This window comes from Rhineura floridana, chromosome 7, assembly GCF_030035675.1.
Source record: "Rhineura floridana isolate rRhiFlo1 chromosome 7, rRhiFlo1.hap2, whole genome shotgun sequence".
Taxonomy (NCBI): Eukaryota; Metazoa; Chordata; class Lepidosauria; order Squamata; family Rhineuridae; genus Rhineura; species Rhineura floridana.
In genome coordinates, this window is record NC_084486.1 from 144,130,400 (window position 1) to 144,274,578 (window position 144,179).

General features: G+C 46.3%; 1 protein-coding gene across 7 annotated transcripts; it reads left to right on the top strand.

Annotated features, from left to right (window-relative positions):
- The first annotated feature begins 995 nt into the window (after window positions 1-995).
- EPHB3 (EPH receptor B3) lies at window positions 996-113,673 on the top strand. 7 transcript variants are annotated; one of them, XM_061637428.1, is made up of 16 exons: window positions 996-2,002; window positions 51,172-51,236; window positions 57,136-57,808; window positions 95,726-95,881; window positions 96,732-97,067; window positions 99,026-99,150; window positions 100,461-100,629; window positions 100,729-100,834; window positions 101,876-101,928; window positions 102,576-102,698; window positions 102,863-103,110; window positions 105,068-105,283; window positions 108,656-108,820; window positions 108,919-109,112; window positions 109,428-109,583; window positions 112,444-113,673. In XM_061637428.1, the coding sequence occupies exons 1-16, from the start codon at window positions 1,909-1,911 to the stop codon at window positions 112,550-112,552; spliced, it is 2,988 nt and encodes a 995-aa protein (XP_061493412.1). In that variant the 5' UTR covers window positions 996-1,908; the 3' UTR covers window positions 112,553-113,673. The 7 variants fall into 7 exon arrangements, with proteins under 7 accessions (XP_061493412.1, XP_061493413.1, XP_061493418.1 ...); XM_061637429.1 differs by having other exon boundaries at window positions 108,671-108,820; XM_061637434.1 differs by lacking the exon at window positions 996-2,002 and adding an exon at window positions 5,874-5,893.
- Window positions 113,674-144,179: the final 30,506 nt, after the last annotated feature.

The window sequence follows — 144,179 nt, forward strand, 5'->3', positions numbered from 1 at the left end:
ATCCCGCTTTCAGTACTGTTGGTCCTTCATACTGCTTTGTTTCCAGTTGATGCATATGCTGTAACTTCCTGTGGAAATCCCATAACTTTTCATACCACATAAATGTTCTGGGGTGGAGCAAGGGTGCCCCTCCCGACAGCAATCATAAAGTAACATTGGGGGAGCATCACAGAAGAACGAATAAAGAGGAAGATTGTGTGGATGGTCCAGCGTAAATCCACCACTAATGCGCTATGATTGTGTCAATGACATATTGCAGAACACATCCACACACACAAAAATCCAGTCTGGAGGGGCCCTTACATAGGGAAAGCATTTATGATTCCTCCTCCACCTCCTCTTCCCTCATTTCTATAGAGTGGGGTGGCTTTTTGCCCTTCAAGCTGTGTGCTGAGAAATGCCAAATCTTCAAGCGCATGTTTTGCCTACTTTGAAAATGCTCACATGCGTATTTGGGGAAATCATGCCACTTCTGTGAAATCTGCTACTGGAGTTCTTTACATCTGAATATCTTTTCTTACTCTGACTTACTAACATTGGAGAGGCACCATTCCCCTCCCCCTCCCATTTCATCCTTATGAATGGGTGTGAATGAGCAGCTTAGGGACTGCACCCCCTTCAAGACGACAATTCTACTCTCGGCCACCAGGTGGAGCACTCTCCTCGCTGTGCTTCTCCTTGGCCAATGGGGGTGGATGAGAACCGAAAGGGCGGTGACAGCTCCCATGGATTGGCACAGAGTCCCCGCCCTTTCTAATTCATCTTTCTCTGGAGCCCCGCCTCTTTACCTTCGAGGGCGGCTTCCCGAAGAACACCAGTCGCCCAATCAGAGGAACGCTTGACGTTGCTAGGGGCATGCCCTCAGCCTCTCGCCTGCGCCGAGTGGGTGCTTGGTTGCCGGGGGCGCGCTCTGCAGTGTGACTGGCACCTGGGCTCCGCCCCCTGGGTCTGAGCCGGGGCGGCTGAGCTGGAGCCCCCAGAACGAGAGCGTGATCGGCTGGGAGAGGATTCCAAAGTGACGTTTAGCGCTGGCCCCGTCCGGAGCCCGGCGGTTGCTGGCAGCCTCTGTGCACGGAGCCTCCCGGGTCTCTCAAGCCGGGAAGGACCCACTGCGGGCAGCGGACGCCGGGGAGCCCGCCGCACGCACCCCGATTCAAAGCTCGGGACTCCCGGCCGGTTTCGACACAAGAGAACGCCTACAAGGGACCCTTGAATCCCGCCGGTTGTACTCAGCACCGGACCGACCACAAGGGCCTGGATAAGCCCGCCGCAGTACCGACCCAACCGCTGCCTCCGCAGGATACATCGCGGCTTAGCCATCCAACGGGGAGGTGGGGACCTTTTTGCAACTCCCCGGTACTGACCAGACCCGGCGGCTGGTGTTGGCCCAGGTCCTTTCTGAACCCGACGGACCCGACCCAGAAGACCTAGTTTTTGCTAGCCCGGTGGCTCGGGCTTGTTGGGAGGACCGGCGTGCTTTGAGAGGAGCGAGGACCTCGGAGGACCACCGGCCGTCTGGGGCCGTCTGAAGATCCGCTTTGGGAAGAGGAGAGAGCGCCCGTCAAGCGCTAGCCGCCCGAACCCATCTGCGGGCTGCCGGATCCGGCGTGTCCGACGCCGCGCCAACTAGCAGGGGAGGGCAGGACCGGTCTGGCGCTCGCTTTCCAGGAGTACGCGCCACCTTGGCCGGACAGCCCATCTCGGGACCGGGCGGGACTACCGGATCGCTCTCCCTGAGCCTGGAGGAGTTTCATCCCCGGAGTTTTCACTAAACCCGCCAGACGCAGAGCCCGCCGCCCTCGCCGCCAGGAGCTGCGCCTCCCCGCCGCGAGCAGCAGCAACCCTCGAGATCGACGCTCGCCCGGGGCGCGGGATTGTGTAGCCGCCCCGCCGGGCTCCGGCCCCGCCATGGCCGCAGCCCGCCCGGGGGCGCCCCAGCCGCTGCTCCCGGTGCTGCTGCTGCTGCTGCTTGTCCTGCCGGGCGGCTGCCGCGCGTTGGAAGGTGAGACCCGGCGAGAAGGCAGCCGAGCCCAGAGCCGGCGGGGGCGGGTGTGGAGGACCGGCGGGAAGGGGTCTCTCCGCCGGGAATCTGCGGGCCGGGGGTAACTCATCCCGGCGGAGCCAATAGGCAGAATCACTGATTTGCGCTTACGGTGCATGCGCGCGTACTGGGGAGAAAGTCCCGCTGAATGCTGCAGGCGCACACCTTAAATAATCGTTGCATTTCTTTTGGGGGGTGAGGAAAGTTGTGGGGAAACCCTTTGTGGGAGCTGTTAGGAGCCCCACCCTTTCCCAGAGCCGTGGACCTCTTCAACCGTTCCCGGTATGTCCAACTTTGAACCGGCAAAGGCAGCCTTCGAAGGTATTTGCTGTCCAAGAACCCATCTCCATTGTCTGTGATGGGTGTCTGAAGGGAGCCATTGTCCCTGTCTGTTTGGGATGGGCGGTGGTTGTTCTTCCCCCTCCCGAGGCACCCCCCAATTGAGCCCTTGGCCCCTTCTCCTGCCTTCCAGCCTTTTGGACTTGGCGCAATCCCTGAAATTATCTTGGACCAAGAAGGTATGGTCAGTTGACAGTTCTGTGGCGACCCCCTTAGAAATATTGAAGTCCAGAGCTGGCCTCTTGGCCTGAGAGCCAATCTCTGGTCTTTCTAGGGTCTTCCAGCGTAGATCGCTCTCCCTTTCTCCCCTTCTTTTCCAAGGAGTGATGTTGGGTAGGGCCACCATCCTGGCACATCGAAATTCTGTTCTGTGGTGCTCAGTTTCAAAGCAGGGCAAGGGAAGGAGGGTCGCAGGCAACCCGTCCATCGCCTCCTGGCTCCTAGGGAATGATTTGCCTGCCCATTGCGTGGGCTGCTGAGAGTTAAATCTGTTAGGTTTGGGAGGCGATTGTGTTGTAAGCTGCAAGTAGAAGCCTCAAAGCAGTCAGGAGCTATCTGTAAACTCCTTAGTTAACAATATTTTTAACCATGGGCAAGTTTAGACCTTCGCAGTTTAAAATTTGTGCGGATTTTCCCCAGTTCTTTGACTGTTCCTGGCTTCAGATTTAGACAAGGGAGGCTCAGGGCCACTCTGCCTGCATTAAATAGGTGAAGCAGCACAATGGAGTGAAGTCGTTCATGGCAGCCTTTTAAATAAATAAAATGAACGTACAGTTCAGTGCATGCTTTTTTTTAAAAAAAAGTCTGATGCTCCTGTGAATGAGCAGAGAAAGCTCTTCAGTTAATTGTTGCTCTTCACAGCATAGGAGAATGTGTTTCTCTGTCCCCTATCCCCAGTGAAAAGTTCAGATTTTCAGAAATGATTGGAGCCGCCCGAAGATTGCTTGTGGGTGTGCCTTTGCCACAATCCTCTTCCAGTTTTAAGTTCAACGAATACTTGTTAAAGCATAAAGCTCAACACAGTTTAACTCCAAGTTAGGTTTGCATTCCAAATGGAGTTTTTCTCCCAGTACTTCATATCTTCAGCAGAAAAACCGTATCTTTAATGTTCCTCACTTTGGGGGGCAGACAGGCCCCTTCAGGTCCCCACCCTCTTGTCTATACTGAAGGCCAGAAATGATGCTCTTCAGGTTTGCTGACGTCCAAGGGGTAGATCCTTACAAGAACCAAGAGGCTTTGTAACTGGGTTGAACTGGAGACTAGAAGGGAGAGTGGCTGAGGCAGTGTGTGTGGGGTCTTTCTCGAGATGGTCTTTTTGCAATGCTGGTAGAAGTTTTAGCTTCAGTCATGTGCAGAATGCACGGGGCTGGGTTTTCTACCCCATCAGAAAAAGGTCTTGGGCCTCTGAGCAAGCTCAAGGAAGCTCTTGGTTCCTCTTGTCCTTTGTGTTCTGAACCTTAAAGCCAATGTCAAAACGGGGGTGGGAGATGAAAAACATGTTTTCAACAATTTTCAGCAATTCAGAAGCTGGCAGGTTTTAAGATGTGTTTCGTGAACACCAGAGAGAGATCTGGTAAAGTCAGCCTCTGTTCTCCAGTTGTCTCTCTCTTTCTCAGTGTGGAGGCTGCATCTTTAAAAATCACTTCTGTGAATATTCCTGAATACATTTTAAAATCTACCAGCTTCAGCATCGCTTTTCTTGGATGCATCCAAAAACAAGCTTTTGACTACTACTTCTTCCCTGTTTGATGCTGGCTTTAAATTTTCCTTTCCCAGCTTATTCTTTCGATGGGATGGCAAAGGCACTCTGCGAAGAAATGAGGGCGGGTGGGTGGAAGAACCTTTTTTTCTTCTTCCAACTGAACTGTCTTGCAACTTGGGTTTCCAAGAACAACCCTCCTTCCAAATTACCTTGGCTTCTTTGGGCAGAACAAGGTTGGAGGGTTTCCTCTGCTGGAAACTTTTCTGATCCCCACACGCCACATCAGCTGGAAGTTGGCATGTCAGTGCAGACTCCCCCTTTGCACAATAACTAGCCACTGATCTCCTCAGATATTTGAACGAAGGCCTAGAGAACAGGGGCCTCTTACACGTATACCTGAATTGGAAATGATCAGACATTTCTGTAGAGGGATATATTTTCTCTCCCGTATATGCATCTACAGGCATCCAGATGGGGGCCGGGAGATCCTGGCCCAGTCATTTTGCCAAATTGTCTCAAAAGCACACAAAACCTGCAAAGGTTGATGGGCCCTTTGACTGGGACGCATTGCAAGACTAAAGCTGGCACTTTGCTGTTTGTAAGTTTGTGCGGTTCACATCATTGCCTTGGTATTCAGGATGCCATGTTATATACCGTAGGTGCAGCATACCCCACGTTCCAAACTTTAGCTGTGTCTTCAGTTTGCCTCCAGCTGCCAGTGGGCTGTGATTGATTGTGAGGCGACTATGGGGGTTCTATATCTTGCCCTCTTCTGCTTGACAAAGTGGAATGGCAGCTTGTCAGTGAGGCTGGGGTCCCAGCAACCTAGAGCAGGTTGGAGAATGTGAAAAAGCTGACTTGGAAAGAGCAGCCCTTTTTGACCGTTTCCTGTGTGGGTGTTTTCGGTCTGTGTGCATGCATGTTTTTTTTGTTTTAAAAAAGAGAGTGAACTTGAAGACTCAGTCTGAGGAGTTTGTATCTCAACTGCATACCAGACCTCTCTGAAGGCTCTGGCTGCGAGGTGCTTGTTCGGGGGAAGTTGGCTTTCTAACTTGCACATTTTCGTTCAGCTTTTGTTCCAGCTGGACTCCATGTCAACCGAGTCATAGTGTTTGTTGCATATGCTGTGACTTAACTCTGTGAACCAGGGTCACTTGACCCTAAGATCAGCAGGAATGCGCTCCCGCATCCCTCCCTCTTTTAGGGGTTTCTCACTTTAAAAACACACACACATTGTGTGCAGTTTTAAGAAAGCTGTTGAAAAGCTGTGCCCTGGTGCGGACCGCACTGTTTGGAGCAGTTACTGTAAATCTAGTGTATGCCTTACTTTAGTGCTAATAATAAATCCATAGCAGCAGTAAATCCATACACACACACACACTCCATATAAACCGCAGCTGCTCAGTAACCCAGGATCCTGCCACCTCACTCTGCCCTGTCAGGTTTGGGTGTCAGAAATGTGCAACTCCCAGTTAGTGGTGTTACCTTCTTGCCCCACCCGGTGAGAGTTGGGAGTTTGCTGTCGACTGGTGTGTGTGTGTCTGTGTGTGTGAGTGTACGCGCACACATCGTTCGACTTGTGTCTGGCTTTTTTTAAAATTGCAGCACCACTCTGTTGCATTGTGCTTCTTCTCTCCCCCCCTCCACTTGGCCTGACCTATCAGGGAGCACGGTGGAGAGTCCAGTTTCTTTGCAAGGGGGTTGAGGAGAGGAGACGGCGAGGGCTGGGGAGGGGAGCATGCTTTTCACCAGCGACTCAGTGCGGGCTTTGTACGGCTGGGAAGAAAATGGTCTCTTCCCCAGATTTCTGTGTAAGCGTGCTGGCTCTGTTTGAAGTTACAATGTGTTTTTCTTCTCCGGTTCAGCAGCGCCTCAGCCTGCCGGAGAAGGAATGCTTTGGCCCAGGAGCAACAGCGGCGGCTTTCTCTGGCAAAGGCCCTTGAATGCGAAGAGGAGGCGAGCTTGGCTAGGGAGCAGAGGCCCCTTGGGAATAGGTTTTTCTTGCTTGGCCAGAGAGCACAGGAGGGAAAGGAGGTCTCCGTTTTGTGTGTGTTTTTTTTCAGGCTTTCAGAAATGCAAGCTTTCTCTTTTTGCCCAATTGTTGCTGGCTCCGTTGCTGCCGGCTCAGAACCACCGCCCCCGCTTTCCCCCCCCCCATCCTGGAAAGCCAAGCCTTGGGTCTGTCACAGAGAGGGTGGGAGGAGGGAAAAATGATATGGCATTAATTTAAAGTGCATTAAATCACATTTTCTATAGCTCTTAGTGCTTCTGATGCAATTTCCAGTTGGTGGGGCGAGCCCCCTGCTCCTTCCCCCAGGGCTGAGCGCAAGGGAAGGAATTAATATCGGTTGGGGAACAAAGGCCGCAGCCAGTGGCTTTTGCCAGCTTCTTCTTTTCTTCATGTCCGCTCACCTGTGCACAAAGAGGCATGTGCTCCAAAGGAGTAGCCTGACAAGCACAGCCCCTCTCCCTGCGAAATCTCGAGGGGCTACTTCTCTTTTGTCTGGCCTTGAAGCCCATACGCTGTGCAGAGGGATTTGGGGGGCACGGTTAACCCAGGCATTTTTCCAAAGAGGTTTTTCCGTCCTCCTCCAAAGTGGGTTAATGAATAACTCTGGGCTGGAACATTGGGAGAAGGCAGCTCTTCGGGACGAATTGGAACTGGGGGACGTTTGGGCCTTGTTGCAGAACACCGACATAGTGTCACTTAAATCAGAGAAGTTATCTCATGAGACCCTTCGACTGCTATCCTGGTGGTTTGAGGTGTGGTTAAAAAGGTGGATTTTACCCATGTCTTTGTGGGTGAAGTGGGGGTTCAGATGTATGCAGGTGATTGTAAATCCTGGACCATGTGGTGATGGAAACTCTGCCAGGTTAGCTTAATGTGGAGTGCAAGGGTATTTGCTTGTGTCATTAAGCGGCTCAAGAAGGAGACTTGCTTATCGCTTCCCAAGTTTATCTTGAGTTGAACGAAACTGGGTAGGCGGAGGAAGATGGAGGCTGGCTTGAAAGCCGAATTTTAGCTCTTTCAAGGCTGGCTGAATTCTATAGTGTGTTACACAATTCAATATAGAAGAATCTTGTAGCACATCTTGCACATTATATTTTGATGTAACGTGCACTTGCATATATATGCTGTAGTGTTCTACCACCTCTCAATCTTGTGTGTGTGTGTGTGTGTGTGTGTGTAGGTATATATATATGTGCTGTCAGGTATTTCCTTGATAGAGAGAGGTTTGCTTTCTTTTAATTACAGTTCAATGAACTGTCCTCTCTCAGCGGGGATGTTAGCCCTGCTGTTTTGCTGATGCTTTAGGATAAGGCTGAGAGGAATCTGGTCACAGAACTCTGGAAGCTCTGGCCGAGCTCATTAAATCTCCCTTTCCTTGCAAACTGGCTGCTCCATATGGGGGTAAGGAAGGCTGTTCCTTTGTGCCCAAAGGAGCAGTCGGCTAATTGGCAACGAGGGCAAGTGTGCACACCGTGTTGCGCAGACTTCTGAGGTACCCCCCTTCTGGATAGTCATCTCTATACCTGTTCCTTAGTTTCTTTTTTTGGTGCCTAACTAAGCTTCATCTTGGGTTTTTCATATATGAGCAAACATTGAGCTGCTTAGAATTTGTAAGCTCTTGTACTAAAATGTTGTACGTTTTCTCTTTGTGCACCTTACGATGAGGAACCTCTTGCCCAAGTGGCCGTTGTTGTTGCTGAACTTTTGTCAAAAGGTTGACACAGTGCATAAAATATTTGGGGAGGCCAGTTGATTGCATTTTTTCTTTATTTCCACGGGCTGATCTGGCTGTTGCTGGTGGCTGGGTACTTGGGAGTTTTTAATTAAACGTCCCAAGGAACCTGAATCGCAGGCTCACGTGTGTGTATGTGTTGTGTTCCATTCCCCCTTCTTTCCCACTTCTTTTCAATTGCAGATCTGCCTGTTGTGCTGACTCAAACTGGTTTGTCCAGATGAAGCGTCTCCGCCTTCTCGTGCAAAGCACGAGGGGAAGGGGAGACAGACGTCTGCGCACATGTGCAGGCAGCCATCTTTTCTCCAGTCAGCAGCTTGGAGTAGAAAGTTCCGGAACCAGCTCATGTTAGTACTTGGGTGGCACTTCCCGTTACTCCCTCCAGTTTGGGTTTCTTCCTGCTTTTTCAAAGTCAAGCCACTCATTTTTCCACATAAGGCTTTAAGCCAAACTATGCTGGTAGATGGGATTTCCAGAACTTGCTGGATTCCCTTATGTGGACCCGGATACCCAAACCATCTTCCAGTGGGTTTCTGGGCTTGATCTCATGTGGTTGATCAAGGGTGTGTGTGTGTGTGTGCTACTTGCAAATATGGCAGCCCTCCCTTTTTTTAATGCTTCAATGAAGCCACTATGTGGAGATGGGGCTTTAATGGGGTGACAGGTTGACTGATTTCAACAAAATCTGCTTTTGGGAAACAAAACGTGGAGCTATGGTTGGTCCTCATATTGGAGGCTATTGACAGGTAGAGGAGTCAAAAGTTGGTGGACAAATTGACTGCTGTGTTTAGTATACTGCACAGGGTATTGCTGAAACGCAAGATTTGTTCCCTGTCCTGAAGGTCCGCTCAGCTGCATCCTTTGGGGTGGGGCATGTCTTGTAGCAGAAGGGGCCTGCAGACTGTTTTGGAGTAGGAGACATGGACAGAAACAATGGAGGAAAGAAATAGTTCCCGTTCCGTAGCCTTGTGCCTGGCTGCAGTCTGAGGGAGGCTATAGTTCTGTGACAGGTTCTGAGAACGTTGGTGGTTGCTGCACTTATCATGGAATCATAGAATAGTAGAGTTGGAAGGGGCCTACAAGGCCATCAAGTCCAACCCCCTGCTCAATGCAGGAATCCAAATCAAAGCATTAGGAATCAATGCTCAATGTAGGAATCCAAATCAAAACACTTATATTCCAGAAGGTATCTTGTGGGCAGCACTTGGCATGCTGGCACTTACAAAAGAGCTCAGGCAGCATTCCCCAGCTGGTGCTCTCCAGATGTTTTGGCCTACAGCACCCATCTGCTCTACTGTGCTGGCTGGGGCTGATAAAAGCTGTAATCTAAAACATCTGGGGGTCACCAGGTTGGCGACGGCAGAGCTTGTGCATCAGACCACAGCTCCAATGAACCATCTCATCCAGCATCTGAAATCTGCTAATTCGACTCATAAACCATGGAGCTTGGGCCAATTGGAGCCTTCTCAGAACCCATTGCTAAGTGCTGCTGGGCGTGGGGAGACTTGATAGCATGGCTAGGTCAGGGTATGTGTCCGTCAAAGTGATGCATAAGATGAATGGACCTCTGCTTCATTTTGTATTGGGATACCCCTGACCAATGTTGTCATCTAGCACGGCTTGCACGCTCCTTTGTTAGAAAAGCTACACTTCATGCACGCAATGGGGGCACTAGAAGGGAAGGGGCATGTAAGTGGTGATCCACGATGCATAGTCCTGTATTGGGAGAACTTCAAAGGCTTACCTTTGCAGGGAAAGGAAAGGTGGAAAGATTTGCAAGGCACTGAAACTACAATCCCGTGGTGGAGGAAATGGCATCACTGCATTCTTATCACCATTCGGTCCTTGTTTGCGTTGCCGGAACGCAGCCTGGACCCCATGGTCCCCATCACTGCCATCCCGTGGTCCCTTTCCCCCTGACATGTAGGAGTCCTCTTGTTGCGCGGCTCTGTGTTTGCGTTTTTCTTTCTCCAGCGTCTCTAGGAGCCCACAAGTTTTCCAAACACCTGTTCCCCCCCCAGCCCCCACCTTGGAATGTGAAACATAGGGAACACGTAGGAACTTTTGTTTATAATCAACAGCATGCACGGGGGGGGGGGGAGACTGATTGATGGGAAAGTTACATGGATTTACCCAAGGACTCAAAGGAATCTTTATGCTTCTGAGCGGCACTCTCTCTTCCTCCTCCCTCCCACCCCACTTCAAAGATGGCTTCAGTCATGCTGAGGTCCTGTCCCAAAGTCGCCTCTTTTCCTTGTGGGATGGGAGGGCGGCAGCTGTTTCAGCATTTGCTGCGGCTGCTTCTGCTTGTGAAATCTGTGCTCCTCTCGGAGAGGGAAGAAGCTGCCTCACATCCCAGGTCCTTCTCTTGCCCCGGCGAGATGCAGAGATGCGACCCACTTCAGGGATTCCTTGGCAGTGGCGATGTTAGTGCTAATGGTGCTGGCCTGGAATCTGAGACCCCCTCTTCTTCTCCCCTGTTATTAATGAGAAAAATGTGTCGCCTTTGACCAATTGCCAGGGACAGATTTCTTCTAGTTCTCCCAGAAATTAAACTGAAAACGAAGAGGAAAGAGAGAGAGAGAGCCAGGCTGGCACTCTGTTCCTCACCCTGCCTCTGTGCTTGTTTTAACTTTGGAAGAATCTGAGTTTGGGCTGGGGAGTTGGGGAGGGGTAGAGAATGGGGAAGAGAAGGATATTTAGGTTTAAGCAGTTCCAGATGGGTTTAGCATTCGCACGTTGGGAGGAAGTGAGCTGAGAGCCGCACAGAGATTCGGGTAACTGCCCCAGGCACAAGACGGGAGGGAAGTCTTGGCAAAGGGGCTTTTTCGAACCATGTGCTTGCCAGCTAGTTGTTGACTCCCAGAGTCGCTCTGTCTGTGGGGTGATCCTTTCTGATAAAAGTCTCCTGGCACAGTCTTCTCTCTCTCTCTCTCTCTCTCTCTCTCTCTCTCTCTCTCTCTCTCTCTCTCTCTCTCTCTTCTTTCCACCTCCAGCTGGCTTATTTTTTTCCTCCTTTTCCCTGGACTGTTTCCAGAAGAAGAGCCTGCAGAAAGGAACAAGAAAAGGAGGTCTCTTGTCTCCCTTCTGTCATCCCACTTCAGAAACTGCGGCTAGGTGGGCACAGCAGGATTGCCATCATGTTGCCTAGCGGTTTGTGTGAATGCAGCCTAATTTAGTTTGGGAAACTAAGGCCACTTTTTGTTGTTCACCAAGACCCGCGGTTGCAAGCTGCATAGAGACAGAGTTGCTGGTCTGTGCAGTCAGTTCTTGGTGCGCTTGGGAGTGAAGTGGTGTTGACTAGGGTTTGTGCTGATTTTTAACCATAGCATGGAAACTCCCTTGCCCCATTTGCCACTGAAAATGATGCTTAAAGGTTTGAAGGCGGGGGGGGGGGAAGCTGAACTATTTTTTGTAGGGAGGGGCTTTCCCCTCACTGACTCTCCCCCATTAGTGGGGGGAACCTCCTGTATAATTTTTTAGTCCAGACCATGCCTTTAAAAAACATTTAACACACATGGCCTGTCCCAGAGAATCCTGGGAACTGTAGTTTGCCCCTCACAGAGCTACAATTCCCAGCACCCTTAACAGACCACAGTTCCCAGGATCCTTTGGGGGAAACTATTAAATGTGCTTTTGTAAGGAGTGAATAGATTTTTTTTAAAAAGAAGACGTGACTTTACTCTAAATATATCATACAAAGATTTTTCTATGCAGCATTATAAGTTCAGGTCTAATAAAGAAGAGGAGTATTTTATATATTTTGTTTTTCAAAATGTTTTTGTTTTTCCCTTGGAATATCGCCGTGTGTGTTTGGGGTGGTGGCTTTTTCCCCTTCCCTTCCCTTCAAATTTCCAGACGTTTTCCATCTCTAATTGTGACTTCTATTCCAGAACTGCTTTTTCTGTGAATATTCACTAGAGTAGGGCCATCTCTTTTTTTCTGCCCCCCTTCCCCCAGGGTATCTCTTCGTCCATAGAGAGAATTGCTCTCCTTTTAAGAAAGCGGGAGAAGTTTTGGAATATGCTTGCATGTGCTCCTCCACGTTGCGTGTGAATGATCTGAGATATGTCACTCCCAAAGAGCCCTGCTGGGTCAAGCCAAAGGTCCACTTAGGCTAGCATTCTGTTTCTGGCAGTAATCAGCCAGAAGCAGGGTATGAAGAGAACAGCCCTTTCCTGTACTTGCATCCCAGCACTGAGAAGTACATTGATTTTTGCAGCTGACGATTCCATTTTCGCTATCATGGCTAAATAAACCTTTCATAGACTTATTCATAAATGTGTGTGTCTGATCCTTCTTCAAAGCTACCTGGGCCTGCTGGCTGTCATCACATCTTGTGGCAGCAAATCCCTGGACTGACTTATTTATTAAAATACCTGCATTCAACCTTTCTTAATATAGTTCAGCTCGTCTGAGGCTCATGGGTGTTGTGGTCCAAAAACATCTGGAGGTGCTACAGGTTGATGAAACCTGATGATGCTTATGACCTGTGCCAGCTTGAACTGCTTTCATGCAGAATTTCCTTTTGTCCGTCCTGATTGTGCTGTCAGTCAATGGCATTGGCTCTCTCCCCCTGCCCCCCAGGTCTGTATGATGCATGACCTGGGCTCCTACAGGGAGGAAGGGCAGGATATAAATTTAATAAATAAATAATATGAGGGACAGTTCTTTCTCTTTGCGTTCTCTATATAACTTACAACTTTTTACAAACCTTTGTTGTGACTTCCTCAGAATCTTCTTTCCAGTTTTGGAGGGGAAATACTTATAAAGGAAGTGGTCCAGCTCCTTAGATCATTTTGGCTGCCCCTTTTCTAGCTTCTTCCCATGTAAAGCTCATAGATTGGGTGGAGAATCTACAGCCTGTACTCTCTCTCTCCTTCCCCCCCAATTGAGGGATTTTTATCTGAGTTATTCAATTGGCTGGACAGTGCAAATATAATGGGCCCTTTTTTTTCTCCTTTGTGTTTAGAACAGAAAAGGGTGATTGTTTTTATTTGTGTGTGTGGCTCTCGATTGATTTTTCCCCCTCCTGGAAGCCGGTAGTCTCTGACAGAGAAAAGCTTCTATAAAAATGTGATAAAGGAGTAAGTCAGAGTTATTTTTCTGGCTCAAAAAGGATTAAAACTTGGATATTCCTCTTAAAAGCCCAGTTCTTGAGGTCTCTTTGCACATCACAAAACACAGCAGAGGGCCTCATCCAATACCATCTGCAACTGTAGGGATATCCCACTATGTTCACTAGGGTTTGCACCCTGTTAAATAGGGGTGAGGGAGAAATTCAACCCTGTCCTTATTTAATGCCAAATCTGACAAATTTGCACTTTACAGAACAACCTGAGAACCAAAACAGAGCCATCCTTTGAAATTCACACATATCTGAATTTTGCGATGCAGTTTTCCAATTGACCAAGGTTTTCCAAAGTCCATATATTGGGGGAGGGAGTGCAAAAAATGACTATATTACTGAAAATGACATTCCAAAATGCATTATATTTGAAGGAATGGTTTGCAAAAATGTATATATTAGTCAAAATGGCATATAAAATGTATTTCTTAGGAGAAATATGCACTAAAATGCTGAAGAATTTTCATGAGGATTTTTTTTAAAAAAATTGCAAATCGCTCCAGAAATGTGCAGAACTGACATTAAGATTTGAAAAATGTGAAACCAAGAGAACTAAACTTGACAAATCTTTGCATCCCTACTAGTCAGTTATGTTTAGGATTGCAGCTTGATTCTCTCATGATGCATGCACTTCTAAACCCTGATCTTCACCTACAAGGTATGCACCTTAAAAAAAACCCACGTAGGTGCACACCAAAAAGAAATTAAATGAACAGGCCCAAACACCATCTTCCTAAACAGAGTTCTCTCCTGTATGATTCCCCCCCCCCTCACACACACACACCAAATGGGCTCCCAAGGTAACTTATAGCAGGTAATCTTTTTTAGAAAAGCTTTTATATAAATCAGGAACAAAGATAATAGAAATAAATTTAGATGTAACAATGAAAATCATTAATGAAAATCATTAATAAGAACCAGTCAGTACAAAAACAGTCCTACTGGGAAAGATGATAAAAAAGCTAAAAATAGCTATAAATATTGCAACCCGCTAACTTAAATGCCTTCTAATATTATTTTCTGACGCTTTGAAAAACTGAAGCCATGCAAAGAAGAGAGAGAAAAAGAAATCCTGGATAAATGCCCTGTATGGTGCCACTAGATGAGAATGGCAGCCGCCAACTCCCTGTTCCCTTGCATTAAGGCACACTGTTGGTACCTCTATTTCTTGTTGAGCCCATTTCATTGGATCGTTTGGCATAGGGAAGAAAAGTGCTTGTTGCATGTGAATAGGGGTGGTGGTTTCTCATTCCCTCTAGACTAGCCTTCTCCAGTCCAGTGCCCTTCTGGAGTCCAAAGAGTTTGGACTACAACTCCCATCAGCCCCAACCAGCATCAGGATGGTGGGAGTTGTCGTCCACAACTTCTGGAGGGCACCATGTTGGCAACTTCTGCTCTAGAGAAACCTATGCTGTGTACGCACCATACATTTAAAGTGCCTGCCCCCTCAAGAATCCTGGGAACTGTAGTTTGTTAAGGGTGCTGGGAACTGTAGCTCTGTGGCAGGGGAGCTACAGTCCCCAGGATTCTTGGTGTGTATGCAGCCATAGGCTATTGAACCTCCTCCTACAATGAAGCTTCTGTGCCCCTTCGCCCCCCAAAAGATCCTGTAATGTCACAGCAAGTTGGCTGCTCCAGGAGAAGCTACGAATGGTAGAATGTTGGCTAATGGTGACGTTTTTGCAATTGAAACGGAACGTTTGGTTTGGCTGTGGGGGGGACTGACATGTAGCCCAACGGCCGAGGGAGCTGTGTGTTGTTGGCAAGAAGCAAGTGGGGACTGATATAGGCGCTTAGGTACGGTGGGTCAGGAATCCAAGGGGCAGGCAGGAAGGCCAAGAAGGTGAGGGCGGCCCGGAATTCCCCACGCTGCTTTGAATTAAGGAGACAGACCCATGGCTTGAGGTTCCCGACTGTTGTTTCCATTTGTTTTGTAGGAAAGCAGAAGCAAAGTGTGGCTTTTGTTTTGGTGAACTTTTGCAACCGTCCTCGCCCCGGCTCGCGTTGCGTGAGCTGTTTGAGGGGACGGGACAGCAGAGGAGGTGAGGGGTGGTGGATAGATGGATGTTTTGAACCTGAGGACAGCTGGAAACCGCCCCCTTCCCTCGGCTTGCTTACCGGAGCCTGGAAGGCCCGCTGCTGCTTAGGGAAGAGGGGAACTGTCCTGAAGGAAGGAATGGAGGAGAATATGTAGCTCTCCTCCCTCCTCCTTCCCCACAGAGCAGGGGGAAGTCTGTGATTGATGAGTCGGAGGTGGTGGGGAGGTCAAGCCGGGAGAGCCACGGGTCAGTACAAAGGGAACAGCGGGGGAAAGAGTATCCACTGGAACCTGACTCTCTTAAAGCGTGCAGGCCAAGGCAAGCAGACGGAAATTGGGCTCAGGGTTTCTCTCAGTGCTGAGGTGAAACTTGTGGAGAAGCGAGCTGGCTGCTGTTTCCCTACAGGGTTTTTTTTTCGGGGGGGGGGGACACTTTCCTTGAGACGTTTTCATTGCAAAATTCCAGTGTTTGCACATGGCTAGGCCACACGGATGTTATTTGTATTTATAGAAACTGCTGTGGCGCTCTTGGAGGAGCCCAAAATGGCGGCCACAGCAGCGCTTCTACAGGGACGTGGATAATGGCAGCCAGGAGAGTACAGTGCCATGTATGGCCTGGCATGCCTCGGCACTTTGGGGATCGAGTTGGAAGGCTCACGGTAACAGATGCTGGGGTCTTGGACACTGAAAGCCAAGTGTCTGGCATCTTGATAATCTGTGGTTTCCAAGGTACCAGTTTGGGCCCTTCAGACAGACATTGCTGTTCCAGGACCCTACTGTCTTCTTGAATCTTTCTGGCATTATTTATTTATTTATTTATTAAATTTCTATACCGCCGAAGCTCTCTGGGCAGTTTACAACATAAAAATCAATATACAATATATAATATACGATTCATATTTGGTACAATTAAAAGGAAAAATACACCACATTGTAAATAACCATAAGTAAACATGTTTATGTCATTAAGACTTTTAACAAAAAGTTGTGACGCAAGAGAGTGAATTTGGCCCCTTTCTGTGTCCTGGTTCATGCTGAGCGAAGAAAGTGCAGCCGGGGGCTCACCTCTGCTTTGGAAGAGGCTTTCTGTGGCCTATCTGGTTTTCATCCATCTTAGTTGGTGGCAGAGTTTGCCAGCCTTGGTGTGCATCTGAGGGAAATGGAAATGGACTGCCTTCAAGTCGATCCCGACTTATGGCGACACTATGAATAGGGTTTTCATGGTAAGCGGTATTCAGAGGTGGTTTACCATTGCCCTCCTCTGAGGCTGAGAGGCAGTGACTGGCCCAAGGTCACCCAGTGAGCTTCATGGCTGTGTGGGGATTTGAACCCTGGCCTCCCAGGTTGTAGTCCAGCACCTTAACCACTACACCACACTGGCTCTCACGCATCTGAGGGAGGTCTCAGAATATATTGGACTTTTAAAGCCTGCAAGGCCTTCTGGTTTCGGTCTGGCTTTCTGGGGCTGAAGGTGTGCCCATGTTGGACTTGCTTTAGGGTCTGCATGGTTGGCATTTTTGAACGGAGAATTTTCTTGAGAGAGTTGGCATGAAAGGCCTGTTCCCAGAGAGCTGTCTGGCTAATTCAAATGAAGGTTGCTTCCTCTAATTACCCCCAAGATACAGTCTTTGTGCCTATGTGGAACTTTCTCATTGGCATTTCCTTCACTCCCCCACCCCATTCAGACATCAGCCTCCACCTACTGTTCGCTGCAATGCCTGCTTTTATCCCTTTGCGTACATTGTATCCCCCATCCCTTAGCTGCCCTGTCTCCGGCATTTCATTGTCCTAGATCCCTTGTCACATGGGTTGCTTTCTACTCAGCCTGATCCCTCCCTGCCACCTTTTAGCTAACAGCATGTATGCGCGTCTGCACACAGACACTGTTGTTATGCCCTAAGCTTCTTCCTCTCAATCTGCTATTTTGTAGTATTTGTAAGTGGCCCTTCCTCCTCCAAAGTTAGAATGTTATGAATGTTCTAAATGGCAACATGCAGTCATGCTGATGGGGAGGGATGTGTGTGGGAGCCAGTTTTTAGCTAGTATAAAACATATGATCTGTGCCCCTCTCAAGCTTTCAAGATGATGGACACTAGATACCCAATTTAGCCTGAATAGGTAGTGGACCTGTTTATTGACCCCTCTTTTCTTTTTTTAAATGTAGCCTTTTGGGCTGTGTACACATTGTCCTTATGCTGCAGAAATTACTTCTTGATCATAGCAACTGTGTTTACCTTGGTGATGAGGATGGTGACGTTTATGGTATAATGTTCTCCTATAGCCCTCTCCCTTGTATTTTTCTTGTGCCTCTGTCTCCTGTGGAAAGCATTCCATCTCTAAAGGAATAAAAATAAAATAAAGCATGGTCACAAAATTCATTAGTAACACCAATAATGGATGCAATGCCAATCAAGTGGGGCCACTGCAAATTGTGCTTAAGTTTGCACAAGGTGGGTCATCCGATTTTTGCTTATAACTAGTGCTTTATTTATTTATTTTTTTGATCGTACTCTTCGGAACCAAATACTAACACTTCATTTTCTGCTGCCTATGGCAACCATTTTGTGCTGGCACCGACAACACTCTTATCATGTGTGAGAACCTGATTTTTATACCACCACTCCCCAAAGATCCTCCGTGGCTCAGAGTGGTAAGCGGCGGTAACGCAGCCGAAGCTCTGCTCACGGCCGGAGTTCGATTCCAACGGAAGGAGGAAGTTGAATCTCCGGTAAAAGGGGTTGAGGTCTACTCAGCCTTCAATCCATCCATCCGTGGTCGGTAAAATGAGTACCCGGCATACGTTGGGGGATAAAGAATGGCCGGGGAAGGAACTGGCAATCCCACCCCATATATACGGTCTGCCTAGTAAACGTCGCAAGACGTCACCCTAAGAGTCGGAAACGACTTGCACTATAAGTGCGGGGACACCTTTACCTTTTACCCCCCAAAAGCACTGTCTATGCCATATCCTAAACTATTTCAAAATCCCTCTCCCAAAATCCTCAGGAGCTGATTTTCAGGGGGCATGGGGAGGTTGCAGTGGGTAGAGTGCGCTGATGAACACCGAATACTCAACAGTGTGCAAGCTACAGTGTGTTCTGCTAGTACAAAGTCACAAGTGGCTATATCTCATAATTAACATTTTCAGATGAGTATCCGTGGGTACTGTACGTGTATAATGCTGTGCATATAATGCTGTTACAATGCATATAAAGCAATATAACGCTAATTGCATCCCAGTCTATTTAGATCATCTGAATAATTTCTGGTTCAAAATTTCCCAGAAATTGCATATCCCTAGAACACGCTGAGCACAGACTACATTATACCTTTAGTGTTCAGGTGGTGCTTTTCCTAAGCTGACGGAACGATTTTCCTCCCTCTCTCATAGTACTAGAACGCAGGGGTCGTCCAGTAAAGCTGAATGCTGAAAGATTCAGGGCAGGCATGTGAAGGACTTCATCACACAGGGCATAGTTAAACACTGGAATTCCTTGCCACAAGATGTGAGGAAGGCCACCAACTTAGGTGAATTTAAAGAGGGTTTAGACAGATTTGTGGAGGACAAGGCTATCGATGGCAATACGCTGCTTTCAACATGAAAGGCAACGCGCCTCTGAAAAACAGTTGCTGCGGTGCAGTGGGAGATTGCTGTTGCACTTGGGTCCTGCTTGCAAGCTTTTCACAGGCATCAGGTCATTCACTGTAGGAAACACATTCTGGACTAGATGGGCCTTTTGTCTGATCCAGCAGGGCTCCTGTTACGTATGTATGTTCTTTTATCTCATCAATCAGTGCAGCAGCCCTGAAACACAAGTCCTTCCTATCCCTGTATTACTGATAGGCAAGCACCTCTCTCTCATGCTAGTGAGTTCATGTCTAAAATGGGTTTTGGACAGGAGGCATCCTGGCTCATGGCTCATTCTCTTAGCAGCAATGCCGTGCCCTACCTCTAGAGTTAAGGCCAAATTATATGTCACGTTGGAGTTCTGTGATCGGAACTCCTGATGTAATTTTCTTCTTCAAAAAGCAGCTGTGGTGAGTGTGCATGGTTTGGATCAGGGCTTCAGTGCAGGGGAGGGGGGTCTGATTCTTTTGCCTCCATGCTGCATCCTGATCCAAATCTCTCCCCCCCCTCCTGAAGCTGCTAGAAAATTTTTGCCCATATGTTTCCCCCCCTGTTGCTCATAGCAGCTTTATAGCAAGGTGAGGTTAAGTTGGGGAATCAGCACATAGGCCGGACATGGAGAGCCTTTGGCCCTCCAGATGTTGCTGAACCACAATTCCCATCATCTCTGGCCATTGGCCATGTTTGCTGGGGCTGATGGGAGTTGTAGTTCAGCAACATCTGGAGGGCCAAAGGCTCCCCACATCTGATGTAGGCAAGGGGTTAACCTCCCTCCACCTGTGCTGCAGCCTGGATCCAAATTGGGTTCTTCCAGTGGCTGCTTTTGGAAGAAATAAAGAGTTATAATGGAGGTGCAGATCACGTCATCCTGACAGTAACGTGTAGATTTTGCCCCCAGATTTATTTATGTATTTATTTAACAGGATCTGTATTACTGCTTAATCATAAAAAGCCTCTACGCGGTTTGCATAAAATAAAATATGCATTAAAATTATCAATAAAAGTCTGAGTTAAAAACAAGTCAACCTAAACAAATTACAAAATGTAAATAAAATCAGCAGTTAAAAATATACATTCGAAAATAAAATTGTATATTAAAATGCCTCTGCCAACTTCATTCGTCTGGATAGGCCTGCCTCAATAATAATTAAAAAAGTAACAGTAGGGCCCCGCTTTCCAGCGCTTTGCTAATGCGGCGGTTTTGAATTGTATCCATGTTCCATATGTTCGGCGCTTGTTCCCTTTTTTGTGGTGGAAAATTGCCAGAATACAGAGAGACGCTGAGTGCACAAATTGATGGCGCCTGCCGCCCTCCTCAGACTCAGCTGCTGAGCGCGTCATCAGAGCTTGGAAACATTCCTTTTTTAAACTACAGTTGGGCTGATGGGAGTTGTAGTTCAAAAAAGGAACATTTCCAAGCTCTGATGACATGCTCAGCAGCTGAGTCCGAAGAGGGCATCAGGCGCCATTTTATTGTCGGTGATTCAGTTTGCCACTGTAAGGAGGGCGAGCGAGGGGGCCGGTGAGCGGGTGGGCAGCTCCCTGCCTGCAATCTGCCGAGGGAGCCTGCCACCGTAAGGAGGTCCAGCGAGCGAGCAGGCAGGGGAGGTCCAGCGAGTGAGCAGGCGGGGGAGGGTGAGCGAGGGAGCTGGAGGAGGGTGAGTGACTGGCAGCAGGCAGGCCGGCGAGCGGACAGACAGCTCCCTGCCTGCGATCTGTGGCAGGGAGCCTGCCACTGTAAGGAGGGCCAGCGAGTGAGCAGGTGGAGGGAGAGCGAGCGGCCACAGGTGGGCCAGCAAGCGGGGGGGGGCAGCTCCCTGCCTGCAATCCGCAGCAGGGAGCCTGCCAGCGTAACAAGGGTGAGTGAGTGAGCAAGTGGGGGGGAGCGGTGGGAGAGGGCAATACTATGTCCCATTTTTCTGCTGTTTTCGCTTTTCGGAGGGGGTCTGGTCCCTAACCTGAAGTATGAGTGGGGTCCTACTGTAGGTTGTTAAAGCTGAACTTAAGCCTAAGTTTGTGATCTTACTTGTCAGCTCACTCACAGGCATGACGTTAAATCAGCCTTTGCTACCCTGGTACCTTCGTGATGTTTTGGACTACAGATGTTGTCAGGGGACGATGGGAGTCCTAGTCTAAAACATCCAGGGGAGCCAGTTTAGGAAAATCTGAATTAGATAAAGGGAAGTGTGAGTGTCTGGTTGAAAAAAACAGGGGTGACTTTCCCGCCATCATCAGGATCTTGACACTAAGGAGAAGAAGGAATAAATAGCATGTCTCACCTGTTTCACCTTTTTATCATTTTTATTAAGTCTGCTCTTGCACAAGTTCTACGTCTTCCCTTTTGCTCCTGGCATGACCTTGGACAAGTAATTTTGTTCCCTTTTTTGCCCATCTAACAAAGCAGCTACCTTCCCTTCCTTCCCTCCCTCTACCCATTGTCCTGTAATTAAAAGAGTTAGATGTAACGACCAGCACTCATTGTCTGCCCAAAATGGGACTCTGCTTGAGCCAGAGCTTTTAGGCACTGCTGTAGTACAAGAAGGAATGATGAGAGCCTGCTTCTAAAGCGCTCGCCTTATTTGTAGCTCTGAATGAAGCACAATCTCTCCATGCTACAGGTGGGGCATTTGAATTGGAAGTGGTTCAGCAAAAGTCTGAAAATGGGGTAAGGAGGAACTTGGCTAGGGCACAGGCTTGCTTTGCTTAGGTCAGGGGTGGCTGATCTGTGGCCCTTCAGATGTTGCTGGACTCCCAGTTCCCATCATCCCAGACTATTGGCCACACTGGCTAGGTCTGATGGGACTTGTAGGTCGGCAGAGTCTGGAGGGCTGCAGGTTCCCTATCCCTGGCTTGGGTCCAGCTCGCTCATGAGCACGACATCAGCCCTGCACCGATGCTGCGTTCTGTGCATGTTCATGCCATCTGTCTGTGCACACAAGTTGTCATAAGAGTGTGCACACCTGTGTTTGTATCTGGAACAGGCACACATAGGAGAAGCCAAATAAATCAGGGGCTGTGGTTGCACGTTCACTTGCATGCTTGTGTATGTAACATTCTGAGGACAGTTACGACTGCATATCCATGTACAAAGTTGTCCGGATGAGAGACGATACAGAGTCGTGCAACTTGTTGACTCAGCTAGTGTTGATCATTTGCATTTTGGAGCATGCCCTGCATGCCTTTTCACTACCTCATCCCCACTGTGATGCTGATTGGGACGCTATCCAGGAGCATGCTTACACATGCATATGTGATTGCGCAGGCATGCAAGTAAACTGAGTTATGTGCATACAAGTAAACAAAATGTGTGCACCGTTTGACTAGAAGTCTACAGTAATGCCAGAAGGTCTCAAAATAGCAAGTGAGGGAAGGGGAATAACTTTTTCTTAAACTGCCTCCTCCTCCTCCCTCTCTCCATCGCTTTGTCTAGCAACTAGTCTGTTTTAAAATGAAGGTTGGAAGGGTGGGAAGAGATATATAGATTTGCACTCATAGAATCATAGAACAGTAGAGTTGGAAGGGGCCTATAAGGCCATCAAGTCCAACCCCCCCCCCGCTCAATGCAAGAATCCAAATCAAAGCATTCCTGACAGATAATAATAATAATAATAATAATAATAATAATAATAATAATAATAAAATTTTATTTGTTAGTCGCCTATCTGTCCGACTTAACGGACACTCTAGGCGACTTACAGCTGTCCACCCATGGGCTTCCATTGTAGTGTGTTTCTGCTGTCGTTGCTCAGGGTTGGCTAGTTGCATTATGGAATTAATAATATGTTAGGACAATGGATGGGTAAGAAATTCAATTCAGTTTGGATTTCAAGCCAAATTAATTGAATTCGCACTTTCTAAAATGATATGAGAACCAAAACACAGCCATCCTTCAAAATTTGCACTTATATGAATCTTGCAGTGCAGTTCGCCAACCAACCAATGTTTACAAAAATCCGTATGTTAGGGGCAAATGTGCATAGAAATGAACATATGAGTGAAAATAACATACAAAATACATTATATTATGAGAAATTGCTTGCAAAAATGTGTACATTAGTCAAAACCAAAATGTGTTTATTAGGAGGAATTTGCGCTATGATGCTGGAGAATTTTCGTGAGGATTTTTTTAAAAAAATTGCTGCAGAAATGTGGAGAATGGAATTTAAGATTTGAAAAATGAGAAACAGAGAGAAGCAAAACGGTCAGATCTTTCCATCCCTAGTTAGGGCCCAGCGGGGTTCAGAGGAAGGCTGTTGGAACAAAGGAAGCTGCCTTAGCATGAGTTGGCCCGTTGGTCTGTCTAGCTCAGAATTGTCAACTCCAGCTGGGAACAGTGTGCCAGGCTCCAGGGATTCAGTCAGGAGTTTTCTTCAGCCCTCCCTGGAGATGTCAAGGATAAAACCAGGGACCTTCTGCATGCAGAACTGAACTGCAACCCTTTCCCCAAATTGGGGCTGCATTAATTTGGCAGCCTCCCTGCCCCAGAAATGCAAGAGAATGACCTTCTCCAGGATCTTGCAGCAAGCTGTGGCCCAGAGTGTCTGCCCAGGTTTGCAACAAGCAAACGTGTTGAGAAATGTGCTCTTCCTCCTCGTTCTCCTTTCCTCCCTCGTCAAGGAGTGGCTCAGGACTCCCAAGCTGCATGGTTTCCCACCTCCCGTTGATTCTGCAAAAGTTGCTCTGCAGTATAACAAGTTCCTGTCTGATGGTATGTATTTTTGGGAAGGGAGGTGGGCGTCACACCCTCCATTGCCGAGTGATGCTGCTCTGTCTGGATAAACACCACCTACCCCTGCAATGTGGCTGAGAGTGGGAGACGGGGCAGGTTAGGGCCTATTTTGAGTGTTCTTGGCTTGGGATGGGTGCCAAGCTGGTGGGGAGGATGCAACCTGGGACTCTCTTGCTTTGCCCCAGATATTCCCCTATGCCGAGGAAGGATACCCAAAGTGTGTGGGGGGGGGGGAATGAGCCCTGCCTGACCCAGCAGAAAACTTGTAATAGTGATTTTGGGAGCTGGGCTCTCTTAGGGTTTGGCAAGGGCTGTTTCTGAAGAGAAAAATAGGGAGAGGGGTGATATTTGGGGAGGGGAGGTTATTCTAGCTGTCAAGAATGTTTGGGAGCGGGCCGTAGCTCGATGGTGGAGCACCTGCTTTGCACGCAAAAGGTCCCAGGTCCAATCTGTGGCATCTCCAGGTAGAGCTGAGAATGTCCCCTGTCTGAAACCTTGGAGAACTGCTGCCTTGAAGTATTGACTATACTCGGCTAAATGGACCGATGGTGTCAGTCTGCATAAGGCGGATTCGTTCATTCCTAAGGATGAAGCCTGTTCCCAGAGCTGAGAAGATGGTGTTGTATGTGTGATCTCTCCATCCATTCCATACATCCTTCCCTCTATGTAGAGTCAGCGGTTGTATGAAAAACTGTAGTACTAGCTCTTAAAACCATACAGAAAGCGGGATTGGACCAAGATGAAGGAGGTGTGAAAACTGGGGGGAGAAATATCAATAATTTAAGATATGTAGACGATACCATACTACTAGCAGAAACCAGTAATGATTTGAAATGAATGCTGTTGAAAGTTAAAGAGGAAAGCACAAAAGCAGGACCATAGCTGAATGTCAAGAAGACTAAAGTAATGACAACAGAAGATTTATGTAACTTTAAAGTTGAAATGAGGACATTGAACTTGTTAAGGATTATCAGTACCTTGGAACAGTCATTAACCAAAATGGAGACAATAGTCAAGAAATCAGGAGAAGGCTAGGACTGGGGAGGGCAGCTATGAGAGAACTAGAAAAGGTCCTCAAATGCAAAGACGTATCACTGAACACTAAAGTCAGGATCATTCAGACCGTGGTATTCCTTATATCTGTGTATGGATGTGAAAGTTGAACAGTTAAAAAAGTGGATAAGAGAAAGATCATCTCATTTGAAATGTGGTGTTGGAGGAGAGTTTTGCATATACCATGGACCACGAACAAGACAAATAAGTGGGTGTTAGAACAAATTAAACCAGAACTATCACTAGAAGCTAAAATGATGAAACTGAGGTGATCATATTTTGGATTTAGAAAAGACCATAATGCTGGGAAAAACAGAAGGGAGTAGAGAAAGAGGAAGGCCGAACAAGAGATGGATTGATTCCATAAAGGAAGCCACAGACCTGAACTTACAAGATCTGAACAGGGTGGTTTATGCTATTAGATGTTGCTGGTTCATAGGGTCACCATAAGTCGTAATCGACTTGAAAGCATATAACAACAAAGCTCTTAAAACAGCCTTGCAAATAAGGCCACTCAAGGTACTGGCCTGCCAAGAGGCCAATAGCCTGAATTTCCATGCTGTCTAAAGGGAAGCCCCCTCATCTTCTTCCAGCATGGAGACACAGACTACCGGCTTCTTAACAGGCAACTAAAATAAATGGCTTTTTACCAGACTGGCTGATTAGGGGGCAGATTGCTCCACCTCCCCTTGGCAAGCCTGCTACATTTCTATGCTGGCCATGGAGGCAGGGAACTCCCTCCTCAGCAGAGATCAAGTGGGCTGATGGAGGAAGGGCAAACCTACCTGGCCTGTCTGTCTGCCTGTCAGCCTGCTTATTCGCCTGCATTGAATTTCTTGTCACCTGTGGTGACCAGGCAAGCTGTTAAATCCAAAACCCTATTTTTGATTCTGACACCTAGAAATTCTTTAACATCTTTGGCAGCTTTGGCTTCAAATTCTTCCCACTTTGGCTTCTGGGCAGAAGCTGTGTCATATCTCCTAGTAGTCTGTTAGGGATAAACAGCAGGATGATGGATTTGAGGTCAGTGTGGATGGGTTTCATTCTCAGAGAAAAGAGCTTGGAAAGAGTTTTCCATTGGTACTTCGTGTGTTTTGGCAACTAGGGTGCATATTAATTGGTTAATCTAACTATGAAAAGATCCTCCGTGGCGCAGAGTGGTAAGCGGCGGTAATGCAGCCAAAGCTCTGCTCACGGCCGGAGTTCGATTCCAACGAAAGGAGGAAGTCGAATCTCTGGTAAAAGGGGTTGAGGTCCACTCAGCCTGCCATCCATCTGTGGTCGGTAAAATGAGTACCCGGCATATGCTGGGGGGTAAAAAAAGGCCGGGGACGGAACTGGCAGTCCCACCCCATATATACGGTCTGCCTAGTAAACGTCACAAGACGTCACCCTAAGAGTCGGAAACGACTCGCACTACAAGTGCGGGGACACCTTTACCTTTTAACTATGAGAACATATTGTTTTAACTTAATAAAGCATTTTACTCTAGGAGAGTATGCTTTGTATAATTTTATGTATATGATCTTGATATTTTTCCTACTTTTAGAAAACATCCAAAAGTATATTGCTTGTTTGTTGGATAACTGCTTATTCTATGTGTCAAGTTGCAGTGCCTTAGGAGTGTTAATTGGAAGTGAATCACATACATGGAGGCACATCATACTTTATTTGTCAAACGAAACTTTCACAGCATTCTTTCCAGAGTTGTTGTGTGCTGGTTCCTTTCTGTTCTTTCTCTCATATTAATTGTAATTGGACTGCCTTCAAGTCGATTCTGACTTATGGCGACCCTATTACATAACTTTAATGGCATTTCCCAGCCTAGACACGCAAATTAGCTAAGAATCCAAAGGGTTTGCCTTTTCTAGTCCATTTTATTTTGCCCGTGTTATATTGCCACTCAAAAGTCCTAGAACTTTTCAGAAGGGCTGTCAGGTATACGGGGCACCACAATTAATTTTCATTGAGTGAAAAAGGGATGCCCTTGTTGTTGTTTTAATAAAGTGGCCTTCTCTAACCTGGTGTCTTCCAGATGTTTGGGATGACAATTCCCATTGGCTGGGGCTGATGGGAGTTCTCCAAAACATCTGGAGGGCACTGGGTTGGAGAAGGCTGTTAAGCTTTATAACACTGCAATCTTATACATGTCTACTTGGAAAAGTGAGAGAAGACTTATTCCCAACTTAAATGCATATAAATCAAGAAGTGAGGAAGCTGCAGAGCTCAAGTAGAAAGTATAAAAAAACCAGGAGTGTTCAAGATCCACCTTGGTGGCACAGTGGGCAATCTCTCCTCCGTCCTATCCTGAAAGAGATGCCTCTTGAAGGCAGCAGCTGGCTGCCAGTGCCTGTGATGACTTGCCTGTCCTAGGCTCAAAGGATCCTGCCCATCATAATAATACAGTTGGGCTGGTTATTGTGTCACAATGGCTTATGTGTCATAGCGTATAAAGTATTGTTGTTGTTGTGTCATAGTTTTATGTATTTTTTGTTGTTGACTGCTTTGATATTTTTGATCATTAAGAAGTATATACATCTGTACAAATCCAATAGTTGCACTCAAAAAGAGATTCCCTGGCTCCCCGCTGAAAAATTGGTTCTTTATTTACATAAGAGGCCAGCCCTGAATTCAAATGTTTTTGATAGAGGGTCATTAATTCAGTATTAAGAGATTATGTAGGCTTAACTTGCCTGCATTCAGATTTAATGTTAACCAGACCTTTTAAAAAAGAGAAAGAGAGAGAGAGAAACGATAATTAAAGAATTGCAAGGGGGAGATCAAAATTTTATCCACTGCTTTAACTAGGAGTGGCCAGCTTTTTTTCCAGCCTCACCCCTGTGCTTTTGAGCCGCCTTTCTGTTTATCTTCCGTACCAGCAAAATGCTCGCCTCCTTGAATTTCTACATGAAGCTGTTAATAAAGGCACAGGAGTGGAGAAAAAGCTGGCTGCCTTAAGTTTAGCCTGAAGAAAGCCCTCTTTAAAGCACAGATAAATAACTCTGACTTACGAGGCGTGTGTGTATGTGAGCACCACACTGCAATATGCAGTGATGCATATTAGCAATAAAGGTTTTTGTACTGACGAACGCATCGCTTTGACAAGGTACCTGTTTCCGTACGACACCTCACTTATGACCTTCAACACTGTTTGTTTTGCAGAAGTATATTTTATATGACTAAGAGGCCAATAATTTTTTTTTTAAGTTGTGTAACGGGAAGGTGTAAAAACATAGCAGTGATTTGTAGAAAATTACTGTGAGTGGGTTGTGAAATTGGAGGCCACAGGAGTGCTGGTGGTGAGTGACTGTAGGAAGGCAGGGTGGGGAGAGAATGGGTCATGGTAGCACAGGTTCCTGATCAGCAGCTTGCCTGCAGCGGCCTGTTGTCTCCTGCAGGGGGAGCTGGCACACAGCTTCTATCTGTGCATCAAAGGTGGCGAGGATTTCCAGGCCCCTCTTTGCAATGCTTGTTCGGGGGTCACGGCCTTTTGTGGGCCTGGAATAGCTTTGCCCTGACAGCTTAGATTCTCCAGGGAGTGCCGGGCAGGAACATATAAAGTGCACATATGCTGCACTCTTAGTGCTCTTTCTTTTCTCCCCCACTCCTGACATACAGGGTTTCATTCGTGTGTTGCCACAGTCCTGTGATCGGGTGGTCAGACTCATTCCTTGTCCTTCCCTCTTCCCGCCCCCCCCAAAAACAACCCTCCTTCCCTCTCCTCTTGACCCTGTCCCGGCCGCTTCCTCCGTGCGGAGCCCTGCTGAATCTTTCATGAGGCGTGCTTTGTCAGAGGCAAGGGTGTTTTATCCAGCACGGGGCTATTAAGTGGAGGGGAACAGGGCTCATCACTCATGTTAGCATTTGGGGTGGGGCATGTGCTTGGGGGGACGGGAGGAGAAAAAAGTGCTTTGGTGAAGGAGCAAGGTGTTTTGTTTTAACTCGGAGACAGTGTCTGATTTTTTGCCTGCACATACTCAGAGATATATATATATATATATATATACAAAGTATTTAATCACAGCTGTTCCAACCTCCCCCCGGCACCAAATTATTTACTTTGTTTAAACAAAGGTAAAAAAATGGAAATTCTGTATATATCAAAGACAGCAAGAGGATGCAAAATTGTATGGGTGGGGAAGAGTTGCCTGGGCCTATATCATCATTGCCTTTTCATTATTCTAGAAGTTAAAGAGTGCCCATCTTTCTATACATTTCTCTTGTTGGTTATTAGATGTTTTTCTCATGATACGTCAAGTTTGGCCATCTTGGAGATCTCCCATATCTTTTATAACCATTCTTTTAAGGTTGGAACTCTTTTTTTTTTCCCCAAAGCTGAGCAGTGCTTTCTGGGACCAGCATGTCTGGGCTTTGATGTGCAGAAAGGTGAAGTTAACCCTTCCCAGCTCTTTCTGAAGTTAGGTTTGGCAGAACTGAAATGATTATAATGAAGCAAAGATACTCCAAAGCTTTTGACCGTCTGTCTATCTGTCTGTCTCTCTCTAAATTAGGGATACTTGTGAGGTTTCTTTGACAGTCTTGTAGATTTAAGGCACAATGTCCTAATAAGTTTGACTGCAATTGGCTGGCTTGGAGACACACATTTGAGCTGTGTTCCTGCCAAAATTATTTGCACCTCCAGCACAATCTCTAATTTTGTCTTCTTTTTTAAAAAACAGAAAAAGGGAGGGAGAATTGGAGATTTCAAAGGCAACAGAGCAGTGTCTAGCCCAACCTTTGCCAATTTATAGCCCTCCAGCTGTTCTGGACTACAGCTCAAGCTGGCTGGAGCTGATGGGAATTGTAGTCCAAAATAGCGGAGGTCACCAGTCTGGCAAAGGCTGGGCTCATCCATGTGTAACTTCAGGGCAGGGTAATTGTCTCTTGCTTCCTCTTTAAAATAAAGTGGTGGTATACAGCCTTCAAAAAAATTTTTTTAAAGCAAAATGTTCATAAAATAGTGCCATGTTTCTTGCAGTGAACTGTAACTTTGTTAGTTTCTGTTTAGCCTTTTGAAAAGGGGTGGGTGCATGGGAGAACTCTGCTGAAAGAGATCCAGCGACCCACCTAATCCAGCATCCTGTTTCCCACAGTGGCTCAACGAGAACCCCACAAGCAGGGCTTGAGAGCAATAGCACTCTGCCCGTTTGTGACTCCCAGCAACTGGTCTTCAGAGGCACGCTGTCTCAATAATGGAGGTGTGATCATGACTAGTAACCACCGATAGCCTTATCCAGGGTTGATAAAAATCAATGATTTTTTTTAATTAAAACAATCAGATTTTTTAAATTTTAAATTGGATCTTTAAAATTTAAATCAGATTTCAAGGTTTTCTTAAAACAATTAGTAAAAAAAGAGCCTACGTCAAAGATATCATCATGAATACTAATTATACAATTTGTAATTATATTCTATGGAATTATTAACAACAGTTTCTGGAGATGGGAGATAACCTGATCAGTCCTATTCTGCAGGTGGTGTACTTGAAGTGCACGGGCTCTGTCTCTCTCTTTAAGCCTTTCCTCTTTCTGAGTCCAAAGATAGAGAAGGTCAGTGAATCGAGAATTTGGGGAGATGGAGTAGATCTGGAGGAGACTACTAAAGTGGTAATTTAGCAGTTAACAGCAGTAGCCTCTTCTGCAGCTGTAGAGAGAATTTTTTCTTCCTTTGGACTAATTCATTCTAAATTGAGAAATAAATTGGGAACTGAAAAAACAGGAAAGCTTTTATTTCTTTTTCAAACAATAAACAAGGAAAACAAAGGTGAAGAAGAAGAGTTAACTCCACCACCCAATATTTTAAGTTTCTCATGTAGACCTGGTTGAAATTGCCTAAATTTAATTTTTTAAAGAACTTTACATGTATCTAAAAACTGAAATAGTCAAAAATCCATGTGCATGTTTTGTTAATGTTGTTGTTTGTTGAAGAAGAAAACTAACCAGAAGAATAAACAATCTTATTAGTACAAATGGTGGTGGTGGTGGTGGTTCTGGCATGTCATGACAAAAATGTCACGATTAATTGAACAATTGGAGCTGGTTCATCTGAATGACATCACAAGTTAATTCTGCTTCAGTACTAAAATGACCAAACTATCATCCCATTTTTTGATTAAAATTAATCTGGAAACAATTCAGAATAATTGCTTAGTGTGTACCTACCTTCTAATGAAACCTACATCTCCGAATATGTACCAAGGTTATATTAAACAATTATGTACTTCTACTAAAAAAGGATGATTAAATAAAATCTTCCTCACTAGTGATTTAAACTGCGATTTAAATCATTAAAATCGAGTCCTTCAGAGAAGGAATTTAAATCATGGTTTAAATCAGTTTGATTTAAATCAAATCAACCCTGGCCTTATCCTCCATGAATTTGTTTAATCCTCTTTTAAAGTAGACTTAAGTTGGTGGCCATCACTCCAGCTTGTGGTAGCAAATTCCAGACATTTGTGCTGTGTGAAGACTTACAAACAATCCTCAAACTCCCAACGTTCAGTTTCATGGATGACCCTGGCTTTTAATTTTAAGAACATAAGAACATAGGTTCGCTCTCTTTGCTTTCTCCACATCATGCTTAATTTTATGCACCTCTATCGTGTTCCCCCTTACTCACTTTTTTCCATAATAATAATAATAGATGTCACAACCTGTCCTCAAAGGGGAGTTGCTCCAAGCCCTTGATTGTTTGGTTGCTCTTTTCTGCACCTTTCCCAGCCCTGCAATATTGTTTTTGAGGTGCTCTGACCAGAACTATACACAGTATTCCATACATATATCTTTGTACATACACCATAGGTTTGTATAAAGGCATTATGAGATTGGCATTCATAATTTCAGTTCTTTTCCTAATGATTCCACGGGCCCTTTCCTGGTTAGTTGCTGCCTGCTCAGGCCCCATCAGTATATATTCAAAGCTGGCAATGTGGTTTTTTTTGCCCAAATGTACATTTTTTTAAAGATTTGCTTAGATTGAACCTCTCTTGCCATTTTAAAGCCCATTCTCCTAGTCTGGAGAGGTCTGTTTAGAGATGTTTGCTATCCCTTTTTGCAAACTTGACAGCCTCACTCCTTACTCCTAACTTCAAATCATTTATGAACAAGTTAAAAACTGGTCCCAACTGGGGATGGGGAGAATTTTGATTTAGTTTGTACTTAGGGCTGAATCTATCAAATTCGTACTTTCCAAAAAAATATAAGAACCAAAATACAGCAATCCTTTGAATTTTGCATTTATCTGAATTTTGCAATGCAGTTCTCCAACCCAATAATGTGTATTAAAAACTACATATATTGGCAGAAAGTGTGCATAAACTTGAATATATTTGTGAAAATGCATTATATTAGGAGTAATGTTTGTAAAAATGTATACATTAGTCAAAACTGTATACAAAATATGTTTGTTGGGAGAAATTCACACTAAAATACTGAAGAATGTTCATGAGGATTTTTTTTTTAAAAAAATCGGAAATTGAGGGAGAGGTGAGGAGAACCAAATTTAAGATTAGGAAAATGAGAAACAGAGAGAACTGAAATTGACACATCTTTCCATCCCTAGTCTCAGTAGAAGTCCCTGGGAGACCATACCTCTTTTCATTGGGGGAACTGTCCATTTATTCCTTCTTTCTGCTTCCTGTTCTTTAATGTTACTGACACATGCAAAGACCTGTTCTCTTGTACCATAGCTGCTGAGCTTGGTGAGGAGTCTATGGTGAAGGCCATTGTCAAAAGCTTTTTGAAAGGCCAAGTGAATGAAGACTAGTGTTTTTTAAAAGGAAAGTCTCCTATACTGGAGTGATACTCTGGGGGAGTGGTTAGCCTCTAAAGGTAGAGGCTTTTTTTAAGTGGTGAGGGCTGGAGAGAGGAGACTTAACACTGATGCTGTCATGGGCACTGCCCAGTTGGCACCTATGATGCTTGCCCAGCAAGATTTTCTGCATAGCGCTTTAAGTATCAATGAGAGAGGAAACTTATTTTCATGAACAACAATTTTGCAGTTTTGAGCGCAGAGAGAAATGATCCCCCTGCTGCTCTGCAACATGAGTTATTTTGAGAAGTCGCCTAGATGTCCCTCCCAAAGCATAACAGCACATCTTTTCGTCTATCAATCACCCTGACAATGTGGGGATATGTCCTTAGTCAACAAATGTTTATAGTTTCTTGTCAGTAAAGCAATCTTCCTTATCCTGGAGTGTGCAATTTTTGGAGGATGGGAAATGAAGGGTCCTTCCAAAAGGCAAGGATATAGGTAGGCATTTTGGCTTTCAGGGGGAAAGCACATAGAAAAAGTCTCCCCTCAGGAGGGCTGACCCTGCTGTGCTGCTGCTCTGTGTGGCTGTTGCTTTTGTGTTTGCAAAAATGCATGTCAGCGGGAAAAGTGCAACCTCAGGTTCTCTGCCCAGGGCGGCTTTTTGTCCAGGACAAAGGCCCTTGCTCCCTAGGCCTTTGTTCTGCTGTTGCTGGGATTAATTGCACCAATAGGTGCCTGAATGCAGAGAGCACAAGGCTGCTTGCTGCAGCCATAATTATCTCCTGAGCTGGGCAGGGAGTCAAAATGTGGACAAGGGAGACGTTGCCTCTCTGGGGGCAGCTCCACTGGTTTGATTGTTGGCCATGGGACTACCTCGGCTTCCGTTGTGGTGGCAGTGATGAAACATCTCCAGGCTTTCTCTTTTTCTTAAGTGAGTGAAACCCAATACAGTTTCAGGAGTCAAAACTCTCGTTTTGGTTGGCTTTATCGTGGGAGGCAGTGCTCCCGTTCTCTAGGGTGGTAATTCACAGCCATATCCCTTCTTGATGCTGTTCAAAAGAGGATGGGCATTTGCTTTGTGCAGCAACTCGGCACACTGGTGTTCCTCAGGGCCAGCAGTACATGTGAAGGAAAGGTGGGGAAACGTGGGGATGGCAGAGCAACTGCTTTGTATGCAGAAGGTCCCTGGTTCAATCCCTGGCATTGCCAGGATCTCCAGGTAAGGTTGGGAGAGATCCCAGACAGAAACCCTGGAGAGCTGCTGCTAGTTGGTGCAGACAATATTGAGCTAGATGTTCTTGCTCAGTATAAGGCAGTTTCCTATGTTCAGAGGGCTGCAGGTGGCAGTGGATGGCTGGCCTGTGTTTGGTGAGGTACATCTTGTGTATGTTTGCGAACATACAAAACTGCCTTACATTCAACCAGTCCTTTGGTCTGTCTCTCCCAGTACTATCTGCCCTGCCTGGAAGTTGATCTCCAAGATCTCAGGCATAAAATCCTTTTACTTGGAGATGCTGGGGACTGAACTTTGGGAGCCCATTCATGCAAAGCACATGTTCTACTGCTGACTTTCCTTCAGTCTTCTGTTCACACATTATTTTATTTTATTTATTTATTATTTTATTTATACCCCGCCCTTCCTTCCAGAAGGAGCCCAGGGCGGTGAACAAAAACACTAAAAACACTTTAAAACATCATAAAAAGACCTTAAAATACATTAAAACAAAACAACGTTAAAAACATTTAAAAAAACAACGTTAAAAACATCTTTTAAAAAAAGGTTAAAGATATTAAAAGACATATTAAAAGCAATTCTACCACAGACGCAGACTGGACGTTATGTGTTTGCCCTAGTCATTGCCAACAACAGACTAGTCTATGCAGGCTGCAGCATAAAGTGTAAAGCCTTTGACTGGTCTTGATTTATTTTTTTTTGTGAGCCCAAACTAATGATTGTGCAAGGGCTCCTTGCTTCTAGTGTGGCTCTGGATGACCTCAGGGGCTATATACAATTTTCTAGGCTGTATTTTCATCAGCACACCCACATGACTCCAAGAGAAGCAGCAGCAAACTCTTCTTCCTTGTCCTGGTACTTGATGCTGTCGTTCAGCTTTTGTGTACATTTTCGGTCTACGTATGGAAAGAACAGTGCAATAATTGCTGTTGGATAAGCATGCCAGCTAGGTATGTTCCTAGTAGGTGCTTGAAATCTATCCTTGCAATCGGGGTTTCTTGGAGGTAAGAGTGCCAATCTGCTGCTTAGGACGCCAGGTTGGAGCTTCTCCCCTTGAGTGCATTTAGCTGTGGGGCAGTGCCCCAGCCTGCCATTTCAACTGCCAAGAACATTGCAGAGGTCTGTGATGTCAATCCAAACAGTTAGCACCTCTTAACGAGGTTCTGACTTGTCCACAGTCAAACTTTGAATCGGAGTTTTAGTCAGGAACAACACTTGAAACTAGTTGCATATTTGTATTCCCCAGTATGTCTTGAGACGCATCCCAGGAAAATTGGTTGGCACAGCCATGCCCTTTGCTCTGTTATATGATCTGCCCCACCCTTTCCTGCTACTTTTTGACTTTGCTGGGGTTAATCTTTCTTTCTTCATTACTCCTTTCCTGTTTGAGTAAGGATATTCAACAGGTCACATGGGATGCTTCCAGTTGTCCTTAATCTGGAGGGTTGGGCATGCCGTTTCAGGGCTTTCCAAGCTTTGCAGTTCAGAGGCAGAAGACGTCTTTAGCCTATGCTGTTCCATGTAAAAGACATAGACTTGTATAAGGAGCGCTGCCCACCTGTCTGGGGTTCACTTATAGGGTTGCTCATGATTGGCGGTGAGGGAAGGAGAGGGTGACCTTTCTTGAGCACATGGACTCCTACTTGAAGTAAGAATGCAGGAAATTCCACTGGCCCAAGCTCTTTTTCGACAAGATCCACCCATCCTGTGTTCTGTCGTCTCCTTTTTATGTCATGCATTTTGTTGCGTCCCTGTTGGCCAATGCCGAATTGCTAATGAGGGCCATGTTGTGAATTGAGCAAAGGCCAGAGGGCCACAAATGGCAGGACAAGCACATCCTTTGCATGCAGAAGGTCCCAGATTCAATCCCCAGTGTGTCCAGGAAAGGTAGCGAAGACTCTGCTCTGAAACCTAGAAAAGCCGCTGCCTGTCAATGTTGACAATGCTGATCCAGATGGACCAATAGTAAGAACATAAGAGCTCTGCTGGATCAGGCCAAAGGCCCATCTACTCCAACATCTGACCTGTTTTCACAGTAGCCTACCAGACAGGAAGCCCGCAAGCAGGACCTGGGTGCAACTGCATTCTCCCCACATGAGGTTCCCAGCAACTGGCATTCAGGGGCATACTGCTTCTGGCAGTAGAAGTAGAGCATAACCATTGTGACTAGTAGCCACAGATAGCCATATCCTCCATAAACTGAATAATCCCCTTTTCAAGCCATCCCAGTTGGTGGCCATCATAATTGTCCAGATTCATTGGATGTTCCTAAGAAAGAGAGAAAGAAACTTTATTCGATGTGTATACAAAAATGCTGGAATATATTTAGACGGTGGTTCATATAGCCTAAGGTGGAATAACATATGCAGTTTATATCTTCCATGGCTAAACTTCCATAGACATGCAGGTTGCATTTGTGGATTGTAGTCCGCGGGTTCCCCATCTCTGATGTAGGGAGGAAATGAGACGCCGTCATTTCTGGTCGTGGTTGCATGGTGATGGCCACAATTGGTTTGGCCTTTGGGGTGCATAAGGAGAATATTTTGGCTGAGCTCCGACTCCAGTGAGGCGAGAGAAAGATAAAGCAAGGATGTCGCTCAGCCTTTCCCAACCGGTGTGCCTCCAGATGTTGTTGGACCACAATTCCCATCTCTCCTGACCTTTGGCAATGCTGGCTGAGGCTGATGGGAGTTGTGGTCCAACAACATCTGGAGGCACACTGGTTGGGAAAGGCTGATGTAGCTTGTGTGATCCTCCAGATGTTGTTGAATTCCCAACTTCTGTCAGCCCCGGCCAGCATGGCCAGTGGTCGGGGATCATGAGAGTTGTAGTCTAGCAACATTTGGAGGGCCGCAGGCTCCCTGTCCCTGGGTTAAAGAGTCCTCTGCTTGTGTCGTAGCTCAGATGAGAACTGCTGAGATGTGCCATAGTGAAAGCTGTGCTGAGATTGGAGAACCATCTGGTGCTGGATTAGACTCTCCACGTCTCCAGTTGCCCATTCTGAACTACAATCTGTGTATTGTCTTGCATATGCAGAGTTTCTGCCTTGGTCTTTCAAGGCATCCAAATTGCCAAAATCTTGCACTGTCTTTAAAGCAGCCTTTGCCCACGATCATCTTGGCTTCTCATCCAGTCCTTTCTCATTAACTGCAGTGTCCTCTGGAGCTCTCCCACTTCTGTAGCTGCTTGTCTGACCACATCTGTCTTCCTGATTGCCCACAGTTGTAAGCCACTTCAGCGTAAGTGGGTGCGCTCAGAACAAAAATAATGTTTGTTCTAGTTTCTCCCTCTTCTGTGCCAGCTCTCTTCTTCCTGGGGCTGGTGGCGCAGACATTGTTGGAATGGCAAACAGGTGATCCAGCAGGAAAAGGAAGAAGAAGGTAGCCAAACAAAGTAAGCAAGATCATCTTAATAGTACCAAGGTATAAGCCTACACAAGAAAACTGTGTGTGAATTGGTATGTGTGTGATTTACCATGGGATTAACCTACTAAATCACATTGGTCAATTCATGTGCAACAGTAGACAATGGTTTGGCACTAAGGCAATTAATGGTGGGTGGATTTGATGTGTCTTGCCCTAGTGTGCTACATTTAATTAGTTAGTTCCTGGCTTGCCACAGAGTTTGTCTTTGCCTTATAAACTAGGCTTTGATCCTGGTTTGCAGGGCAAGTGCAAACTAGATTTGCTGGTTCAGATGTAATGGCGAACTAGGAAGTAATCAATTAAGCCAGGGGAGGAGGAAACATCAGTGCATTTCTACAGCACCAAACGGCCTGGCATTTCATGTGAGTCTCACAGTGTGTTAGATTTAGTGACTTTCAAACTGCATTTCAGGGAATCCTGTGGCTCCTTGGAAGCTGATGAAGGGGTTCGCCATGAGAAGATTGGTTTGCTGGCACACTACCAATCTTCCCCTCACAATTTGCAGCTGTGGGGGTTCCTAGGATTGGGATTTACTTTGATAGAAGCCTCTTGACTACAGAAGTGCCCTCTCCAAGGGCCAGATTGCACAAGCCACCCAGTATAATGAAGCCAGCCTCACTCACATTTGAAATTCAGTTTTGCTTTGTTAAATGGGCCATATGACAGCTAAGACATCCATGTAGTTCTCCATGTTGCTCTCTGCCTTGATGGTGGCCATCTTGTTTCTTCTTTGGTGGCTTGTGAGGAGGGGCTTGCCTACCTTTTCTTTCCTCTTTTATTATTATTACCAATGTATTAGTTGCTTGGTACCGGAAGGTCTCCTTAAAAGCCAAAATAATATAGCATACATAAAGCAAAACAAAAATAAAACAAATCAATAACCACCCCCCATAAAACCACAAGAAGCTTTAGGAGCACACAAATACAACATCATCATCTCAGGCTATCAAACGCCTGGGAAAAAAGATAAGCCTTTACCTGGTGCCAAAAAGATGTCAATGAAGGCGCCAGGCAGACCTTACAATATCCTGCGCTATCCATCATGGTACCCCCCCTCCCCCCCCTCCAAGCACTGGTGGCTTCATGTGCCAGTATCATGTCATTGGACAGGCTATAGATAGCAGAATTTGTTTTATGGATGAAAATGCACCTTTGGGACTTTCTAGCTTAGAGAAAAGGCAAGTAAGAGAAATCATGATAGAGATGTATACAATTACAGCATGGAGAAAGTGGACAGAGAAAAGGTTTTCTCCCTCTCTCATAACCCTAGAACTTGTGGACATCCCATGAAGTTGAACATTGGAAGATTCAGGACAGACAAAAGAAAGGACTTCTTCACACAGTGCACAGTTGAACTATGGAACTCATTTCCACGGGAGGCAGTGACAAATTCTTGGAGGATAGTGCTATCAATGGCTACTAGCCATGATGGCTATGTTCCGCCTCTATAGTCAGAAGAGCAGTTGCTGGGAATTGCAAGTGGGGAGTGCTGTTGCTCTCAGGTCCTGCTTGTGGGCTTCCCACGGGCATCTGGTTGGCCGCTGTGAGAACAGGATGCTAGACTAGATGGGCCATTGGCCTGACCCAGCTGGGCTCTTCTTATTTCCATAACAAGGCTCTGGTTGGAAGGCAGAAGAACCTTCCATTTGGCCTGTGCAATGGCTTTACTGGGTATAGAGTGAGGGGGGTGTCTTCAGACATCACCAGTTTTTTGGGGGAAGGGGTTAGATGTGTGATTTGCCACTTAGGTCTCAGACCCAACCTCTTCCTTGCCCTCAGTTTCTTGGAAAAGTTACTTGTCCTTTGTGACTAGTCAGGACTCCCACAGCAGGCATTTTGTGACTACTCACATTTGGCATGGCAGACATTTTGTGGTGTGCCCCTGACAGTTCGCCAAATTTTGAAAAGTACCCACAGGCCCAAAAGATTGGGAACCCTTGCATCCAATTTTTGCCAATATATAAGCCAATAGGTATGTACACGCACAAACGCATCCATGGCTCAGGGCTCTGCTTGTTTTATATGTGTGTGTTTCTTACCCTGTGTGGTGGATGCATTTTACTACTACTTTATCAAATTTAACTGTGCTTCAAAAGTTGTAATTTATTATCTGATGACCTAAAATCTCAACAAATTCATTGACCTAAAGCTTCTCCAAAGGCTAATTTGGATTCCATACTGGGAAAAGAAGTGCAAATTATGTATGCTTTCTTGCTGGTGTGTGTTAAGTAAAATATCTGCATGTAATAATTAGTTAAGGCACAACAGACACTTACAGCATCCTTCACATAAAACGACCATATGCTTCTTTGCAAAACAGTTAAATCACCGTTGGAAGCAGCAACTTGTACATTGTCCCAAGGGCTTAGCAATATATTATTTTTAGTAAGGCTGAGCTGAAATCAGTTGTGTTGCTGGAGGATTTTTGTAAATACATTTGCCTTCTATATTAAAGAACCCTGCCTTTATGTTGAGCAGTGCTGGGTGGGGGAGGGGGGCTGAAAATGGGTCAGAAGTGTTTGCCTTTGCAAGGTGAAGGCAAAGAGTATTGTTACTCTTAATGGGCTTTATAACCAATTTTGACTAAGTGCATTGTGTCGCTACCTTGAGCCCATGAACCCTGAATGGCTGGAAACACCATGCCCAACAAGATGGAAATGCTAGTTTGTTTGGTATTTGTTTATACTTTTTAGGTGGGGGGGATATGTTTGGTTGGGGATAAAGGGGGGATTTGTTTTATGCCAAAAATGTTAAAAGAATAGCTTGAGATTTTAATAGCTTGCCACAACAGCATGATGCCAAAGTAGCTGTAACAAGGGGCAGTGAACAAGTGCAAACCAGGTGCACAGTTTTTGGGATGGGGGCTTCTTAGCAAAACAACCCCCATCCCAAATCTTACAGTTATGTTTGCTTGCCTGGCTTTAAGGCCCTCAAGTCACCTCTCCTTAAGGAGCAGGATGCACCTGATAATTATTTGGCGGAGTTCTTTTAAAACCAATGTAACACAAATCACATAGATCCATTGATCCCCAGTGATTCACAAGCTTCATTAAGGGGGTCCACAGCACGGCCACATTAAATACTCATATTGATTTTTAATTGTTTTTATTACTTATTTTATATTGTATTACAATTTGAATTATATGGAATGGGAATTGTAATATGATAAAATACACTATAAAGTAAAGGAAGTGATACAAATACAATTAAAAATCATACTGCTTCTAGTACAGCATGTTACAATGGTTACAACAGGCAATAATAATGATAATTAAGTAGTCCAACAAAAACCATCAGCAATTTTCAAGTGGTCCAAGGGAGGGAAAAGTTTGGGAACCGCTGACAAATGAGATCTATTGGATGGAGAGAATATTTGATTAGTTAGGATTTTAAATGGAGAGGGCCCTTGACACTTTGTTGATGGTGGTCTTCAGCTGGTGTGGTAGCGGTGAGACCCTTCAAGAGCCTGGGGAGCAGCACTGGAAGTCCCATGTCCACCCATCTAAAGAATCCTGCGCTTACGGAGTGAGAGCGCTGCTGCAGGTTCAAACCCCTCTTGTCTTAATTCTGGCTCCCAACAGTTGCCTCCCAGTGAAATCTGGATTGCGGAGAACATGAGACAAGCAGAGCTTTATATGCCTAAGACTGATGAAGAATCCATTGGAGTGCTTTTTAGAACTTACTGCTGCGAGGACTTCCGGGAAGGGTGACTTAGCCTGTGCCTGCTTTTGAGACGGGCTCCTGCCTCAAAAGAAGCTTATTCAGATATATCAGTCAGTTTTTTCTTTTTTTTTTGACTGATTAAACTTCTCCCGGGTAGGGAGAAACGAAGAGATTAACCTCAAAGCCTATTTTTGTTGGGACGACCAGATCTCATTAATTTATGGGACGAGGTCCAGCCGACGAAGGTGGGACGGATTTTCAACAGCAAGCTCTATCTGATAAAGCGAACGTTCACCTTATCTTCTAAGAGAGAACGCACTAACAGGCAAGCACCCTTCTTTCTATATTTTTCTTTTACTTGACTTAAATTGTTGCTGTTTAAAAGAGATTTGCCAGATTGATCGGTTTTTGACATCTCACTGGGGAGCCGTAACTTCTCTCTGCTACGCACTAATTAATAGCTTATCTCTGTTTTTGTTGCAAAAAGCTGTCCTGGATTTGCATTCTAAAGATATACACAGAAGAGGGATTTCTATTCCAGATTTTTATTTTGAAAAATATTATACTGTTTTGAGACTACTCTCTTTTTGGTCTATTTTATTTTGACGAATCTGTTTCTTGACGATTGCCATTAATTGTTTCGATCCTGGGAACTGCATTTTGTTTACTTAACTATTGGAGAGATAAGGCTGTCTGCTCTGTTTATACTGTGATGTCACCAAGTTTGGAGTATTAACCCAATTGTTGCTGAAATAAGAAGTGGTTTTCCTATATTTTTCTTTTAAAATGGCAATTAAGAAAGTGGCTGAGAATCTGGAAATAACTATGTTTCAGAAAATAATGGATGAGATTGAGATAATGAAAATTGAATTGAGTAAAATGAAGCAGGAGATTAAAGATATAAGGGTCCCTGTGAGAGAGGTGACCCTGGAAGGGGTCCCTGTGAGAGAGGAGACCCCGGAGATTGGAACAGGGGTCCCTGTGAGAGAGGAGACCCTGGAGACTGGAATAGGGGTCCCTGTGAGAGAGGAGATCCCGGAGATTGGAACAAACGTGGAACAGGAACAAGATTTGGAGTCTATGGACTTTAGAAATAAAATCTATTGTTTGGAACTCAATGTTATCTCTGAAGAAATTAATGAAGATTCTAGAGATAAAGTTATCAATGGCATGGATTATCTTTTGGACTGGAATGATGTGATGGAGCCCAATATAGAGAAAATCTATGGAATTAACTGCAGCCATGTGACAATGGAAAAACTTTTAAGAGATGACCCAGTGTATTTTGAAAAAAAGAACAGAGATATGATTTTACAGCAGTATTTCAGCAACCTATTCAGAATGGATGGCAAGAAAATATTTGGGATAGAGGTAATTCCCATCAGACTCTTACTATATGACTATGGCTTTGACAGCAAGATTATTATGGAATACTGATAATGGAAGATTGGATATTGAAATTACTGGACTTAACAAGACTACTGAAGATGGAAGATGGAAAATGGAACTAATAGAGATAATAGAACAATGGCTACTGAAATTACTGAACCTAACAGATTCTGATGTGATGGATTAATTGAAATGTTTATTTTGACTATGGTTATGACAATAAGATTATCATAATTAGTAATGAGATGGATTAATCGATATGCTTATCTGGAAAAAAAAAATTGATAGATATATTTCTTAAAGAATTGAAACCTCTCTTTGACTTTTTGTGGAAAGAATAAAGTAATGTTTATGAGATTTGATGATTAAGTAAGATAACTACTGGAGGAAAGTGATTTTATAATATGACTTAAGAGACAGGATTGTTATATATTATAGACTTATAACTGATTTGATCTTTGACAAATGGGAAGTCAATATTTTACTCTTTATTTTTTATTTTTGTTTTTTTTTTCTTTTTTTCTTTTTGTTTAACTATTTTTGATTTTGTTTTTTGTCTTTGAATGTTTTATGATTTTGTTTTGTATGTTTTATGAAAATCTGAATAAAAATTATTGAAAAAAAAAAAAATAGAACTTACTGCTGCGAGACTGAGAAGGACCCAACTACTTGCCACAAACGTACCAGGGAGGGTTGAGGGTTTTTGTAAAGGGGGGGGGATAGCTACGAATTGTGCATTATAATGGTCAGACGCATCGTTTGAACAGGAGATTGCTTCTTGATGTTGGAACTGGTTGTAAGAGAGACAACAAGCAACGCTGCGCTTACATGCAGAGCTCTCCCCATGCTTGTTTGGGCTGATGGGACTTGTAGTCCAGTGCAGAGCTTGGAAAAGTTACTTTTTTTTTGAACTACAACTCCCATCAGCCCCAGCCAGCATGGCCACTGGATTGGGCTGATGGGAGTTGTAGTTCAAAAAAGTAATTTTCCAAGCTCTGGTCCAGTTGTGCTCCAACAATATCTGCATAGGCCAGCCCACTTGTGAGCTGCTTGCCCAGCAAGCACTGTCATCTTTCCTGTGCAACTCATCCTCCGTGGAGTTCAGTCCTGCCTGCTGTGTTCCCTTAGGGCAGGAGTAGCCAATGTGGTGCCCTTCAGATGTGTACTATAACTCCTATCAGTCCTGACCAGCATGGCCAACAGCCAGGGACGATGGCAGTTGTAGTCCAAAAATCTAAAGGGCAGCATCCCTGCCTTAACACAGGTAAATGTAGCAGTAGAAGTCACCACACATACTAAAGAGCTGTGCCCTGACGAGGGCTATCGCAGAAGAGGCTTAGCAAGTTTGGTCTGTGAACTGCATGTCAGCGAATAAAGTTTTCAAGTAGAAACTACCTTTTAAGAACCACACCTTGAGATGCAGGATAACTGCCAAGTCTGAGAGAAACTTAAATCAGGCACCTTTGTGGTGGCTCCTGTGTCTTTGAATGCTACATCACAGAATTCAGTAGATCTGACTCCTCCCCCCCCATCCAAATGACACATTATGATGTTTGTGTTTTTAAAGCTGGTCACTTTTATTTTGAAGGCAAAGGAGCTGCATGGGGCCATTACTTGAATCCTTGTGCTGGTTTCATGCTGAAAACCCCACCTTGCTGTTGTTTGCTGCAAAAGGTGCTGTTTACTGCAAAGTGACACCTTCAGTGTGTGTGCATGCGGGTGCACCAAGTGTTCTGGATTGGGAGCCTATGCAGCTGCTTACCCTTGAAATAAAAGTGACCAGCTTTAAGCAAGCTTTATTAAAAGACTAAGTAACAGTGTGTGTAGTTTGGCCCTGGTAATTTCATGTTAGGAAAGGACTGCACCTGTTGAATTTTTGCCTGCACTGTTATAGCCAGAGGAACTCTGCCAGGAAGTAAAGAGCAAAGTAGCAGCCAGGCTCCCCCCCCCCCCAAGCTTGGGGTCCATATCCTGAGATTTCTAATTACTACAAGCATAGTTATTTTTATTTTTAGCCTGTTCCATAGGCTTTGTGCTTTCTTGCTTAGTGTCTGTCTTTTGAATGAGCTTGTGGATCCTGACAAAATCAGGATGCAAATGGTACTTCTGTCAGAATGCAGCATCTGTCATGGACCAACACGCACAGTCTCTGGCTGAACATACCTCTGAGAAGGGCACTTCCTGAGGGGGCTGCAGCCTGTGTGTGTGTGTGTTAGCTATGCCCATTGAACATGCGCTGAACAGGAAGGCAAGGTTGACAGGAGACCTAGAAGGTTCCACTGTTGTCTTCTGGCTTGTTATATTGGCTTTCTCAGCTTGCTCTGATCTTTCCAGAGTGAATGAAGCAAAACAAATTGGCAGGCAGGATTTTAGCTAGCCACTTTCTACCTCCAGTGGGATGAAGATAGGCAGACACAGGTCTCAAAATACTAAGAACTTGCATTGTTTCAAGGTGGTGCTCACATTACTTCATCTTTGCAAGTAAGTCAACCCATGTTATTAACGCAGGAAAACTTTCACTTGCCTCCCTGGCTCTGTGGTAGTGATTTCTGGCACAGTAGGGAAGCGAGAGAGGGGATCTTTTCCATTTTACAAAAGCTTCCCTTTCTGGTTGCCTAGAGACAGTTCTGATTTGCCATAGGAGACCAGATGATTAGCTGTTTACAAGCCTCTGTTACAAATGTCCACTTTTTTGTTTGCCTTGGCTAAATTGGTTCCCCAGGGATTCTCCATATTGTTTTGTTCCCCAAGGTTTGCTCTTGCTGAGCTTTTTCAAAGGGGAAGGAGAAGGGCTTGAAGGAGTACATGCAGCATAGGTCTCAGTAAAATGGAAAAGATCCCCCCCCCTTTTGTAGGTGCTGGCTTCCTGAATACAGGAGTTGATAATGCTTCTAACATGCCGGTAATTCACATCTTTCAGTTTGAAAAGAGGTGATTTTATACATGGCAAAATATATGCACAAACCCATCCCTAGTGAAGGGTATGCATATATTTATGTTTCTGGGTTTCTTTACGTAAACATAGAATGGGGAGCCTGTTGCTTTTGTGATGCCCTTCTGTGTTTTAATGCAGGGAAGCCAGTAATTTCAGTGTACACTGTTTACCGTGTGTACCCATTTGGTTTGTCACTTCTGCTCGGGTACTTCATGTGTCTGAATTCAACGTGTAACTGTATGAATTGGGTCTGAATCATGGACTATACAAGCAGCTGTTTACACTGTAAGACTGTTCTTGGACTGTACCACTTCTTACTGCAAGTGGGGATTGTGTGTTTGAATGCTTCTCCACAAACATAATGCATGTAGAAAACTAGACCAAGTTAACAAGATGCTTTCTTCCTGACTTTTGGTTTCCTTCGGGGATTTTTCTATATGGGAGAATGTTTGGTCCTGCGGTTCCCCCACTTGCAGTCTGAACTGATAAAGGTCCAGAAACAGTTTTACCCCAGGATCTGGTTTCTGTGCAGACCAGGTCTGAGTGGCGTGCTGGCATGAGATGCAAAACATCCATCCTGCAGTGTAACCCTGGAGCTTTGATTGGGCTCCAGCATGTTCTTTTCCTTCTGGAGCAGCCATTCATCGCAGTCCCCTCTCTATTCCAGGGGATAACGTTTGGATTCCTAAAATCCTGGGATGCAAAGTAAACGAGTTGCAAGGCAAATCTGGAAAATCAATTGCTATGTCAATGAGAGGGTTTTTGAAAGGAAATAGGGTGGAAGTGGGAAACTTTGCAAAGGCAATCCATCGTGCTGTCACTTCCACTGGCGGCACATGAATGGCTTTGCCCTTCTTTTTTTGTTGCTCTAAAATTCCACTTGCACTTTGCACTATCTTGGTGTCCACAGTTAGGTTTGATAGTTGCATATTGCCGCTGGCCTGTACAAAAGCAGTTTGGGATAATCCAGTATGATCAGTTGGTTTATGGATCACGATCGGTGTACATGGGACTTTTAAGTTTAGAGAATGCCCACAATCCTACCATAACAATAAGCTGAAAGCCTTGGCTTAATGAACCATATTGTGCATGAGCTGTGTGCTAGTGCCTGAAACCTGATTGTTCCTCTTTAATACAAGCAAGTAAACAAACCTCCGTGGCGCAGAGTGGTAAGCGGCAGTAACGCAGCCGAAGCTCTGCTTACGGCCAGAGTTCGATTCCAACGGAAGGAGGAAGTCGAATCTCTGGTAAAAGGGGTAGAGGTCCACTCAGCCTTCCATCCATCCGTGGTCGGTAAAATGAGTACCCGGCATATGCTGGGGGGTAAAGAAAGGCCGGGGAAGGAACTGGCAATCCCACCCCATATATACGGTCTGCCTAGTAAACGTCGCAAGACGTCACCCTAAGAGTCGAAAACGACTCACACTACAAGTGCGGGGACACCTTTACCTTTCTAAACAAACCTGGAAGGGGATAGAATTCCATTCAAACCCTGGATTTGTGTGTGTGTTTCTCCCCAACAAGCCAAGATATGTCAGCCAACTGTGAACTAGCGATCCTGGCTTGTTAGGAAGAAGCAACCTGCGATCCTGGGTTCAGATAGAAATGCTAGTTTATTTATTTATTTACCTAAGCTGTCAGGCTGTTTTCACCAACAGGCAGCTAGTGTAACCCAGTATGGTTTCTTAAGCCAAGGCTAAGAATGAGAGCCAATGTAGTGTCAGGGTTAGAGTGTTGTGCTAGGACCAGAGAGACCACGGTTCAAAACCCCACTTGGACACAAAGCTCTCTGGGTGACCTTGGGTTGGTTCACTGTCCCTCAGCCTAACCCACCTCACAGGGTTGTTGTGAGGATAAAATGGAGAGGGCAAAGCCATGCACACCATTTGAGCTCTTTAGAGGAAAGGCGACACATAAATGTAAGCAATAACTAAATAGTCGCTGCTTATAGTTACCTGGAAGCTTGGCCAATATCACCAGTGAAAAATAAGAAAGGGAAAGCCTGGCCCTAGGAGCTTGCAGTCAAACCTTCTACCCAAGAGGAGGCAAGGGAGGAGAGGAAGGGTGACATGGGGCAAATGTGAACAAGGGCACTTGAACTTATCCCAAGTGTGTTGTAGTTGGGGGTGAGGGGTTGGGAGGCTAAAACCAAGGCCATGGGAGAGGTGGGCATTGAGGAGTGCTTTGGAGTGGGGAGGAGAAGGTGGCATCACGTAGGTCAGGGGTGAGGAACTTCCGCTTTTCTAAATGTTCTGGACTACAACTCCCATCATCTATGACCACGTTTGCTAGTGCTGATTGGAGCTGGAAGTCCAAGAATATCTGGAGGGCCACAGGTCTCCCACCCCTAATTTAGGTGATCTGGGTGGGTCAGGGGAGTTTCAGGGGAGGGAGGAAGGGAGGGAGGAAGGGAGCCTAAATTCATTTCCAGTGCTGTGGGAGTGTTTTGAATGCTCATTTGCAGCATTCCATGCTGCTTGTTTTCAGGGCAGAGCATGAGTGGTATTCAAACCACTTCCACCACGCTGAGAATGTGCATCCAAACAGCCAGGTTTCCTTTCAGTAAACACAGAAGCCATTAAATCACTTCTTTTGATGGGTGATGAATAACTCTGTTGACAGGCAGTGATAAATCTCTCACTTTGAGAGTAGTGTGATGCTTTTGCTGGCATGGTGCATGTCTGGCCCCTGCAAGAGAGAAGAGAGAAAGACCACAGTTCAGTGGCAGAGCAGAAGCGTTGCATGCAGAGGGTCCCAGGTTCAATCCCTGGCCTCTCCAGTTTAGAAAAACAAAGCTTCAGTAACGGAGAGAGACCTTTCCCTGCTTGAGAGCAGAGCTTGGAAAAGTTACTTTTTTGAACTACAACTCTCATCAGCCCCAGCCAGCATTGTAGTTCAAAAAAGTAACTTTTCCAAGCTCTGCTTGAGAGCCACTGTTAATCAACGTAAGAACATAAGAACAGCTTCCTGGATCAGGCCAGTGGCCTACCTGGCCAGCATCCTGTTCTCACAGGCCGATCAGGTGCCCCTGTGGGCAACAGCACTCTCCCCTCCTGCCGTTTCCAGTAACTGGTATTCAGAAGCATTCTGTCTCTGACAGTGGAGATTGAATATAGCCATCAGAGGAGACAATTGTGAGCTAGATTCTATAGGACAGCTTCCTATGGGATTTTACTCTAGCACATTCTTAATGGCGCAGAGAACAGCTCTTTCTTTTTATAGGGGGCAGGGGTGTTTTCTCCTGGCTCTTCAGGATTGTTTTGAGACTTTTGGGCCTTGTAGGATGTTCAGTAACATAGGAAATGTCCAGAGGCTTGCTTGTCCCTTCTCAAGGACAGCCACCCTGATCCTGCGTTCACTTGGCTTGGCAACAGCTACCTAGATGCTTCTGAAATGCTAAGTGGCACTGTCTGCAAACTTGAGTTGCGGAAAGGCACTTTTGGGGCAATTAGTTTCACCTGTGGTTTGGGACGGCGTGTACATCAATTTGTACAACCTGTTCTGTTCCATTCAGTAAGGGCCAGGGGAAAAAAACACCGCCACCTCATCCTTTGTTTATTCTTTTTTTTTTTTTGGTAAGGCAGAAGTGACTTCAGTTCAATCACAAGTGAAACACTTCTGCATGCCTTTGCTTTGGAACAGGGGTGGGAAACCTGTAGCCTTCCAGACACTGTTGGACTTTAACTCCCATCAGCCCCAGCCAGCAGGCCAATGGTCAGGGCTGATGGGAGATGTACTGTGTAATTCAGAATAACCTGGAAATGTGTAGATCTGAATATACTTGACAGCTATTTGGCTGACTGGCAGAATAATGAGTAGTTGTCCGGAAAATAGCCACCAGTTAGAATGTTCTTTCTGTATACAGACACTCAAATTGGGAAATGTAGCAAGGTAACATTAATTGTAACACTCATTGTGCATGCGTGCATGGGCCTCGGAGACTGGAGTAGGATGTGAGCTGTAGTACTCATACTTTGTAGCTTTGCCCTTCGACTAGTCACTAACCTTCCTCACAAGGTTGTTGTGAGGATACAGTGGGGAGGAGAGAACCATGTACACCTCCTTGAGCTCCTTGGAGGAAAGATGGGATGTAAATGTCATAAATAAATGGAACTGTGAGCAGGAAGTCCCAGGCATGTTGGGTGACACGGTTGGGAAGGTTTGGTACCACTGAATGGTGGAGAGTGTGTAGAGAAGGACAAATCTGTTCATTCTGGTTTCTGTTCTCATTTTTTCCTTTAAGTTTAAGTTGCCACATTTCTGCATCAGTTTCTGAATTTTTTTTAAAAACACCTCATGAAAATCCACCAGCGTTTTAGCACACATTTCTCCCAAGTTGCACTCTCTGAATGCAATTTTGCCTAGAATACACATTTTTCCAAGCCTATTGTATTTTTGTATGTTACTTTAACTGCCATGCATTTTTTATGTACACTTTCTCCTAATAGGCGTACACATTCTGTATATATCTTTGAGTTGGAGAACTGCATTGCAAATTCAAGAGAAGTGTGAATTTTTAAGGATGGCTGTGTTTCAATTTGCAAACTAGGTAAATTTGCATAAAAATAAGAACCAAACCAAATTCTGCCTGTTTCCCCTTACCTCCCCCATCTCCCATGATCTCTCTGTGGGGGCAGCTACTTGAAGCCTTTTTATGGGTCTAGTTTTGTGAAGTGCTTTGACCACGCTGCTGAAAGTAGGCTGTATTGTAAACAGGGATAAAAAGATCTGTCAGTTTCGGTTCTCTGTTTTTCATTTTTCCAATCTTAAATTGAGTTCTCCACATTTCTGCAGCAATTTGCATTTTTTTAAAAAAAAATCATCATGAAAATTCGCCAGCGTTTTAGTGCGAATTTCTCCTAATAAACACATTTTTATGGGTAGTTTTGACTAATGTACGCATGACAAGCAATTTCTCATCATAGAATGCATTTTCGCATGTTAATTTTGCTCATATGTTCATTTTTATGCACACTTTCCCCTAATAAATGCATTTTGTAAATGTTTGTTTGGTTGTCCAATTGCATTGCAAAATTTGGATGTGGATGTCAAAGGATGGCTGTACTTTGGTTCTCATATTGTTTTTGAAAATGCAAATGGGATAGTTTCGGCTGGAAACACAAACTGAATTGAAATTCTCACCCATCCCTAAACTCTCCTGGCTGCACAATTGTTTTTGCTGCTAGTCCAAATTTGTCCCGGATCCTCTTGGCCCTTTGTCTTTGTGGCAGATTCCGGCAGGCTGTAGAACGGCCTGGTGCTTTCTTAGGGTCAGCTGTCTCTGGTTACAGTCCCAACAGAATCCCAAACAAGCTGTTCTCTCTCTCTCTCTCTCTCTCTCTCTCTCTCTCTCTCTTCACCCCCAAGGCTGAGGCTGGGACTTGGGAGGCTCTCTGGGGAATGCTGACAGGGAGGTTTGGCTGCTAATCCGCTGCTGGAATGTTGGCCAGACGGTCAGAGGCTTCTCCCCTCTTTTTAAAAACATGCACACACATAGGTGAACAATGCAGGGGAAGGCAGAGAGAAGCAGCCTCTCTCGTTCTTCCTTTGCTGGATAAACCTGCTTTTGGGCTGCACCGCCCTAGTCATGGGAAAAGGGCTGTTTCAACCAAAGCCGCAGTAAATACATGCCGGCAATGCCAAAGCATGCGAAGGAGGGTGGGCGGGACAGGTCAATAAACGGGGGGGGGGGAGAGATAATCATTGGAGTAGACCGAGTGTGTATGTACCTCCTGGGAATTACCGTAATGTGGGTGCTTATCTTGTAACCTTTCACCTCCCTTATTTATTTATTACATTTATACCCTGCCTCTCCTTTCATGCTAGAAACAGAAGGCAGCTTACATATGGTCCCCAGGTGGTCTCCCATCCAGGCACTGACCAGACCTGACCCTGCTTAGCTTCAGCAGGGAGCTGGCCTCATGTGCCTTCAGACCATAGCCTGGGACCTTCTGTCCTTTGGTTATGTTTCTCGTACCTTTTCTTAGAAATGGTCTTTAGGGACTTCTGCTATGCCCAGGTTTGAACTCTGGTGTTCTGGGCTTTTTGTCTCTCCTTCTTCAAGTGCTAGGGCTTAGCTCTGGAACCTGTCAAAGCAGTGTTTCAGAGCATGTGCAAAGTGCCATCCGCTGGGTCACCACAGGCCGCCGTCCCATATCTGGCTTTAGGAGAAAATTCACCCTCCCTGATTTCCTCATAGAGGCCCAGTTTGCTCAATTCTTCGTCCCCCCTCCCTCTTTCTCCATTCTAGGCTGGTCCAGGGTGAGCTTGAGCCTCTCTTTGTTGTTTTCCAGAAATGAAATGGTCTCTTTTAATGTAGCTTTGTGCAACAGTGACCTTGAAGCTATTTTCTCTCTCTTTCTCGCCCTCTAGAAACACTGATGGATACCAAGTGGGTGACATCTGAGTTGGCCTGGACAGCTCATCCAGAGACTGGGGTAAGATGTTCCGTTTTCCAGAGAGGGCGGTTGGAGCCAGAAATGGGCAGAAAAATGAGCCTCCCTGCTTTTGGCTGCCTCTCGTGAATCTCTTCAGCTTCATGGATTCATCTGCTACTCCCGAATATCTCTCTATCCGCCTGTGCTAAATCCTAGCAGTTACAGTGAGGCTCACTAGCCCAAGGAGGCTCAGACCCAGAGCTTGGAAAAAATACTTTTTTTGAACTACAACTCCCATCAGCCCACTCCAGTGGCCATGCTGGCTGGGGCTGATGGGAGTTGTAGTTCAAAAAAAGTAACTTTTCCAAGCTCTGCTCAGACCTATGAAAGCCATGTGAATCAGACACTTGCAGATTTTGCCTTCTGGAGGCAACAAATGTCGGAAGAACTGCTTCAGTCTTATTAAAAATCCAGGGGCATTTTTTTATTATTTTTAAAAAGTCAAGTGTGGAAATTTGGGGGGGGCAGAGATTTGTGTAGCAGCAACTAACGAAGGAGGAAGTGGGAGATAAGCAGGGCTGTGGAGTCGGTACGTCAAACCTTCGACTCCGACTCCTCTATTTTTCTACTGTCCGACCCCGACTCCTTCATAAATGGCAAATGTATATTCTTTATTTATTTTATTTTATTAATTATTTGATTTATATCCCGCTCTTCCTCCCAACAGGAGTCCAGGGCGGCAAACAGAAATGCTAAAAACACTTTAAGACATCATAAAAAGACCTTAAAATACATTAAAACAAAAAAAATAAATTATTAATTTTATTTTGAAGCCGGAGTCGGTACATTTCTACCGACTCGGACTCCACCCAAAATTGTTTCCGATTCCAGGACTCCGACTCCACAGCCCTGGAGAGAAGTAAGGATTTGTGTGTTGCGTGTATGGATACACTGTGTCTGGGGGCCGTGAAAAGAAAAGAGAGAGGTTGCCATTACTTTTACCCTTTGGGAAGCTGTAGCCTTGTGCAGCAAAACCATCAGTGGCTGCTAGCTGTGTGCCTTTGAATACCAGATGCTGAGAATCTCAAGTGGGGAGGGTGCTGTTTCACTCAGGTCCTGCTTGCAGGCCGGCCATTGGGGCATCTGGTTGGCCACTGTGAGAACAGGATGCTGGACTAGATGAGAGTTTGGCCTGATCCAGCAAGGTTCTTCTGATGTTCTTATGGCCATAGATTATTTTTTATATATATAAATTGCTGTGTCTGCTTGTCACATTAAACCACAGTTATTGTTTATTACTCAAAAGTCCCCGCTTTGCACTTCCCCTTCTTCTGGCTGTGTTGCACCAGGAGCAGCAAATCATTTCACTTGTTGTGTCATCTGAACCCGAGCGCGTAGTTTGTTTTCCCCAAACAAACCATGAGCAGTAAGCCAAGAACAAGCCTTGGTTACAGCTCATCATATGCTTGGAAAGAAGCAAACCATGAGCCCAACAACACGATGAGACACGTCTTGTGGCTTATTGCTTCTGGTGTGACCTGGAGCGCGGTAGGAGTGAACCAGAGACTTTTGTGCAGCAAACTGCTCAGTTGTATTAAACCATAGTTAAATATCTGCATGGTTTGCACATCATGAACTATGGTTTAACGTGACACGGGAACCATGCAGATACCTCTGTAAGCGTTGAGAGTAAAAATGTGCCCTTTTAGAGCTTAGTTTTTAAAAAGAGATGACTTTGTGCCATTAGCCATGTCCTGTTTCTGCAGAGAATATTGGGCGTGTAGAATTGTAAGAAGCCTTTGGGGAGTTCCAGACATTGATATATGTCAGCTCCCATCATTCTGTCAAACTCTAGCGTGACCGAGGAGCAGAATCCAGGCTAGGAATGTTTATAGGAGCAGGTTTAATGGCTGGGGTCACCAGGGCCAGAGAAAGAGAGAGAGAGTTTCGCCACCTCCCTTTGATGTACTTCAGACTCCGTGCACCATTTTATTTTCTCTTATATAGTTGGAGGGTCTCCATTCAGTCCTATGGGGGAAAATAAACTTCACCCTCTCCCTTGCATAAGCTGGCCTATCTTCACTTTCAGGGTTTCCACTGTGCGTGCGTTCATGCATGCAATGCGTCTTTGTGCAGAGTATGCAGTGATGCATTGCACCACCTCAGGGTATACTTCTGTAGCTTATGCAGCTTTGTGCACACACAACGCTTGCCATAACCAGAATTTTACTAGTAAAAAATGTGGTGAAGAAAAAGATGGCAGTCTTGGTTGCTCCTTCCTCGTAACATCTAAATGCGTCCTGAGGGCACTGACTTCCTGTTTATTCACCAACCAATATATATTCAGTTGTGTTATTCATGAATAATTTTATTGACTGCATGACCATAATAAAAGATTGTTGCAAGTTGTTGCAGGGAGACATAATTTATATATCCCGCCCTTCCTCCCAGCAGGACCATTACTTGATTTCTTCCCATGGCTCTCCCTTTTATTTCTGCATTATGGTAGGCTTAATAAACAATATAAAAACTGACAAATCACCGGGCCTGGATGGCATCCACCCGTGAGTTCTCAAAGAACTCAAATGTGAAATTGCTGATCTGCTAACTAAAATATGTAACTTGTCCCTCAGGTCCTCCTCCGTGCCTGAGGACTGGAAAGTGGCAAATATAACACCAATCTTCAAAAAGGGATCCAGGGGGGATCCGGGAAATTACAGGCCAGTTAGCTTAACTTCTGTCCCTGGAAAACTGGTAGAAAGTATTATTAAAGCTAGGTTAACTAAGCACATAGAAGAACAAGCCTTGCTGAAGCAGAGCCAGCATGGCTTCTGCAAGGGAAAGTCCTGTCTCAGTAACCTATTAGAATTCTTTGAGAGTGTCAACAAGCGTATAGATAGAGGTGATCCAGTGGACATAGTGCACTTAGACTTTCAAAAAGCGTTTGACAAGGTACCTCACCAAAGACGTCTGAGGAAGCTTAGCAGTCATGGAATAAGAGGAGAGGTCCTCTTGTGGATAAGGAATTGGTTAAGAAGCAGAAAGCAGAGAGTAGGAATAAATGGACAGTTCTCCCAATGGAGGGCTGTAGAAAGTGGAGTCCCTCAAGGATCGGTATTGGGACCTGTACTTTTCAACTTGTTCATTAATGACCGAGAGTTAGGAGTGAGCAGTGAAGTGGCCAAGTTTGCTGACGATACTAAATTGTTCAAGGTTGTTAAAACAAAGGGATTGCGAAGAGCTCCAAAAAGACCTCTCCAAACTGAGTGAATGGGCGGAAAAATGGCAAATGCAATTCAGTATAAACAAGTGTAAAATTATGCATATTGGAGCAAAAAATCTGAATTTCACATATACGCTCATGGGGTCTGAACTGGCGGTGACCGACCAGGAGAGAGACCTCGGGGTTGTAGTGGACAGCACGATGAAAATGTCGACCCAGTGTGTGGCAGCTGTGAAAAAGGCAAATTCCATGCTAGCAATAATTAGGAAAGGTATTGAAAATAAAACAGCCGATATCGTCATGCCGTTGTATAAATCTATGGTGCGGCCGCATTTGGAATACTGTGTACAGTTCTGGTCGCCTCATCTCAAAAAGGATATTATAGAGTTGGAAAAGGTTCAGAAGAGGGCAACCAGAATGATCAAGGGGATGGAGCGACTCCCTTACGAGGAAAGGTTGCAGCATTTGGGGCTTTTTAGTTTAGAGAAAAGGCGGGTCAGAGGAGACATGATAGAAGTGTATAAAATTATGCATGGCATTGAGAAAGTGGATAGAGAAAAGTTCTTCTCCCTCTCTCATAATACTAGAACTCGTGGACATTCAAAGAAGCTGAATGTTGGAAGATTCAGGACAGACAAAAGGAAGTACTTCTTTACTCAGCGCATAGTTAAACTATGGAATTTGCTCCCAGAAGATGCAGTAATGGTCACCAGCTTGGATGGCTTTAAAAGAAGATTAGACAAATTCATGGAGGACAGGGCTATCAATGGCTACTAGCCATGATGGCTGTGCTGTGCCACCCTAGTCAGAGGCAGCATGCTTCTGAAAACCAGTTGCCGGAAGCCTCAGGAGGGTAGAGTGTTCTTGCACTCGGGTCCTGCTTGCGGGCTTCCCCCAGGCACCTGGTTGGCCACTGTGAGAACAGGATGCTGGACTAGATGGGCCACTGGCCTGATCCAGCAGGCTCTTTTTATGTTCTTATGTTCCAGCCGCCACAACACATGAGCTCTAGAAACTTGATCCCTTTTTTCTATAATCCTACCCCACTCCCCCAAGCAATGAAAGCTCTGCATGTGGGGCCATATTTTGCTCTCCAAGGTGTAATCACAACCAAGCAAATGTTTAGATATTTCTTGCCTTCCATCTCCCCCCAAATTGCAGTACAGTTATGGGACCGGGGCTTTCTGTTTGTGAACCAGGGAGAACTTTCAGTCCAATTTTCTCATGAGAACGGGTATGACCAGAGGCAAAACTGGATGAATCCATAGATGGGACTCTATAGAAATCTACATGCCAGCCAGGCAAATTCAGAGGTTTACATGCACCCACTTCCCAGTTTCTCCATCCTGGCAATTCAGAGATATTTATTTTTGTTTAGACAATTTATCATCACAATCCGAGGGCACATTCTACCCAGGCAAAAGCACTTGAGGCGGCACTGAGCATGGCCGGTGAGACGTGTGTCATGGGGAGGGTGTGCAACCTGGGCAGAGTCCCAAGGGCCATATTGAGAGGCCGGGGAGGCACATGCGTCCCCTGGGCCTGAGATTCCCTACCCCTGCTCTTGACCCAGAATGTGAAACCTGACAATAACTTCCTAGGGTTACCTGCACTCATATAACTTCCAGTTTGGGCTTTGTTTTTGCTGGCTTGAGACGGAGCCAAGATTTCTAATTGATGCCCATGCAGATTTGGTTTTTAATTTCACCCTTCCTTCTCTTCTAGGCTTGTGTGTTCCTGTCTCTGCAGCTAATCCTACGTGTAATGGGTATTAGGGCTGATTTCATAGGAGAGGGGCCTTAGCTCTGCGGTGGAGAACAGGCTTTTGCAAGTATAATATCCCAGGTTCAGTCCTGGCATCCCCACTCAGAAGGATATGGGGTAGGAGGGCTGGAAGAGGCTTCCACTGGAGACCTTGGACAGAGGTCTGTGCCAGAGGAGATAACAGAGGGCTGAAACCAGCTGCTGCAGGGCAAGCGGCAGGAGAGGGCTGGTTGTCCCTGTGCCCTGCCTTACCTGGAGATGCTGGGAATTGAACCTGGGACCTTCTGCATGCAAAGCAGATGCTCTAAACACTGAGCTGTGGCCCTTCCTCAAGACTAGATAAGCTCCAGCATCCAGGCTGTTCTTGTGTTCTTAGGGCTAGATGGATCATTGGTTTGAGTGTGTACAAGCATGGCTTGCTGTGGGTGAAGAATCTGGCTTTCTAAGCTTCCCAGATTATTTTAATGGCAAGAGAAACAAGTTTCCAATCCTTCTGGCTGAGAAGCTGTGAAAATGTGAGGGCCGTGCGCCTCTTCTGAAACCTCAGAAGCCAGAGAAGTGGAGCTTTCAGCGCTCCTCTCTTTTCCCACTTCTCCACCTCCCCACAACCATGACTAGCAAAATTGTGTAAAATAGTCAAAACTACAGAATATGCAAAGAAAGAAGAGTTGTGCAGAGTTGTTCAATTTGCATAATTTGTGCATTTTTGTGACTGGCTGATTGCAGGTTTCTTTAAAGAAAATTAGCACGGAATAAACACAGTTCTGTGTGTAGGGCGGCAATCTTTATATCCTTGGCATTCAAAATTTCTAGTAGAAAATAGCTTATTCTCCCAATGTTTGGAAGAATCCCAGTGACATACTGGCGTGTCCGTGTTCATCTTGCCCCTCCCCAGCAGCTAAGCTCCTCTTTGCTTCCACCTTCTCTCTCTCTCTCTTTTTTAATTAATAAACATAATTTAATTTTGTGCAGTGGGAAGAAGTCAGCGGCTATGACGAAGCTATGAACCCCATCCGGACATACCAGGTGTGCAATGTACGGGAAACCAACCAGAACAACTGGCTGCGCACCAAGTTCATCCAGCGCCGTGATGTCCAGCGTGTTTATGTGGAGTTGAAGTTCACAGTGCGCGACTGCAACAGCATCCCCAACATTCCGGGCTCTTGCAAAGAGACCTTCAACCTCTTCTACTATGAGTCGGATACAGACTCCGCCTCTGCCTCCAGCCCCTTCTGGATGGAAAACCCTTATATCAAAGTGGATACAATTGCCCCCGACGAGAGTTTCTCGAAGCTGGAATCCGGCCGGATGAACACCAAGGTGCGCAGCTTCGGCCCACTTTCCAGGAATGGCTTTTACCTGGCCTTCCAGGATCTGGGGGCTTGCATGTCCCTCATATCCGTCCGTGCCTTCTACAAGAAGTGTTCCAGCACCATCGCTGGCTTTGCCATTTTCCCTGAGACCTTGACCGGGGCAGAGCCCACCTCTTTGGTGATTGCTCCAGGGACCTGCATCCCCAATGCGGTGGAAGTATCAGTGCCCTTAAAACTCTACTGTAATGGTGATGGGGAATGGATGGTACCTGTGGGAGCTTGCACCTGTGCTTCTGGGTATGAACCAGCCATGAAGGAGACTCAGTGCCAAGGTAGGTGGTGGCTTCTGTTTTGCTGGCCCTCAGGTGCACTGTTGAGACGGCTAGTTCGTTCCCTGGCCAGTTACCCACTGGCTGTGTGTGCTGCTGCTATAGATATTTTGACACTTGAGGAAGAAAATCTAAATCTCTCTTCCCTAGTCTTACCCTACCTCCATCCCTGGAGGTTAAAAAATTAAATAAATTAGCGTCTACCAGCTAAGCCAGGTGTCTCACTTAACCTGACAGTAGGGCCGGCCTATTGTTAATGATGTATACTGTCACCTCAGTCCTAGCCACCATGTTTCTGTTTGGCGCTGTGCATGAGCCTTTAGAGGTGCAGGGGCAACTGTAGTGGAGAGGAGAGGAGAAGGAATAGAAATGTGGAGGGCCTGTTGCAGAGAGCCCAGAATGGTCTGTTCGCTGCTGGGTGAGAAGGGGATCAGTTCACTGTTTAATCTTACAACCTAGCGCATGCAGATCTTTGAGAGCAGCTCTAAGTGCATGAAGATCTATTGTGAAGACCCTGCTTAGAACCTCCTCGTTGTGAGGATGTTTTTGTTTGTTGGTTTGTTTGTTTTTGCAGTGGGTGGGTGAGATGGAGCAGGATCTGTTTTGTTTTGGCCCCAATGCTGTAGAATTCCCTATGGGGAGTCTCAGCTTAACATTTAACACTGCAGGTTTTAAAGGAACCACCAAAGCATTGTTTATAAACAGACTTTACAAAGGAGAGTGTTTAATTTTTATACCTGTGTGTGGTTATGGGGTGGATTTGGGAATTGGTTGTTGTTGTTGTTGGATTTCTTACCCGCCCTTCACCACAAGGTCCCAGGGCAGGTTACAACAACATAGTCATACAATTTAAAATCAGATAACAGAATTTAAATAAGAAACTAATAACAATTTAAATAAGAAAATAGAGGTTGGTTGGTGTAAAAACACAGCTCAGCTGTCGAAGGCCAGGATAAAGATGTGCGTATCTGGAGCAAGGGTGAGGAACCTTTGGCCCTCCAGATGCTACTGAACTACAACTCCCATCAGCCCCAGCAAGCATGGCCAATGGCTAGAGATGATGGGAGCTGTAGTTCAGGTACATCTGGAGATCCAAAGGTTCCCCACACCTAATCTGGAAGAAGCTGTACAATGAAGGTGCTAGATATGCTTCTTTGGGGAGAGAATTCCACAGTTTAGAGTCTACTTACAAATAATGATCCCTCCTAGGTCCACCAGCTCACCACCACCATCACCACCGGACATCTGCCAAGAAGTCACCCTCTACTGATCTTACTTCCCTAGAGGTGGTCTTTTCAGATATTTGTTGTAATAGAACAGATCCCTATGTGTATTTTAAGTTGGTGCCGATCTGTCTTGCTCTGTAGCATGCCTGATTTGATGAGCTGGTGTCTGCCCTGAACGGGTAGAAATTTAGAATGCAGTCCTGTTGATTAAAACTGGTGATTGCCTAACCCAAGAGCTGCCAAGGCTCAAGTCTGTAAGAAGCTGTGCTGTAGAAACAAATCCACCTAACCGTGGGTGAAATGGAAGCTAGCTGGGACTACTTAGCAGAGAATGAGGCAGCATTCTGTGCATGCTCCGAGGCACTATCTTCCAGTCGTTCAGTCTTAAAGATCATGGTGGAAGGGAGCAGAGGCAGCAGCCTTTTAAGATATCTAAAGCCCATGCTGTTGCTCAGGGCTTTATATGATCAAAACCAGCACCTTGTGCAATATTCTGGAAAGATGCCACCGGTCAAGGTTGTATCTTTCTCTCTCTCTTTGTATGACAGCTCACAAATGCCAGCCCCCCCTTTGAGCCTGACCCCCTGACATCTTAGCTTTAAAATTAAAAGGTCTGTGTTTCTGGATCAGTGCCTGAGAGCATTAAAGCCTCCAAGGTTTATACAGGCCTTGTCTAGCTAATATCTCGTGTGGGAACAAGAGTCTGGTAGGTGTCTGAAAGTCCAGCAGGTAGCCAGAGATGCCGCTGGAAACGGTTTCTCTCATCTTTCTTCCTTACCCTACTTTCTCCCCACCCACCTCAGAAAACTTTTCTTCCCTCTGGGTCATGGAATGCTTGTTTCCGCACCTGGAGGTTATCTCCTGAAGTGTAAATCCAATTGATTCAGAATCAAAAGAAGCCTGTGGTATTGTCACTGTCATGCGGCGGGTGGGGGGGGCTCACTGAAAAGCAGCCAGCCGTGGAACAGGAAATGCCTTGGAGGGGTAGCAAGGGAGCCTGTGAACCTGTTCGGCTTTTATATATCGATAATACAAAACGGGCCACCTGCACTGGGACGTGGTCCCTAACCTGCCTCTCATGCTCTGTTTTGGAAAAATACATTTGTAGGGAATACAAGGTATAACTTCAAATTATAGCTCAGCGGTAGAGAGTATTTGCCATATCCCAGTCTGTGTCTGTGCTGGAATTGTTTTTAAAGTTTTTTGTTTTTTTTAAAAAGATGTTTTTAAGGTTTTTTTTAAATATGTTTTAAAGTCTTTTGGGGATTTTGGGGGTACTTTTGGTGTTTTTGTTTGCTGCCTTAGGCTCCTTCTGGGAGGAGGGTCGGGATATAAATAAATAAATAAATAAATAAATAAATAAATAAATAAATAAATAAATAAATCTGATTGCATGCAGACGGTCCCAGGTTCAATCCCCCGGCATCTCCAGATGGGCTGGGAGAGACTCCCTGTCTGAAACCCTGAAGAGCCCCTGCCCATCAGTGTAGACAGGACTGAGCTAGGTGGTCCAGTCGGTCTCACTTGGTATAAGGCACCTTCCTATGCGAGTTCACACTTATGAGCACTCTTCAGACTTCCCAAAGATTTGGTGCGTGGAAGGTGCAGAAAAGGAAAGGGAGAGAAAATCTATTAAAACGGACACTTTCCCTCTTAATTGTAAGTGAAATGTTGGCTCTGCTTACTAAATGTAAATGTACTGCCTTCAAGTCGTTTCCGACTTATGGCGACCCTGTGAATAGGGTTTTCATGAGGCTGAGAGGCAGTGTCTGGCCCAAGGTCACCCAGTGAGCTTCATGGCTATGTGGGGATTCAAACCCTGGTCTCCCAGGTCGTAGTCCAACACCTTAACCACTACACCACACTGGCATAATTTGTGGTTGCCACTGACCCTCTTGCCAGTGTCCCCTCCACATGCTACAGGGCATGGGAGACAAGTGGTGAGATCTCTCCCATTGGTCTTTGGCTCAGGCAAAAGGAGTGTGTGACTTCTGCCTGCTCTCAAGCCCAGCAGAGCATGCACAATTCCTTTCTTTACAGTCAGAGAGAGGTGTGTGTGTGTGTGTGTGTGTGTGTGTGTGTGTGTGAGAGAGAGAGAGAGAGAGAGAGAGAGAGAGAGAGAGAGAATGCAGCTTTGGAGCAGGAACAATTCTTGCAAGCTGCATCTACTCACTCCAGAGCTTAGGACAATATGAGTGTCCCAAGAGGAGGAATATAGGAAGCTGCTGTTGTCAAACCACTGGGCCATCGAGCTCACAATCGTCAACACTAACTGGTTGTGGCTCTGCAGGATTTCAGACACAAGTCTCGCCCAGCCCTACCCAGACATAGGATTGAACTTGGGATCTCTTGCGTGCAAAGCAAATCTACCACTGAGCTATGGCTCTTCCTAAAAGGAGGGAAAAGGCTGTCATAACCAGTCCTTAACTATGAGCCAGGAGCGATTGCCCCTAGCAAGACGGTGAGTGGATTTGTCAAGCATATTTTTGCCTTTTGACAACATCAGCTTTTTAAAGCTGTAGCCAGTCTCAGATTGAAATCGCCTCTTGATTTTTGGTGGCCAGGAAGGAGAACTAATTCATCTGTGCATTTTGTTTTGTTTCAGTCCATTATCTTATTAATTTTTTTCCTCATCACCTTTAGGAGAATTCTGTACCACAGATTCTTCCTGTTTAGCTGTCACAAACAAATGAGAAACCGGCTGGTTCTGTGTAATGCCCGAGACAGCCAAGTGAACCCATTGCTAATGTGATAATTCAACCTAAACTACTCGCACCAAAAGTTCTAGTGGTGATAGCCTGATTGTTCCTGAAGGCCCCTAAAAGAGTAATCGGATTTAGACTGCAACCCTGTGTCCATTTACCTGGGAGTAAGCCCCATGGAAGTCAGTGGGGCTTTCTTCTGAGTAGGCATGCATAGGATTGCACTCGTACTCCTCCTTCAACCAACTAGTTATATTTTATATCTATTCTTAACTTCTTGTGACTCTTCTCCAAGCCTTCAGGAGCAAGCAAGCTGGGACTCCTAAATCAATCAATCTTGAGGACCTGCGTTGGCAAGAGGAGAGGAATTAGGACGCCTGCAGGATAGACAGCAGCAACAAGAACTAGCGAATTTTTGGCACTGGCAGCTGCCAAGATTTACCTCTGGAGTCCGCAGGGTTTTCTACGTTTTAGGAAGAGAATGTCTAATAAGCCTGAGCTTAACAGGGTGTGATCCCACCAGGCCATGCCACGTGTAAAGAATGTGGGATCAAGTGGGATCATTTTGATCTTAGAGCAGGACATTACTCAGGTGAGATAAGAACATTCATTCAGTCACATACACTCATTTTTTTGGCACGTATATGCTGCCGAATTAAACGCACATCCTCTGGGTGGTTCCCATTTTTTTAAAAAAGCAAATCAAGCAGAACCAACCTATATAAAAATATATCAGGGGTTTGGAACCTTGGGGTTCAGGGCCAGGAGCTTCTCTGGCCCTTGGGATTCTTCACAGGCCACGCCCCTGCCATAGGTGCACCCCCCTCACCAGCCTTACTTCACATCCTCCTTGAGTGTGTTTGGCTGGCCGGAATGTGTCTGATAGGGCAGGGAGGCCACAGCAGTGAGCTTGGATGGGAGGGGAACCGCAGGGGCCGCAGCCACAAACCCTGTGAGAAAGCTGAAGCCGCAGCTGCAAGCTCTGGGTGAGGAGGAAAAGAAGCTCCGGGTGAGGGGGGGGGAAATGCAGGGGCTGCAGCCACAAGCCCCACTGAAAGCTAGAGCCAGTGACGAGCTTCAGGCAGGGAGCAGGAGCCACAGCCACGAGCCCCTCCCGAGAGAGGCCACAGCCACGAGCCCAGAGAGAAGAACCAGGAGCCGCAGCTGTGAGCTCTGCAGGGGGTCAGCCAACCTCACATGAAACACACATGGCAAGGAAGGCAGAAGAGGAATAACGCATGAACAGAAAGACAATTAGGCAACACTAGGGCTGGGATATTTATTTATTTATTTGTTTGTTTCTTTGTTTTTTGTTTCTTTATTTATATATCGCCCCATAGCCAAAGCTCTCTGGGCGGTTTACAAAAATTAAAAACACTGAACATTAAAAACAAATATACAATTCTAAAAACCTTACAAAGTTTAACACCACAAAGAACAGATACACCAGGTAAAAGACCTGGGGTCAGAGCTCAGCACATGCTGTTAGAATGCCTGGGAGAAAAGGAAAGTCTTAATCTGGCGCTGGAAAGATAACAATGTTGGCGCCAGGCAAGCTTCATCGGGGAGATCATTCCATAATTTGGGGGCCACCACTGAAAAGTCCCTTTCCCTTGTTCCCACCCTCTGAGCTTCCGTTGGAGGAGGCGCCCGGAGGAGGGCCTTTGATGTTGAGCATAGTGTACGGGAGGGTTTGTGTTGGGAGAGGCATTTCATCAGGTATTGTGGTCTCAAGCCATATAAGGCTTTATAGGTTAAAACCAGCACCTTGAATCGGGCTCGGATAGACACAACCTCCATGGCTGTAGCTTACTTGGCTTCACAGTGACTACATCTGGTGTGGTGCCTCGCGCAGTGGCAACGATGTCTGTGAGGTGAAGTTTCCCGTGTCACGGAGGATGCTTGTGAGGGGGCGAGGCCCACAATGCTTCTGGCTGCAGTGGCTGTGAAAGGGCTTGCAGTGGAGCCCCCAGAGCCTCCAGTCACTGAAAGGATGGGTGAGTGTGGAGGAGGAGGTGGTGGAAGTGGCACCAGCGGGCTCCCACAGCAATGATGGTGGGCGGCGGGAGGAGAGGACCGTGCCGAGCGCTGTTGGTGGTGAGGGGCCTCTGGGAGTTCCTAGGTCTTTGGCCAGTGCTCGACCTGGGTGAGCGCTAGTGCCAGGCCTGGCTTGAAAGATGTACGTGGGAGCAGGGCCGGTTCTAAAGGGCGGCCAGGTGGGGCACTGGCCCGACGGCCCCTGGAGCTACAGGGGGGCCCTCAGCTGCCCTTCCACTCCCTTTCCATGATCTGCGCCCCCCCATGCCCCCACCTACCTGTCTGCTGTCTTTTACCATTGCCCTTAACAAAGATGGCGGCCGCAGTTTCCCTAAGGTACTGAAGCCCCTGCCGCCATCTTAGTTGATGGCAGAGATGCGCACCCGTAGCACGCACGTGTGCCATCAACAAAGATGGCGGCAGAGGCGTCATCCCCTTAGGGAAACCACGGCTGCCATCTTTGTTAAGGGCCATGGTAAAAGACAGCAGACAGGTGGGGGGGCTGCGTGCATGCGCACGTGTGTGTGTGTGCATGCGCACGTGGTAGGGCCCAGAGCAAGCTGATGCCCAAGGGCCCCCGCATTCCTGGAGCCGGCCCTGCCTGGGAGGGTGACATTGTGAGGAGAGCTCACAGATATCAGCTGTGCCAGTGAGTGGGGGGGGCGAGGCAGGCATGGCTGGAGGGGAGTTGCTTGTATACCACTTAGAGACTATTTTAATTAAATGGCATATACATTGTCAAGATAAATAAAAACACAAGCCATGCAACTGAAAAATGTTCTCCACTTCTGCTGTATAAATCAGCACAGAAACTCAGGAAAAGGCCATCAAAGAGCAGCACAAACTCAATGAAAGCAATGCAAAACTGCACTAAATCTCAGCAAGGAGAGGTGGGAAATAGTTCAAAGAAATAAAATGCACTAAATGTCAGTTGTTAAGACGTCTGAGAGAACAAACAGGTCTTCTCATGGAACCCAGAAAATGGAAATGGCGTGCCTTCAAGTCGATTCCGACTTATGGCGACCCTATGAACAGAGTTTTCATGGTAAGCGGTATTCAGAGGGAGTTTTCCATTGCTTTCCTCTGTAGCTGAGAGGCAGTGACTGGCCCAAGGTCACCCAGTGAGCCTCATGGCTGTGTGGGAATTTGAACCCTGGTCTCCCAGGTCGTATTCATTATAAGTGCTGGGTGAGCTTCTACAGCTGGGGAGCTACCACCAGGAGGACTCACAATGTCAGGCTGGAGAATCTACAGAAGGGCCTCCAATGAAGATGTTAAGGTCTAGGCAGGTGTATATATTCTCCAGCAAGATCAAAGCCAGAAGTCCATCTATTCTTTCTCAAAGAATGACCAGGTAGATGCCTGTGGAAGTTCACAAGAGGGACCCAAAGGTGATGGCCTTCCTTGCTGTTTACCCTCCAGAATTTGGTGTACGCAGGTACGCTGCATCTGCGTATGCACTGTCAATTTAACTGTAGTGGCTTTTTTAAGCATTCCACTACTGGCTTTTACCACCTATTTTGATAACAGATTCTGTAAATTGATGATGGGTTCATCTTCCTAAGTGATTTTTTTCTATTAGATTTTATTCCGTTGGTGTAAAACACAGGTGGGCAACTTGTGGCCCTGAGCCTGATTTCGTACAGGTGCCAAGAAAAGGGAAGAATGGGGTGGGAGGGAAGGAGATGGCAGACAGAGAGAAGGAGTGTCCCCACCCACTTTTGAAGCCATCCTTGCTCGCTGTTGGCGTGTGGCCCCTAACAGATCATGCCCAAGGCAATGCAGGCCTTGACAGAAAAAAGGTCACCAGGCCCTGTTTTAAAATATGTGGACATTTGAATCTATAAAACAAGTTAGTGAGCATGGAATAGATGGGTAGGCACCATAATACAGATTAATATAGTGTTATTTTTACTGGTGAGATTGACAGAAACTTGGCCAGTTGGGCAATACCAACTCTGTGCTGGTCTTCATGGTTTTTGAATGATCATGTTATTTCAGACTATCCTCTGGGTGGTTTGTGCGTCTTACCTCCGTTTTTTAGCTCACTACAGCACGGGTGTCATGTGGTCCTGTTCCCTTGCAAATATCAACCATTCAGACTTTGTGGCTTTGGTTCCATGCATTCTGCCATCTTGGTTTTCTACGTTCAGCCATTTTGTTGGACAAAGCAGGAAATGATTCTGTGGTATGCTCTTAGTCCGTTTGGACGCCTGCTAAAACTTTGACAGGTGTGGACTTTGCTAAGTGATCTAGTTCATCATTTAGGCAGATTCTTGGCGCAGATCCAGTACAAATCTTCATTTGCTACCTCATGCGTTGGATAATTTAACAAAAACACACACACAAAAAGATAAATGTGTATGTGTGTCTTCTTGTGCCATTAAAGCTGGAGATCTTCCATATGAAGGTTTCATGTCCGTAAATGGAAACAGATTTTAAGGATTTGCAGGGCCTTGAAGTTTGCCAGATTTCCTGTAAGTTGTGATGGGACTTTGAAATTGTTCATATACTCCTTGGGTAAATTTTAAACGTAGCCGACTCTCCACTCATCCTTCCACTCTGCTTTCTTAAGAGAGAAATGGTTGTATCTTCTGCTTATGCAGTCTTGAAAAATTCTCCCATAAAAGGCTTGTGTGTAAAGTTGCAGTGCGCAAACCTAATGTAAGTTCTTCACTCATAAGTAGCAGGGTACTGTGGTCTTTTTAGCCACACATTGTAAAATATCTCTGGTTTTAATACAGCATCATGAACAACAAATCCACAGCCCTGCAAAAAATTTGCTACCCCAGATAGTTTGTTCTAAATTGCTATTAAAGAGATTCCTCCAACATGAGTAAGGCAGTGTGCATGGTTCTTCCACCCTCTTTATTCTCACAACAGCCCTGCAAGGTAGGCTAGGCTGAGAGAAAGTGACTATCACAAGATCACTCAATAAGGTTTGTGCTGAGCAAATGTTTGCGCTTGAGTCTCCCTACTCTTGAGTCCAATGCGCTACGACGGGATGGACTCCCTTGTGGTCTTCCAGATGTTGGTGGATTCACAACTAGGGATGGAAAGATTTGTCCATTTCAGTTCTCTGGGTTTCTCATTTTTCCAGTCTTAAATTCAATTCTCCACATTTCTGCAGCAATTTTTAATAATTATTTTTATAGAACAATCTTCATGAAAATTCTTCAACATTTTAGTGTGAATAAACATATCTTGTGTGCAGTTTTGCTCACACCGTTGTGGACAATTTCCCCTAATAAATGCATTTTTGTAAACATTGGTTGGTTGGAGAACTGTATGATGAAATTCAGATAAATGTGAATGTTGAAGGATGGTTGTGTTTTGGTTCTCATATTGTTTCAGAAAGTGTGATTTTGATAATTGAATTTCTCCCCCATCGCAACTCACAACTCCCATCAACACTGGCTGAGGCTGATGTGAATTGGGTCCAATATCTAGAGGGCCACAGCTCATCCTCTAACCACTGCAGCGCACAGGGAGAGCAAATTCTGCCTGTGCATAAAATCTTTCTTGCTTGGCAATCTAGAGGTAGTTCTTACAACCAGGCAACTGGCCATTCACAAGCCTGCTTTTATAGCACTGGATAGAAGTAGAGGCTAAAGGATTCTGTGTTTTAAGAATAAAATACCCCAGGCTATGATACTGTAGAGTCGCATGTTGCAGGTTTCAGTTGCTACATCTGAGCACACTGTGTGCTGAGCATGCTTCCTGAAGTCAGCAGCTTTAGATTTTCTGCCCACAGAAAAGCTATCAGCAATAGAATGTTACTAAACACTGCTCTGTTTCTGTTAGGCAAGTAAAAAAGCCAGTTTGGCTGTGAAAGCCTTCAGGACTGGATCTTGGGAAAGAAGGGTAGCACACTGTTAGGAGAACGTGGGATAGGTAGGGAACCAAAGCCCCTGGGATCCTAGAAGCAGAGGAGCTGAAGAAAGAATGTCAGGCTGTGTCTTAGAACCAGGTTCTAAGGTGAAGCTGGGTGGAGGAGGCAGAAGCCTGGGGGATGGGAGAAGGCTAAAAGGGAGGGTGGATTAGAGTGTCCTGTCCATTCCTTCCTATGCTGTGCTTCCTGTGCTTTAAACCAGTTACTGATTCTTAGAAGGCCTGTCCTCTTATCCCATGACTGCTGAACTTGCTCAGGGACCTTTTGTGAATAATGTGTGCTTACACTTGGAACTGAGGAGCCTTGGGTTCAAACCCTTTGGGTGGCTGTAAAAATTAGATTCGTGGAGATTAAGGCATATCCGTGTACTTTCTCTCAAAATACTCATTTCTAAGCATGTTTTGATACTTTTTTAGTTAAAAACTACATTGGAACGTTGAGGAGCTGCAAAGCTGGTGGTGGAGGAGGATAAGGCTATCAATAGCTGTTAATCACAATGGCTATGGTCTATCCCCACTGTTGGAGGCAATATGCCTCCGAATACCAGCTGCTTGGAATCACAAATGGGGAGAGAGCTGTTGTGCTCAACTTGCAGACTTCCTGTGGACATCTGGTTGGCCACTGAGAACAGGATGCTAGACTAGATGGGCCTTTGGCCTGATCCTGCAGGGCGTTTCTTATTCAGCCATGGAACGCTCTCTGGCCAAGTTCAGATGGTTACCTTTGTAGCAGAGGAGATGCCTCTGATGGCCCGTGTCCCACGGTGTTCTGCGTGTGAGGCATGAAACTGTGGCTACTTTCCCTAGAGAGTTTGATATCTTATACCTCATTTATCTTTACAGTCCACCCTGTGACAGTTAAGCTAACTGTGCAGGTTTGATTGGCTGTGGCTTCCAGGGTATATACCCACCTGGCAAAATACATACATACCTGCGTCAGGTGTGGGGGAACTTTTGGTTCTCCAGATGTTGCTGAACTGCAATTCCCATCAATCCCAGCTAGCATGGCCAATGGTCCAGGATGATGGGAGTTGTAGTTCAGCAAAATCTGGAGGGCCAAGGCTCCCCACACCTGGGCTATGTGCTGGTTTCAAGCTTGTATTTGTATGTTGAAATGATTCCTGTGTTAGGATAAGCAATCAGTGTTTGAACTGGCCCTATGGGCTAATTCACACATTCTGCAGACACTGACAAACCCAGGTTTGCCATCAAGTGTATACTTCACTGTGTACACAACCAATCGACTTGTGTCAGGAACTCTTATGCTTGGACCAGTAACTAACTACAGACTGAGGCCGTGGCCTAGCCCAGTTTGCACTGTTGTGAACAGCTGCTGTGAACTACGTTGGGGCCCTTCAGGCATGGAAGAAGATTGGAGTGTGCAGTATTGGCCCCTGTAATTTGCAGGCAGTCTGGAGCTATGGATTGGCCGGGCTTGGTCCTTGGCTCTTCTCCAACCCTTGACAGGGGATGTTTTTGGTCAAACCTTCATCCTCAAGGCCAGTTTTGCCATTGTGACGACTCTCTCGTTTCTCTCTCTTCCCACCCCCACTGCAGTATTGAGGAGTTGCTGCCTCAACAGTAAATAACAATAAAACTAAATTGCAGCTCAGCTGAATTTACGGCAAGGTCCTCTCTGCTCCTTTCTAAACTTCCTGATCTTTTGAAGATCTCCCGCTTCTCTTTCATCTCTCCGAAGGCGAGATTGGAGCTGGCGTTCAGAGCAGTTAACAATATGTAGCTGGAAACCTTCTCCCAGGAGGCCAGAGGACTGACTCGACAGAGCCACTTGGGCGTGCAGAGCTGGTGCGGGGTTTTAGCATCCCACCCTGTCGTTAGCATTGACTGAATTTGCACTCAGCTTTCCTCCTGGGGCTTGGTTTAGTTCTTGGGGTGGGGGATCCACAGAGGTGGGCCCCTCCGATGGGAGATGGGAGGCAGCTAGGAGTGCCTGCAAAGTACTGTTGAGCATGTATAGCAGGAGCAAGGAAACTTCTAGGCTACTTTCTGAGGGCCACAGTGGAGAGCATGGAACCAGTGTCAAAGTAGATGGACCAATGAATGTACATTTAACCTTTGTACAGAGGGATAGTTTCTACACACATTCACACGACACATCCCTCCGCATCCCTCCATCCAGGCGAGCAAGAGCCATTAGCAGAGTTCAAGGGCATTGGGATATGAAGCAGGGGCCAGTGAGGGGTGTGGCCTAGGGAGACTTCCGAGGACCAGACAGAGAGGCCTCGGTGGCCACATTCAGCACCCGGACCTGAGGTTCCCCACCCCTGATGTATAACTTCTGTGTGCTCTCCATATGGGGAAGCACTTAAAAAGGGAGGGAGAGCATTTTCAGGAGACTGAACTCTATATTCAGTGTGGCGTTTTGTATTTTGGGGACATTTTGGTGGATTTGTGGCATGACTTGAACCCTGGAAGTGTGTCAGAAAGAGAGGAAACATCAATTTTTGTCACCTTTCATGGGTAGAAGGGGGGAAATATATTGTACTTACTGGAACGGAGTACTGTCACTCTTTTTTTGTGTGTGCTGGCACCCATGGCACTTTGATCAAGATATGAGTACCAGCCCCTCAGATTCTCCCCCCACCCACCAAAAGCACTGTCTCTGCATATATATTTGATCACTGCCAATGATCCAGGAATCCCATTTGCACAAAGCTCTGAAGTGAGGCCATCTCCACTGGAATGGTCACTTCTGCTCATGTTCCCTTTAAAACAGTGTTCCGTGGGTGAGGCTGGTTTATTATCTCAATTAAAATCAGGGCCATCCTTCGTTCCATACACCTCAAGTGATTTTTGCTTTTAGAAGTAAGGGTGGCCCTGCTGTCTTTCTGTATGAGTTGCTGATCTGAGCATGCCTCCTATCCACCAGTGGGAGAATAGCTGCTTCCTTTCTGGAAAGCAGACAAGGAGGGAACTGGAGTGCCATGTCTTCAGAGAATATGACTGCTGTTGCTGGGGCAATGCTGGCTGGCCAACCTCTCCAGTGAACCTGCCCCAAGTCAAGTAGTCCAAAGCACAAGCTAACGGACACTACAGTACAGAATGAGTCCCTTGCCTTGTCGTGTGGGTGTTCTTTGCTTCTATCCTACTTTTCTCGGGTTGAAGCAATAGCCCAGTGCTAGAGAGACAACTGCAAATGCAGTCTCAACTCCATGGTGTAGCCAAGACTTCTCCATCCTTCTGCTATGGTTTATTATTGTATATGCTCCTGTTTGTTGATATTTGTTGCTTTAATCCAGGCCATAGGAGGGCACATTTCCAGCCCAAGGGCCAGAGGCAAAAGAGGTCAGGACAACAAACATGAATTTCACCTTTGTACAGTAGACTAGTTTCTACTCTCTCTCTCTCCATCTGGGCAGGCAAGAAGCATTATCAGAGTTCAAGGACACATTCCACCCAGGCAAAAAACACAGGGTGTGAAACAGGAGCAGTGAGGGGTGTGGCCTGGGGAGAGTCCTGAGCAGGGCTGGTTCTAAAGGTTGGCCAGGTGGGGCACTGGCCGAAGACCCCTGGGGCTACAGGGGCCCCTGCGCTCCCCTTCCGCAATCCACGGCAGGATTGCTGCCGTGGATAGCAGGGCTGGAGCTTCAGAGCCACCCGCCATTCCCCCGCTTCACCTACCTGTCTCCTGCTGTTTTTTGCGGCTGCACGCACAGGTTTGCATCAAGATGGCGGCCAATATTTCCCTAAGGAGCTGAAGTCTCTGCCGCCATCTTGGTTGATGTCAAACTGTAAATAAAAACCTGTTGCCCTCCCAGACGTGTTAGACTATACAACCCCCATCACCCCAGCCAACACGGCCAATGTTTGGGATGCTGGATGGTCCAACATCAGGGGGGTACTAGGCAGGGGAAAGCTAATGTAGCCAAACACACCAAACACACCAGAGGTAGAGATGGGCCAGAATTGCCTACCTCCTGATGGGCAATTTAGAAGGTCCCAAAGGTGGAGAATTGACTCATGCAGAGACACATTAGGCTCCTACTTTTGAGGGTGTGTGCTCATTGGAGCCTTTCATTTTTTTTTTAAAAAAAATATCATGGTCTGCTAGCAGTTCCATCTTGTGGCCCGTTAGTGTGTCCTGGCACACAGCTTGGAAATTACTAAGCTAAACACTCTCAAAGTTTTATTTAGCTGATGGGTAATGCTTGCAATGTATAAAATATGACTAATTCATGCAAATACGACTTTTGAGTGCAAAAATAAAATAACACTTAATGAGGCATGTACCTGATATTAGGTGCAGTGGAGAGATGAAGTTAAAATAATGCAACCTTGCAAGTGAAAATGCAGAACGCACTTCTGCCCAAAATTTAGTTTTGCTAGCATGCTTTCCCACAACACACACCAGTGTTAGCAATTTATAGCAAATGGTCCTAAGACTGCTGTTTGTCAGAGCAGACAAAGATTGGTTACATGGGCCAATATACTTGGGTCCAGGTATCTGCCTCAGAAAATTGATCCACCCAGCCCAGTAATGTCTGCTCTGATTGACCTCAGTCTCAGGCAGGGGTCTTCAATTTCCTAAGATATCCTTTTAACTGGAGATGCTCGGGACTGAATCTGGGACCTTCAGCCTGAAAAGGATGTGTTCAACCACTAAGCTATGGCTGTTCCCATTTTTATATTCAGATCCCTTAAGGTCCCGGATTCAGTCCTTAGCATCTCCAATTAAAAGGATCTCTTAGGAAACTGAATACCGTTGCCTGAGGCTGAGGCCAATCAGAGAAGACAGTAATGAGCTGGGTAGATCAATTGTCTGTGGCAGATACATATATTCCTGTATGCTCCTGTGATTACCTAAAGCAGCAGGAGGGCCATCTCTCTCCTAGTTTAAAAGAACTTTGCTGCCTGGTCGCTTGGAGATGATTTTGGCTTACCACAGGTGATCAGAACACATGACAGGTTACAGCCCTCTACTGGTAGTGCCCCCCCCCAAAAAATGTAGGTGTGCTACAATAGATAGAAGGCAGTAGCCTTTCCCACTTTGCAGGCTTGCAGTCTAAAATTTAAACTTAAGAAATATAAACTAATGGAACTCAGAGTAGAAGAATTAAAGTTTTGGTGGGTTTAAAAAAGAAGAAAAGAACTGGAAGAGAGACAAGAGCCAGAAGGGATTAGGATAGAAGGAAAATACTAATCATTGTTCAAAGCTGCACACAGAAATTAACTGGTGAGAACAGGACTGAGCACATACAGTATATTTTAAGATCCCTTTAAAAATAAAACGGGGAGAAGTACAAGCAAAGAATGGATTTCAGATGGCAGCATAGCAAAAGAATCTCTAATCGCAAGTAGCCATTTGAGACTTAGGCTCTCATGCAGAGAGATTGGTCTGGAATGGGTGGGATGATGCAAGACGCCAAGAGAAGGGTGGTGGAAGATCAAGAAAGGAGAGGAGTCCAGAGTCAGGGGGAGCCCTACTCTCACCATTTGCCACGGCTTTGCATTGAAGCCATTGCTGCATCCCAAGAAAAAGTGGGTGGAAGAAGACAGAAAGTATTAAGTTTTCCAGGTACGGAAAAGATCTCAGGGCAAGCAGAGTCTTTTCCCACTACCATCATCGGTGCCAGGCAAAAACTTGGCATGGCAGCTGTCTCTACCTTAGAGGAGGAGTTGTGGTGAGAATCTGCTTGGGCTGTAATCCACAAGATTCTCATATGCGACCCTTTAATAAATGCATAAATACATGGAAGCTCACTGGCTGACCTTGAGCCAGGCTCTATATCATGCCCCTGACCTACTTCTCAGAGGGTTCTTGTAAGACTAGAGTGGGAGAGCTCCCCCACATACAGCACTCTGAGCAACTTGGTGGTGTAGAAATGGTGTTTGCCCCAGACTTTGGTGCTCTTGGAAGCAGGTGGGAGAAAGAAAGGCACTGTTTTAGTGGGCATACAAGGAGCGCGGGAAGTGGCAGAGGGAGAGGGGATGTGGGCAGGGCAAAGTACACACAATGGGGCATCCGCTTTGCGTGCAGAAGATCTCAGGTTCAGTCCCTGCATCGTCACATAGGAGATGCCCACCGGTAGGGCTGGGAGGGGCTCCTGTCTGAAATCAGTGTTGACAATACTGAGCCAGATGGACCAAGGATCTGACTCAGTATAAGGTAGCTTCCTATGCTCCTACAATAGTTTCTTTTTCTTTCTTTTTTTGCAATTTGGTATACTGCTTTTCAAAAAGATTATTTGCAAAGCAATTTTTGCAAGCCACATATCAAGCGTGCAATCAAATACAATTTAAAATTATAAAACACCACAAAAATCTCAGAATGGTTACTATAAAAGCCCAGACAACCATCAGAAATCCATCATAATATGAAGTTATAAAAATTGCCGGTGTTCTGCAACTCAGATCAAATAAGTTGCTAAAGGCAGTGCTAAAGAGGTAGCGCTTTAAGGCCAATTTAAAACCCACAAGCTTGTCCGATGAATCGCCTTCCATAATTGTGCTCTTGCTCTGAGCATAGAGAACTGATGTTGCATAGTGGGAAATGTTGCACTTTGAACATGGAAATCCTGGTTCTAATTCCCTCCAAGTCACAATTCTCAGTAGGTGGCCATAGCCTAGTCACTTTCTTTCCACCTAATCTACCTCGCAGGTTTGTTATGAGGATAAAAGGTGGGGGAGACATAGGCAGACTGCCCTGAGATCCTTGGAGTAAAAATGTGTTGTTTTTTAAAGACCAAAGGCCATTTTGACTTGTCGTAGGTCAAGGCAGAAAGACTCTGTAACCAATTGTACTCCTTTGCATGCATGTGCAAGAGAAAGATTGATGATCTTTGGGAATGCCTTATCTGCACTCATCCATCTGAATCCTGCTTTGTTGACTTTTTAGGAAACTGTGCAAAACCTTTTAAGCCGACCTCTGCTGGGATGAAGGAGTTTGATCTCCTGTGACTCAGCTACCCCCTCCCCGCTTCACATTATTCATCCTTTTGTGTGCTAATTATTTATTATAGGTGGCTTTACCGTGTTATTACACACCCATAGGCCTTTGGCTTTGGTGGTTGCGTACTTAAGAGACCTATGGATCTTGTAGCCCCAGCTCTGCCCTGAAAAACAGCTTCTGTGGCCTCGTGAGAGATTTCACAAGGTTTCGAAATTATATGCTCAGTGGATGGTTCATTTTACCTCGGCCTTGGCTGAGCCTCCTGGCATCAAACCTAGGCTTTGGGGCTGGGCCCAGTGAAGGCCCGTTTGTAATTAAAACCTTCCCAATACATTTGGGCAAGAGATGGGTTTCTGAGGCAGCAAGAGACAAATAACCATCAGCAATAGAAATGCTGTGTGAGGTAAAAATGAGGCAATTCGGGCCTGGCTCTAAGTGACTTTTGAGAGGATTTCCTTTTGGATTTGATTTTCGTCAAGTAATGTGAGAAAGAATGTGTCAATTTGACCGCTTTCTCAACCTGAATTCTGTTCTCTAGTTCTACCACCTTCCTCTCTCTCTCTCGTTGAGATCCCCCTCAATAAAATAAAATAAAACAAACCCACTATGGAACTGAACTGAGTCGCTGCAACCTAAGGGATAATGCCTCCACAAATCAAAAGCACCTTTGGGGGAAAAAAAATATAGCAGCTTAGTGAGAGAGGTGCTGCCTCAGCCACACAACTCCACTCCATCTGCAAGTACTTAAGGGGGAAAGATGGAAGCGAGCAGCGAAGGTTCATAGAGCGCCGCTTTCTGCCAGCCAAACTTGATTGCTGCCTTTAAAGAAATTGCAGGGTTGCCGGACAAAGGGATGTGATGGCTTTAATTTATCTCCAGGACTTGCTGCCTCTCTCCCTTCCTTCTGTGCTGGGAGAAAAGGCACAGAGAATTTGAAAAAAGCACTGCTTAGGTTTATAAAACAACAGCACGTTCAATGGAAACATGGCAGGGCCCTTACATGCGACGGAATCCCAGTTATTATTCTTGTCTAATTGGTAATTGTAATCACATTTTAAAATGCGGGGTTTTTTGTAGTTACTGACTGGGACAAGGAGTCTCAGCTTTGCTAATGATGTGGCTGATGAAATATAGCCTGAACTCTGGGGATGCTCCTCCCTTGTTGGAAGGAGGGTACCCCAACATTTTAGCCAAGCTTGCATTTCAGGGATTGTTCTGGGTTTTGCGTAACTGCTTCATTTCCTTGCCAAGTGTTCTGTGCGGTAACAACAAGCCAATGTGTGAGTCACTTTTGTGTGCAATTTTCTAGGTTGTTATGTTTTTTTTTACAAAATAAAAAGCTCCCACCCTTGGCCTTTATTCACATGGGCGAGGTCTTAATTTTGTAAGAGAGGCTTCCTCAAACCAGACCACCGTGCACTGTGGGTCTAGACTGGTTGTCTTAGCCTTAGCGAGTTGGGTTGGGTCAGCACTTGGCATGGAGAAGGAGCTCAAGGAAAGCTCAGCTTACCGCAAGATGTGGCATTTGTTTTTTTGAGTGCTCCCTTCCTTTTTGAGATGATAGTCAACAACAATTTCTGCTTGCTTTCATGCAGTAGGTGCTGTGATTCAGAGAAGGTGTTAAAACTGCTGTCTCGTGGCCTGGCCTGACCGCATTAAATACACTGAAATGATCTCAACTCTGGATTCATTTGGGAAGAAGGGTGGAACAGAGATTTAATAAACAGAATAAAATAAACCTGTGTTGCTTTGTGATAGGTGGGCAAGTTGACTTCTAGAATGTATGTAAGAGTAAAAACTAACCATTGCTTTCTGCATGAGTCAGTGTTCTGGGCAAGTAACTCCCCTATATTTCTGCACTGGGAGTAACAATGTTTCAAACACACCTGATGCAAAGACAAAACAACTATCAGATACATCTGCACCCCCCCACACACATACCAAAAATAATCGGAAAGAGGCATCCCCAGAACAGTGGATCATATAAAGATGCTGTGGACAGCTGCTTCTGCAGAAGGCTTCTCTAGACTCAATCGGAGCCTTTAATTCATAATTTAATTATTATTTCCTTTGTTATTGTTATGTGCCTCCAAGTCGACTACGACTTATTGCAACCCTATGAATCAGCGACCTCCAATAGCATCTGTCATGAACCACCCTGTTCAGATCTTAGTTCAGGTCTGTGGCTTCCTTTCTGGAATCAATCCATCTCTTGTTTGGCCTTCCTCTTTTTCTACTCCCTTCTGTTTTTCCCAGCATGATTGTCTTTTCTAGTGAATCATGTCTTCTCATTATGTGTCCAAACTATGATAACCTCAGTTGCATCATTTTAGCTTTTAATGATAGTTCTGTTTTAATTTGTTCTAACACCTCATGGTATGCGAAAAGCTCCTCCAACACCACATTTCAAATGGGTTGATTTTTCTCTTATCCGCTTTCACATCCATAGATAGAGATCAGGAATACCATGGCCTGAATGATCCTGACTTTGGTGTTCAGTGATACATCTATGCATTTGAGGACCTTTTCTAGTTCTCTCACAGCTGCCCTCCCCAGTCCTAGCCTTCTTCTGATTTCTTGACTATTGTCTCTATTTTGGTTAATGATTGTGCCAAGGTATTGATAATCCTTGACAAGTTCAATGTCCTCATTGTCAACGGTAAAGTTGCATAAATCTTCTGTTGTCATTACTTTAGTCTTTTTGACGTTCAGCTGTAGTCCTGCTTTTGTGCTTTCCTCTTTAACTTTCATCAGCATTCGTTTCAAATCATTACTGGTATCTGTTAGTAGTATGGTACGTCTGCATATCTTAAATTATTGATATTTCTCCCTCCAATTTTCACACCTTCATCTTGGTCCAATCCCGTTTCCGTATGATATGTTCTGCGTATAGATTAAACAAATAGGGTGATAAAATACACCCTTGTCTCACACCCTTACCAATGGGGAACCAATCAGTTTCTCCATATTCTGTCCTTACAGTAGCCTCTTGTGCAGAGTACAGGTTGCGCATCAGGACAATCAGATGCTTTGGCACCCCCATTTCTTTGAAAGCATTCCATAGTTTTTCATGATCTACAGTCAAAAGGCTTGCTGTAATCTATAAAGCACAGGGTGATTTTCTTCTGAAATTCCTTGGTCCGTTCCATTATCCAGCGTATGTTTGCGATATGATCTCTGGTGACTCTTCCCTTTCTAAATCCAGCTTGGACGTCTGGCATTTCTTGCTCCATATATGGTAAGAGCCTTTGTTGTAGAATTTTGAGCATTACTTTACTTGCATGGGATATTAAAGCAATATGATTTCTTTACAGTACACATTTTGGGAACAAATGGCCCTAAATAAATTATGAAGTTGGAGGTTAATGTTCCTAAATAAATTGTATGTTTTGGGGTTTCTCTCCTGAAATCCTGACTAAATATCATATTGAGCTACCCTCCACCACCTTTTAAACTCTTGAATAGGAATTCTCCTTAAGAATGTTGTGCTACCTAGATGTACAGTGGTTGTTTAGAAAGGCTGCCTGTAACAGAAGTCTTGTGGAATGGTATATGGTTTCTCCATTCCAGGTTGTTACAGAATCCTTGTGCAAGGCAAGAGAAAGATAAGAAGAGAATAAATACTTCTAGACTTGCCTTAATCGAGGATTCTGTTAATTGCAAATGGAGATGGCAAAATGCTTTGTTGTATAGGTATTTCCTTCACTGTCCTTGAAATGTCAGCATATTGGATCCCAGTACAGTGAACATGGCTAGAGAAGTGAAGGCCTGGAAAAAAACTGGAAAATTTTGAGGGGGGAAAAGTGATTTTTTTCTTGTTTGTTCTGAATTTTTGTTTTTTCCCTCCTAAAATATAGGGAACCCCTATTTTTTTCTGAATTTTCCAGTTCCCCCACACACATTTGCCTCTCTAAACATGGCAGAGGATGGTTGTACATTGTTGTAAGGGTAATGAGCAATCAACCCTTGCAATCATGTCTTCATGGAAACCCAGGTAGCCATCAGCCTACAGGCATGACAATAACTTGATGTATTTTTACTTTAACACCTCCACCTTGGGGTAGGGCTTTCTGCCAAATTTTTTGGGCCTCTCGGTCAATCTCACATAGCTCAAGTCCACTGAAGCCAACAAACCTGTCTGCTGTATGGGTGATGGGAACAATGTTGCATCACCATGCGGCCCAGTCATCCTGATGGAACTGGGCGCTGCTCAGCATAAGTGGAGCAGCCCTGCTCACCCACGCCTTGTGTCACAATACGTGGAGGCAGCAGAGTTAGCGGAATTTCAGGCAAGCTGGCTGGCACCGTGCTAAATGATGTTGGCAAGGAGGACCCTTTTTTATTCTTATAACCTGGAGCAGTTATAACATCTTGAGAAAATGGGCAAGTTGGCAGCAGGCCCTTGACTGTATAAGGCTTCCAGATCTTGCTGAACTGCAACTCCTGTTATCACTGGCCGTTGGGCATGCTTGCTGGGGCTGATGGGAGTTGTAGCGCAGCAACTTCTGGGGAGCCGATGGTTCCCCACACCTGGTAAAAGGAGTTTACTTAAATCAGGATTGGGAGGACCTGTAGCCCTCCAAATGTTGCTGGAGTATAACCCGCCCATCATCCCTGACCATTGGCTATGCTGCTTGGGTGTGATGGGAGTAAGATTCCACTTTGTGTTGACAAGCCTGTTCAGTGGTGTAAGCTTTTCAGACAAGCTAGTCATTTTAATAATCATTCTATATATGATTATTATAGAGGTAGTATACCATTTTATTTATAATGGTATTTATAGACTCTCCTCATACAAAATCCCACAGTGGAGTTCAACAGGATTGTCAAAAGAGGTAGTATACCATAATATATATGGTATGCTACCTCTTTTGACAATCCTGTTGAACTCCACTGTGGGATTTTGTATGAGGAGAGTCTATAAATACCATTATAAATAAAATCAGCATCGGCAGGGCCATAGGTTTTGCATCCCTGCATTAAACTAAGACTATCAGTCCATCTAACCCCTGGCCCTCCCGTGCTTTTACCCTGGGTGGCAACATCTCTTCCTTTTCTCAGGTTGGTCTTTCCTACCTCTGTTAGCTGAGATCCTCTTTTTAATGGTCAATCTCTGGGATTGATCCTGGAACATTAAATCTACAAATAGCATCTTCTGCTACTGAGCTACAAGGCTCCCACAAGCTCAAGAGCAAGTTTCATGCCAATCTAGTGGTGCCTGCCGATTCTGTTGTGGTGTAGCATTCTGTGCTGGGATGTGGGAAGAAATGCAAGATTAAACCTGTCTCCCTTAGTAAGCTTAATGGGGTCCCCTTGTGCAAGTCATTCTTTCTCAGATTAACTATGCAGTGCTGATGTGAGGGTAAAATGGTCCTCAGCTACATGTGCACTGCCCTGAATGACTCAATTGCATGAGCAGGTTATAAATACAACAGTAACAGTCTTCCCCAGAACTTCGGTTCTCAGATGTTGTTGGATCATGACCGCCATCATCCTTAGCTGGTATGGCCAGTTGGCAGGGAAGATGGGAGTTGTAGTCCAGCAACATCTGGGGACCCAAGGCTAGGGAAGGATAATTCAAAATGTTTGCAGTTTGCACATTTTGTTCCATTTGTGTGTTTGAGAGAGAGCTACATTCCACCTCCAAAGAAGCTGCAAAAGTGTTGGATGAAGAGGAGGAAACATTGTTGGTAGTGCACATGCACAGGCCTTGTCCTTTGTTGTTGTTGTTTAAAACACAGCTTTATCTGGAACACTCAGTGGTCTTTCCTTGTCTTTAGGGGGACCCCTCTAGTTCTCCCCCTGATTTGCTGTCTGTTGTAATCTGCATACGAAGCACCCACACCATGAATGGGGGCAATGATGGTTCTGTATTACTGTTTTACATTTAAGATCCTATAAATAATATGTCTGTGCTTTGTCTATATTAAGAACAGACTCCAGGCTGGTGCAAGCCTTATCATTTTGTGCACAAACTCCCCCTGATAGTCTTAACCATGGCAAACATTACCCAGGTTTCCTTTTAACCATGGTTTTCAATCCAGATTCGATCTCTGGTCTCAAATCTTGGCTATGAAGGGTATTTAGCTTAAGGGCAGTGGAGATGCCATCCAGAGCCATGGTTAATATTGCTGAGGAATTTACTCTTGAGAGAGGAGAGGCTGGGCAAGAGAGTGCATGAACCAGTGAGCAACATCCGGTCTCTGAACTATGGTTAGAATCAAGAGCATTATGCCTGCAGAGGGCCTGTGTTATTCATTTGAGAAAAATAACTCAGGGCAGAGATATGGCCATCTCCAGCCTGCAGGTCACATAGTGCCATTCAGTTTGTGTGTGAAAATTGTGTTTTAAACTGCCTAGTCCTCTAGCCTGAAAACCAAGCTGTGCAACTTGGAACATTTATGATGAAAGGGTGTCCGCCGCTTGGACAGGGCTCAACCCATACATATGTATAAGGCTGTTTGTGGGTTTGAGAGGAAGCCCCAAAGGTCAGGCTATTTCGGTTCAAAGCTAAGCAGGTCAGGTGTCATAGCCCAATGGGGGGAGTCTTGGCTGCCAAAAAAAGACTTGGAGCCCCTTCTAGCCACCAGATGGACAGGCCATTCTCTCCAGCCTGACTCTCTAGATAGAGAGCACCAGCACAACTGTTTTGGAAAAGGCGTGCAGAGGTTGGAGACATTCCTTTTCCACAGCAGATCTTTGTTTAGCACCATTTGGGAAGCCTAAATCTCATTCAGCTGCATGAGGCTTCTTGTTTTCCTGGCCTCTGCTTCAGGGGTAGGGAGGCAGCCCAAGAAAACAAGACTGTTCCACATCGGCGTCCAGATCCACAGAAGATGTCAGTCTTCTCTCCCTGGGTTCAGGCTTTGGGTTTTCCCCCCTGCAAAACAGAAATAGCCCAAAACACTTTCGCACTTAAGTCAAATGGTACTTTCCTAAATATTAATATGGTGCATAATTTAGCTGTAAATTCTTCTGTGTCCACCGCATTGACAAAATAACAGACACTGTGCAAGAGAGTTCATTTCAGTGAGGCTTGCACAGCAGAGCCTCCTGTCGGAGGATGCTCTTTAGACCAGATCTCTCTACCTCACTCAGCTACTCCTTATTGGTACCCAAAATCCCCTGCTTAAGGTGGCCACCTCTCCTAGGAGACCCATCCCTGCTGCAAGATACATAGGAACTAAAGTAGTCTACAAGCAAATCCATACAAAAAGTTGCCTGCCTATATATCTGTTGTGGGATCAAAGGAAAGCATCCAACTTTTGTGAAAGCATCCCTGTCTCATTGCCTGGAGACCATATTTACCTACTGCAGATGGTTAGGTGGGTGGCTGTTTACAACCTTGCACCTAAAGGTGCATGCAGAACTTGATTTTCTCCAAAGACCAGTCGTGTCCTAGTTTAGCTCAGCTTGGGGAAAACAACCTATGGCGCACAGTGACACCTTCCCATGTCCCACAGGCAACAGTTGGACAGCTAGGAAGCATACTTAATTGAATGCTCCTATGTACACACAAATTCCTTGCTCATAGAAAACCAGCAGGTCAGAGAGATGGCAAAGCTAGAAGCCTTGTCTTTGGCACCTATCCATCTAAGGTATCGAGAGTATTTGTAGATCTGCTGCCAGAAATGATACAAATGAGACACAGGTTTACCACTTCTTGTCAGAACTAGGCCAGGTAGAAACCTTCCTTCCCAAAAGGCACCTGCCACTAGGATTAGAAGCCCAGGAATGCAAGTACTGTATCTGGGTCTCTGGTAAACCAACAGATCGATAAACAAAAACACTCAGCATGAACATCCTCAGATGAGTCAGCTGAGAACGCTCCATTAGCTGTTACTACCTTCATGCTGACTGCTGTAATAACGTCACAGCTCAGGTGATGCATTGCAGCTCTCAAATAGGACTGGGGGAGCCTGTGGCCCTCCAGAGGTTGTTGGATTCCATCAGCCCTAGCCAGCATAGCCAATGCTGGGGATGACAGGAGTTGTAGCTCAGCAGCATCTGGAGAGCCAGAGGTTCCCCACTGTTGTTCTAAAGCAAGTAGCTTTAAAGCCCTAGCAAGCATGGTCAATGGCCAGATGGGGGTTGTAGTTTAGCAACATCTGGAGGGCCAAAGGTTCCCCACACCTGCTCTAAGGTGATGGTTGCTTCTTACCACTTGGCAAGTGCCTTCAAGAGCAGGGAGCACATGGCATACAACCCATCTCCCCAGCACGCTCATTTTCTATGTGCAGGGATTTTTTGTTTGTGGCATAGAGGAGCATTCCATCCTGTTAGCTTCTCTGGGCAGCTGTAGATCCCAAAGGAGAACTAGGCCTCAGTCTATGAAGTGAACCTCCAAGGGCCCTGCCTAAGGATCGGGCCCTCTCACCCCATTATACTTTGATCAAAGAAACTGAAGACTGAAGCAATTTAAGGAGTGGTTTTCTCAGGATAACTGGTTGTGCAAGGATGCCTTAAGAGAGCTGCCTCTGTGCTGAGACAGCCTTAAGAGGATTGCAGCAATGAGTAAAATAACCTGAGTTGTGGGTTTCATTTCCAAGTGCCTGGCTTTCGGGCTGCTGGCTAGATCTCTTTCCTCTGAAAAGGCCAGGTCCCCTTTCTTTGTGGCTGAATACAGATTGCAGTGAGTTCCAGATTTCTTACTCAGCCAGGGACTTGGGAGATGGGAGGAAAGATGTTGATACCAGTTAGGAACATTTGCTAATAAAATGTTTAGGTCATCTAGTGGGATTTTTCCAGAGAATTGCAACATTAGCAAAGCATCCTAGTAGATTGGCTGCATCTCTCCTGGCACGTTCACCTCTCTGCTGATTGTTATCTCTGTCTGATGTTCCTGCTACATCAGGGATGGGGAACAGGCAGCCCTCCAGGGCAGTTGCTGGACTACAGCTTCCACAAGCTCTGGCCATTGACCATGGTCACTAAGTGGATGTTTAAGGCACTGTGACATGCTTAATTTCACCGCTTGGCTTCCATTTTACTGTGCTCTCTACGGATGGTGCAGATGCAACATTAGCTGTGTTTGTTGCATGGGATAATGAGAGCAGCCTGATGGAGATGCATATGGCAAGCCAACCTTCGCTCTTAAACAGGGATGGGGGAATCTCAGTCCTGGGGGCCAAATGCCTGGCCCCTGGGATTCTCCCCAGGCCACATTTATTTTTATATTATTTTATTCAACAGAAGTTAAATACCACTTAATTGTAAATAAAATCCCATATATGGAGATTACAGAGGAGCGTGTGAGGGTGTGTGTAAAAACTAGCCTATTATACAAAGCTAGAATTTGCTTCTTGCCCTGCCCACCCACTGGCATGTGCCCCCAGAATATTGTCCTGGAGTGAAATGTGGCCCTTAGTCTCCTTGCTCTTAACCACAATTTGGAAATGATCCCAGGGACACCCTGATTAGCGTTAACTGTCATTAACAGCAGCGCTGCTGTAAGGCCGAGAAGGAAGGCTCTTGTACTCCCTGCTCCGATCCTGATCACTTGTGATTAGGAATATGAGATAAAGCAATATTACCCTACGCTGGCCCTCAAAAACAATTCCATCTCAGTTTGCAAGTGATGTCAAGGATCCTCTTAAAATAAAAAAAGTGATGGAATCAGTCCTATCCCCCCCCCATGCTCTGAATCTTTTTTGGGGAGGGATATTCTTTCCCCCTCCCCATCCTTACAGCCATATTTGCAACAAAGGCATTGATTGTGATGTGAATAGATGTCTGTTCCAAGGGTTTGAAACCAGCTACACACAGCTGTGGCCTCCTGGCATTTATTAAACCCCTAGGGTGAGGGTCACCCAAGCTGTCTTGTTTAGCAACCGGAGCAGGCAGCGGCTGTGAAGGGTTGGAACAGCATGCTGCTCACGCGGCGGGGGAAGGCTGGTGCCAGGCATGATCCACTGGCCTGGTAGGCCACAGTGAGAAGGCAAGTGGTGTCGTCTTCTGGTGAGCAGCTGTAGAGCAGTCCTAGCCCACTGCCGACTCTCCGGGAATGGGCAGCAACATCAAGGGCCAGTTGGTGAGGTCAGGTCATCTCTTACATGTGGCCCCCATAGCTGCTTGTGGCTTTTAGTCACTTTGTGTGCCCTGCCCCATGGGCTCCTCCCTGTTGCAGGCTTCCCGTAGGCTCCTGGTTGGCCACTGTGAGAACACGATGCTGGGCCAGATGGACCTGATCCAGCAAGGTTCTCCGCGTGGTCTTACGTTTCCTCATTCTTTGACTTCTGTCAAGCCAATCCTTACTGTCTGTATATTGGATTGTTTGCTGAGATTGTTCCTGCCCTACAACAAAGGCTCAAGGCAGTTTGCAACCTTCTCTCTCTCTCTCTCAAGTTAAAGCTGACAAACTGTGTGCTGTGAATCAGAAAATGGTCAATTTATTATTTATTTATTACATTTATACCCCACCTTTCTTTTTTTCATGAAACCCAAGGCGGTTTACATATGGTTCCCAAGAGGTCTCCCATCCAGGCACTGACCAGACCTGACTCAGCAGGGAGCTGGCCTTATGTGCCTTCAGACCATAGCCTGGGACCAATTCAGGTTTCACCTCGAGCATCTGCTGAAGCAAGAGAGCCATTAGTCTCTCATTAAAGTGGAAATGGACTGCCTTCAAGTCGATCCTGACTTATGGCGACCCTATGAACAGGGTTTTCATGATAAGCGGTATTCAGAGGTGGTTTACCATTGCCTTTCTCTGAGGCTGAGAGGTAGTGACTGGCCCAAGGTCACCAAGTGAGCTTCATGGCTGTGTGGGGATTCGAACCCTGGTCTCCCAGGTAGTAGTCCAACATTCTATTACATCCATTACAATTGGCAACCTGTTGTTTACTTATTTATCAGCTGCTTTGTGCCATTGAAAAAAGTCTCAAAGTGACTTGACGAAATAAAATAAATTTCAATGCATAAAAACAATTTGAAGCCAGGAAAAACAATAAAACAATGACAATACAAAATCCATAAAATGCTTGTCCAGCAATATGTTAGTAAGGGCCAGGTCCTCCCCATCCCCACTCAAAGATGGGCACCAAAGGAGGCAACATCAACAAAAGGTCTGGGTGAACAGAAAGGCCTTAGCCTTTGCAGGAGTGATATACTGATATTTGAAACTGTATGTGAAATTAGAGTTACCATCATTTTGTCATTTCAAAAAGAGTACATTTGGCTTCAGTAAGTGAAAAGTAAGAGTATGCTGTTGCACCATCTCAAAAAGTGTACATGTACTCTTAAAAGAGTATGGTTGGTAACGCTATAAATGAAATGCCCAAGTCGTGTTAGTGCACGGGAGAAGTCGCAGCTCAGCAACAGCAGAGGATGTGCTTGTATGTTCGAGGTTCCACATTCAGTTCTCAGCTTCTCCAGTTGCAGGATTTGGGGGACAAAGACCCCAGCTGGAGAGAGTCATTTCCATTTGGAGGAGACTGCACTCAGCTGGATTGGCCTGGCTCGATGTTAAGGCAACTCTGCATTTGAAGAGAACGCAGAGGCAGTTTCAGCCAAAACAGCAAGCAATTGGATAAAATTGGGCTTCTACTGGAGGAAAGGACGGGATGCAAATCTAATTAATTAATCTAATTAATTAAGAAAGAAAGAAAGAAAGAAAAAGAATTTTGCTTAGAGAATTTACTGAGAACCACCACCACCCTAAAAAGAGGTTTGTAGCAAAAAAACCAATAGCTCAAAAAAAAATAAAAAATCAGATGTGGCCGGTGATTTTGGAGCTAGTTTCTGTCAGTGTTGTAGAGTCAATTCTTCTTAGATTGCTTCTGTTGCATATCATCTTTTTTTGCATTACCTTTAACCTCAGTGCTCCTTATCAAAATATTCTGCAGAACCCTCCTCCTTTCAAACTTATACAATATGCAAATTATTCAAAATTTAAAGAATGCTTTGGGATAATTTGGGGACAGAGAGGGCAAAATATAATTAGCCATGGACTTTCTGGGTCTCAAGGATGAATCCGTTTAACTTGCGGGTGAAAGTTTGGCTGAAACTGAGCCAAAGCCATTAAACAGATGAACTAGAAATGAGAAAAGGGTGTGGTTTATTAATTTATGTACTGTCATCAATTTTCCCAGCCCTAGCTGCAGCTGCCAGAGAATGAACCTGGGATCTTCTGCATGCAAGACAGATGCTGTACCAGTGAGCTGTGGCCAATTCAGTTAGCCTTTTAGTGCTGAATCACACTAGCAGCTATGCATAAAAACATAAGCATTAACGTCTTGGATCAGATCAAAAGCCCACCTAACAGTGCACAGTCTCCAATAGTGGCCAACTGACATGATGAAGAGAACAGTCCCCATCCTCTGGCTGCTGGTTTGGTAATCAAAGGGCTTTGAACATAGATGTTCCATTCCTAGCTGTTGTTGTGACTATAAGGGCCCTCCATGAATTTGCCTAAACCTTGGGGGGGGGGAAGCCTTCTTAGCCAAAGGGCCACGATTGCATCCAGTGGCAATGAATTCCAGAAGTTAATTATTGTTGATATTCTGGGCCATGAATGCCAGCAAGGTTGGAAGAAAGAATCATGAAATCCTAGGAACGGGGCCTGAGGGAAATTGGGCAGAGAGACAGAGGAGACAAGGTCAACACTGGTTGTTTCCCATCTCTGATCTAGAAGGTTGAGGGAAACCAATGGGCTTCTAACCAAGGGTATATGGGCATTGAGGTCCACTGGATTCCAGGAGGGCATCATGTATCCACAGTGCAGTGAAGCCCAGACCTGGAAGGAAGGGCCCTTGAGAGTGATGCAAGTGCATTGAAGAACTCCACCTGTTTCCTCCAGGTTAAGGTTGCCCCACATTGACTGGACCATTATTTATTTATTTTATTTTATTTTATTTGTATCCCACCCTTCCTCCCAGCAGGAGCCCAGGGCGGCAAACAAAGCACTAAAACATTTTAAAACATCATAAAAACAGATCTTAAAATACATTAAAACAAAACAGCATTAAAAACATTTTTTTAAAAAACCCTGCTTTAGGACGTTGTGGCTGCAATGTGGTAGTCATGCAGCGAGGAACCACAATTTGCACATCCAGGATGAGGCAATACCATGAATGCTTTTCTTCAGATTCATGTGCCCAGGGAAGAAGAAATAATAATAATAATAATAATAATAATAATAATAATAATAATAATAATAAATACAAGTTGACACATTAAAACGTTTCGTGTTTTGGGCCCAACCCATGGTAAATAAGGTGCGACTCCTGAAGTGATACCTCTCCAATGCAGACTAGCTAAGTTAATCATAGTAGGACAGGCCACTGTGGGATGGTCAGATACCACAGGCAATCAGTTCGCTCATAATTGTGGCTGCTTTGCAGGACCCACCTGACAAATAGCCTATCAGATTTTCCAGTGATGGGGATGATTTTCCCCGTTGGGGTCGGGCCATCGCTCAGTGGTAGAGCATCTGCTTTGGATGCAAAAGGTCCCAGATTCAATTCCTGGCATCTCCCAGTAGGTCTTAGAGAGAACTCTGCAGACAGAATACTGAGCTAGATGGACTAATGGCCATATACCAGGTCAGATTATTTGTCCATCTAGACCAGTACTATCTACTCTGACTGACAGCAGCTCTCCTGGGTCTCAGGCAAAGAAAGATTTTCCCCAGCACCTGCTACGTCATCCTGTTTAAAGCGGAGATGCCAGGGCTTGAACCTGGGACCTTCAGCATGCAAACTATCCTATATACTAACAGTGAACTTGTTCTCCAAGTGTGGATCGCTATGTAGCGCAAATGGCATCATCTACCCACAAGAGGGAGGTATTGGAGGGTGGGGGTGGGGGACTCACAAGCAGGCCAGTAAGAACTGAGCATGTTGAGTGGCCAAGGACACGTTGGTTGTCTTTCCAGGGAGAGGAGAGCAGGGGGGAGGGGACATGGAATGGAGTATTCTGGAGAAAGACATGGGTCGGTAGATAGATAGAACCCTAAACAGGAGCACTTCGTGTTGTGCAACATATTGTTGCCGTTCCCACTTGTGTTTTGTGCCACTTAGCTACAGTCCCTTTTTGTGGCTTCCTCGTTGAGAAAATGGGTTCTGACGGAGACAATTTGTCCAGCACTGGCATCCATCTCTTGCAGTGCACAACTCTCGCTGAGCATTGGGTGTCAGAGTTCTTGTGGGACAATGGAGAGGTATGAAAGATCAAGCCACTGTCTCATGTGAGATGAGTGTGCGCTCCCTAAGCTGCCACCACCACAGTCATCTGGAATGTGCTAGGGTTAGCAGACCAGGCTCTTCCGAAAACGGAAAGCTTGAAGACCCTGATTGAAACCAGTTTACCCTTACCTACTGCTTCAGATCTGCCCTCCCCTCCCCCTCCTCATCTTATGGGGAGGAGATGTGTTGAGATAAGCCCAGGTAGGGAAGCTATAATGACAAGCCCTTTGAAACATGCAATTAATGAGTTATTATTAATTACATTTATTGGTTGCTGGGGGGTAAAGAAAGGCCAGGGAAGGAACTGGCAATCCCACCCCATATATACGGTTTGCCTAGTAAATGTCGCAAGACGTCACCCTAAGAGTCGGAAATGACTCGCACTATAAGTGCGGGGACATCTTTACCTTTTATTGGTTGCATTTTTGTACGCAGGTGCCTCAGAGCAGCTTACACAATACAGTAGAAAAACAAAGACATTGAAATCAAATAAAATAGCAATACACAAAAGCAATACACAAAAACTGAAATGTTCATCTAGCAATATATTTATAAAGAACAAGCCAGGCCTCTTAAAGGCTGAGCACAGCAAAGCTCACTGACATCTATCTAATTACCCTCCCAATTCAAAACCGTACACCTAGCTAAAAAAGAATGTTTTTGTCTGGTACCTAAAAACAGACAGGCCCTCAGATTATGAATGCAGAGTCCAGGTTGGCTCATGTGGGGAGAAGCGATCTTTGAGGTATTTGGGGCCCTGAACTCCATAAGGCTTTATAGGTCAAAGCCAGCACTTTGAATTGAGCCCAGAAACCAACTGGTAGTCAGTGCAGTCAAGCCAGAATAGGTGTTCTGTTTGGGATTTCAGTTATATACTTAGATTTTATAGAGTTGACTGAAAAGGGAGCAAGATATTTTTTGGAAGGGGTAGGATATAAATTGCTGAAAGTGGGGGAATATGGAGCCTGGGGTTTAACAGTGAGGTACATAGAATGGGATTCGTGCACCTTGAGGCTAGGCTAGGGCTGAGGTCTTGGGAAGCCTAGGAGGAGATGATAGATTGTGTTTCTAATCACTTTGCTTCCTTCACCATCAAACTGGAAAGGGAATGTGGAAAAGTCAAAAAGGTCTGTTAAATATTTGCCAGAAAGTGTAGGGGGGGGGGATATGGAAATTATGTGTCTGATTTGAGCTTGGCAAGAGGGCAAGGATGGCGTTTGCTGCCTCTGGATTCTACCCACTCTGGTTTCGGTGCAATCCTGGCAATTTCCTGTCACACTCCAAATTCCTGAGGCACTTCTCTGTGGTTAGCCATGATGGAAGAGGGCTTTGCCTTGCCAGTGATTGCCAGGGTCAGCAGACTTGGGCTGGGCCCTTGAGCTGACCACGCGTGGAGAGGATTCCTTAACCCCTCCTGTTTACTGCTGTGTAGCCTCATTCTGCCCCAGGTTGACTGGATTTGTGCTTTTGCCAGAAGATGGGAGTCTGGAAAACCTGCATATCTGCAGAGTTTGAAATTGGAACTTGCCATGCAGGATCTGCTGCATCTTTCCAGAAGCATAAACATTTATGAACATTGGGGGGGGGGGGGAGTATCTAGTCCTCAGGGCTTCAAGAGAGAAAAACCTACAAATGGACTGCAGGGGAGGAATTAACTCTCCTGAAAAGAAATCCCAGGGAGATGGGAATCTTAATCTCCCTGTTTGTCTCCTTATGGCCCTGGATCACTTCTGATCTTCCCATCCTGCGCATCCATGACTAACCAAGCCTTTCCATCTACACCTTCTATCCTGTCCCCAGTGTTAACAAGTACCCAGGCACTGCAAAATTAACTGTCTCATCAGGAGGTAAAACAAGGCAATGAATTCCATACATACGTGGACATTTCCAAAATTCTAATCGCAACCATTTTTGTCTCAGACCTAACCTGATGTGTTAATTCACTACATCAGAGGAGCTGTTTTGTATGCAGGGTGGGGAGAAAAGCATTAAATAAAGATGTGGAGTCCCGGATTCTAATGCCTCATTTGGTGTGAGGCATAGATCAGCTCTATTCATTTTAAATCTGGGGCAGAGAGAGAGAGAGAGAGAGAGAGAGAGTTTTAATTATGGGGAGCCAGTGCCTACATGACCATTTGCCTGTCCTGTCGATTCATTGGGATCAAATTTTTAACCTGCACTTAAAGCCTTTTTTCTGGATCAGTCCGCAAATTCGAATAAATCAAAACCGACAGTAGTGAAGTTGTTGAAGCAAATTTTATTTATTTTATTTATTTATTTTATTACATTTTTAAACCGCCCTATAGCAACAAGCTCTCAGGGCGGTGTACAAAAGATAAAAACAGGTTAAAACACAAATAAACATGAAAGCAAAATTGTGCTTCAGAGTTTTCCGCCTGTCCCTCCCCCCCCTTTTACCCCCCATTCCAATATTGTGTATCTCCTGAATTTATTCGGAAAACGATAAAAAAAATAATATGACATCGGGGTAGGGGAAAAAAGAAAAAGAGTAGCAGAAGTGTCTTTGCCAGCCCTCCAGGAAAACTCAGCCATGAACGTGGTTTGTTGCTCCAGGCCCCAGGGGATTGGAGGGTGAAAAGGAAAAAAGTATTCTGCACTCTCTCAACCCAGCTGCTCAGCAACTGTCAGTCTGGTCCACAGAGGCAGCGCCGAGGTCAGCAGGAATCCCAGAGCAAGCTGCCTCTCTCTTCTGCTGGGATTCCTGTGGTAGTTTTAAAAAGCACGGCAAAAAGCCCAGCAGGCAAGAGCCTCCTGGCACCACCGCCCCTGGGGCTCTGGAAATAAAAATGTTCCCACATGGCACTGGGAAAGGTTTGAAGCCCTCAAAGCGCCCTTATGCTGCTGATTCCTGTGCAAAACTGCCACCAAGTAGAAGATAGCCAAGAGAAATTTGGGGGATATAGTGGACAATGGGGCATAACATTGCAATTTTATAATTTTATGATGTTTTAATGATTTTATTGTACACTTATTTTTTTTATAGAGTTGGCAGTTTATAAACACTTTTATAAATAAATACAGTAGGTTATATGTGATATAGCACTAAGTAACTTGTTCCATCAGCGCAAGGATTTATACATGCAGAAAGGAACTTTCTCTCCTCTCCCCGCATGCACCCCGGGCCCTCCCCAAATCTGCTCCAGACGTTTTGGGGGAAACCCAGAACAGATCTGAGGGAGGAGAGAAGTTCTGTTGCTCAAGCATAAACCCTTGAGCTGATGGAACGAGTTAGTTGGATAGCTCCAAATCCTGTTTAAATCAGCTTGACTGAGAAAGAACGTCAGGAGGACGGAAAGAGCTTTGTAATCTTTTCTGTTTTGCTTTCACCCAAGTCTGAGCCAGCTGGTATCTTAACTCCCACTTAATTTTGAACCTGAGAGAGAGGGAAGGAGAGAGCAAGCAAGCCTTGCTGAGGGCTACATCCATGTCAGAGGTGGCACGTTCTTGCCCAGCCTTCCTTTATGCATCTATGTACATCAGAAGTGAGAGGAAAGGGGCCAGGTGAGAAATTTGAGGGAGAGGAATGGAGCTACCTTGAATGGCAGGCAGGAGGATCCTAAATCGGCAATGGGGAACTTGACCCACCAGATGTTGGACCACAACTGTCAATATCCCTGACTGCTGGGACTGAGGACAGGAATCATCCCCCTCCCTCTGATTTGGCTTTATGATGATGTCATGTAGCTGATGAGATTTGGCTCTGCGGGGAGGACCAAAGCCAAATCAGGGTGAGGGCAACGTTTCCTGCTCTCTCTCCTCTCTCGGGGGGAAATAAATGGTGCCTGGCAACAGAGAGTGCAGTTGTTGCCCCCATTAGGACTGTGAATCAGGTAGTGGCTGAAAAGGTCAGTGAAAGGGAAGGGGCTTGTATGAAATCTTCCCACACACTACCACCAAGACCCCTTTCCAACCTGAGAAGGCAGCCAGCGAATTTTCAGCTCAGCATTAGAACTGACTCCATTGAAATAGCTTTGGTGGGTGACATAGACATAAGAACATAAGAACATAAGAAGAGCCTGCTGGATCAGGCCAGTGGCCCATCTAGTCCAGCATCCTGTTCTCACAGTGGCCAACCAGGTGCCTGGGGGAAACCTGCAAGCAGGACCCGAGTGCAAGAACACTCTCCCCTCCTGAGGCTTCCGGCAACTGGTTTTCAGAAGCATGCTGCCTCTGACTAGGGTGGCAGAGCACAGCCATCATGGCTAGTAGCCATTGATAGCCCTGTCCTCCATGAATTTGTCTAATCTTCTTTTAAAGCCGTCCAAGCTGGTGGCCATTACTGCATCTTGTGGGAGCAAATTCCATAGTTTAACTATGCGCTGAGTAAAGAAGTACTTCCTTTTGTCTGTCCTGAATCTTCCAACATTCAGCTTCTTTGAACGTCCACGAGTTCTAGTATTATGAGAGAGGGAGAAGAACTTTTCTCTATCCACTTTCTCAATGCCATGCATAATTTTATACACTTCTATCATGTCTCCTCTGACCCGCCTTTTCTCTAAACTAAAAAGCCCCAAATGCTGCAACCTTTCCTCGTAAGGGAGTCGCTCCATCCCCTTGATCATTCTGGTTGCCCTCTTCTGAACCTTTTCCAACTCTATAATATCCTTTTTGAGATGAGGCGACCAGAACTGTACACAGTATTCCAAATGCGGCCGCACCATAGATTTATACAACAGCATTATGATATCGGCTGTTTTATTTTCAATACCTTTCCTAATTATCGCTAGCATGGAATTTGCCTTTTTCACAGCTGCCGCACACTGGGTCGACATTTTCATCGTGCTGTCCACTACAACCCCGAGGTCTCTCTCCTGGTCGGTCACCGCCAGTTCAGACCCCATGAGCGTATATGTGAAATTAAGATTTTTTGCTCCAATATGCATAATTTTACACTTGTTTATATTGAATTGCATTTGCCATTTTTCTGCCCATTCACTCAGTTTATAGAGGTCTTTTTGGAGCTCTTCGCAATCCCTTTTTGTTTTAACAACCCTGAACAATTTAGTGTCATCAGCAAACTTGGCCACTTCTCTACTCACTCCTAATTTTGGTCATTAATGAACAAGTTGAAAAGTACAGGTCCCAATACCAATCCTTGAGGGACTCCACTTTCTACAGCCCTCCATTGGGAGAACTGTCCGTTTATTCCTACTCTCTGCTTTCTGCTTCTTAACCAATTCCTTATCCACAAGAGGACCTCTCCTCTTATTCCATGACTGCTAAGCTTCCTCAGAAGCCTTTGGTGAGGTACCTTGTCAAACGCTTTTTGAAAGTCTAAGTACAGTATGTCCACTGGATCACCTCTATCTATATGATTGTTGACACTCTCAAAGAATTCTAATAGGTTACTGAGACAGGACTTTCCCTTGCAGAAGCCATGCTGGCTCTGCTTCAGCAAGGCTTGTTCTTCTATGTGCTTAGTTAATCTAGCTTTAATAATACTTTCTACCAGTTTTCCAGGGACAGCAGTTAAGCTAACTGGCCTGTAATTTCCGGGATCCCCTCTGGATCCCCTTTTGAAGATTGGCATTACATTTGCCACTTTCCAGTCCTCAGGCACGGAGGAGGACCCAAGGGACAAGTTACATATTTTAGTTAGCAGATCAGCAATTTCACATTTGAGTTCTTTGAGAAGTCTCAGGTGGATGCCATCCGGGCCCGGTGATTTGTCAGTTTTTATATTGTCCATTAAGCTTAGAACTTCCTCTCTCGTTACCACTATTTGTCTCAGTTCCTCAGAATCCCTTCCTGCAAATGTTAGTTCAGGTTCAGGGATCTGCCCTATATCTTCCACTGTGAAGACAGATGCAAAGAATTCATTTAGCTTCTCTGCAATCTCCTTATCGTTCTTTAGTACACCTTAGTACAGACTTCTTATGCGGTGGTGCTGGAGGAGAGCTTTGTGCATACCATAGAATGTGAAAAAGACAAATAATGGGGCGTTAGAACAAATTAAACCAGAACCATCACTAGAAGCTAAAATTATGAAACTGAGGTTATCACACTTTGGACACATAATGAGAAGACATGATTCACTAGAAAAGACCATAATGCTGGGAAAAACAGAAGGGAGTTGAAAAAGAGGAAGGCCAAAGAAGAGATGGATTGATTCCATAACGGAAGCCACAGACCTGACCTTACAAGATCTGAACAGGGTGGTTCATGACAGATGCTACTGGAGGTCGCTGATTCATAGGGTCACCATAAGTCGTAATCGACTTGAAGGCACATCACAACAACAAATAGAATTCCTATCCACAGTGTGATGGTTCATTCATAAATGATTTAGGCCCCAAATATCTGAAAGACCGTCTCCTTCCTTACAGACCTTCTCAGATGAAAAGATCAGCAAAGGGGGTCCCCTTGGTAGTTCCACAGCCCTCAGACATTTGGGGGATGGCAGGCCAGGAGGGGGGAGGCATTCTCTGTGGCAGCCCCCAAGCTGTGGAATTCCTTTCCTGCAGAGGTGTGTCTGGCACCTTCATTGTATAGCTTTCATCATAAGCTGAAGATGCACGCCTCTTTACCCTGACATTTGACATCTGATATATATATCCCCGTCATATCCTTCTGCAAATTGCTCTAAGTGATTTTAATCTCGTGTTTTTATATTGTTGAAACCTGCCCTGCAACGATGATGATGGTAGTAATGTCTTCCCTTGCTGCTGTGGCCAACATGAGGCGGGCGTGATGGTCTGTTAGTTTTAGGATTTGATGGTTAGTTGGCTTGTGGAGGGCATTATTTTGGGCGAGGTGTTGTTGTTGTTATTATCCCGCCCTTCCTCCCAGCAGGAGCCCAGGTGTTCCATTGCAGTGTTGCAATGGAAATGTTGCTTAAAATATTGATTGATTGATTGACATGCATGTGAACCAGCTCCATGTTTCTGCATCATGGGCTAAACTGAATCTCTTGTTGTGTGTTGTGTGTCTCCTTTTTCCTCTTCTTCTAGCCTGTGGTCTAGGCACCTTCAAGTCAAAGCAGGGGGAAAGCCTGTGCTCCCCATGTCCCCCCAACAGCCGGACGACCTCCAGGGCAGCCACCCTCTGCATGTGCCGGAGCAACTATTTCCGGGCAGACACCGATCCCCCCGACAGTGCTTGCACCAGTAAGTCTGTCCTTAGGGTGTTTGTTTGCTTGCTTGCTTTAAAATACATTTCTTTTTGGCTTATTGTTCCACTCTAAATTGAGGATATCAAAGTGAGTTAGAAAGTTTTCTAAAATAGCAGATGAATACATTTATGCGTCCTCCCATAACTTTATTAAAGGAACTCACTAACAATTTTCAAAATAGTTGTGAAGCTACTTCAGGGATTTGGAAGATGAGGCAGAGGAGTGTTAGTGATGTCACATGGAAGCACGTGGCTAGGTGGGGCAGAGGCACTATGCTGGCTTCCCGGCTGGTAAGTCAATGTTAACGTGAGGGAGAGGGGCAAGGCAGCAGGGAGGCTGGCATGGTGCAAACGGACCAGCAGCACCAATCCAGTACTCCTGCTGGTGAGTTGGCACCACACGGATCTCCCCCCTGGTAAGCAGCACAACCTGCCAGGAAGCTCCGCCCCACCCAGTGAGCTGCTTCTGATGTCACAAGCAGTAGCCAATTGGTGTCCTCTGCAGCCAGCTTTACCCTTGCTCCAGTTAAACCATGCCACAAATTTCAGAACCAGTTCTCCTTATTCAGAGCTGTGTTCAGGAAGGAAAAGGGTACATCTGCACTGAAACCACTCAAAATGCCACACGGAAAGTGTTACCTCTGCTTTCTCCCATACAAGGTGGCTGTAAAGATGGCTTGAAGTGCATGCATGCAAAATTCTTTGAACACTTCAAAAAGCTCTCTATGAATGCTAAGTATTGTCATTAAAAGGAGAGACAGCTTTAGTGAAAGCCCAGCCTTAAGCAACCCGGGGTAAGGCTTGGGGTTCTTTGGCTGTTATAACATATATTTGATTCCATTGCAGGCGTCCCAACAGCCCCACGCAGTGTCATTTCCAACGTGAACGAGACGTCACTGGTGCTAGAGTGGAGCGAGCCACGGGACTCAGGCGGCCGGGATGACCTGCTCTACAACATCATTTGCAAGAAGTGCAGCGTGGAACGCCGGCTGTGCATGCGCTGCGATGACAATGTGGAGTTTGTCCCCCGCCAGCTTGGCCTGACAGAGAGACACATCTACATCAGCAGCCTCATGGCCCATACACAGTACACCTTTGAGATCCAGGCTGTTAATGGTGTCTCTAGCAAGAGCCCCCACAACCCCCAGTTTGCTTCTGTCAACATCACAACCAACCAGGCAGGTGAGTGCCCCATGGGAAGGGATGCCGCTCGGGTCTATTCACAGTAAAAGATCCCTGGACTCTTCCTTACAATCTCCACTGAGCCAGCAATGAACCAAGAACCTTTGGGGCTGTGGCCCTGGCATGCCAAAATAGGGCCTAGGACTTGGAATCGTATAACTGCTACTGAATCGGGGGGGACAAGGACCTCTGGTTTTTTTTCATATAACAAAGGATTTAAAGTTGTTGCTGCATATAATGTAAATGCATTGGTGGTTCTCGTTTAAAGCATTCAGAAGCAAGGGAGGCTTACCATAGCATTCCTTATTTCTAAAATCTCGGCCTAGCAACTGTACTTGGAGATTGATTTTTTTTTTTTTATGAGTTTGGATATGTTTCCCTGGATGCAATGAAATGAGCTAGTGAGGTAGTCTTTAACCTCTTCAGACCCAGCACCCACCTTCAACCCAAACATGAATTTGGCAACCCATTTCTAAATTACTTACCATATACTTGTAGAGTGGTAAGTGCTGCTGATGCTGTGACTCACTTTAGATCAAGCTGCAACCCAGTAGTGGGTCCCAGTCCATCAGCTGAAAACCAGTGAGCAAGCGGATGCAGCTGATATATAAAGCCCTTGCTGTCATATAAGGTCCTATTCAACTTTGAGTTTGGATATTTGGATACCTGATCCCATAGTGCCACCTGTAGCTGAGGCCTAGTGTGCAGAAGCCTGAGGGAGGACCTTTTCTGTGGTGGGACCTGCTGTATGGAACTCCCTCCCCTCTGAAACGAGGCATTCCCTGACTGATGAGCTTTCAACACCTACTTAAGGCCTACCTGTTTACCCAGGCCTCTGCTGGCCAACATTTCTGAGCCTGGAATAATTATTGCTGGCGGAATTTTATAATGGTTTTTAATGCTTTAATATGTATTTTATCCTACTGCATTCTGTTCATATTTTGTGAATCGCTCTGGTGTTACTCAGATGAAGAGCAGAATGTGAATATTTTAAAATAAGCATATAAATACAGCTAGTTGAAATGGGGAAGGAGATAGGAAAATACAGAGATCATAACATCTGCATTCCCCATCTTCAGAGAGTATGGGTTGCCGAGGTTTCAGCCATGGGTGCAATGATGCCCTTGAGGTTTTCCCCAGGCATCGAGAAAACCTCTGAAACCTCTCCCAACTCACTGAAAAGTGCATAGAGTTGAAGGAGGAAGTTGGAAGAGTGACGCTCTTTCCCACTTCCTCTTTCCGCTGTATGCCCTTTTCAAGGCTCAGACCAATTCTACTGGATCCAACTTTTACCCAGAGTGCTAGGGAAGGTGAAAAGTGTTTTACTTCCAGATGATGAATTGGATCTTTCAGCTGAAGAGCTGCATTCTGTTGACTTGGTAGACATGTTGGCACTGATCACACCCATTCTCAAACAAACAACTCCACAAAATGCAGACAAAACACACCAGACAAGCAAAAACACACCAGGAGACACATACCCTCAGAAGAAAAGCATCCAAGCACACACCTACTCCCCTGTTCCCATGTCTTACCAGGCAGCAGCAACACATTCCCCCTTTCTTCTGATCCGAATATTTTGGACAGAGGCTGGAAGCAGATAGCAGCCCCAAGCTGTCCCAACTTGTTTCCTTTCCTATGAAGAATGCCTCGGGGCCTTTGCGGGGTCTGGAGGCATCCTGGGAAAAGGCTCAGGCAGCTGCAAGCCTGCACATCTCTTTCCTGTCAGCCCAGCTGCTGCTGAAGTTTTAAAAAAAGAAGAAAACATTTTAAAATCAGGAGCGATAGGGAGCCCTAGTGGACCCCAAGGAAAGTTTGTGGGATTGTTGTGGTGCTGCGTTCAGGACCTCAGCGGTGTGCTGTTCATGCCACAGGCCATCTATAAAGGTGTTACATCCATGGCTGTTATTTCGGCTAATGTGGAGGGAGGCTGATACTTCTTTTTTCCCCTCTGGCAGCTCCTTCGGCAGTTCCCACAATGCACTTGCACGGCAGCACAGGAAGCAGCATGACTCTTTCCTGGGAGCCGCCAAAACAGCCCAATGGGATCATCCTGGACTACGAAATAAAGTACTTTGAGAAGGTAAAGCTAATCTGTTAACAAACATTCTGCATGCCTCTCTTCCCGCCGAGAGGGGAGTTATTTACTGTGGGGAATTCTAGCGTAGCTAAGAGGACGAGATGGGAACCAGAAAGACCTCAATTCAGATCTTGGAGTTTGTGACCCCTGTTTGCAAGGTGGGAAACAGTGATACGTATAGAGGCATACCTTATGGGAGTTGTTGTAAGGACTGTTGCAGGGATGAGGAATCGTATGCCCCCTCCGGATGTTGGACTCCAACTCCCATCAGCCCCAGCCAGCGTGACTAGAAATGAGGGGTGATGGGAGTTCGAGTCCAGCAACATCTGGAGGGCCACAGGCTCCCTATTCCTGGATTTATTGGTATAACATATATAAAACACTTCTCTTGTTGCTGTTGTTGATATTATTATCTCATTCTTACTCCCAAAGGAGCCCAGGGCGACAAACATATCAACAAAACATTTTAACATGAAAAAGAAAAGTATTCTAAAAACAGTTAAAAACATTCTAAAACACAGTTACAGTTAAAGAAAGCCATCTTAGCTTGTAGCCATTGATCTAGTCCAGCAGCCTGCTTTCCCACTGGCCAACCAAATGCCCCTGTGATTCCCAGCCACTGGTGTTCAGATGCATACTGCCTCCCATAGTGAAGATAGGCCATAGCCATCCTGGCTGGCAGCCACTGATCACCTGACCCTCCAAGAATTTGTCTAATCCTCTTTTAAAGCCATCCAAGCTGGTGGCTTTCACTATTGAAGGTGTGGTATAAAATAACAGCTGTTAATTACAATGATTAATGATAATAACAATAACAATGACAAGAAGGCAGAGGGGGGCAGGTTCTTCTTTAGAGAGGGATGTGTGTCACCATTGCGTGGCCTTCCCCGGATGCCTTTCTGTACTCTAGAGAAAACAACTAGGAAGCTGTGCAGAGGAGAACTTGGGATAATCCTGAACGCTTTTGCGGCACAGGACCCTTCTTGTAGCAAGCCTTTGATCCTTTCTGCAGTGTCTAAAGCCACAGCTTAGCAAAAGGCCTTGTAGTTCAGTGTGCAGTCAGAAGGTACTAGATTCAGTCCCTGGCATCTCCAAGTAAAGATTCTCAGGTAGCAGGTGATGGACAAGGTGTTTTGCCTGAGATGTTAGAAAGCTGCTGCCACTCAGAGTAGGCAGCAGATAGGCTAGATGGGCAAATAGCCTGGTCTGGCAAACCCTGTGGGTTTTCCCCCTGTTAAGGTTTACACGCATGGCCTGACAATAGGGAAGGGCTGGCTTTGACTCTGAGGTGCCCCTTCCCTCTTTTCCCACAGCAGGAGCAGAGTGATGGCATCGCCAACACCGTCACCAGCCAGAAGAATATGGTGCGCTTGGAAGGGTTGAAGCCCAACTCTGCCTACATGGTGCAGGTTCGGGCACGCACGGTGGCCGGCTATGGCCTGTACAGCCTCCCGATGGAGTTCCGGACACCGGTGGAGGATGGTACGAGTTTTCCACCTCTTCCTTCTTTCCCAACCTCTCCCTTTACTGTCTTCATTCACTTTCCAACACTCTTTCTGTCTCTTCTCCCTCTCTTAACAGGCTCCAGTAGCAAGAGCTTCCAGGAGCTGCCTCTTATAGTGGGGTCAGCTACCGCAGGTCTCGTCTTTGTGATTGCTGTGGTAGTGATTGCCATCGTCTGCTTCAGGTACTGGTTCTTGAAGGGCTTGGAAGTTGGGGAGAGCCTGAGCTCCAGTGAGGGAAAGGATCAAGCTGTGGACCTCTGTTCCCGCAAGAGTTCAGGGCTGGTAATCAACATGGTGCCGTCCAGATATTTTGGACTCCGACTCCCAACCCTCCAGATCAGGTGTGGCGAACCTCTGGCTTTCCAGCTGCTGCTGAACTACAACTCTCATCAGCCTCAGCAACCATGGCCATTGATGATGGGAGTTGTCGTTCAGCAGCATCTGAAGAGCCAAAGGTTTCATACACCTGATCCAGATGTTGTTAGACTCCAAGTCCCATCAAAATGGCCAATGGACACAGGTTAAAAGAGGTGTAGTCCATAACATATGCAGGGCACCATCTCAGTCTGTATGAACAGCAAAGAGTCTTGTGTTGTCATCAAGACTAACAAATTAGGAATGGGGGACCTGTGACCCTCCCTATGTTAATGGAGTGCGGCTCCCATCACCCCCGACCATGGACCATGCTGGCTGGGACTGATGGAAGTTGGAGTCATCAACCCAGGGAGGACCACGGGTTCCCCATCCTTGGCACAAGCTTTCATAGGCTTTATATATATATATATAAAACACACAAACACGTGGGGGGGAATTGTAAGCAGTGAGGTCAGAGAGAAATATAATGCAAAAAGTGCAGACTGTGACAATTCAATTAGAGAGGGAATGCATGCAAAATAAGCACAGTCACCCTTTACAACACTCTGTCTACATGATATTCCCAGGGCTAATTGAGTACTCTCCAGACGTTATTGGTGCATGGCTAATAATTATGCATGGATAACAGACCGAGCTGAAATAGTTTGAGTGGAGAGGGAAGAATTCTCAAGCGTGCACATGGAAGTCTAGATGTCGAGATTTGATTTGTGACATTAGAATAAATGCTAAGTATTTGAGGAATGGCAGAGTAGATTTCAGTTGTGTGTGTGTATGTGTATTCCGTGCTCACATGACCAAGAGGCAGATAACATTACAGGGTGTTTGATTCTTTCTTTCTCTTTGGATAGGAAGCAACAAAACAGCACTGACTCAGAGTATACAGAGAAGCTGCAGCAGTACAGTGAGTATCAACCCAGGAGTGACATGCACATCTGAGCCACACGTGCATGGGAAAGTTGCTTTATGGGCTCTGCTTTCTCATACTTGCACTCACTGCAGCAGTGCAGAGACTTTGCCCTCAAATTTTCCCATGTATGCCTGCATGCTTGCCTGTGCTCTGGAAGAACAAAGGAAGCATCAGCCTTGCTAAAGCTGGTCGAGAAGGCTGCGTGGAAACCTCTTTGTGATCTTTTCTTTGTTGAAAAGCGATATTAATTACAGTAATTATCCTCACAACTCTGCTTCCTTATGGCAGTTGCTGGTGGCTTTCTCCCAACCCCAAGAATCTGCATTCAATTTTAGCAAAAGTGATACAAGTTTCTAGCCCTCATTGCAGTAAGGAAAATCTCTCCACAGTATTCAGAACAGTGTTTTTTCCCCTCAAGGAATGTCATTGAATTAAAGCCTTTTAAAGTCTGCCTATTCAATTTTTTAAAAAATTAAATTAGAAAAGGCATCATTTGTTTCCGGACCTTTAATCTCAGGGATAATGAAGAAGAACGTAGGGGAGTCTTGAATGAGCCCTAAATATGCCTGTATGCCCCTCCTGCACTGCTAAAAGGCTGTGTCCTCCCATACACAAACCTAATCTCCTCTTTGCCCTTGCAGTCACTCCAGGGATGAAGGTTTATATCGATCCTTTCACTTACGAAGACCCCAATGAAGCTGTCCGGGAGTTTGCCAAGGAAATTGACATTTCTTGCGTGAAAATTGAGGAGGTGATTGGAGCAGGCAAGTCACCTGATTGGAGCCCAGCTCATCTTCACAGAGGGAAGAAGGAGCAGGGAGGGATCAGGTTTTGGCCAGATTTTTCATGGGTGTGACCATTCTTTTGGGGTGTGTGACCATCTTGCCATTCTTCTCTCTATGTTTCTCTCCTGCCCCCCCTTCCTCAGGTGAATTTGGGGAAGTCTGCCGGGGCCGCCTCAAGCTGCCAGGCAGGCGGGAGATCTTTGTGGCCATCAAAACGCTGAAAGTGGGCTACACGGATCGGCAGAGGCGGGACTTCCTGAGCGAGGCCAGCATCATGGGGCAGTTTGACCACCCCAACATCATACACCTAGAGGGGGTGGTCACCAAGAGCCGGCCAGTCATGATTGTCACAGAGTTCATGGAGAATTGTGCCCTTGACTCCTTTCTGCGGGTGAGCAAAAATCTGCAGTCTGGCTAAGAGCTGACCAGGTCCTTTAAATTTATTTATTTATTAAATTTATTAGTCGCCCATCTGGCTGGCTGTCCAGCCACTCTGGGCGACGTACAAAATAAAAACATACAAATACATTAAAACACTAAAAATCTCAACAACAATAATAAAACCTAACCCACCCCAAAAGCCTGCCTGAAGAGCCAGGTCTTCAAGGCCTGGCGGAACCTCATCATAGAGGGGGCATGGTGGAGATCATTCGGGAGGGAATTCCACAAAGTGGGGGCCACAATTGAAAAAGCCCTCTCCCTAGTTCTCACCAGTCTAGATGTTTTAACTGGTGGGATAGAGAGAAGGCCTTTTGAGGCTGATCTTGTTGAGCGCCATCCCACCAGGTGCTGTGGTCTTTTTCACTTTATTTACAGCTAGTATAGCACAGCGGGGAGGAGAGCCTGACTGGGAGTCCAGAGTCTGTGAGTTCAAATCCCCACTCATGTCTCCAGGTGTCAAGGGCCAGCCAAAGATCACCCCACAGTGAGTGGCTCAGGGGTTACGTGGCCTGCCACTTGTGCAGCCATGGGCAAGCTGCATAGTCCCAAGGAGCCCAGTTGCCCCCCCAGCTGGCAGTTGCGGACAAGGAAGGAGCTGGCTTGTGCAGCTGTGGCAAGCTGAGCAGGCCCTAGCCAGCTGGGGAGGACTGGCCTCAGGAGGCAATGGTAAACCCCCTCTGAATACTGCTTACCATGAAATCCCTATTCATAGGGTCGCCGTAAATCGGGATTGACTCGAAGACAGTCCATGTCATTTTTCTCATGTATATATATACACACACACACATGTACATGCATAGATTTGCTTACTTTGCATAATTGATTCCATCCCTGCTAGACATGCGGAGAGACAAAGGACATGCTTCCTCTGAAAGTCCTCTTCAGATATTAGCAGGCATTGCTCTTTCACGTCTTAGCATATAGTCTTTACCCCTAAGGCAGGTGTGGAGTACCTTTGGCCCACCTCTTCATCCAGCCTCTTGAACTCCCCTTAAGCCACAGACCCTTTCCCTTGCTTTCATCCGCAGCACGCCCCATGATGGGAATGGAAATTATGTCCTCCCAGCTCCTCAGTTCATTGACACATGGCGGGGGGAGTGAGGAGGGATTGTGTGTGTGCTACGTGTGTCTTGTGTGAGAGAGAGTGTGTATTATTGTGTGAATGTGACATGTGTGGCTATATACTTAGCATGTACATGACTGTGTGGATGGAGGAGGAGGCCTGCCCACCTTTCGACCTGGTCATACCACTACCAGAATACAGCTTCCAGCCACCTTCCCCTCAGGGAATGGGGTCCATCTTGGGGAAATTCCCAAGTTGCCCTAGTGCCTTTCCAATGTGGTGATGACACCTACAAATGTTTTTAACTGTAACAGTTTTTAGAATGTTTTTAAACTGCTTTTAGAATGCTTCTTGTTGTTGTCATCAAATTGCTTTGTTGATGTGTTTGCTGCCCTGGGGTCCTTTGGGAAGAAGGGTGGGATATACATTCAATAAATAAGTAATAAATAAACACTGGAGGCCTTCAAGAGGCAGCTGGACAGCCATCTGTCGGGAATGCTTTGATTTGGATTCCTGCATTGAGCAGGGGGTTGGACTTGATGGCCTTATAGGCCCCTTCCAACTCTACTATTCTATGATTCTAATACTAATATGAAGCATACACACTTGGAGGCCTGTGCTCAAATGTTTGACGTTGGTGCCTTGCCATTTTAAATACTGTTCAAGATCTGTCTGCCCGTTTGGTTTGGGGTGTGCAAAGTGGAGGGTGTTCATGATGCAGTTACTAAGGGCGACCGAGCAAGAGCCAATGGGGAGACAATCTTTTTAAAGCTGTTTTGCGATTCGAAGGGAAAGGTTCTTTCTGCCATGGCTCCTCTGACCCCAGTGCTTGTTGTACCAACAGCTGAACGACGGGCAGTTTACGGTGATCCAGCTGGTTGGCATGCTGCGCGGCATCGCTGCTGGCATGAAGTACCTCTCGGAAATGAACTATGTGCACCGGGACTTGGCGGCCCGCAACATCCTGGTCAACAGCAACCTGGTGTGCAAAGTGTCAGACTTTGGCCTCTCTCGCTTCTTAGAGGACGACCCCGCAGATCCCACCTACACCAGTTCACTGGTATGTGAAAGTCTTGCTGGTGCGTCCCATGAGTCAATAGTGTGATGTGGCTGCAAAAAAGGCAAATGCTATATAAGGCTGCATTAACAGAAGTATAGTTTCCAAATCGTGTGAAGTATTAGTTCCCCTCTATTCAGCACTGGTTAGGCCTCATCTTGAGTACTGTGTCCAGTTCTGGTCTCCGCACTTCAAGAAGGATGCAGACAAACTGGAACAGGTTCAGAGGAGGGCAACAAGGATGATCAGGGGACTGGAAACCAAGCCCTGTGAGGAGAGACTGAAAGAACTGGGCATGTTTAGCCTGGAGAAGAGAAGACTGAGGGGAGATATGATAGCATTGTTCAAGTACATGAAAGGTTGTCACATAGAGGAGGGCCGGGATCTCTTCTCAATCGTCCCAGAGTGCAGGACACAAAATAATGGGTTCAAGTTGCAGGAAGCCAGATTTCGACTGGACATCAGGAAAAACATCCTAACTGTTAGAGCCATACAACAATGGAACCAATTACCTAGAGAGGTAGTGGGCTCTCCGACACTGGAGGCCTTCAAGAGGCAGCTGGACAGCCATCTGTTGGGAATGCTTTGATTTAGATTCCTGCATTGCGCAGGGGGTTGGACTTGATGGCCTTATAGGCCCTTTCCAACTCTACTATTCTATGATTCTATGATCCCTTCCTTCTGCCCAAGATGGACTCCATTCCCTGAGGTGAAGGTGGGTGGGAGCTATGTTGTGGTAGGTGTGTGGCCAGCCCCAAAGGTGGGTGGGGACACCCCCACCCCATCCACACACAATCACATACACGCTAAGCATGCAGACACACATTATGCATCACAGTCACACACCCTTAGTACACCATTTCTCTCACACGCAGGGGCACACAGGACACACACACACACAATCCCTTCCCTCTCTTCCTAGCATGGAAGGCTGCAGAACCCCCGTCCAAAGGCTGTTCTCAGCTCATAGGTGTCTAGGCATCTCTCTCACACACACACACAAAAGGGAAAACATTAGTTATCCTGAGAAGTCCAGAACTAGGAGTAAGAACATCATAGACCAGAATTAAGAAGAAGAGCATAACAATTAGTCTGATGGCAGGACTAGGAGAAGGTCCTGGGCTTCTCCTAGTAGAAAGGGAGGGATATAATCTAATAAATGAGGTCCATAGTTTTGGGGAAAGGCCATTGTTCAGTGGTAGAACACACATGCTTTGCACCCAGAAGGTCCCAGATTCATTCTCCAGGTAGGCCTGGGGAAGACTCTTGTCTGAAACCCAAGGGAGCTGCTGCCAGCCTTCCCCAACCTGGTGCCCTTCAGATCTTTTTTTGACCTACAACTCCCATCTGCCTCAGCCGCATGACCAAAAGTCAGGGGTTATTTATGTATTTATTTATTACATTTATATACCGCCTCATAGCCGAAGCTGTCTGGGTGGTTTACAGCAATTAAAAACAAATATACATATTTTAAAACACAAAAAAGAATTTTAAAACACAATTTTAAAATTAAAAATTAAAAACACATGCTAAAATGCCTGGGAGAAGAGGAAGGTCTTGACCTAGCGCCGGAAAGATAACGTGTTGGCGCCAGACGCACCTCATCAACCATGTCATTCCATAATTTGAGGGCCACCACTGAGAAGGCCCTCTCCTTGGGATGATGGGTGTTGTGGTCCAACAACATCTGGAAGTCACCAGGTTGGGGAAAGCTGGTGTAGACAGTACTGAGCTACATGGACCAACGGTTTGACTCAGTATAAGGCAGCATCTTAGGTTCCCATACAGATGTAATTGGGGGGTTCATCCAGTGAAACTGCTGGGCAGTAGATTTGGGATAGACTAAAGAAACGTTGTTAACTTGCTAACTGCCAGAAAATGTGGTAATGGCCTCTGTCTTAGGTGGCTGTAAAATGTGAGTAGACAAATCCATGTAGGTCCATCAATGGCTGTTCGCCATTCTAGCTAAATGGAACCTCCTTGCATAGGGGCAGTCTAGCTCTTAATATCAGTTGCTGGGGGAGGAGGGTTGTTGCTTGTGGCCTCCTTTGAGCATCCACTGTTGAGAATGGATGCTGGACCTAGGTGGATCTTTCAACCTGAGCCAGCAGGACTTCTGCTGTTTTTATATACAGCAGCCTCCAACTCTAGCAGGTAGGCAGCCAATCAAGTTGGGCAGAGGCAGGCAAAGCCCTGTGGAATATCACTGTGATACAACAGTGATATAACATACCTTGCATTGCCAAGGAAAGAGGAGGAAGAGACCCACAAAATTGGTGCCTTAATGCCTCGTTCTCACTTGGGTGGGCATATCCATGCCAGTTGTGCCCTGCAAGCCCAGCCCTTCAGCTATTGGAAGTTGCAGTCCCAGTTAGCACAAGCTGCCACTCCCATTAGCTGTGCCGGCTGGGACTGATGGCAGTTGTAGGCCAAAATAGGAGGAGGGCACCACTGCTTTAAAACTTATCTCGGCAGAAGTTTCATACAGTACAAGAACCTGGAATAGGAAGCTGAGGGGAAGCAGGCACTAACCCATACAGGAGAGATGAACGCTGATGTTGACCATGAGGCTGGGTGCATTGTATTCATGTCTGTCCCTCCATTGCCTGCCCATGGTGCAAACAAGGCAGGAGATGTTCACAGAGTGACGGGTCCTGCACATGTGCACAGCAGAGGTCAGGTGCACATCTAACCCTCACAGAACCTTCTGGTCACATGCTGTTCCACAGCAAAGCCACATAACCAACACCAGCCCATTCAATGTAATCTGCTGCTGGACCTTAGCTTAAAGTGGGAGGGGAAAGGTTAGAGGAACTTTCAACACACACCCCTTGTGTTTTGTTTTGATTTAGATTCCCAGCACGTAGAGATGGTTCTAGCCTTTTCCTAGACATGCTAGGTCTGAAGGCCCTTTGGACCTTAAGGGTGCATTCAAACAATCCGATTCCCCCGCTGAAGCATCAAAATAGCCCAGCAAATGGATGCATCTCGTGAGGCTGCTGATCGCGTGCTCATCTTGCGATCAAGTGTGCGGCCCCAACCTGCATGGCCTCTTCCCCCAGAGACTTTTAAATAGCTTTTGGGGCATCTAGAGTAATTGGGAGTGTCAACCAGCATTTCTAACTTTTCTGGGAACATGGTAATGATGGCCACTCCTCTGCATCAACTGATCCCCAAGCCCTTCTGCGGCAGCCCCCACTTTCAGAGGTTGCTCTAGGGAACACAATTGTCAAAGAGTGGAGGCCCCACACAGCTTCTTTCCAAGGAGCTCAGGCAGTTTAACGTCAGCCCTGTCTCCCTTCTGGTCGTCAGTACTAGCAGGAGCTGGGGGGGGAGGGGGGAGCCTGGAGGTTGGCGCTAATTAATTGTGTCAAGTGTATCTTCCCACAGGGCGGTAAGATCCCGATCCGGTGGACAGCTCCGGAAGCCATTGCCTACCGCAAGTTCACGTCTGCCAGTGATGTGTGGAGCTATGGGATTGTCATGTGGGAGGTGATGTCCTATGGCGAGAGGCCTTACTGGGATATGTCTAATCAGGATGTAAGTATGCCCACCAAAGCCGGTGGGGGGACAGAAGAAGAAGAAAGCCAGGAGCAAAGCCCAAGTGACCCAAAGCCTGCTTTTCATTGTTCTTATAGGTGATCAACGCCGTGGAGCAAGATTACCGCCTTCCACCCCCCATGGACTGCCCCACCGCACTGCACCAGCTCATGTTGGACTGCTGGGTGCGAGACCGCAACCTTCGGCCTAAGTTTGCACAGATAGTGAACACGCTAGACAAGCTTATCCGTAACGCAGCCAGCCTGAAGGTCATCGCCAGCGTGCAGTCTGGGTCAGTGTCGTTTGCCCCCTCACCCTCTCCAAGCACAGGCAACCTGCTGTGTCTGGACTAGTAATGTCAAGTTCTAGCTCTCATGGTTTATGGCGGAAAAAAATAAAATAAACCTGGATATAACCTTGGGGGCTGGAGGCAGACAGCAACTGGGGCCTGAGTGAAGAGCAAAGAGGGTGGACAGGGAAGCGGATGGCCCCTATAGCCTTTTCGTACGCCGCAGATCTGCCAGGCCTGTCCCCGTGGCTCGGCCGCCCGCAGCTCTGCCTTCCCCCCGGGCCTTGCCTCACCTCTGGGCTCTCTCGTCCTTCGCAGCGTGTCTCAGCCGCTCCTGGATCGCACTGTGCCGGATTATACAACCTTCACTACTGTGGGTGACTGGCTTGACGCTATCAAAATGGGACGGTACAAGGAGAACTTTGTCAACGCCGGCTTTGCCTCCTTCGACCTGGTGGCCCAAATGACAGCTGAGTAAGTAGGGAGGGACATCGCAGCAGGGCATCGCCACGCAGTTGTGAGGAGCAGCGCCCTGCCGTGCTCATGATATAGACGTGGCCAAATCTGTCCCAGCTTGCTTGGGAAAGCACCAGCCGACAGTTGTGGGGGGCTCCCTGGACTGTCCCAGGGATGATGTCGGGGGCACTGTTAGCTGGTCCATTCAGGCAATTGGGGCATGGCCCTACCAACCTCAGCCAGTCCCCTCCTACCCTTGTCTCCTTCCTTACAACCAGTTCAAGGGGTGGTGCTGGCTGTCAGTGTCCTCCTCCCCAGGCTCAGTGCTGCTCTTGCAGAACTCAGCATGGAGGAGAATTAGTTGACTCCGCCTTTCATTGGCTCTGGCTCCACCTACTGTCGCCCTCCCTGCCAGTCCCAATGGACACCAGCCCCCCCCTCCTGGGAGCAAGATTTGGGCTTGCATCCTCACTCACCGCTTCATCTCCCCCTCCTCACGATATACAGAAGTTAACAACTGAAATGAGCGGCCTCATGTGCAAAAGAAACATAGGCTCTTTCTAGTTCAGCTATTATCATGGTAGGGGAAGACCAAGGTCATGGGCCAAGTGAAGACTGAAAAGTTTTCATGATGCGTGCAGGCCACAGGTGGGCAGAGGGTAGATGGTGGTCCCCTGGCCCATTTCTGGTAGACCGCCTAACATCTGCTTTCTGCTGGCATGCACGGTAAGTGTGCTGGACGAGATGTACCATCACAGATCAGACCAAGGTCCTTCTGATGTTGTTAAGTGAAGAGTGCATACTTAACACAGATTACTTAATTGGTAAACATCTCTGAATACGAACCTTTGGTTTGTAAGATTAGGTTAGTTTGAAAGGTGGTGGATCTTAAGGAGCCTAGCAAAATAATAGTTAATAATTTTTAAAAAGTAGACTGCACAAGACTGAAGTCTGCCAGCTCCTGCAGCAGGCTGAATGTACTGTCCACTTTAAAAATCTAAAGCTCTGCACCATGGACAGCTAAAATCTGGGGGGTGGCAAGGAAATAGATTTTGATGAAACATTAGAAGAAACTTCCTAATGGTAAAAGCTCCTGAAGTGTGGAACAGACTGCCTTGGGAGTTAGTAGACTCTCGCTGGATGAATTTATCCGAGGCTAGATGGGCCACCTGCCAGAGATGCTGTAGTTGTATCCTGCATTGCAGGTACTGTGTTGAGCAGGGAGTTGAACCAGATGACCTCTGAGGTCCTTTCCAACTCTACAGTCTCTTGAAATAATGCCAGTTTTCATACATTTATTATGCATTACTCGTCTTCCTGCGGTTGGGCAAAGACTGTGTGGAGCACTGAAGCCTTCTCCCATATGCTTTGGAAATCCTGCTTCCTCACCCCTTCAGTTTTTGACATTTGACTCCCAGCATTGCCAGGCCATTTGAAAGCCTGTTTGCAGGCTTAAGGGCTAGTTAAGCCCTTAAGCTGGCCACTGTTGGAGGCAGGTTGCTAGACTAGGTGGAGCCTTGGTCTGAATTAACAGGGCTCTTCTTTTATTTCCCTCAGCTTTGGTGGTTTTTTTTTATTTATTTATTGACACCTGATCTCTCTGGCATGCCAAAATCTGTGTCCCAAATGCATTTCTGTTCTTCTGCATTTGAACCTCACAGCCTTACTGAAAAACTTGCCTTTTATGGATATTTCAGTGTTCAGGGTCACAATTCATCATATCCTGGGTCACCCAGATCTCCTCTCACCCCAATATGTGTCAAGTCATGGATATTTGCTGAAGCCTTCGTAAGACATGCATTTCATCAAAACAATCCCCTTGTACTGACTTCAGCACTGGGGGGGGGGGAAGGTTGTGAATTGGCCCTTTGTTAGGCAAAGTACTAAGCTAAGAGTCTCCCTCGTGTCCTCGCTCGAGAACAGTAGTGTTCTGGATTTAAATGTTGTGGGGGTGGGGAGTGGGCTGGCCATTTGTAGACGGCAATATTTATTATGTCACTTCCTTCAGAATGGGCAAGCTACCCCATGTGCATTGGGGGCCCATTCTGCTAAGTGGGGCCCTGGACATCTGCCCCAAAGTCCTGGGCTGACGGCACAACAGCTCAAGAAGACTCCCATTGAAGGCAGAGAAACATCTACGTGTGGAGCATTCACAGAACCTTCCCCTCCCCAGCAAAAAACATCCCAGCCGGTTAAAAAAGGACTCTGTGTTTTTCAGGATGAGGGACACTAATGAAATGTCCTGCCAAAGAGTTGAGCGGAGACGGGGAAGGTCATGGAGGAGCCATGCCTAGAAAAATCAATTCATGAAATTAAGTTGGTTCATGCCACTAAAAAAATACTTAGCGTTTAACTTGTTCCATCAATGCAAGGATTTCAGCTTGTGCAATTGAACTCCCCCCTCCACAGATCTGCTCTGGAGGGTTCGGGAAAACCCTAGAACAGATGTAGAGGGTGCATGGGGAGAGGAGGGGGGGAGAACAAGTTAGCTGGATACCACCCTTAGAATTTGTGTGACACTTTTTGAGTGTTCAGAGTGTCTTTGCATGCACCAACTTAGTGACCCTTACCACAATGTTGTAATATAGGTCAGTGTTATTACCCCTATATTGCAGATTGGGGTGGGTGGGCCGGTGAGAGAAATGTGGCTGGCTTAAGGCCTCCTAATGAGTTCATAGCTGAGGAGAGATGGGAACACAGCTCACGCCTCTGAGTAAAGCACTGTTCACCGCCAGTTCTCTCATTGATACATCTGGTGGCAGAGAGTCCCTGAGGTCAGCTGCTCTTATTTCCTTCCCTGTGCTTACAGCCCCCCCTCCCAGCAAGTTGGGTTCCCTTCTGTGTGTTGCTAATTTCTTCGCTCCCTGTGTCTTCCTAGGGACCTGCTCAGGATAGGGGTGACGCTAGCAGGACACCAGAAGAAGATCCTGAGCAGCATACAGGACATGAGGTTACAAATGAACCAGACGCTGCCAGTTCAGGTTTGACCGCTGAGGACTCTGGTTTGGAATGGACCCGCCGGGGGAATCTCCCGGGATTCTAGTTTGTGGTGCTGCCCAGCTTCCTGAATTTGGGAGGGGGTGCCGTTCTCCCTCCTCCTACCGCCCCCTTATCTTTGCCTGGAGCCTCTTGGCTTGTCAACAGACCTCTGCTGGGATGGACTAGGATTCTCCTAGCTAGATTAAAGGCTCATGGGGAGGGGAGGCAAGAAGGAACCCTGCCTTTTTCTTTTCGTTTCTTTTTTTCCCTTTTTGCTGTTGCGTGCTTGGAATTGTGCGCCAGCAACGCGGAGTCTTCATATTGAAGACAGATTATGGGGGGAGGCACCATCTCCCCCTTTGTCCCTCCCACTGATCTTCTCCACCTCCCTCCAATGGGGGCCATCAATGTTCAGTTCCTCTGCTTCTTTGGCCTCCTCTGCTGACACGCAGTCTCACCTGGCAAAGAGGAATCCCTAGCCAATGAATGAACGAAAGCACCTGCCAGAGCTGCTCTTCACCAGGAAGGAGGATCCAGCTGAGTGGTTTCCCCGCGTGCCCGGAGACAATTGTGCCTCACCTAGCTCCGCTCCTAGGGAGCAGCACAAGAAACGTTTGCAGGGGGAGATGGCGGCTTGCCCACTTTGGGCCCAGCACGTTGGAACTACAGAGCCGGTGGCAGCAGTTTCTACGCAGAGAGTTGAGCGAGCCGGTTCTGCATCTTGGAATGTTCCCAGAGACCCGTCAGCGTGAGTTTGCACAGAGCCTGCTTGCCCAGCGGGATTCAGGAGAAGGGAGGCTGTGCTGAGCAGAGGAGCCTTGCATTCTCTCCCCCCCTCCCCGCTTCCTCCCCACCTCATGTTTTATGCAGGAAGGAGCAGGATCTGTCAGCCATGCACCCATCTCTGTGGATCCTTTTCTTGACACACGCTGTGATTGCTGCCAAAAAGACTGGAACACATTCCACTTCCCCCCCCCTTTGCTTTCTTCTGAAAGCCTCTGCAGCCCTGAGCCGAGGGGGCAAGAGGCTCCCTCGCGGAGCTGGAGAGCTTGCATGTGTAAGAGTGCGTGTACTGGCCGTCTGGACCTTGCAAGAGGGCATGGGCAGAATAAAGGCAATAACAATTTTACTTGCGTTTCCTTCTGTCGATCCCTCTCTTTGTCTCTCCTCCGCTGCACAGTAACCGGCAACACACAAAATGTCAGGCTCCTTCCCCCCTTGTTGTGAACAGTTTTTCTTACTCTGAAACCCTTTCCTGCTGGCCTTTGGCTACAAGCAAGGAGGCACTGGGAGAATTTGGGGGAGGGGCGGGGAATGGAGGCAACTGCAGAGTGTATCCCCTCCTTCTTGGAGTGCCACCTTCTTCTGCCGTGTTGGTCTTGTGTGGGTGCATTTAAATCCAGCCCTCCCGTGTTCCAGGCCCACTGGTCTCTCTTCCTCCTACATACCTCTGCCTAGCACGGTGATGCCTAATTTGGACCTGGGAATAGCAAGGGTAAGCAGGATGGGAGGGCTAAGGGCTACAAGAAGCATAAGTAGAGGAAGGAGCTGGGTGGGAATGGGAATGGATTTGGCCACAAGACAAAGCCCAAATCCCTCGGACACTGATTTTTGATTCCACTAAAAGGAGAACAAGGACAGAAACTATGGAAGCTAACAAGAAGATTTGAATGCAGATTGCTCCATCATCTCTCTGGAAGCCAAAACTGAGTTGGGTGCCCCATTCCTTCGACACCAGAGACAAGGAATCCTGTAGCTCTCCAGATATTTTTGGTCAGGGACGATGGGAGTAGTGTAGCCCAGTGGCATTGGGGCAGGTACACAGGGTTCCCCCTCCCTTCTCTAAAACCTTCTTTGTGGCTTCATTTGCTGGCTCTTTGCCACAAACCTTATTAAGGTGTACAGAGGGCCTTGGGCCTGGCTGTCGGCCCCCCAGCTTAGCAGTGTTTGCTTTCAGCCCACCAACCCATATCCCACTCTGTTTAAGGGGTCCATTTCTTTGCAGGCCTCCTGTGCAGCAGCAGCAGCAGCAGCCTCATGGCTTTGAAAAAACGGGCGGGGAGAGTCTCTTTGCAACATCCCCCTTTGCTGCCTATGGAGAAAAGTCCCAATAGTTGAGGAGTAGCATTGGGGAAGGCCTGGCCCTTTGCAGCTTCCCTCCTCTCCCCCACACAGCATCAGTTCCCCAGACCTCTGGGTGAGAGTAGGCCATCCCACAGAGCTGGCTTCTTGCATGTTGCCTTTGAAAAATTGCTTTGGTGCCATGCAATGTGCATGCACAAACACACTTCACTCTGCAGTTTCTGCCTTGGCTGAACTGGCCATTCTTCCAGCAAATTGTAGCTTTGAGGGAAACCCGTGGCAGGTGTCTTGTGAAAGGGGTTTTCTTTCTTCCTTCTCTCCCTGTCAGCCATGGAAACAGAGCCACTCCTTGCTACCCCTTCCAGTTTGGTTTCCTAATCCTGTAGGAAGCAGAGGTTCACCAGATCTAACCCAAAGGGTTCCTTCCATGGATTGCCATTTGCAAAGATGACCAGTCTGACTCTTTTTCTCTCTCTCCTTGGGATACTTCTACAAAGTCATAACTATTTCTCTTTGACAGGGCAGCTTCAGTCCCTTCTCCTTGGGAAACAAGCACAACCTCAAATTTATAGCAGGGAAATTTGCTTTGCCTCCCCACGTCAACTCAGAACAAGGATGCGACATCACATTTGCCTCAGAGTAACTCAGGACAGATGATAACCTTTTTGTCAGGCCCACTGGGAGATGGAGCGGGCTCTTAAATTGCACAGAATGGTTCTCCAAGTAGTTATATCCTCTTACCTGGAAAAGGCGGGAGCCCGTGCAACTAGGAGGCTCACTACATTCCCAACTCAGGGCTACAGCACATGCATAAGATCCCATGTTGAACCCCCAGCATCTCCAGTAGGGATGGGCAAATCTGCTGATTTCAGTTACTCTGTTTTCCAGTCGTAAGGTCAGTTCTCCACATTCCCACATCAGTTTGCAATTTGAAAAAAAAAAACCTCATGAAAATTCATCAGCATTTTCATGCAAATTTCTTCTCATGTACACATTTTTCTATCCAGTTCTGGCTAATCTACACATTTTTTGCAAAGTGGTTTACCTTAATATAATGCATTTTTGTATGTTATTTTCACCTTTACCCTACTATATGCATTTAGTACACATTAGTTGGCTGGACAATTGCACTGAAGAATTCAGAGAAGTGCAAAATTATGAAGGATGGCTGTGTTTCGGTTCACATATTGCTTCAAAAAGTATGAATTAGGTTCACCTTTAAATGCAAACTGAATCAAATTTCTCCTCCATCCCTAATCTCCATTTTAAATGGATTTTGAATAGTAACATTAGAGAAGACCTCTGCCTGAGGCCAGAAAGAGCTGCTGCCATTCAGAGTAGATAACACTCACTGGATGCACCAATAATCTGACTCAGCATATAGGACAGGATCATAGGTAGTGTCAGATCCATACAGTGATTCTTTGGGGGACTTCAGTGACTATAACTCTTGTTCAGTTTCATTCCCCTGTAAGGTCACCCCGTTAAGCCTTAGTCGTTCTGTAGGAAAAGGTTCTAATCTTACAGCGTACTTTCTAACTTAACTTGATTTCTTCCTTATTTTGGCACAGCGTTGGACTCAAACTCTTGACCAAAAGGGTCTCAATTGCAAAATGCTTCCCTCTCACTCATACAAACACTAACTTGGGCATGTGCCAAGTCAGAAACCTGGGCATGTGGAGGATCCAAGTCACTTCTGCCCTGATTAATGCTATGCACTCTCTTTATAACATACTGAGCAGAACTCTTCATATAGGACCTCTGGTTTTGCTCTTTCCAATCTGCTGGGCTGCAACTACCATTCTTTTAAATGTTCAATGGTGCTATGGCTGGATGCCCCAGAGGTACCTGTAGCATAGTCCAACCTCCATCTCTAATACAAAGGCTCCTATAGGGTCATCTTGTCACTATTAAACCCATTTTGCAGATGACAGAGAGCTGAGGCTTGGGAATTTTGATCAACTTGCCTGAGGCTTCCCATCAAGTTCATGAGTGGACAGGAACTGGAACCGTCTTTGTTGGACCAATGGCAAAAAAGGGGGTAGATGATCATGTAGAGGTTTTTGGCCCTTCCATTCACACACCCCCAACTTTTTATATGGGGAAGGAAGGCAACCTCCGCTTCAGAGTTGGCATGACCCCATCAAAATCAGAATGTTGAGGTTGCAAAGTTGCATTTTTTATCAACAACAACAAAAAAGCTTATGTCAGTGTTCCTTGCTATGCTCTGAAATAATGGTATCAAGGCCATCATGGGCATGACACAGGATAACAGGAACACTGAGGCAATAAGGAAGAAGATTCGTACAAGGGGGAGAGAAATGCCATCAAAGTCCCATCTCTTGGTGATTGAAAGCTCTGTTCAAGACATCCTGCTGGTTTCTGAGCCATTAGCAGACATTGCCCATTTGTAAACATCTTTCTGGTGTCATGAGGACTAGTGACCCTTTTGAAAATGAAAGCTGAGGTGCCTCTGGCACCATGACCGCACATATTTGCAAACCTAAAAATGCTTCAGTGGCGCTTGAGTATGCTCTGTGTGGTTCCCAGATGCAGCCCTGTTTTTAATTTTCCACTAATTAGCCAATTAAGCCTCCTCATAATCTTGTCTCCTTCTTGGAGTCGCTGGGATTCCTTCCATTGCCACACAGTTTTCCAGGCCGCAGCCCAGCTTTGAAACAATATATCCCCCCACCCTGATTTCTTTACAACCTTCATTCTGGATAGAGTCTCACTGAAGAAGGATAGCCCAGTGTCTGGCTTGAGAATGCCATTGCCCATCAATAGGGAGCCCGGGGTTGCTTAGCAACAGACCTCCCTGGCTGTAAACAGCTGTTAGGCCCAGGTATGGAACCAGATCAGGGGAGTGTCTTCCCTGCCACCACCCATGTCTTCCAACGCAGTAATGGTTCCACATTTCCTGCCTTACATCCAACATGGAGACAAAGCCCAAAACATGTCCCTGAGGTTCATTTTTTAAAAGCTTATCCTGCTTTTCTCATATGAGGACATGACTGTCATCTGACCAACATGGACTCCTCTGCTGCCACTTCATATCTGGCCTGTGACTTTGCTAGGAATGAAAGGAAGCAGGCCCTTATAACTTGAAAAAGAGACACATCCTGACTAAATGCCCAGCATCCTGCCAGGCACATATTACAGCTGGCTAGACACATAAGCAAAAAATGGAGAACTATCAAACTCCTGGCAGGCTGCAACTACATCCATAGCTAGTGGGCCGTGTTCAGTTTGGTGAGTCACAAGTTGTGTAGGCCTGGAAGGGAGCACATTGCAGTTGCTAGGCAACCCCAAGGCACAGACCTCCATCTCCAAGGGTCGGACCAGACAATACCAACCTGGTCCATCACATGGAGTGGTGCACTGTCTTCCCACCTCTCTGTGGGAACAGCACGTCCAAATGATTGTACATTGTGTCTTATGTACAGCAAATCAGTTCTCCGTGATAATTCAGAACTGTGTGATCAGCTCCCAGAGTTGGTCTGAGAAGGAATTGCTCAATTTTGGCAAATGCATATAGGAGTTTACATGTGTACAGCCATTTTCAGAAGGGTCTTCCACCCATGGATGACCAAGATGGTTCCATGCTATGGGTTGGATCAGACCATTCAGGTATCGGAGCCATTTCAACCAGAGGTAGCAGGCTAGCAGCCAAATGTGTCGTGTCATTGCCTAGCTCTGTGAGATTTTTCTCACTGTCCCCTTGAACTTGCAAATAGGCTCACTGGACGAAGACTGCTGCTATAATAATCACCACCACCCGCCATAAGAAAGGTTCCTTGAACCTTTGAGTTCCTTGTTCTCTACCCCATTCTTAAAAGTGTGGTTTGCTATATAAGGCAGGGGTCTTAAAATATAAATGAGGGATGGAGAATCTGCGGTCTTCCAGTTGTACAGCTCCCATCATCCCTGACTGAATGGGCTGATGGGAGTCAGAGTCCCAACAACATCTGGAGGGCTGGTATACATACATGAACAGTTACCAAGAAAGGTGCAACTCACACACAATTTGCAGACCTGTTTTTAATTGAATATTTTGAGTGAACATGTTTTCTTTATTAAAGATCTCTTGCACACAGAGAGAGAGGGAGAGGAGAGAGAGAGAGAGACTGCTGTAGACCTGCTTGTGTATTTTTCTACATACATTGTAATTTGGAATCGTGGAATTCAACAGCCTGGAATTGTATTTGTTTTGCTTTTTGAGTTGTCCTTTGGGCTGTGGAGGTGCACTTGCTAACAGAAGGGCTGTGCCACTAAAAATCTTACAAGTTAGATGAAGGAGTTCCACTAGTCAGCTTTTTTTTATTTTTTAGGATAGGTCATTATCTCTTCCTGTGGTTAAGAGAAACATAATCCATGTTGTAGAATATTACCAAATGTGTCCATCAGGTCACAAAATGGTGCAGCGATGTTGGTTGCTTTGGTGTAGAATTTGAACTTTTTAAATAACTAAGAATTTCCTCTGCCCCCAAAGATGAGGCCTCGTCTTCTGCTTTTCAGCAGAATTAAAAAGCTGGAGCCCATCATGCACACTTTTTAAAGTGGTCTTATAGATGAGCCTTCTCACTCTGTTCCATAAAGTTTGGCAATCTTTAGGTTATAATACTGATTTTGTTGTTGTTGTTGCTGGGTGGGGAATGCAGCCTGAAGCTTTGGCTTAAACACGTTGTCACAACAGAGTTATGTGCACCAGCAGGGAGGTACTTTGCACCTCAGGCACCAGTGCTTCTTGAGTCAACCCAGGAGGGGCTAGATTGGGAGTATGTCAACCTGAAGCAGTCAACTTGCAACTCTTACCAGTGTGGTGCAGTGGTTAAGGTGTTGGACTACGACCTGGGAGACCAGGGTTCGAATCCCCACATAGCCATGAAGCTCACTGGGTGACCTTGGGCAGTGACTGCCTCTCGGCCTCATGAAAACCCTATTCATAGGGTCGCCATAAGTCGGAATCAACTTGAAGGCAGTAAATTTACCAAGTGAGATAGAACAGGCAGGACTGTGATACACATGTTGTCTCTTCCGCTCTCCCTCACACCTGCCCATCCTGAAACAAAAGCATCACCATTCCCTTCCACCCACCAAAAGCCTTTTCCGTTATGCAGAAACTTGCTTATGTCCCATTCTTTATAATGTGCCTCACACAAGCCACAGTTCCGGAATAACAACCTCCTAATCTTTATACTTGTAAAGGAAAGTTTGGAAATGGACAGGGAAGAGAGTGTGTGTCTGAAGGTTTAGAAACCAGAGAGGGCCTAGACAGGGCTTAATCAGTGGTGAGGAGAAAGGACTTTTGTATCCCCTTCTCTCTCCTACCTAAACTGAATTATAATGGCCCTGAATATACACTTACCTGGGAGTAAGTCCCATTGAACCCAATGTAGCTTACTTCTGAGTAGACATGTATTAAATTGCAGCCTTAGTCTATTGCAGCATAAACACTCATGGAGTGTTATCCTTGGTTTAGAAGTAGGGATGGAAAGAGCTGTCAATATCAGTTCTCTCAGTTCTTCTTCAGTTCTGCAGCAATTCTGAATTTTTTTTTCAAATCCTCATGAAAATTGAGCATTTCAGTATACATTTCTCCTGATAAACACATTATGCAGTTTTGACTAATGAGCACATTTTAGCAAACAATTTTTTCCAATGCAATACATATTTGCGTGTTACTCTCACTAATATATTCATTTTCATGAACACTTTTGCCTACTATATGCATTTTTGTAAACACTAGTTTGTTGAACTGCATCCTAACATATGGATAAGTGCAAATTTCAAAGGTTGGCTGTATTTTTAGTTCTCATATTGTTTTAGAAAGGGCGAATTTCATAATTCGCCTTCAAATGTGAACTGAATTGAATTTCTCCATCCCTATTCACAGGGTCACATATTCACATGAGTACAGAGGGAAGAAATACAACCAGTGGAACTGAAAGACCACTGCATTTTAAAAGCAGTAATTGTAACTTCTGTAACATTTCTGTACAGAGTCCAAATGTAAGGTAAGAAAAGAGTTATCCATAGCAGCAGTCACTGATGATAAGACCTTTTCTTGCCATGCTAATTTAGCAGAGAGACCTTTACTTTCTGTGGTGAGAAAGATACCCCAAATCTCATTTAAGCCCAAATACAATAGCCCAGTGTCTCAGTAACAGAAAAGGCCAATTATCAGATCAGGGTGTGGAATCTAGAATCTGCTTGCCTATAACCCAAGTACTGAAGTGTGTGGTGCTGATAGAAGAAGCACAAAAAAAATTGTCATGGTGATGGGAGAAGACCCTTGAAAAATGTGGATTTTTGCCAAAGCCTTATGTGTGTTATCTGAAGTTGTCTCCATGAGGAAAGGCAATGGTTCCCCCATTCCAAATCCTGCAGGCCCCAGGGAGAAAGTTCAGCAAGCTCCAGTCCAGCCATGGGGAACCTGTGGTCCTCCATATGTTGTTGGGCTCCATTTCCCATCAACCCCAGCCTGCACAGCCAATGGTCAGGGGCAATGGGAGTTGTAGTCCGATAGTCTAGACAGCTGCAGGTCCCCCATCTCTATTCACAATAACAGGGCTATGAGGTTGCTGGCTGAGGGCAGTTCATTTTGTAATGGATACTGAATACCTCTTTACCTCTGTAGGTTTCTCTAAACGTTCTGTCCCTGCCTCTTTCCTCCAAATGGTGCCTTTAATTTATTTGGTGCTTCATCAAGCCTTTGGGGCTCTGTGTTTGTGGTGTGCCTCAACTCCTGGGAACAGGCCTAAATTCCATGTGGGTGGAAAAGGAGGGTGGAAAAAGGGGTGGCACAGATAAAGGGGGGGAAGGGTCCTCCTGCCACTTTGGGCTCTATGGCAGATTATACGTCCCCCAGGAAATATGACCCTTGACAGAAAAACAGGCTGCCCACTCATGTGCTAGATCATAGCCTTGGTTTTGCTGCCAGGGTGAGATTTAGGGCGGATACCTCCTTTCCCTCCTTAAGGGAACAATGTCCTCTAAGCCTGCCCTTCCATCGCTTCTGACTCCAAGTGGCTTCTTGTGCGAGCCTGCAGCTGTTTCCTTCCATTTTGACTGTGATGCAGTCCTGATCCCAGGGCTTCAGCCTAGAACTCTGAAGTAGCCCCATTCCATCTCCCGGGCTCAGCAGCCGCTGTAATGAAATTGGATGGGTTTTGCTTTTGTCCCTTTTGGACATGGCATGCCTTGCCACCTCCTTGAGTAAGGGCCACAGCTCAGTGATGGAACATCTGCCTTGCATGCAGAAGGTCCCAGGTTCAATCCCCAGCATGTCCAGATAGGGCCGGGTGAAAACCCTGCCTGAAATTCTGGAGAGCTGCTGCCGGTCAGTGTAGACAATACTGAACTGCATGGGCCAAGGGTCTTCCTGTGTGTTCCTATGTTCCTTCCTCCACCATGGCAGTTTCTTGTGGCCCTTTTAACTCTTCTGCGTAGCCAGACTAGTCGCATCTTGGCTTCCACTCCTCAGTCTCTCCTTATCTTTCATGCCCCCCCTTAGACAGCAGATATTCTTGCCCTGCCTCTGTGCCAGGGGGAGTGGTTTTCTCTTAGGGCTTCTCGGATTGCCAAGGGGGAAATTCTAGGTGGCATGGTTCTCAGTGGGCATTTTTTGTAACACAAGACGACAAAGATCGCAATCAAGCAACAATGCTGAGTCAGAGAAAGTGGTTTGGTTGTTTGGGGAGGTGCGGTTGTTTTAAAAAAAGCAAAGCAAGTGTCAGGCCCATTGCAGAGACATGCAAGTGCTGTTTTGCAAAAAGGCTCAAATTGGGAGGGGTGGTGAGGTGGCAGGAGTCCCAAACGCTTCCCCATCTCTTATGCCCCCCATAACCTTGTATCATTAGTTTATGTTGCCTCATTCCATCTCCAATAATTTTCCAAGCCCCAGTTTCTCCCAATATCTCCAATGTACATGATTTTTTTAAAAAAAAAAAATCTGGCAAAAAAATGCAATGCAAGGCCTCCATCCATTTTGCTGGTTGGTTCTAGAATCGGGTTTATTATAGCAGCCAAGGATGTACTCCTGTGACAGCTAACCCCCTGCTGGGTCACTTCCAGACAACTTCCTTTTGCTCCTTAGCACCTCTTTCAGCTTCCTTTGACTTCCCAAGGCAGGCGTCCAATGGGGGTGCTTGTAGCACTTGGGATCCCTGGCTTATACTACCAGAGGCTTGGCTGCAGCCCTCAAGAATGCTGTGCACAGCCAAGCAGTGGCAGTTGGTGGCTCCATGTCAATGGGGCAGTGAAATCCACTCCAGGTTTTAGTCTGAACTTTTAAGGAGCTGTCCAGGATGCTTCAGCTTTCAGATTAAAACCTGCATTATGGGGGCTGTCTCATGCTTTTTGCAGGCTGCCTGCTCGCTGCTGTTCCCTCCTATCTCCCTATCCCAAGATGGTCCTGTCCTCCCAGCCCACGCTCCACAATAGTTTGGCTTGCAGTGAGTTTGGCTTCAGTGACTATTGGAAGTTGACAGTGCAGTGCAGAGGTATCGAACCCTGGTTCTATGGTTTCATATATATGAAAACAAACAAAAGGAACGATTCAACTGCATTTGTAGACATATTTTTCAAAGAAGTACTTTTTTAAATTAAATTATTTTAAAATTTTGTGGAGCTCCAGAGTGCATGTGTGTTTATTGGAAGTGGATGGGAAGGGAAGGGAAGGTGTGCAACCAATAGGTTTAAAGAGGGAAGGTCTGTTTAGGGACGTTTGTGATTAATTGCATCCTGGAGGTTCACATCTCTGACCCATCAAACTGTTACCTGGCTGCCACCTTCTCCTAGCTGTTGGCTGATTGGAACATGGCTACTCAGTGGTAAAGGAAATACACTTTGCTCACAATCAGAGGCACTTGTTGCTTCTCTATTATTTTGTTCCAGAGATTAGCACTGGAATTGACAACAGTTGCCATGGTTCAGCAAAAGATATGCACATGTCTGCACCAAGCCTCTAGGCCCCATCTGCAAAGGATCTAGGTTCACCTTCTGGGGGGGGGTAGTAGAGCTGTGTGCCTGCCCCCCCCACTCTTCTCTCCACCCACCCCCCACTCTGTAAAGGACTTCTTAGCGCTCCTGTTTTCCCTCTTAATCTCCTGTTTAGTGCTTAAGGAGGGAAAAACAAAGGAAGGGATTGTTTGAGTTTCTGGAAAGTGCTTGGGAACCGAGAGAGTTTCTCCAAAGAAACCCCAAAGGTGGAGCTCTGGAGACCTCTGTAGCCTGTCACAGGATGGGAGTTGTGTGCAGGCCAGTAGAAAGAAAGTTGGCCTCGGGTTCAAAACATGAGCCCCCCAGCCACAAATGTTGCCTTGGAGGAAAATTAGGCAGGTCCAGCTCGAATCTGACCGGCAGCCAAAGAAGTCCTTTGAAGAGCTGCCACATTTGGCAGGTGCCAATCAGTCCATCAAGGGCAATATGATGGGTGCCCCACACAGGTTGTCTTGCAATATCTCACAGTCTAAGAGCATAGCTGGCCTGAGAATTGTACCCCTGCGCCCTTTGCAACATGGTATGGCAAGAGGTTCCTGGGCTTTATCCTGCAGGTTCAGTGGTGTAGCTGATTTGTGTAGCAAAATGTCCTTAAGGACATTAAGTAGAAGAGCCTTGCTGGATCAGAATAAAAGGCCAATTTAGTCCAGCATCCTGTTTCCAAAAGTAGACAGTCATCTGCCTCCAGGAAGCTCACCACATTAGGACTCCTTCATTTTCACTTCCATCATCTGGTAGTCACAGATAAACTGCCCCTAAACACGGAGACTCTATTTGGCCATCATGGCTAATAGCCATTGACAGATTTCTCCTCCTTCAAGGATTTGTCTAATCCACTCTCAAGGCCATCCAAGCCAGTGGCCTTGTGGCATAGAATCCCATATATAAATGCTGCCTGTAAAACAATACATTTCCCACAACCGCTTTAAGATTGTGCAGAAATTCAAACTGTTTAGAGTGAGCGTGCATGTGTTAGTGACAGGGCAGGCTGATGTGCACCCCCACAGACCCTCAATGCATTTGGCTGTACATGTATAGTGGGCTGTCAGGAGCTCCTGGAAACCAGGACCTCTCAGGAACCCAGAGAGAACCACACTGACATTCAACTGATCTTACACGGGGCAGGCCCTGTCACTGTGACTCTGCAGTGCCCCCCCCCAAGTTTCCATGTGCACTCACTGTACATAAGTATGAACAGCTGCATAGAGTTAGTACTCCCCAAGCAGTAAACTTGCTTCCTAAGCAATCCCCTGGACCTGCGTAGCCTCAGAAATTGAATGATTGCGGGCACTTTCCAAGGGTTCTTTTACAGACGGTGAACGGGGGGGGGGGCAGAGAGAAGAATTTGCTGTGGCCGTTGTGTGACTCAAGCCTTCCATTCAGATGCAGAGCATGACTGGACCACAGCACCTCTTACTGGGGCCCTTAATGCATGTGTTATGTGTGTGTTTTCCCATCGCTGCGACTTCCATAGAACCTCGGCTGTCAGCAACGGAGGGGGCAGCCAAAGGGAGTCCTCCATTTCCCCTCACCACCACATCCTTAAGTAGCAGAAGAACAACCGTCGGCAGCAGAGGGGAGGCTTGCTATGATGTCTTAACATACCAAAATCCAGTAATGAATGGCTTGACAGTCACTCTTCATTATTATCTTTCCTGTATACTTTGAAAACATCTGCAGTTGGGATTGCTGCTCCCAAAATTTGAACTGGAACTCTATAGATTTGGTAGAACAAGCTTGTGCCTGAAGGTTTGAGTTAGGAAAATTTGTCGCAGAATGCTTCCCTCCACCCAGCCCTCTCCACCCCACCAACCTGGCTGCACACATTCATTTTGGCTCTAGGGTCACATCCACACCATACATTTAAAGCATATGACTTCCCCCCAAGAGTCCTGGGCACGGTTGCTGGAAGGATGCTGGAAACTGACGCTATGTGAGGATCCCAGGATTTTTCAGAGGAAACCTTGTGCTTTGTGGTGTGTATGTGACCTAGTTTGTGGCTTTTAAAAAGCAGAAACTGCCCACTTTGTCAGTCCTCCCTTCATATCTATGAGGACTAGGAACTTGTTCTCCTTCAAACAGCTGGGGGGGGTATACAGATAAGTCAAGCTGCATATAAAGTTATGCATGGTGTGGAGAAAGTTGATAGCTGTCAAGAACCCTGGTCCTTCCGACATCACTCTCATAACACTAGAATTCAGGACATCCAATGAAGCTGAACGGTGGAAGATTCAGGACAGACAAATGAAAGTACTTCTTCACACTGTTAAACCATTGCTTTCGCTCCCACAACAGTCAGTGACGGCTACCAACTTGGATGGCTTTGAAAAAGGTGTAGACAAATTCATGGTTAAGGTGTTGGACTACAACCTGGGAGACCAGGGTTTCAAATCCCCACATAGCCATAAAGCTCACTGGGTGACTTTGGGCCAGTCACTGCCTCTCAGCCTCGTGAAAACCCTATGGGTTGCCATAAGTCGGAATCGACTTGAAGGCAGTACATTTCTATATTTAAGGCTACCTGGCTGTCTTCTACCTCCACTGTTGGAGGCAGTATGCTTCTGGGTAGCAGTTGCTGGGAATCGCAAGTGGTGAGAGCACTCTTGCGCTCAGGTCCTGCTTGCGAGCTTCCCATGAGAGCATCTGGTTGGCCACTGTGAGAACAGGACGCTGGACTAGATGGGTCTCCTTTGGCCTGATACAGCATACAGAGCTTGGAAAAGTTACTTTTTTGAACTACAACTCCCATCAGCCCCAGCCAGCATGGCCACTAGATTGGGCTGATGGGAGTTGTAGTTCAAAAAAGTAACTTTTCCAAGCTCTTACGTTCTTATGCCATCCAGGGAGGTGAGAAGGAGAGGCCTTTTTAACCCTGAACATACAGCCGCAATATCTAACACACCTCCAAAGAGCAGCCTTTTGCCTCTCGGCAGCTGGACATCACACAGTTAAATGGGCCATGGGGAGCAGGCGATGGCAGAGGCAACAGTTGGGCTGTCTGAACATGTCTCTCAGAGCCTCCAAGCTCCTTGGGTGCTATTTTGTCTAATCCAGGGAGTGAGTTTGTTTGTTTTCCAGCTTAGGTGCTGGTTGTCCTCTTAAAGAGATCTCTCTCCAGTAAGATACTTTCCACTCTCTGATAAAGAATATGGGAACTACCTGAGGGCAACCCCTCATGCACCCACCCTGAAGGCTTCTTCTGGGTCACACCATTTGGCCTGCTTTCAACCATGAGAGCAAACTGACCCCACACACACACAAGCTAGCTGAGACATTTGTGCCTTGCAGTTCAGGATAGGTGAGCTTCAGCCACTCAACCCACCTGCTGGCAATTTGGCTCTGCACCAGAACTCCTAAAACCTGGCTTATTTTGCTGTGGGAGCAGACACCCTCGCACTGGGTCACTGGCAACCGGTTCATCTGGTCCTCCCTTCCGACGGCACCTTTGTGTGGCTGGTTGAGGGCCCCTCCATACAACTGTATAATCTGCAATGTATAGCTTTGTGTCCTCATTAATTCACTGTTGTCCATATGACATTGCAAGCTGGTACAGATTTTCATGTTCACAAATCCGTATTAGAAATACCACCAAAACCCTGATATGCTTTCCTAAACCGATAATCTATCGCATTAACATCTGTGCGCTCGGACGCAATACTGTGGACTTTCCTGCAATAGGTGGTCCATGGGCATTCCTCCATCATATCCCAAGCCCCTTGTCTCCTTCCCACCTAAGAACACATCCACAAACCTGCACATGTGCGGGGATTAACAAATATATACGTTTCTGCGCTCTTCTGAAAAAGCACGTGAAAAGCAAACAACTGTTATGGACCAATCACTGAAAAGGGGTGGACTTAGGAGAGTGTCCAATCCTAAAGCAATTTAGACCAAAAAAAAAAGCCAACAAGTATGGATGCTTGATAATTGGGTTTTCACAATAATCTGACCACAAACAGGACTTGTATGGAACTCAAGGCCACTAACCGAATATGGAAAATGCGGATTTTGCAGTTAGGTAGGATGGGCCCTGAGGCTCCGCACAAGAGATAAAGGTTCTATCAAGCACTTTGCATGGTGAAAATGCTGCATAAAGGGATTAGTAAAGAGAGTGCCACTCTAAGTGTCCCATTGGCAGCAGTTCTGCTCCTGCTGTTTTCATGCACATTGAGCTGCATCCCCGACATGCACTAGGGGACTGTACAAGAGACAGAAGCCACATAGCCTCTCACTTACAGTTGACAATCTTGTTCACATCTGGCTTTAAAAAGGCACTTAAAGAACCACCCAGATGTTGTTGGGCCCCTCCAAACTGGTGCGATTTTCCCCCCTGCGGATGTATTCTGTAACATGTCATTGACACAATCTTAGTGGTGATGGATTAGTGGTGGATTTATAAACATCATTCCCCTTTATTAGTTGTTCTGCAATGCCTCCCAAATGTCATCCTGCTACAGGCCACTCTGTAGTGCAACAAACGCAGGACAAAAGAGCAACAACCCTGGATCATTTGTAGCACAAAAAGTTATAGGGAGTTTGTCAGGAAGTTATGGGACATGCACCGACTGGAAACAAATCAGTATATATCTGCCCTGAAACTTTTGCAGGTATTGAAAGTGTTGAAAGTAGTATTGAAAGTGTTGCGTAACCCTCCCAATGCCATCGTGCGCACAAATGATCATGAATGCATAGGAAAACTGATGTCTGGAGGGGCCCTTTGATGACAATGCCACCCGTGTTCACACGTAAGGATTCTCTTGCTGTAAAGGTCACCACACTCCACGTTGATGTGTCTCCTAGGCTTACCAACTTATTTACCAGCCTTTCTGCTTCGATGCCTTTAGCAGCAGCCTAACAGGCAGGTATTTAACTTGTGAAACTTTATCTTGGTATGGTGATACAACAAAGGGGAAACCTTCACCGCTCCATTTCTGCCTCTGACACAGCTTTAAAAGGCAATGGAGCCTTCCAAGGGGGAGACGACCCTAGAGAGCCAGGCCTACCAGAGCTTGGAAAAGCTACATTTTTGAACTACAACTCCTATCAGCCCAATCCAGTGGCCATGCTGGCTGGGGCTGATGGGAGTTGTAGTTCAAAAAAGTAACTTTTCCAAGCTCTGCTAACACCATGCTCTTCTGCCTGGAAGGCCTCCCTAATGGGTTAGGCGTGGCATGGAACTTGTTACTGCTACCCAGTGGTCACTGAAAGGCACCCTGTACATGCCGACAGCCAGTGTACTCCAACGCTCAGCCATAGCACTGAAAGCTAAAAGCAGATTCTGAGGCTAAAAAGTTCAGGAGCAAGGGCAGTTCCTCCCCGGTCGCAGGATTACGTGACCCAGTTCAGGTGGCACCATGGGATTGCGTGTGAGGAGGGATAGGATGAAGGCAGGAATTGATGTCAGCATGATGCAGCAAGACTTTTGAACTTCTTAGGCCTCGCTGGGTGTGCCTTCACTTCACATACCAAAATATATCAGCCTGGCACTGTCTAGGGGTCCAGGCAATGATGCCCTCTTCCCAGGTACTCCATTCCATTCTCCCTGGGTTTTGTCCTCCCCAACAGTCAGCACTCAATTTCCACAGAGTATATTCAGGCCTCATTGGGCTGCTTCTGGGGTTCCAGCCAACTAGCCATGCTGAAGTTTGATAGATACCTTTGACTTTTTTACTTTACATTGCTGGTTCACCAGTCTAGGCTTATATTTCTTATCATTGCTTGCTCCAGCCGACCAGCCATGCCTTCTTTCCGGATACTGCATTCCATTTTCCCTCCCCCTTGGTTTTCCATCCCCCCCTCCCCCTGCACTGAGCATTCTGTTCCCACTGAACTCACTCAGGCTTCCCCCAAAGAATCCTGGGAACTGTAGTTTGCTGAGGCTGCTGAGAGTTGTTTGGAAACCCCTGTTCCCCTCACAGAGCTAAGTTCCCTTAGTGGTTTAACACTGAATCCCTCTTCCCAGGGAACTCTAGGAATTGTAGCTCTGTGAGAGGAAAGGGGTATCCAAACAACTCTCAGCACCCATAACAAACTATAGTTCCCAGGATTCTTTGGGGGAAATCAGGACTGGTTAATATGATACTGCTTTAAATGTATAGTGCAGATGGGACTTCTGTCCTCCTTAGACTATTTGTGGGTCCAGCCAATCAGCCATGTCTTCTTTCCAAATACTCCATTCCATTTCCTCACACCCTCAAAGTCCATTCCCATTCGTTTTGTTTCTCAGTTTCTTACTTCTGCAAACCATGAGGGTCCCCTAAGCCTGCTGACTTCTTTCTGTGCCATTTTGGCTACCTGTGGATCCGTAGCCAGGGAATGAATTTGCTGCTGGCATGTAAAATTAAGCCCCGCTTATGTTGTCACAATCCTTGCATTTGTCAGCAATGATAGGTTGCAAAGAGTGTTTGCTTTCAGAGTGTGATGGCGACATTGACCGTTTTCAAAGGATGATGGGAAAAGCAGCCCATTAGGAGGGGACACTCCCTTCCGGACTGGGCTCCTTCGACACACAGGTGTCCATCCAGCTGATAAACAACCACCCTGCCTGCAGCCTGGCTTTCCTTGACCTAAGGTAACTTTCCCCTCCATTTGTGAAGAGCATTGGGATAAGTCATTCCCATTTCCCACACCATGTGCTTGGTTGATTTGGCCTCCAGGTCCCGAGAGACCAGGCCTTAGCTGGGAACACAAACACGTACCTCTCCCTTTAGTTTCTCCCCTGACAAGAGAAGGAAGATTTGGGATTAATTGGCGGAGGATTTTGGCTTTCTCCATGAGCTCGCTGCTAACTCTTGGCTGACATTCCTCTGTCTTGGCAGGCAGAGGCTCCAGGAACTGTGTCAGCCGCTTGGGCCTAGCACAGCTGGAAAGAATCACGAGTTGGCCTTGCAAAAGCCCCAGCCCAGGAGATGAGATGTGGGGTTTGGAAGAGCGGGGGGGGGGGGAGAGCCAAAACCAAAACATCTGAGTCCAGAGAAGAAGGGCAAGCAGCTGCAAGCCGAGGCAGGAGGGAAGACACAAGACCCCCACCTTGACCAGCAACATCTGGAAGGGGATCTAAGTGACTTCCAACCATCGGAGCAGAGCGCTTGCCTTGCTGGATCAGACCAGTGTTCCAGCTAACCAGGTATCGTCTCTCCAGCAGTGGCAGCCAGCCAGATACCTCCAGGTGCTCTCAGGGAGGGACATCCCTGATAGTCTGAGAAACGCTGCCTCAGATGTGCCAAGACATACTGACTTTGAGCGTGGAGGTTTTTTTAGGATGGCCGTGTATCCTGCTTGACAGAGGCCAGTTTTTTCTTTGAACGCCTGTCAGAGGAGAGTCCAATATTTGGAAGCGTACTCAATTTTGAAAGGCTGCCCAGTCAAGGCTGGTTTAAAGACAAACCACCCTGAGAATGGAGAGCAACAGGGGCTTTGATGCGGCCCCCCAACAATTAGTGCCTGCCTGGGCAGTAGTCTGAGGAGGCACACAAATCATCTGGTCACAATCTTCTAAATTTGCATCTATGCGTTTTTTTAAAAAAATATATTTTTTCAACTTGCTTGTTGCTTGACAGTCTCCAAGCAACTTACAACATATTGAAGGGAATAAGCATAAGTGAAAAAAATACATTATAATAAAAATACATTTAACCTAAAACATATGCAGTTAATTTAAAAAATATACAAAGGACCCCCCAACAGCTGCAGCAGACTTCAGCAGCACAACTGACAGCAAACAACATAATCACAGTTCATGAAAAGCTCAGGGAGGATGAGGAAGGGAAGTTTTTACCTGGCACCAAAAATATTTCAGTGAAGGTGCCAGCTGGACCTCACTGGGGAAAGCATTCCACAAAAGGGGAGCCACAACTTAAAAGGCCCTATCCCCTGTCATCATCCTATGAATTAAGGACCCAAAGAAAGGCCCGAAATGAAGATCTGATGGTCCAGGTAGGTTCGTATCTACCCTTTGGGAGCCTTGGCCAAAAAGTGGCACAGAAATAAACTGATGATAATGATATCAGAGGAGGCATTTCAGAAGATACTGGTCCTGAGCTGTAAAGTGCTTTATATAAATTAGAATAAACAAATGTTATGCAAATCTGTACCCTCTTTTCTTTCAGCAATGTGGAGGGGTCACCTTTAGGGTTGCCAGGTTCATAGCCTGAGACTGATCCTGTATCTTTAGGAGAAAAGTCAGCCAAGTGCAGGTGTTCTTGCAACTCTGTAATGGGAAAAACCACAAGGTGGAATTCTCCCTTCGCCCTGCACAACTTTTAAAGATACAGAAGATCTCTTGGTTGCCAGGCCCAGCCTCCAAGAGGTCTTCTGTATCTTTAAAAGTTGTGCAGGGGGAAGGAAGAATCCCACCTTGTGGTTTTCCCCATTACAGTGTTGCAAGAACACCTGCACTTGGCTTTTTCTTCTCCTAAAGATACAGGATCAGTCTCAGGCCATGAACCTGGCAACCCTAGTCACCTTAGATTTTACTGAGCTCTCATGGCAAGCAGGCCTTGATAGGCCTATATTAATGCATTCACTCCTTCCCTAAAAGCTGCACCAACCTACACTGTTTGTGGATCACACTCTGCAGATGCACTGTGTGAAGAGGATATGCCCATGCCCTGAGGATCTTACAATCTAAAATTTGACAACAGAGTTTGCAGGGGGATCGGGGGAGCATGGAGACAAGGGTAAACAGGGAAACAATAAGCATGCATTACAGTTAGATGTCCTTAGGCTTAGTTTATGCCAAAGGCTACATGGACATACATGTTAGGAGGGATTTGACAGATGTAAAAGAGGTGACATGATCACACAGGTGCTTGGGGAGGACATTCCAGGCATGAGGGAGCAATAAGGGAGAAAGTGCAGATTTGTCTGAGGGAGGCTGCAGCCTGATGGAATGGTTGCTGACAGGTGACCGATGACGGAGGGAGCACCCCAATGGAGCTGGCTTCTCCTGGCCTCCTGTCAGGACCTGGCCGAGGGTGGAGGCTGCTGGAGAGGAAGAAGCCATGTCTTCTTCACCTGCAGCCTGGCTGTGTGGCTTTGGCTTTCAGTGGAGAATCTCACAGCATCACAGCTCTGAACCTTGGTTCGTGCAGCACAGCAGCCCATTCATTACTGGGCCCAGAAACTTTCAGGCGTGCTTCACTCTCCCTCCATTCCTCCTTCCCAAACAGTCAAGCCTCACACCAAATTCCTATTAATATGGTCAGACCTAAAGCAACAGACCCCTCCTTCCCCAGCCATCCTCTTTAGTTCTTGTTTCCACAGGGAGAGCTCATCTTGGCAACAGATGGGCACACTGAGCATTACTTTTATTTATCACTAGCGCTGTGGCTTTAAGAGTTTTTGGGAAGCTTCACATAGGAATTTACAGGATGTTGGGCAGGATGGAGATGCGCCCAATTAAATTTCCTTTTGGGAAACACTCAGGCTCTGCTGATCTCATAGAATCGTAGAATAGTAGAGTTGGAAGGGGCCTATAAGGCCATCAAGTCCAACCCCCTGCGCAATGCAGGAATCCAAATCAAAGCATTCCCGACAGATGGCTGTCCAGCTGCCTCTTGAATGCCTCCAGTGTCGGAGAGCCCACTACCTCTCTAGGTCATTGGTTCCATTTTCGTACGGCTCTAACAGTTAGGAAGTTTTTCCTGATCTGACTGATCATAGTATTTGGGGATGGGAAAGAATCATCCCACTCTGCCGGTTACCCTTTTACTGGTGCCTGCTTTAGGTTTACCAGTGGAGAGAGTGCATCAACCATTAGAGGTACCTCTATTTCCACTCAGCTCACTTGTTCTACGAAGTGTGGAACTATTGTTACCAACCAGCATTTCCCAGAGGTCTCACTTTCAGTTAGCACTTCCCACCCTGCATTGCAGACTATGCCAACTTAGAATCATAGAATAGTAGAGTTGGAAGGGGCCTACAAGGCCATTGAGTCCAACCCACTGCTCAATGCAGGAATCCAAATCAAAGCATTCCAGCTTGTCTTGGACTACAGTTCCCATCAACCCCTCTCCAGGACCTGCTGGCTGGAGGTGATGGCAGCTGCAGTCCAAAACAGCTAGAGGGCACCGGGCTGGTAAAGGCCTTCCAAGGAAACCCTGCGCATTGCAATTCTGGACCCATTCTAGAGTGGACACTCATCTCATGTGGCTGGGCCTGTGGACCCTCATAGCTACTCCAAAACTGAGATCGCCACCTGGATCACACCCAACACTCCCCTGCTGGGACTGCACATTGCAGGGGGTGACTCAGACGTTTCAGTGCCCGAGGCAGACATTCTAAATGACTCCCTCTCAGTGAACCCTCTACTTCCCGTGCTCAGAGGTGAACGTCGCCGCTTATGTAGTCAGAACGGCATCAGTCATGCACAAGAGGGAGGAATTAGGAACACAGGAGGCTGCCTTCTAGTGAGTCAGGCCCTTGGTCCATCTAGCTCAGTATTGTTTACACTGACTGGCAGTGGCTCTCCAGGGTTTCAGGCAGGGGTCTCTCTCAGCCTACCTGGAGATGCCTGGGATTGAATCTGTGGCCTTCTGCACGCAAGGCAGATGCTCTTCCATGGAGCTGTGGCCCCTCCCCATGATTGCAGAAACCCCAAAGTTTGCAGAAGTCAAGACATCTTAAGGAGCAACCCCCTCCTCCAAGGAGATGGAAAATGTAGTGGAGAATCCTGAACTGGAGACCTCCATGCTGCCACGCTGGGCTCCTGCTGGGAGGAAGGGTGGGAAAATAACAACAACAAGAACAATAACAATAATTAACAACAACTTTTTGTTGTGGGTTTGACTTGTCAAAACACAACAATAAATGAAATAATTGAAATGATTGCTTCCCTTTAGGGCAGGGGTGGAGAACCCCCGAACCGTGAGCCAAACTTGGTCTGCCAGGGTCCCCCATTTGGCCCAAGAGCTGTAATGGGAAGCCACACCCAACTGCTCTTCACCTGACAGGGTGGGGCTTCAAAGGAACAATTGGGAGCTTAAAGCTGGTTCCTTTGCTAGAGCAAGGCATGCCCTCAACTGCCCATCAGCTGGTGTGTGGTGGAAGTATGCCTCACTCAAGGAGGCAGAAGCGGAAACCAGTTCTCCTTCCCAGTGGTGCTCTTTGAAGCCACCCAGTGTGGCTCTTTTCCACTTCCAGCATGGGACTCTCCCTTTTCAATCTCCAATGTCTGACAGGTAGGCGGGGCAACCCACATGTCAATCATGTGACATCCTAATGGTGTCAGGTGGCAAGTGGGTTGCCCCACCCACCTGTCAGAGTTGGCCCATGGGAGCCAAAAAGGTTCCCCCACTCCGGCTTTCAAGCTATCCCAAGATCTATGCTTCTTTTTCAATGCTGTTATCTTGCTTTTCTGTTTGAAATATAGTGTTCTTCACTGGAGGGTAGAGGGGGCATGCAATCTTCATGTGGTGTTGGTGGTGGCTGGTGGGTTCATGTCAGTGGGGCAGTGGAATCCGCTTCAGGTTCTAGTCTGAACTTTCAAGGAGCTGTCCAAGGTACTGCAACTTAGCTCCTTAAAAGCTGGGACTAAAATCCAGAGTGGATTCCACTGCCCCGCTGACATGAACCCACCAGCCACCACTGTGTGGCTCTGTTTCCGGAAAGTCTGACCTCAGAGTCAGGAATCAGGTAGATGTGCCAAAGCGTAAATGGAGCAGCAACCTTGATTCCACCTACAGCACTGCTTAGAGCAGCCTTTCCCAACTAGTGGGCCATCAGATGTTGTTGGACCACAATTCCCAACTTTCCTGACCATTGGCAATGCTGGCTGAGGCTGATAGGAGTTGTAGTCCAACAACATCTGGTGGCCCACTAGTTGGGAAAGGCTGGCTTAGAACATCCTTCTGGAACCTGGTGCCCTGCAGCGGCTTTGGACTGCAACTCCCAACAGCCCCAGACAGCACACCGCCTGCTGCTGGGAGTTGTAGTCCAAATAAGTTGGAGGGCACCAGGTTGGGAAAGGCTGGCCTACAGCATGGCTGACTGAGAAAGGGGAAGTCAAACAGCAAAAAAGGACATGCTGAGAGGGGTAGCTGTGTCAGTCTCTTGCTGCTAAAAAAGCAAGGAGCTCTGATGCCGTGAAGAGCGAACAAATTTAACAAATACCCAGAGAGATTCAGGAGGGACAAGGGGTAGGTTGTATGAATGCATCACACACACAAAGAGCAAACCTTCAAAGCCACTAACAAAATATCCCCCAAACCAACCACGCACAGTAAAACAACAACACAACAGAGGGTGCTTCCAGACTGCCACTATTTTTGGCTGAGATTCACACATGCTGGCAAATTTAGGTTGGCTAGTTACAAGTGAGTGGGAGGTCTTGCCCAACAAAGCCACTGCCCCCAAAAGATCAGACTTTTTGTGATAAGGGAGGTGCTGGGGAAATGCCCTGGGAAGTGTGGGATAACCCTGGCTTCTTTAACCCAATGTCATCTAACCTCCCTGCAAACAAATCAGGATGAAGGCACAATAAATGGATTGTCTGGAAACGCTCCAAACCAATATGATCAATATTTGCTGACAGGCCACCTCCCCTGAGTAACGGTAGTCCTGGTTTTTGGACACTGGGCAGTGATGGCAGGCCCCAGGGCAAATCACACCGTGTGTGTGGGGTATTATCTTAACTCCCCCATCTCTCCCACTCCTCCTGCTCTACATTGACAGCAGTGGAGGCCTCTCCCGTGGTGGCAGCAGCAAGTGGCAAGTGCTCTAGGAAGGGAGGAAGTGGAGAGCCTCACCAGGTGGGCGGAAGACAGTGCCAGGCCCCGGGACCCCCAAGCACAGGGCTGTAATCAAAGCCCCACTCCCAGGGATGCCCCTGAGTGGCGGTCAATCAGTCTTTTATCAAAACTTGACCACCATTACAGATCTTCACCCTGAAGAATCCCCTTCCTGACAATCATCCAAGAATCGTGAGATTCTCTGAAAGAAGAGTGTTGATAAAACGAGTCGCGAGGGCCGCATTCCCTTATGGGCAGCTCCTAAGGGCCACAAGCCAGAGGTGGGTGGGGTCAAAGGCAAAAGTGGGTGGAGCGATGACTGTAAACGTTACTTTTGCACGGTAGGCTAGTTTCCAGACCCACACTCCTCCCTATCCTCCATCCAGGCAAGGAATGGATCCAGACAAGGAATGGATCCAGACAAGGAATGGATCAGGTGAGCATGAGCAGAGTTCAGGGACACATTCCAGCCAGGCAAAATCACTTCAGGTGGAAGCGAAGCATGGCCTAAGGAGCATTGATGTGGCTGAAGAGGCTCCTTCTTGGAGGGCCACATTTGGCCCCTGGGCTTCAGATTCCCACCCCTCTTGTAAATAATTAAATGCACCTATGTCACAAGGCTGCACTCAAAGACAGAAATCCCCGTTTGGGGGGGGTTAATTTATAAATGGGCAACTCTTTCATCTGTATTGACAAGCCCAGTGGTGGGCAGAAAATAGACCGGTAGATCTCTGGGTGATTTGCAGGAGATTGGATTTTGACTCCCAATTGTTTAATAATACCAGCAACAAAATGACTCCCCCCCCTCTCCTAAATTATACTGCTGAAATGAAAAAAGCTTAGAGTAAACAGAAGAGGGGTGTGTGTGTGTGTGTGTGTGTGCGTGCGTGCGTGCGTGCGTGCGTGCGTGCGTGCGTGTGTGTGTGTGTGTGTGTGTGTGTGTGTGTGTGTAAAAGGACTGTGAGCTCCACACAATTCTGGCACTCAAATCCAATTCCTGGGCTCCAGGCGCCAGTTGGTGGAATTTGGGGTCCTGGAAAAAAGTAGATCCCGCAGATCTGCCCACCCCTGGATAACATTGCTATTATGAGGTATGAAAAGCAGCCTGGAAAACATTATTAAAATGCACATTTTCCAACAATCTGATCTTGAATGTATCCAAGAACAGAGTTTTAAATCTTGCTGGGAATCTGCAGATACGCACATGCCCCGTTTGTAACCTACAGAAACGAGTCTTTACGAACTGGCAGGAACAAATTACTGATGTACCTTCAATAGGATCGGCCTCTTTTGCTTCTCAGCAAGGTCTGCAAATTTATTGGATATAAAGACAGCTTAGGGGTGAGCAGTAAAAAGCATTAAAAGAAAAAGGTTGTTCTGTTGAGTGCAGGGCAGGCAGTGGGGGGGAGGAGACCCTTCTTAGATTTTTCTTACAGATTTTTGTATTGGGCGGGTGGAGGCAGTTGGCACAGTAAAACTCCAGGAAACATTTGAAAGAAGCTTCATTTACCCAAAATGGCTGTTTGGTGATCAAAGCTTGGGGGGGGGAATTAAAGCTGAAATTGGAGCATTTTAGGGTAGCTGAAAAAGCAATCCAGCTGGTTGAGTTCTCTGCTTGGAAGCTTGTCCACACATCTGTGCCTACCAGAACATGAAGATCTTCAGAGGCCAGTTCTGAGCAGCCCCACTACAGTTCAGGCAGCATCTCTTAATATACTGTAGTCCCCATTGAGGTGTCCAGTGCAATGTCTGCTGCAATTTCTTGGGATCAGTTTCAGTTGATGAGCCTGATGACATGGATAAGGTGTTTGCGACAATGTGGCCAGCAATATGTCCTCTCAACCCTTGCCCTTCTTGGCTTATTAAAGGTAGCTGAAGAGGTATGACTGAGTGGATCCAGGGTGTGGTCAACGTGTCATTGTGGGAGACAGTGGTCCCAGCAGCCCTGAAAGAGGCAGTGATACGACCATTTCTGAAACAGCCCACCCTGGACACTTTGGTTTGTGACAACTATCGCCCGGTCGCAAATACCCCTTTTTTAGGGAAGGTGATCAAGAGCTGCCCTATGCAGCTTGGGACCAGATTACCTGAAAGACTGTCAATCAGTGGGCTGTGCAGGTGAGGGCTTCCTGCAGATACCATCTTATCAGGAGGTCCATTCTGCACAATATAGGAAGCGGACCTTTAATGTAGTGGCACCTACCCTTTGGAATTCCCTCCCCATAAATATTAGTCAGGCACCATCTCTGTTATCTTTTCAGTGCTTACTGAAGACCTTCCTCTTTCAATAAGCCTTTTAGGTAGAGACCTTATCCCAGTCTGCGTCTGTGTTGGAATTGCTTTTAAAGATGTTTTTAAAGTTTTTTTTTTAAAGATATTTATATATATATATATATATATATATATATATATATATATATATATATAGCCTATACGGCTCAGGTCCAGACTATTTGACAGATCGTATCTCCCTACATGAACCTGTCCGGGATTTGAGATCTTCAGGTGAGGCCCTTCTTGTGTTCCCCACACCTTCGCAAGCACATATGACGCGGACACAAAATAGGGCCTTTTCGGTGGCCACCCCTAGGCTGTGAAACTCCCTTCCGAGTGAGGTGCGATCAGCTCCCTCCTTGCCGTCTTTCCGGCGACAAGTAAAGACTGTTTTATTTCAACGGGCATTTGGGATAGAGAACGACCAGGATTAAGTGTGATAGGTTTGGTGATTACATTATATGATTTTATTATTTTAAATTGTCCGCTGTTTTTAACCTATATTTTATGGTTTTAATTTTTCTCATAGTTTAATTCTTTTTAAAAAATATACTCTGTATGTTTTAATGGTGTTGGTTTTAGTTGTAAGCCGCTCTGAGTCCTATTGGAAAAAGGGAGGGGTAGAAATAAAGTTTATTATTATTATTATTATTATTATAAGATGTCTTATTTTAATATGTTTTAAAGTCTTTTGTTTTTAAGATGGTTTAAAATGCTTTTAGTGTTTTTGTTTGCCGGGGCTCCTTCTGGGAGGAAGAGTGAGATATAACTTTAATCAATCAATCAATCAATTAATACCCCGGTTCCATCCCCAGCATCTCCAGGTACAGCTGGGAAATAAATATGCCTGAATTCCTGAAGAGAGACTGCCGGTTAGGAGAGAAAATGTTGAGCTAGGTGAGCCAATGGTCTGACTCAGCAGAAGGCAGAGAAGGCAAGGGCCATAGCTCAGTGACAGAGCATCTGCTTTGCACGCAGAAGGTCCCCGGTTCAATCCATGGCATCTCCAGGTAGAACTGGGAAGGTCTCCTGTCTGAAACCCCGGACAGCTGCTGCCAGTCAGTGTCAACAATACTGAGCTAGATGGACCAATGGTCTGACTCAGTATAAAGCAGCTTCCTATCTTCCTATATTGCTTTTCAGTTGCTCTGTTTGTTTTGTGAGCCATCAGGGAAATGTAAGGTACGGATGGCTGTACAAATTCAGTTCACAAGTTGAAATAATGTCAGTTTCTAAAAAGAGTTGAGCCTGCCCTGCAACAACCTCCTCCCCTCCTCATTCTAAATTGTATCTTTTCTGGCAAAAAATGCAGCCGCCCCGTGATGCTCCTCAGCAAATGAGCGAAGCCATCCCAACTTTACAAAACACAGGAAGCTGCGTCGTATCGAGTCAGGCCCATCTAGCCAAGCACCATTGATTGAGAACAGCTTCTCCAAGGTCTTCTCCGAGAAAAGAGGAGTGGCTCAGTGGCAGTGCATCTGCCTTCCATGCAGACGTGCAGAGCTTGGAAAAGTTACTTTTTTAAAACTACATCTCCCATCAGCCCCAGCCAGCATGGCCACTGGATTGGGCTGATGGGAGCTGTAGTTCAAAAAAGTAAATTTTCCAAGTTCTGGATGTTCCCAGGTTCAGTCTGCAGCATCCCCAGGCATGGCTGGGAATATCCCCTGTCTGAAACCCTGCAGAGCTGCTGCCAGTCAGTGTAGACAGTGCCGAGCCAGATGGACCTATGGCCTGACTGAGTATGAATATTTCTTACATTCCCATATTCCCCAGCCCAGCAACTTGAGATCCCTCTAACTGGAGATGTGGGAAACAGAACCCAGGATGTTGTGCATGCTGTTTATATGCCCCAGCAGTGAGCCATCCCCCGCCCCAGTCTATGAACATAGGACACATTCCTCTTAAAAACATGGTTCAGAGGTGAGAACGTCCTTGGCAGCCCTCCGTGAGGATGAGAGGGTTCACTGCAAATGTATCAATATTGAATCATTGTCCCGACATCCGCCTGCATTGCCGCAGACACAATTTGAAAAGGGGTTTAGGCCAAGAGTTCTTGGGATTGTTAAACAAAACCTGAGTAATCCTTTACTGGAGTGTTTTAATCTGCCTCTTCGCCACCCTGAGTAGACGAGAAACCACTTCAGAAAAAGGGTGGGTTGCATGTTTGGCACATGCTCCCAGGAGCCAGACGGGCAGAGTTCCCCTCCCCTCTGGTTTGGCGTCCCCATGCACGCACCTGTGCAAACCTAAATGTACCCACAAGGGCATTCCTCAGCCATTAGCTAGGGTTGTACTCACCATCTCAAGAGCCAGTTTTGCTGTGTGCGGGCTTTTTTTTTAAGTGCTACAAGACTAGTTGTTGATTTGCATGGAGTTGTTTGGATTTCCATTGGTTTCATCCAGCTGATATTCTGCTCATCCCAACTTTTACTTGCTCACCTGCTTCCAAAGTTCTTCCTTCCTGCTTCCCCTCATGCCTGCTAACAATTGGAAATACAAAACAAGGGTGCTTAGTGTACCATTCTTGGAGATATTGCATAGACACAGCCCTTGTATGCCATTTCATAAAAGCATAAGAAGAGCCGGCTGGATCAGGCCACAGGCCGCTCTTGTCCAGCATCCTGTTCTCACAGTGGCCAACCAGATGCCCATGGGTAGCCCACAAGCAGGACCCAAGTAGCGCAAGAGCATCCTCCCCACTTGTGATTCCTAGCAACATGTATTCAGACAGGAGCATGCTGCCTCTGATGGTAGAGGCATGACATAGTCATCATGGCTGGTAGCCATTGAGATTGTTTCCATATTACCCTGTACCCAGATACAAGCTGTCTGGACATACGTACAAGGGTTTCTCTGAAAGATTTGTATAGCTCAGCTATTGTGTACACAGGCACACAAACGGTACACTTGTTGAACACTGCTTGTGAATAACTTCATAAGTGTACAGCTCGACTATCGTCTATACAGATACACAGACTGCTAAATGTACTGTGTGAACACCCTTACTGACAGCCTTATCCTCCATGAACGTGTCTAATCCTCTTTTATTTTTGGCACCTCCCAAGAAGAAATATAACTATTCCATCCCCTGCTCTCTCTCTCTCTCTCTCTCTCTCTCTCTCTCTCTCTCTCTCTCTCCCAAACTGAGGTTGCCCAGGCATTCCATTTCAGCTATTAAAGGCAATTGGCGGCAGAGGATGCAGTAGTGAGATTTTGGGGACAACAGAGCAGCCCTCGTTTTTTCTTTGTTTGCACTCCATTCCTAAACTCTCCGGGCTGGGAAGATGCTCTTTAACACTCTCTTGAGGACTTCCTCCTTTGACACCTCAACCAAGGACAATTCCTTCAGTTTTAATTACCTGACAAGAAGCAGCCTCTTTTCAGTGTCTCCTGTAGGCAGGGGGGAAGGAGGGAGAGAGAGAGAGAGAGAAGGAAAGGAAGATGTTTAGATTCCTCAATGAAATTGTTCTGTTTACACTTTGATCACCTCAAGGGCCAGACAATTATCTGGAGGACTTCCTGTTTCCAATTGATGTGGGGAACCTATTCACATTCTCACTGCAATGCTTTAGCACCCAATCAAAAATGTGGGAAAACATTCCTCAGTGGTTGTTGTTTCTTGCTGAAAAGCAGTTCTCTGTTCCACCTGGGATCAGGAAGCTGACAGTACCGACAGCTTAGGGCCAGAGCAAACTTCACATTTGCCCCTTTGGAAGCTCCATTGCATTTCTTCCAGTTGTGTCTGTACCTGGCAGTAAGCTGGTTGCCATGCTTGTCAGTGTACCATAATATATACATGCGTGCGCACGCAAGTGTGCACCTGGTGTGCATATACAGGGTGGCGGCTGGAGCACCTTGGACGGCTCCTAGAAATGTCAGACTAAAACCCAGAGCGGATTCCCCTGCCCCATTGACATGGAGCCCTCTGCCGCCACTGCGTTGACACTTTCCTGTGACCACATTGCTGCAAAATGTAGATGAATACTGTAAGCATGTGGGTGGGCCTGTCCTTTGGGTTTCCCCCATCCGATCTTTTGCCTAGCTGGGAGGGTGATGATTGACTAATGGGTGGGGTGGGGGGAACCGGTCGCTTCTTATATTTATATGCACACTGCAACTGCATGGAGTCATGCAACAGGAAAGTAGCTTCTACTTCACTGTGGATGGTCTCTCCATAAAAAGATCTGGTGAGTTAGACAGTGAACTGTGAGCCAGCATGCCTCTAGGGAAAGGGTGGGGGATCTATGGCCCTCCCGGCGTCGTTGGACTCCAACAGCCCCAGCAAGCATGGCCAATGGTCAGGGATTATGGGATCTGTAGTCCAGCAACACCTGGAGGCACCAGGTTGGCTAGCTTACCACTGATTTACATGCCTATGTGCACTACAGCAGTGCTTTTCCACTGGTGACTCTTCAATGAATGTCAGCTGACAAGTATTGAATGTCAATACTAGAGGCAAGATGGATTCCCATTCAGAGCGTACACTGGAGGCACAGGAGAGGGACGGAAAACCTGAAGAACGGGAGTCCCCATGTGTGAGTATTAATACCTTTCTGTAATGTTCCAGTGGCCTCGCCTGGTGTCAGCACCTGGCACACCAGGATGGCTGACAGGATCCCAGGCAGGGCTAGGGCATCATTTCAGTCTATGAACATAGGAAGCTTATCTTATACTGAGTCAGATCATTGGTCCATCTGGCTCAATACTGTCTGCACTGACAGGCAGCGGCTCTCCAGGGTATCGGGCAGGAGTCTCTTCTAACCCTATCTAGGGATGCCGGGGACTGAACCTGGGACCTTCTGCATGCAAGGCCGGTGCTCTACCACTGAGCTATGGCCCTTTCCCATGCATAGTGTTGTTCCAGGATATTGTGGGAAACTTAAGTGGTCTTCTGCTGCTCCCACCGCTGCAGCTACTGATGTAGGAAGAGGCCCATCAGTGGGCATTTTGCCAGGCTCCCCCTCAAAACTGGAGCCGGTCCTGATAATGGCATCTTCGAAAGGCAAAAATAAGAGTAGCGTTTACCAAGCATCGGAGTACATGCTTGCTGTTTCCTGGCTGGCTGTCTCCTCCTGGTTGCTTTCAGGCCCTGCTCTGCCCTTGAGTCACAGGAACTGTGGTGTTGGCTTGGCCTGACAGCATGTTCTGGGCTCCAAACCCCATCGCAGGCCACCCCCTTCCAAGTAGTCTCTGGAGTCTGCACATTCCAGCATTCAGAGCTGGGCATGCGACAGCAGCTCAACGCAGCTTCCATGTGTCATGTCCGTAAGATGGGCACTACCACTGATGGGCCACTGTTGGCTCTGCAGCCCCCTTCTAGAGGCAGGCAGTGGTGAAAACTTTGACCCTCCCCCTCCATGCCTAAGAAGCACAGCTACTGGCTGAGCTCCCTCCAATCAGCACCAAGTAGTTGTGCCTGTGGGTTTTATTTTGCCCTTGACTAGTTAACTCACTGATTATCACTTATCATTAACTGTCTTCATTTTATAGCTCTTGTTATCAGCCTTGAAAGCTGGGTTTCCTCTGGCTGACAAATGCTTGCTTG

What these genes read in the sequence shown, in the direction of transcription:
- EPHB3 (XM_061637428.1), top strand. Translation starts at nt 1,909, where the DNA reads ATGGCCGCAGCCCGCCCGGGGGCGCCCCAGCCGCTGCTCCCGGTGCTG. An exon ending in CCACCTACACCAGTTCACTG is followed by an intron (nt 105,284 to 108,655) that starts GTATGTGAAAGT and finishes AATTGTGTCAAG; the next exon opens with TGTATCTTCCCACAGGGCGG. An exon ending in GTGGCCCAAATGACAGCTGA is followed by an intron (nt 109,584 to 112,443) that starts GTAAGTAGGGAG and finishes GTGTCTTCCTAG; the next exon opens with GGACCTGCTCAGGATAGGGG.